General features: G+C 43.7%; 7 protein-coding genes and 2 long non-coding RNA genes across 15 annotated transcripts; 4 read left to right on the top strand and 5 right to left on the bottom strand.

Annotated features, from left to right (window-relative positions):
* Positions 1-25,644: 25,644 nt before the first annotated feature.
* LOC119517822 (NXPE family member 3-like) lies at positions 25,645-64,295 on the bottom strand. Of its 4 annotated transcripts, none has more exons than XM_037814862.1 (6): positions 64,280-64,295; positions 58,301-58,411; positions 46,873-47,594; positions 33,863-33,942; positions 33,264-33,476; positions 25,645-27,364 (listed from the first exon to the last, which is right to left on the bottom strand). In XM_037814862.1, exons 2-6 carry the CDS (start codon positions 58,355-58,357, stop codon positions 26,832-26,834), a joined length of 1,605 nt encoding a protein of 534 aa, XP_037670790.1. In that variant the 5' UTR covers positions 58,358-58,411; positions 64,280-64,295; the 3' UTR covers positions 25,645-26,831. The 4 variants fall into 4 exon arrangements, with proteins under 4 accessions (XP_037670790.1, XP_037670791.1, XP_037670792.1 ...); XM_037814863.1 differs by lacking the exon at positions 64,280-64,295 and adding an exon at positions 59,716-60,012; XM_037814864.1 differs by lacking the exons at positions 33,863-33,942; positions 64,280-64,295 and having other exon boundaries at positions 46,988-47,594; positions 58,301-58,897.
* On the top strand, positions 61,695-63,562 carry LOC119517857. Its single transcript, XR_005213643.1, has 2 exons — positions 61,695-62,002; positions 63,308-63,562. It is a non-coding gene; the product is annotated as an uncharacterized LOC119517857 (long non-coding RNA).
* Positions 64,296-65,683: 1,388 nt separating the features above from the next.
* Positions 65,684-71,740, top strand: LOC119517856. Its single transcript, XR_005213642.1, has 2 exons — positions 65,684-65,766; positions 69,359-71,740. It is a non-coding gene; the product is annotated as an uncharacterized LOC119517856 (long non-coding RNA).
* A 5,039-nt stretch (positions 71,741-76,779) lies between these two features.
* On the bottom strand, positions 76,780-79,283 carry LOC119517809 (calpastatin-like). The gene is given in 2 exon segments (XM_037814832.1): positions 76,780-77,850; positions 77,852-79,283. Coding segments are annotated over 2 exon segments (2,190 nt in total). The 5' UTR covers positions 79,232-79,283; the 3' UTR covers positions 76,780-77,040.
* A 2,178-nt stretch (positions 79,284-81,461) lies between these two features.
* Positions 81,462-84,647, top strand: LAMTOR4 (late endosomal/lysosomal adaptor, MAPK and MTOR activator 4). Of its 2 annotated transcripts, XM_037814916.1 has the most exons (4): positions 81,462-81,535; positions 82,065-82,145; positions 83,827-83,944; positions 84,289-84,647. In XM_037814916.1, exons 1-4 carry the CDS (start codon positions 81,533-81,535, stop codon positions 84,384-84,386), a joined length of 300 nt encoding a protein of 99 aa, XP_037670844.1. In that variant the 5' UTR covers positions 81,462-81,532; the 3' UTR covers positions 84,387-84,647. The 2 variants fall into 2 exon arrangements, with proteins under 2 accessions (XP_037670844.1, XP_037670845.1); XM_037814917.1 differs by lacking the exons at positions 81,462-81,535; positions 82,065-82,145 and adding an exon at positions 82,216-82,958.
* A 271-nt stretch (positions 84,648-84,918) lies between these two features.
* TRAPPC14 (trafficking protein particle complex 14) lies at positions 84,919-89,326 on the bottom strand. Of its 2 annotated transcripts, XM_037814849.1 has the most exons (11): positions 88,683-89,324; positions 88,367-88,462; positions 88,146-88,275; positions 87,893-87,979; positions 87,607-87,727; positions 87,355-87,502; positions 87,138-87,220; positions 86,873-87,036; positions 86,170-86,324; positions 85,746-85,939; positions 84,919-85,645 (listed from the first exon to the last, which is right to left on the bottom strand). In XM_037814849.1, exons 1-11 carry the CDS (start codon positions 89,079-89,081, stop codon positions 85,492-85,494), a joined length of 1,731 nt encoding a protein of 576 aa, XP_037670777.1. In that variant the 5' UTR covers positions 89,082-89,324; the 3' UTR covers positions 84,919-85,491. The 2 variants fall into 2 exon arrangements, with proteins under 2 accessions (XP_037670777.1, XP_037670778.1); XM_037814850.1 differs by lacking the exon at positions 84,919-85,645 and having other exon boundaries at positions 85,804-85,980; positions 88,683-89,326.
* Positions 89,327-89,545: 219 nt separating this feature from the next.
* Positions 89,546-95,098, bottom strand: GAL3ST4 (galactose-3-O-sulfotransferase 4). Its single transcript, XM_037814866.1, is given in 6 exon segments — positions 89,546-89,997; positions 89,999-90,979; positions 93,110-93,395; positions 93,584-93,901; positions 94,059-94,567; positions 95,060-95,098. Coding segments are annotated over 4 exon segments (1,566 nt in total). The 5' UTR covers positions 93,832-93,901; positions 94,059-94,567; positions 95,060-95,098; the 3' UTR covers positions 89,546-89,946.
* Positions 95,099-96,118: 1,020 nt separating this feature from the next.
* GPC2 (glypican 2) lies at positions 96,119-102,068 on the bottom strand. Of its 2 annotated transcripts, none has more exons than XM_037814846.1 (10): positions 101,740-102,068; positions 100,926-101,084; positions 100,293-100,615; positions 99,507-99,587; positions 98,695-98,857; positions 98,374-98,504; positions 97,973-98,119; positions 97,745-97,884; positions 97,484-97,659; positions 96,119-96,816 (listed from the first exon to the last, which is right to left on the bottom strand). In XM_037814846.1, exons 1-10 carry the CDS (start codon positions 101,903-101,905, stop codon positions 96,422-96,424), a joined length of 1,881 nt encoding a protein of 626 aa, XP_037670774.1. In that variant the 5' UTR covers positions 101,906-102,068; the 3' UTR covers positions 96,119-96,421. The 2 variants fall into 2 exon arrangements, with proteins under 2 accessions (XP_037670774.1, XP_037670775.1); XM_037814847.1 differs by having other exon boundaries at positions 96,119-96,672.
* STAG3 (stromal antigen 3) lies at positions 99,093-137,882 on the top strand. The gene is made up of 36 exons (XM_037814809.1): positions 99,093-99,622; positions 100,950-101,076; positions 101,854-102,136; positions 103,428-103,586; positions 104,446-104,548; positions 104,925-105,041; positions 107,110-107,206; positions 107,918-107,991; positions 108,559-108,763; positions 109,191-109,342; positions 120,425-120,498; positions 120,651-120,774; positions 121,307-121,405; positions 121,618-121,697; positions 122,032-122,139; positions 122,370-122,484; positions 122,655-122,760; positions 122,920-123,023; positions 123,290-123,382; positions 123,510-123,599; positions 123,844-124,044; positions 124,164-124,234; positions 124,341-124,428; positions 124,879-124,959; positions 125,040-125,132; positions 125,268-125,436; positions 125,564-125,700; positions 126,490-126,591; positions 127,111-127,259; positions 127,506-127,634; positions 127,735-127,892; positions 135,109-135,283; positions 135,547-135,648; positions 135,937-136,018; positions 137,146-137,217; positions 137,486-137,882. Exons 4-36 carry the CDS (start codon positions 103,438-103,440, stop codon positions 137,492-137,494), a joined length of 3,708 nt encoding a protein of 1,235 aa, XP_037670737.1. The 5' UTR covers positions 99,093-99,622; positions 100,950-101,076; positions 101,854-102,136; positions 103,428-103,437; the 3' UTR covers positions 137,495-137,882.
* Positions 137,883-141,024: the final 3,142 nt, after the last annotated feature.

Here is a 141,024-nt window from a genome sequence, read left to right as displayed (position 1 = left end):
CCTCTCTGCCAGGATAAACCTCTGGGTTCCTTTCCTGCTTGCTCCAGGTTTATCTGTGCTTATAGCCTATATTCAGTAATCCAAATTTATTAATTAAAACTGCAGCTGGAGCTTGGTTGAGCTACATTCCCATGCTCCTGGCAGGAACTGCTTCTTTTTCCCACAGCAAAGTTTTGCAACTCAGCATGCCATGCTGGCAAGGGAGGGGCACCAGCTCCGCAGGTTAGGCAACTTACAGTTTTATGCTGTGATCTCAGCCATTCCACCCATTCCTGATTGGTGTATGATGTTGATTGGTCACAGATGTCCCCCCATCAGTTGTTCCAGACTATTTTCTAGTTGTTCCTGGCTATTTACTGGTTGCTCTAGGGGATTAACTAAATTCTACACCTCCCTATGCCGCCATCTTGCCCTGCCCTTAAGTAACTTAAAGTATACAGTAAGAAAAAGAAAAGCAAAATAAATGCAAAGAAAATAGAAAGCAGAATAATAGAAATGAGAGCAGAAATTAATGAAATAGAAAGCAAAAACACAATGAAGAGAATCAACTAAGCCAAAAATTGGTGCTTTGAAAAGATGGACACTGATAAACTTCCAGTGTAAAAAAAGTATATCATATCATATGCTACAGATATTACAATGAAATAAGAGGGCATCATGAGTAACTTTAAACCAGTTAATTTTAAAATTTATATAAAATAAACAAATTATTGGGAAAGAAATGTACCAAAATGGACACAAGGAGAAAGAAAAGATCCAAATGGTCCTATATCTTTTAAATAATTAAAATCTGTAATTAAAAATCTTCTGCAAAAAAACCCGCTAGACTCAGATTGCTTCTCTGGTGAATATTCCAAACATTTGAAGAAAACATTACACAGAGTACTAAAATTATTCCAGCGTATAGACAGAGGGAACTTTCTAAATTCATTTTATGAAGTCCTCATACTCCTGATTCCAAAACCTGAAAAGGATGTTACAAGAAAGGAAAATTACAGGCCAATTTCTTTTGTAGACATAGTTGCAAAAATGCTGAATAAATTAGTAGATAATTTTGATGGAAAGAAGCCAGATATTTAAAAAGGATATACTTTATGATTCCATTTATGTAAAATTCAAAAACAGGAAAAACTAATCTATGGATTTAAAGTCCAGGATAGTCATCACTCTTGGGGGAGGAAGGAGTGATTGGAGGGAGACATAAGGAGACATGTAGGAGTCTCATAATATTTTGTTTCTTGATCTGGTTGCTGAAACTGGTAGGTTCATTTTGTGAAAATTCATCAGGTTGTACTTTTACAATTTGTGAACGCTTTTCTATTTGTCTGTTAGACGTCAATAAACTTTACATTTAAATGTTTGGTTACCTCAACGGGTGATGATAATGAATATATTTTTACATTTAAAAATATACCATTTACAATAGACTTAAAAGCATGAAACACCTAGAAATGAGCATTATAAAACTGTGAAAGATTTCTATGCAAAAAATGATATACACTTTTGAGAATCCTCAAGGGCTCAATATTATAAAGATGTTGATCCTCCCCCAAATTACTCCATAGATTCAATGCAATTCCGATAAAAATCCTCATGGGTTTTTACAGGAACATAAAAATATTATTATATAGTTTATATGGACATGCAAATGGTCAAAAATAGCCAAAACAATCTTGAAAAGACAAAAAGGGTAGGACTCACACAATGGGACATCAAGAGTTGCCATAAAACTACTGTAATTGAGGAAGTGTATTATTGGTTTAAGGAAAGTCAGATAGGTCGGTAGAACAGAATCAAGTTCAATCATTACAAAGGAAAGACACATGAGCAAATTGTCTCCAAAGTGTCTGTGTGAGGATTACCGTATGTTGTGTAAGCGCAATTAAAATTATGAGGCTCCATGAAACTATAAAGCACCAACAAGTATTACAGTAACTGCAACAGAGGACACTTCAATTTTCAGTTTCTGTCCAAATGAGATGGGAGGCCGGTGGTTGTGCAGGAGGAAGTGGATGAAAGAGATTCAGTACCCCAAGCTCTATTACCAAACTCCAGATACACTTGCATTTCATCTCTTTTCTTGAAACACAAAACTTCGTAGCCTACAATTGCACCCACCTACTCACCTCCCTCACCCCCATCAAGCACCTAGACATTTCGCTCCTGCCTCCTTGTACCTCAAACGTTGGTCAGACTTCAGGATTGAAGGGCCTCTGACACCGCTCTGCTGAACCCAGTCCCCCTCCGCTATCAGGCATCTGCCTTCAGCATTATTGTACCACATCATGTATATTCAACATCCTATCAAACCTGAGGCTAGTGTCTCACTTGGGACAGGGCCAGAAAAGAGGACAAACTGATCTCTTCTCTGGTTTCATAAAGCACCACTGCCCACTTTTGAATTCCTCCCCCTCCAGTCCTTCCTTTGATGGGGAGCTTATGTCCTCAGCACTTACCCCTTGGGGCTAGTGGAAGACCCAGGAATCCAGACCATCATCCCTTAGAAATTCCAGACATCCTACCTTTCAATTTGATCCTTTTTACTCCTGTGACTAGGTTGCAGGCTCCACATTCTGTCCCACACAGCCCTAAGAACATAGAATATACATTCAGCTAGAGCAGACCAAGAAGAGGAATAAATCTGATTATAAATGAGACCCAGGTCAGAGTCAATTCGACTTCATAATCGAAAGCCAAAGAGAAGCTTGTTCAGCTATTGGGTGAACAAGTCACTGCCATACTTAGACCTGGACTTACTGTTGGTCTTTAGGTGATATCCGGTTCCACAGACAGCACCATATTTGGAACCATTTAGATGATTACCAGGCATCAGGCAGTGGTCAATAGAGGCAAAATGTGGAATGGAAACCACAGTGGCTGGGTCCCCTGCCACGTCCCAAAGCCACCCCCTCTCCCATCTGGCCCAGCTCATGGTCCACAGAGTGCACGGAAGTCACAGGTGGGCAGCAGAACCACAGGGTCACCTATGGGTCTATTGTTGTAGCACCACACCCCAAGACACCTCAGTCACCATCCCTGGTTCTGTCCAGTTGGACACTGGCTACTGGCTTCTGGGGTAGGGGCACTTGGTATCCTATCCTAGAGATACTCTGCATCCTCTAGCATAACAAAATTTCCATCCTACCTCCTGTGCCCCAATCATGAATCTACTCCCAGCTCTCCTCAAGTTGCCAAATGCTGATTATCATCTCCAAGGGCTTTTTATCTATCATCTTTCTCAAGTTCTCAACAGTATTTTAAACTGTTGATCACTTTCTCCTCCTTGAAGCCCTAGCTGATTCTTGTTTTTGTGACTCCCCGAGTCTCCCATCTCCCTGACCACCCAGACTCAGTCTCATACCTCCATTTGTGGGCATTCCCAGCATTCTATTTTTTAAGCCCTGCACATATCACTCTCAAAAGCAGGCACGGTACCTTGTACTCTTCTTTATATTCCACTAAGTGTTAAAGACAGTAATTTGCCCAGACTGTGGTTTTAATCCATACTGGTTGCTTGATATATTGACCTAAATGTCCCTGTTCCTTAGTCCTGAGTCTGCCCACGTGTCCATGTCCCATGCTTACATTTCTCTGCTGAAGCCCAAGTCCTCCCACCCCATCACAGGGTACCTCTCAAATTTTGTCCGTTCTCCCCACCTCTATAAAGTTCTAAGAATCTTATTTTCTTGGTCATAGCAACTCACAGGGCAACGTCCTGCCAAAGTACGGCATCTCCATGGGTGATGCGGTCAGTCAAGCAGCCAGAATGAGGTCAAATATGGAGAAAAGGCAGCTGCAGTAGGAAGGAGAGAACTGTGTTTCTTAGCACAACAGCAAAGAAGAAATGTGAGAATAAGTCTGCAAGCAAGAGGAGCTTAATTACTGGAGAACGTTATGCCTTCCAACTCCCAGGCAAGGAATAATAGCCTCCTTTCTCCCACTCACCAGGAAAGCTGCTTCTACTGGATGCGTGTAGAACGAAGCAGTGCCCTGAGGGCGGTCCTCATTTCTGGAAAGGAATTAAACTCGAAGTCAATTCCTGGCTTTTGAGGGAAATGTGCAGGGTGGTATATTGAGTTTGAGAGACTGCTTGTTTTTTTCAGCTTGAATCATCGTTGCCTTCCATGTAGCATTCAGAACTAAAAGGAGAAGGGAGGCTCAAGCTGTGGGGTGGGAGAAGGGTTCCAAATGCCACGGCTTGATGAAACGAGCAAGGGCTTGGGAGGAAAGAGAAACTTTGAAATCCAGAGTTTACATAAGAAACCATCATTTTTACTCTGCCTGTTTCCAAAATAAATTATGCAAAGTATTTGATCAGACAAGGCAATGAAGACCAATTTGCAAAAAGGAAAACTCAGAAAGTAGAGAAAGTTTATCAGTCATTGTCCAGTCAGGAGACAAAAATCACACCAGATTTAAGCAGAGAAAATTTAATATAAAGAATTGTTAACTGGAGAGTTGTTAATAGGTAACTGAAAAAGCAGAAAGAGAACCCTAAGGTATCACAAAGGTAGCATCTGCAGGAAACGGCTACCACTGCAGGAAACAGCTACCACTGCAGGAAACAGTACCCACAGCGGCTGAGAGAACAAAAGAAAGATATTAAAATTATTAAAACTTAGACGCTCAGAGGAGGGGTCCCATGGAGCTAAAACCCAGACCCCTGCAGAGGGTGCTGCTCAGCTGGTTCTGCAAGTATTGGGAGAAACACAAACAGGATTCAGTGTCTGCTCCTGGAAGGAGCAGCTGCTGCACCTGTAAAGTTGCTGGGGTGATGCTCGCAGGAACAGGACACAAGCAGGGATCCCAAAGGAAGGAGACAGGAAGGAGCAAGCCCCTTCAATTTCCTTCCACCTTGCAGTCTTCCTCCAGCTTCCCCAGTTGGAAGAGCCTAATTTGGAAACAGGGAGTAGGATAGTTTGGGAAGAACTCAAGATGATAAGGGCCCTGAGGGGAATGGAGATTGGTTGAGTAGGGTCCTGGTTGCCAGGACTGAGGAAGGGGAGTTGTGTTCAGGGGCTTGCAAAGGAGGGGTGGGGGTTCCAGCATGCTAGCTTCTTTCCAGGTCAGTAGGTCTCATCATGGACTACAGTCACCTTCTGCTAGCCATCCCCTTCATGTTCAGGCAAGTCTGGGAACTGAATATTGTTAGGTCCAGAGCCATTCAAGAATCCACACAATGCAGCGAGTCATGGTTTAAGTAGAGAGTTTAAGGTTTATTAGAGGAAGAAAGCAGAAGAAAGCAGGTGGGAGCCATCAGAAAAGAAAGAAAGGAAAAATGGCTCCGGCCCTCTATCTGAGAGCAGCATTTTTTAAAGGAAAAACCCACGTGGGGAGGGAAGGGTGTTGGGGGAGAAGGGTGCCTGCTGAGTGCGTCCTGTGCCTCGATTGGGCAAGTGCCTATCAATTTCTAGGCTGACAGGTTGCTAGGATTTTGGCACCTTATTCTTCTTAGAAAAGCAGCTGCGTTATCTATCTAGGGAGAGCAGGCCTTTTCGGTTGTTCGTCTTATAGACATATTTGACCTTGCTTTTACCTGCCTTTTGGGGTTGGGGCACCACTGTGTCTGGAACAGCCTTGAACAGCCTTCATTCTTTAGTTTATGGGGCACCTATTTTCTGTGAGATAAGCAGCAGGGCCCCTGGATCAGACATTCCTTCTATATGTTAGATTCTTTTTTCTGGGGTCTGACATTCCTGCCTTTTATTTATTTATTTATTTTATTTTTTTATCTTCATTTTATTGAGATATATTCACATACCACGCAGTCATACAAAACAAATCGTACTTTCGATTGTTCACAGTACCATTACATAGTTATACATTCATCACCTAAATCAATCCCTGACACCTTCATTACCACACACACAAAAATAACAAGAATAATAATTAGAGTGAAAAAGAGCAATTGAAGTAAAAAAGAACACTGGGTACCTTTGTCTGTTTGTTTCCTTCCCCTATTTTTCTACTCATCCATCCATAAACTAGACAAAGTGGAGTGTGGTCCTTATGGCTTTCCCAATCCCATTGTCACCCCTCATAAGCTACATTTTTATACAACTGTCTTCGAGATTCATGGGTTCTGGGTTGTAGTTTGATAGTTTCAGGTATCCACCACCAGCTACCCCAATTCTTTAGAACCTAAAAAGGGTTGTCTAAAGTGTGCGTAAGAGTGCCCACCAGAGTGACCTCTTGGCTCCTTTTGGAATCTCTCTGCTACTGAAGCTTATTTCATTTCCTTTCACATCCCCCTTTTGGTCAAGAAGATGTTATCCATCCCACGATGCCAGGTCTACATTCCTCCCCGGGAGCCATATTCCACGTTGCCAGGGAGATTCACTCCCCTGGGTGTCTTTTATTTTTAATAAAAAAAATGTTACAGGTTTGGGTTGAGTTTTGAGTTAACACTTTAACTTAGCTCAAAGCAACTTTTGTAGGGAATAGAGACTTCGCACTCATCTGTTAGCTGCTTCCATCCAGCTAGACATGGGCGGAGTTGGGGAATAGTTGCTTTGAACTAAGTTCTAGCATTATTAGATTGATGTTTGGATATCTTCTGCTGGAACCGGCTGGTAGTGAGGCTTTTTTTGCGGCAGGAGCAGATTTTCGGATTTTCATTGCAGCAGTAGTATGTTTTCGGAGTTTTGCTGGTTGTTATGGCTGCTATTGACCTGAAAAATTTAATTAGACATTGTAAGAGATAAGGAGCAAAAAGGAAAATTAATATAAGGATAATTACTGGCCCCATAAGGGAGAGTAGAGTAGCTTGTAGAGGCATGGAGAAGAATGAAAGAAAATTTTGAAAGTTTTATTGAATATTGCATAGAAAAGAATGAAAGAAAAATTGAATATTGCTTACTTACTCAGACTTACTCAGCAATTAAATCCCTCCTTTTTATGAGACATTTTCTTATTTTTAAGAAATGGTATTTTGTGAGCATCTTTTATAAAGGGGGAAGTGGGTGGAGGTTTTTTCTTGTCATTGCTTTTTGCTGAGCAAGGGTTAATAGGTTCTTATATTAATGTGGAAGATGCTCTGGACACAAACTTATACATATAATATAGGCAACAATTAACACAAACAAGTGACAAGCAGAATAAAAACTATGGTAATAAGGGCTATTTTCTATTTTATGGTAAATTTATTACCCACTTAGAAAATGCATTTAGTTTACTATAATTTTAACATTATTATTATTTTGCATATGATTTAATATTGAAGAGACATTGTTATATTTATTTGGTATATATGTGTAGCACTGAATGCTAATGAATGCTCAAGTTCTACCTGAGCTGCGTTGGGTGTTAAGTTGACAATACCATACATCCTGTCCCCTCATTAGAGCAGGCCTTAGTGTTAATTATGTTTTTAGGTTTCAACCACATCACACTGGCAGCTGCAGCTCCGGGAGGTATCTTCTTTGTACAGTTGTAGCGCAGCATCGTTGGTCCTCTGAGAAACAGGATGTTGGGCTCCAGGTTTCCATTGGGCTGTCCCACAGCACCCTCTGGCACCGTGCAGCAGAGCTCGTCTAGAGGCAATGTCCACTGAAAAGTTTAAGTGACTGAGTGTTTTCTGGCCGGCAGAGGCAAAGGTGTTTGTAGTAAAAGGTGTTTTCAGTAACAGCATGTGTCCATTTACTTCTGGAGCACGTCCATGTGATGTGGTTGACACCCTTATAGCTTTAGGGACCACAGAAATGGGTCTTACCAATAACTCTGATGGGGAGAGAGCATGCAGGCACAGTACTAGGAGCTTGGTTTAAACATGCAAGCACTTCCATTAAAATAGAGGTCTAATTTTTCTTTACATTTTTACTAGGGTTATGTTAGATAATGGGTAGAACATAATTTATATACTTGCCTTGCTTCTTTTAGAAGTGTTTCTTTGTCGTTGTTGAAGATGAAGCTTTGACTTGTAGCTAATTGCAAGCACTTTCAGAGAAGCATTAGAGTAAAACAATGTAACTTACAAGGAAATTTGGCTGTTTTTGTGACAGATAACACTTTAAAAATAACTGAAATTATAACTAGCAGTACAACATTGTTGTTTGATGTTATGCACATCAGTAACCAAAAGGTTAGAAGTTTCTAATTTTTATAACATTGTCTAAACATTTCGTCTGCAACTTATAACATATTACATGAATTTAATCATTTTTTGGTAGTTTGCTTGTTTATTTATTTATTTATTTATTTTAAATTCAGTTTTATTGAAATATATTCACAAACCATACAGTCATCCATGGTATACAATCAACTGTTCACAGTATGATCATATAGTTATGCGTTCATCACCACAATCTATTTCTGAACATTTTCCTTACATTAGAAAGAATCAGAATAAGAATAAAAAATAAAAGTGAAAAGAGAATACCCAAACCATCCCCCCATCCCACCCTATTTGTCATTTAGTTTTTACTCCCATTTTTCTACTGATTTTTTTTCAATTTTTTAACTTTGTTTATCAAAAAATTAAAAACAAACAGGCAAACAACAACCAAAAAAAACCCCACAACATTTCAAACAAAGCAATGGATTAAGGAAAACAAATAACCTAAAATAACTACTTTGCTTCCAATATGTTCCTACCATACCCCAAGAAAATTAATAAACCATGTCCAAACAGAGGAGTAAGAAAAACAAATAATCTAAAATAATTACATTGCTTCCAACATGTTCCTACCATACCCCAAGAAAATTAACAACCCCTAAGAAAACAAAGGAATAAGAGAAAAAAAAACCTAAAATAACTCTATTGCTTCCAACATGATCTTACTATATCCAAGAAAGTTTACAAACCATAATCATTCCTGAGCATTCCCATAACATTGAGATTACCCTCCATAGTTTATCTGTTCTTATTAGATTATCATTCCCCCTCCACTAATTGGTATCTCTAGGTCCCCTACATTCTACAGTATAAAACATTGTACATTTTTCACAGAATTCACATTAGTGGTAACATACAATATCTCTCTTTTTGTGCCTGGCTTATTTTGCTCAGCATTATGTCTTTTTTTTTTTTTTTTTTTTTAATCTTCATTTTATTGAGATATATTCACATACCACGCAGTCATACAAAACAAATCGTACTTTCGATTGTTCACAGTACCATTACATAGTTGTACATTCATCACCTAAATCAATCCCTGACACCTTCATTAGCACACACACAAGAATAACAAGAATAATAATTAGAGTGAAAAAGAGCAATTGAAGTAAAAAAGAGCACTGGGTACCTTTGTCTGTTTGTTTCCTTCCCCTATTTTTCTACTCATCCATCCATAAACTAGACAAAGTGGAGTGTGGTCCTTATGGCTTTCCCAATCCCATTGTCACCCCTCATAAGCTACATTTTTATACAACTGTCTTCGAGATTCATGGGTTCTGGGTTGTAGTTTGATAGTTTCAGGTATCCACCACCAGCTACCCCAATTCTTTAGAACCTAAAAAGGGTTGTCTAAAGTGTGCGTAAGAGTGCCCACCAGAGTGACCTCTCGGCTCCTTTTGGAATCTCTCTGCCACCGAAGCTTATTTCATTTCCTTTCACATCCCCCTTTTGGTCAAGGAGATGTTCTCCGTCCCACGATGCCGGGTCTACATTCCTCCCCGGGAGCCATATTCCACGTTGCCAGGGAGATTCACTCCCCTGGGTGTCTGATCCCATGTAGGGGGGAGCCTGCCTTTTATTTTTAATAAAAAAATTGTTACAGGTTTGGGTTGAGTTTTGAGTTAACACTTTAACTTAGCTCAAAGCAACTTTTGTAGGGAATAGAGACTTCGCACTCATCTGTTAGCTGCTTCCATCCAGCTAGACATGGGCGGAGTTGGGGAATAGTTGCTTTGAACTAAGTTCTAGCATTATTAGATTGATGTTTGGATATCTTCTGCTGGAACCGGCTGGTAGTGAGGCTTTTTTTGCGGCAGGAGCAGATTTTCGGATTTTCATTGCAGCAGTAGTATGTTTTCGGAGTTTTGCTGGTTGTTATGGCTGCTATTGACCTGAAAAATTTAATTAGACATTGTAAGAGATAAGGAGCAAAAAGGAAAATTAATATAAGGATAATTACTGGCCCCATAAGGGAGAGTAGAGTAGCTTGTAGAGGCATGGAGAAGAATGAAAGAAAATTTTGAAAGTTTTATTGAATATTGCATAGAAAAGAATGAAAGAAAAATTGAATATTGCTTACTTACTCAGACTTACTCAGCAATTAAATCCCTCCTTTTTATGAGACATTTTCTTATTTTTAAGAAATGGTATTTTGTGAGCATCTTTTATAAAAGGGGAGGTGGGTGGAGGTTTTTTCTTGTCATTGCTTTTTGCTGAGCAAGGGTTAATAGGTTCTTATATTAATGTGGAAGATGCTCTGGACACAAACTTATACATGTAATATAGGCAACAATTAACACAAACAAGTGACAAGCAGAATAAAAACTATGGTAATAAGGGCTATTTTCTATTTTATGGTAAATTTATTACCCACTTAGAAAATGCATTTAGTTTACTATAATTTTAACATTATTATTATTTTGCATATGATTTAATATTGAAGAGACATTGTTATATTTATTTGGTATATATGTGTAGCACTGAATGCTAATGAATGCTCAAGTTCTACCTGAGCTGCATTGGGTGTTAAGTTGACAATACCATACATCCTGTCCCCTCATTAGAGCAGGCCTTAGTGTTAATTATGTTTTTAGGTTTCAACCACATCACACTGGCAGCTGCAGCTCCGGGAGGTATCTTCTTTGTACAGTTGTAGCGCAGCATCGTTGGTCCTCTGAGAAACAGGATGTTGGGTTCCAGGTTTCCATTGGGCTATTCCACAGCACCCTCTGGCACCGTGCAGCAGAGCTTGTCTAGAGGCAATGTCCACTGAAAAGTTTAAGTGACTGAGTGTTTTCTGGCCGGCAGAGGCAAAGGTGTTTGTAGTAAAATGTGTTTTCAGTAACAGCATGTGTCCATTTACTTCTGGAGCACGTCCATGTGATGTGGTTGACACCCTTATAGCTTTAGGGACCACAGAAATGGGTCTTACCAATAACTCTGATGGGGAGAGAGCATGCAGGCACAGTACTAGGAGCTTGGTTTAAACATGCAAGCACTTCCATTAAAATAGAGGTCTAATTTTTCTGTACATTTTTACTAGGATTATGTTAGATAATGGGTAGAACGTAATTTATATACTTGCCTTGCTTCTTTTAGAAGTGTTTCTTTGTCGTTGTTGAAGATGAAGCTTTGACTTGTAGCTAATTGCAAGCACTTTCAGAGAAGCATTAGAGTAAAACAATGTAACTTACAAGGAAATTTGGCTGTTTTTGTGACAAATAACACTTTAAAAATAACTGAAATTATAACTAGCAGTACAACATTGTTGTTTGATGTTATGCACATCAGTAACCAAAAGGTTAGAAGTTTCTAATTTTTATTACATTGTCTAAACATTTCGTCTGCAACTTATAACATATTACATGAATTTAATCATTTTTTGGTAGTTTGCTTGTTTATTTATTTATTTATTTTTCAAAGGTGAAAGAATAAATTCTTTGTAACTCTTGGGAATGAAAAGATATTCTTTAGGGTTTGACCTTGAGAAAGTAAAATGTTAAAAGTTATTAGGTTTGAAGCAGTATTTATTTATTTATTTTTAATTTAAGTTAAGGAAAAGACTTAGCTCTTTTAAAAGTGAGAAGACAAGGAGTCGGGCAAGATGGCAGCATAGAGAGGAGTGGAAGCTAAGCAGTCCCCCTGGAACAACTACAAAAAACCAGAAACAACTAGTGAATAATCCAGAATAACTGCGGGGGGACAAACGAGACCATCCATTCATCGTACACCAACCTGAATTGGGAAGAATGCCCGAGAACACAGCATAAAATCTGTAAGTAAAACCTGCGGAACCAGGTCGGGAGACCCCCTCCCCCATAGCCCTAGCTGCAAAGCCTCGTGGGGCCAGAAAGAAGCTCTCTCCCAGCAAGCGAATATAGCTCAGCTGAGCTCCAACTGGGGTTTTAAGTAGCGAGTGTGAACTGCTCACTACAGGTACGCAGCCCCAAAAAACAGACAGAGGCTTTGGGTGATGACTGACCTTGGAGAGCCTTGGACTGGGTCTGAAGGGGGCTATCTGATTCTTTTTCGGCTCAGTGGAGAAAGCCCCAGTCATTTTCAGTTTCCAGGGCTGTGAAGCGGAGAAGGGTGGAGACAGCACAAACAGAGAGCGAGACCATTGAAATGCTAATGACCTCCACCTGAGGGGTCTGTCTTCTCTAGGAGGAAAGGGGTGGGATCCTTTCCATTCAGAACCAGACCCCAGAGCCTGGGGGAACACGGCCATACCTCCTCACACCAGGCAAGAATTATAGGCTAACAGGCGTCACCTGCTGGGCAGAAAAGCACAGTGACCTGAGGCATCAAAGGGTGGAGCAATTTTCTAAGACACACCCTCAGGGAAACCAGATACTGAATATTTCTTCCCTCTGGGACCTGAGCCTGTTCTGGTCTGGGAAAACCTGAGTTGGATAACCAAGGAAACCATGCCTAGACAACAGAAAATTACAACCTACACTAAGAAAAACAAAGTTATGGCCCAGTCAAAGGAACAAACGTACACTTCAACTGAGATACAGGAATTTAAACAACTAATGCTAAATCAATTCAAAAAGTTTAGAGAAGATATTGCAAAAGAGATAGAGGCTGTAAAGGAAGAACTGGACATGTATACGGCAGAAATCAAAAGTTCAAAAAACCTACTAGTAGAATCTATGGACATGAAAGGCACAACACAGGAGATGAAAGACACAATGGAAACATACAACAGCAGATCTCAAGAGGCAGAAGAAAACACTCAGGAACTGGAGAACAAAACACCTGAAAGCCTACACGCAAAGGAACAGATGGAGAAAAGAATGAAAAAATATGAGCAACGTCTCCAGGAACTCAAGGATGAAACAAAGTACAATAATGTACGTATCATTGGTGTCCCAGAAGGAGAAGAGAAGGGAAAGGGGGCAGAAGCAATAATAGAGGAAATAATTAATGAAAATTTCCCATCTCTTATGAAAGACATAAAATTACAGATCCAAGAAGCGCAGCGTACTCCAAACAGAAGAGATATGAAGAGGCCTACGCCAAGACACTTAATAATCAGATTATCAAATGTCAAAGAGAAAGAGAGAATCCTGAAAGCAGCAAGAGAAAAGCAATCCATTACATACAAAGGAAGCTTAATAAGACTATGTGCGGATCTCTCAGCAGAAACTATGGAGGCAAGAAGGAAGTGGTGTGATATATTTAAGATACTGAAAGAGAAAAACCACCAACCAAGAATCCTGTATCCAGCAAAGCTGTCCTTCAAATATGAGGGAGAGCTCAAAATATTTTCTGACAAACAGACAATGAGAGACTTTGTGAACAAGACACCTGCCCTACAGGAAATACTAAAGGGAACACTACAGGGTGATAGAAGACAGGAGTGTGTGGTTTGGAACACAATTTTGGGAGATGGTAGCACAACAATGCAAAGGCGTTTATTCTGAGAGTGGAAAGGAGCCCGCCTGGGCAGCGCACGAAGAGGCGTCTGCACCGGCCGTGGCAGGGAGAAGGCGTTATACGGTCTGGCGTATCTGGCGAACTCGTCCATCATGTTGACAGTGGAGAGCTCTTGCTTCATCCTGTGGATCTCCGCTCTCATCTGCGCCTCCTGCTCTGCGTCCTTCTGCAGCACCCTGGACATCTGGCAGAGTGGATGGCGGGGATAAGTGCCTTTCCAGGTGGGGGACACGCTCCTCCCCGCCTCCTCCCCCATCCTCTCTGCTTCCCTTTACAACTGGGCCAGCCACCCTTCTTTATCTGCGTTGCCAGCCTTTGCTACCTTTTCTACTCCCCGCACAAAAACAAAAACTCCCTCGATTTTGAACCACTATTCAAATTATATTTTTCCATTTGCAGAAAAAAAAAAAAAAAGTGAGAAGACAATATTATTAAACAACCAAGGACACGATAGAGTTAACATAGAGTGCAATAAATTATTTTGATAGAACAGACTTTTTGCCTTTTACATTGATTATTTAGGACAACATGTTATAATATTTAACTAAAAAAAGATAATATAGGTTTAAACTTGTTAGAATATTGCTAAATAATTAAAACACTTTAGTTAATGCATCTTGAAATAGTAATAAACAATTTTTGGCAAGCATTAATGGAATGTATAGGTGTTACATTGTTTCTCTTAAAAAATACATACAATGATTTAACTTTTAATGAATTTTGAAATTCGTGAAAGTATTTTGTTTTCTTAGTTTTGTTAAAATTTTATAGCATATTGGCTCTGTGAATATGTTGATTACTATATTACTGAACAAGGGTGCAGTTACGAATAAGCTTTATAATCTTGTATAACAGTTAAATTAGAGTATTTGAGAGGGTTTTGCTATTTGCCATTTTATGGCTGCTTTTTATGCCCACCTTTTTATGTGCTTTAAGGTAGCTTCCTTGGTAGGTTTGGGACATATTAGGAGGATATGGGTTAAAGCTTTTGCTTTGTGATTACAAGGAGAAGTTTTTCTAATTTAATTAATTACTTGGCAAAGTATTCTCTTATTATTATTATATGTATATATATTTTTTAATGTAGTGTGCTAATTTAATACTGTTAAATATTTGAGGTTTGATGACAAGTTGAGGTGAAGCTACTAAGTTTTCTTAATATATTCCAGGTTTATTATAGTGATTACTAAGTAGTTGATGGATATATTTATTTGAGGCATGGATAGCTTAGAAAACAAATAATATTTTTATACATTTACAAAGGTTTATTTAATATAAAATGAGTAAACATAGTTTTGTTTACTGGCTAAACAAGGCTGTTAAAGGGACTTTGTGCTAGTGTTATGGGTTTGTTCGTTACACTTTAAACCTATGGTTTCTATTAGAAAAGGCCTGAGCCTTATTAGGTCATCATTTAGCCAGTTTGTGTTTCATTAAGTAACCTCTCATTCAAATAAGAGTATAGGGACAGACAATAATTTAAAAGTAAAGAGTGCTTAATACAAGAATTTAAATAAACAATTAAGTACATAATAATCTTAACATAAAGTGCAAGAAGTTATTTTGATAAAAGAGACTTTTTACATCCTACACTGATTACTCAGAAAAACACTTCTACAACTTTTTATTAAGAAATAACACCTTAATAATTTAAGGAAACTTTTTCTTAATAAAAACATCAGGAGACCTTAATGTGAGGAGCTTGCAGTACGGTAAGGAATGTTTATATTTTGTGAATCATTAGGCACATACCCACAATATTGAATATCAATTACTGCTTTGGGTGGTGGTTAAAATATTTAATGCTATTTTGTTTTATAAAACCACTTTTTTTTCTTTAAGTTTTGAGGTTTTGTGGTTAAGCAGTGTCATTACTAGTTTTTACCATTTTTTAACTTTGACCACAAAAATAATTTTTACAGACTTTTTACAGCTTTCTGTACCTATCTTTCAACCTTGACTACAGAAATAAATTTTCCACTTTACAACTTTCTGTAACTTTCTGAATTTATCTTGGCTTTATCTCACATTCATGTCTATCCAGGCTTTCTATCCAGCCTTCAACCCCCATTCTTAAACAGTCATTTAGGATAAAGTTACTTTCCTTTTCCCCTTAATTAGAAAAATATTCTTTATACCTTCTATACAACATGCTATTACCACCAAAATCAAACGTGTTAGAATGATGCTAAATATTTTAAAACATTTTAGTTAATGTATTTTGAAACAGTAATAAACAATCTTTTGGCTTTTTTGAAAATATTTATGGCTTTTAACTGCTTAGCTTGTCTTGAAGTACAAAACTTTCAATATAGGACTTGGAGGATATGAATCATTTGTTTTAGTTATTATACTAAGACTTTTTACTTTTTATTATTTGGAAATTGTATTTTAGTGTTTTAGGGTGAAACGCTGTTAAATATGCTTTTATATTAGAAGGAATAACTGTTTTTTTTACCATTAGAACATAAATCATTAGTTGGCATATGAGAATAAATTTCCTTAGCTGTCTGATCTTTATCGAGAGAGGGAGTTAAAGTTCTTATTGTCAGATTTCTTAGTAGAGATATTATTTTACAACACTGGTTTGATAATTTTCACTTTTGCTGATTTTTTTTTAATTGTATTAGTTACTTTTGATGTACTTCCAGCAATTTCAGGTTTTTGTAAGGACCCTTTTGACTAGGTCTTTTTGACTTTAATTTTAAAAACTGATAGGCTAGAACATTTACATTATTATTTCTTTTATTTAATTGCTTTGGAAGTCTTGATATTAAAGCAGAGGTGTAAGTTCCACATATATTTTTAAACTGTAACTTTTCTTTTAACTTACAGATTTACCCTGGGATCAACTTAATTAGCTTTTCCACACAATAGACTAATTCAAGCAAAAGAAAGAAAAGTGAGCATAATAAATAAAAGATTACACACTTACCCAGCACAGGGAAAGTCTCAATTGCAAAGCTACCTTAACTCAGATGCGTTTGGTGTTTGTCTGCGGTGGGCGTTTCCACCTGAACTTTCAAGTCCTGGTAGTCTAGGAAGAATTTCTGGGTGGCTGATGAGCACAGAGCTGAGGGTCTAGCTGAGGAGACATGGATTAGAGCATTTGAAAACATGGTTTTAAATAGTTAGGCTCACCTGATCTCTCATTAAATAGAGAAATAAGTTTTCTTTTGTTAGGGGAGAGGGAAATTTGTAAGTGACTTGTGGCTTAAAAAATTGTTTTTTATTTTTGGAAACTTTATATCCTCTTTGTTGGAGGTAGTTAAGGAGAGTGATTGTTTTTGTGATAAGGCTTTGGAGGGACTGCATAGCAGGATTTTATTTATATACTGAAGCAGCTTACTGGGATGTAAATTTAGTGTTTGTAAATCAGAGGCTAAACTTTAGGGATGGGGTAGGTTTGTTGATAGTAAAACAGCAGGCGACAGTAATTGAGGAGTTCTCACCTTATTCATTTATCCTCCGGTTATGCCAGGCTTGCACACTCCGGGTTTGTGCTGCACCCCCCTGCCCGGGAGAGGCAGGCTGAAGCGGGAGATGAGGGGAGGGGTGCGTGCACAGCGGGTGGGCTGCACATGGGTGGGGTGAGGTGAGGAGGGGGTGGCGGTGATGGTACGAGAAGGGGAAGGGGTTAATGGTGAGGGGAGGGGAGTGGAAGCGGTTAGAGAAGAGTTACAAGGGGGATGATTTGCAGGGTTAAAGAAGAGAAGCTGCTTAAAGGCTTTTCAGGGTTAACTTTTGTAGAGAGGAAAGCGGAAGACTTAGAAGGATTTTTTTGTGAAGGAGGAGGATTTGGTAGGAGATGACAGAGTAGCATAAGAATAGCCGGGAGCAAACAGTTTAGAAAGCTTAAGATTAATAGCTACAGACCACTTGTTGTTGTGCCAAATAAAATTATTAAGTTCAGTGAGGAATTTGCCAAGTGAAAGTGCCATTTCCTGGCCAATGTTTTTGTTGTTCTAAAGGATACTGCAGCCAAATTGTATTGGTTCTACTTCCCTTTTAATTGAAGTTTAAAAATCTGAGGGGGTAGATTTAGGAGGAAATTCAGTTTTGGAGCTATTGAAAAGTGACTGTACATTACCTATGATTATTTAAGAAATTCGACAGGCTTGCGGTTTGTTAGGGAATTTTTGCTCGTCAGAGGCTTATGGAGATCGCCTGTGAGAGATTCACAGTTCTCTGCTCCTTTAGAGGCTTACGATTTCCCTGGCTGAGGCTGACATGAATTGGGGCTATGCTCGTCAGAGGCTTACAGAGATCACCCGTGGGGAGATTCACGGTTCCCTGCTCCTTTAGAGGCTTACGGTTTCCCTATAGGGAATTTTGCTCATCAGAGGCTTACGGAGATTGCCCATGAGACCCCCCACGGTCCCCCTGCTCCTTTAGAGACTTACAGAGGCCACCCAAAACACTGCTCAAGTGAGACTAACGGCCCAGACCCATACGACTGCCACAACAAAGCAGGCATCCCTGGTTTGCCACTGGGGGTCAGGAAATGCCTGCAGTCTTTCACCCAAGGCATCCCCCAGGTTACTTTGACTCCTGCAATGGGGAAAGATGCTCATGGAGCGCTGGAGAGTTTTGATTGAGCGCTCAGGTTTCCCAGGCTTACGAAGCCAGACGCCACGTTAAAGCGGCCCGGGGCGCCACACTCAGGTGGGCCAGGATGTCCACGGGACATCAAACAAAACTCCCAAAGAGGGATCTGGGCAGAAAGACATCACTTACCTACCTAGGGCCGAATTAGTTGTAGATGTTTGAGAGCTGTGAGGGTGTGCCGGCATCGTGTCAAGGTGGTCTGAGTTGATGGACTCAAGCCGCTGAATGCATGGAAACCTGAATGGCTGTGTAGTTTAGGGAACGGAGTTGACTGGGAGGCTGTCCCATTGCCCTGAGGGGCCAGGTCTTCAGCACCAAATGTTAGGTCCAGAGCCATTCAAGAATCCACACAATGCAGCGAGTCATGGTTTAAGTAGAGAGTTTAAGGTTTATTAGAGGAAGAAAGCAGAAGAAAGCAGGTGGGAGCCATCAGAAAAGAAAGAAAGGAAAAATGGCTCCGGCCCTCTATCTGAGAGCAGCATTTTTTAAAGGAAAAACCCACATGGGGAGGGAAGGGTGTTGGGGGAGAAGGGTGCCTGCTGAGAGCGTCCTGTGCCTCGATTGGGCAAGTGCCTATCAATTTCTAGGCTGACAGGTTGCTAGGATTTTGGCACATTATTCTTCTTAGAAAAGCAGCTGCGTTACCTATCTAGGGAGAGCAGGCCTTTTCGGTTGTTCGTCTTATAGACATATTTGACCTTGCTTTTACCTGCCTTTTGGGGTTGGGGCACCACTGTGTCTGGAACAGCCTTGAACAGCCTTCATTCTTTAGTTTATGGGGCACCTATTTTCTGTGAGATAAGCAGCAGGGCCCCTGGATCAGACATTCCTTCTATATGTTAGATTCTTTTTTCTGGGGTCTGACAAATATAAAATAAGACCTCACCTGAAGCCATATCCAGGTACTGTCCTCAGGGTCCACATTGCAAAGCATGGACTCTGGTCATGCTACTCATCCAAGAAACAACTTTATGCAAATTAGAAAACGCTACACCTTCCCCAAGGCACTTTACTTCCATTTTCCAGTAGAGCAACCTTAAAAATATACACACCGTTTTAGAGAATAAAGCCTGAACTCCAGGTGAGAAGCTAAGGAGGAAATTAATTGTTCAGTTATATCTGAAATAATTTTTAGCAAGTGTAATTCATAAGCCTGAGCATGGTATTTAAAGTCCTTGGGGATCTTCCTCTTGCTTAATTCTGCTATCTCACCTCTTGCCTCACCCCATCCCCAACTCAAAAAATTTTCTGTGTGACTTATATCATCTCTAGGCATCCCTCACTGTGTGTGGATCCCTGGTCCCAGTTCCAGAGGGAGTGCATACCAGGAGCCTTATGTCTGGCCCAATCTGGTGGTGGTTAGAGACTCCTTGTCCCAGAACTTGCCCTGCATGTAAAAGGCAGCTCACTGAGCTCTCCTACAGAATGCTGTGGGAGAGCAGTCACGTTGTGCCACCTGGGGCGAGGAATTGCTTGTTGTAGGGCATACAGTAAAGTGCCTGGAACCATGAGGAAACTGTTTCCTAGGCAACACGGGACATGCATATCTGTGTAAGTGGGATGATTCCTAGGGCCATAGGCACATGCCTAACACAAGACATAGACACAGAAAGCACCAGCGAGGCCTTTATACTTTGGTCTGGAGCTATTCTCTGAACTCATTGTATGGATAAACCCTGAAGGAGAGCACTGGCACAGGTCAATCTCTAAAGATGAGGAGAGGTATTTTTCTCCCCATCCTCTTCCTCCTCCTCCTCCTCTTCCTCCTCCTTCTTTTTGTTAGCTCCTAGTATTCAAGGAAAACTTTGTCATAACACTAGCTGGATACAAACTTAAGGAACAGATGCCTCAGAGTCTAAATTCCAGAAATAAAATTAAAATATCAAAATATCCAGGTTTCAACAAAAATATGCAAAGAAATGGAAAGTGATGGCCCAGGCGAAAGAGAAGATTAAAGCATTAGAAGCTATCGATGAGGATGACCAGTCCTGGAACATGCCAAAGATTTTAAAATAATGGTCCTAGCTATGCTCAGAGAGCTAAAGGAAAACATGGACAAAGAACTAAAGGAAATTAGGAAGACTATAGAAGAACACAATGAGAACATCAATAGAGAGTTAGAAATTACAAAAAGGAACTAAACAGAGCTGAAGATCATAGTTACAGAAATTAAAAATTCTGTAGAGGAGTTCAACAGCAGATTGGTGCTGGCAGTAGAAATTATTAGAGAGCTTGAAGATAAGACAATTGAAATCTTTCAATCTGAGGATCAGAAAGAAGAAAGAATAAAGAAAAGTGAACAGAGCTTGAGGATCCTGTGGGACACCATCAAGCATACCAATATACACATTGTGGGAGTCCCAGAAGGAGAAGAAAGAGAGTAAGGGGCAGAGAGAATATTCAAAGAAATAATGGCTGGAAAATCCCCAAATCCAATGAAAGACATGAATATACACATCCAAGATGCTCAACAAATTCCAGATAGGATAAACAGAAATAGATCTACACTACAGCGTATTATGATAAAACTGCCAAATGCCAAAGATAAAAGGAGAATTCTGAAAGCCAAAAATTGTGTAATGTAAAAGGGAGCCTCAATGATATTAAGTGCTAATTTCTCATCAGGAACCATGGAGGCAAGAAGGCAGTAGGAAGATATATTTAAAATACTGAAAGCAAAAAAATTGCCTACCAAGAATTCTATATTTGGCAATTTAAAAAATGAGGGGGGGGAAAAAAAAAAAAATGAGGGGGAAATTAAGACATTCCCAGATTAACAAAAGCCAGGGAACTTCACCAACACCAGCCCAGCCCTACAAGAGATGTTAAAAAGAGTTCTTCAGGTTGAAAGGAAAGGACAATAGATCAAAGCTGCAGGAGGAAATAAAGATCTCTAGTGAGGGTACTGATATGGGTAAATATAAATGCCAGTACTATTGTGTTTTGGGTTTGTAACTCCACTTTTTACTTCCTATGGGATCTAAAAGGCAAATTCATAAAATGTAATGAGAAATCAGTGGTTTGGGTCTCATAATATATAAACAAAAAATTTGTGACAATAACAACATGAAGGTGAGGGGACAGAGGGGTATAGGAACATAGTTTGTGTGTATTATTGACATTGTTAAATTGGTATCAAAGCAAATGAGATTATAATAGATTGAGGATGTTAAATTTAAGCCCCATAGTAACTACAAAGAAAATATTAGAGAATTTGCAGGCTCATAGAGACAGAAATTAGAGTACAGGTTGTCAGGGGTGCAAGGGAAATGGGGATTAATGCATAATGAGTATAGGGTTTCTGTTTCAAGAGATGGGAAAGTTTTAGCAATGGAAGATGTTGAGGGTATTGTGCCGGTTTGAATGTATTATGTCCCCCCAAATGCCATTATCTTTGATGCAATCTTGTAGGGCAGACATATTAGTGGGGATTAAGTTGGAACATTTGGATTAGGTTGTTTGCATGGAAATGCGCCCCACCCACCTATAGGTGATAACTCTGATGAGATAATTTCCATGGAGGCATGGCCCCACCCACTCAGGGTGGGTCTTGGTCAGTGGAGCCATATAAATGAGCTGACAGGCAGAGGGAACTCAGTGCAGCTGTGAATGACATTTTGAAGAGGAGCTACAGCCAAGAGGGACACTTTGAAAAAAGCACAGGAGCTGCAGATGAGAGACAGTTTGAAGACGGCCATTGAAAGCAGACTCTTGCTCCAGAGAAGCTGGGAGAGGACAGATACCCCAAGTGCAACTAAGAGTGGCATTTTTGAGGAACTGCAGCCTAGAGAGGAACGTCCTGGGAGAAAGCCATTTTGAAACCAGAACTTTGGAGCGGACGCCAGCCACGTGCCTTCCCAGCTAACAGAGATTTTCCGGACACCATTGGCCATCCTCCAATGAAGGTACCCAATTGCTGATGTGTTACCTTGGACACTTTATGGCCTTAAAACTGTAACTGTTTAACCAAATAAACCCCCTTTATAAAAGCCAATCCGTTTCTGGTGTTTTGCATTTAGGCAGCATTAGCAAACTAGAACAGGTATCAAAATATTGTGAGGTGATTAATCCCATTGATAATATGCTTGGAAATGGTTGAGATGGGAAAGTTTATGTTGTTTATATTTTCCCACAATTAAAAATAAAAAGAGCAACTAAAGTGACAATTAAGTGCAATACCCCAACCTGGATGGGATCTAGCAAGGGAGGAAAAAAGGCTCTAATGGGTGTTATTGGGACACATGAAAAAATGAGAGTATAGACTGTAGACTTAATGCTAATTTTCTTAAATTTGATAGCTGCTCTTAAGGTAGTTACATAAGTGAATATCCTCATTCTTGGAAAATATACATTGCAGTATTAATATGCATGATGTACGCAACCTACACTCAAGTGTTGAGAAAATGGATAGATAGATAAATAGATGATAGGTAGGTAGGTAGAATGATATGGCAAATGTAGCAAATGTTATAGTTGGTGGAGCTGGGTATTGGGGGGTGTCAGGGTATTTTTGAGTTCTTGTATGGGGGTTCGTATTATTTTTGTAATTGTCCTGTAAGTTTGAAAGTATTTAAAAATAAGAAGTTTTTTTTTTAATGAGGGAGAGATTAAGACATTCCCAGATAAGCAAAGCTGTGGGAATATATGAAAACCCCACAGATAACATTGTAGCAGTGGATAAAGACCGAAAGCCTTCTCCCTAAGGTCAAGAACAAGACAAGGATGCCTACATTCACCACTCCTTTTCAACATTGTACTGGAAGTTCTAGCCAGAGCAGTTAGGCAAGAAAAAGAAATAAAAAACATCAAAATTTGAAAGAAAGTAAATCTATCTGTATTTGCAGATGACATGATCCTTTATAAAGAAAATCCTAACATATCCACAAGAAAACTAATACAGCTAATGAACTAATTCATTAAAGTTGCAGGCTACAAGATTAACATATGAAAATCACTTGTATTTCTATATACTAGCAAAGAACAATCAAAAATGGAAATTAAAAAACAATTCCATTCACAACAGCATCTAAAAGAATAAAATATCTAGGAATAAATTTAGTAAGGAGTTGAAGAACTTATATACTGAAAACTACAAAACACTTCTGAAAAAATTGGAAGAAGACTAAATAAATGACAAGACATCCCATATTTGTGGATAGGAAGACTTACTATTGTTAAGATGTCAATACTACACAAAGCAATCTACAATTCCAAAATCCCTATCAAAATCTCAGCAGACTTTTTTTTCAGAAATGGGAAAGCTGATCTTCAAATTAATGTAGAATGGCAAGGGGCCCCAAACAGACAAATCAATGTTGAAAAAGAACAAAGATGGAGGTCTCATGCTTCCCAATTTCAGAACTTACTACAGAGCCACAGTAATCAAAACAGTGTGGTATTAGCATAGAGATAGTTATGTAAACCAATGGAATAGAATTGGGTGCCCAGAAATGAACCCATACATCTATGGCCAACAGATTGCCAGCAAGGGTGCCAAGCACCTGAAAATGGGGAAGAAATAGTCTCATCAACAAATAGTGCTGGGAATACTGGCTGTCCACATGCAAAAGAAAAAAAAAAAAAGTTGGACCCCTACCTCACACCACATGTAAAAAATTAACTCTAAATGGATCAAGGACCTAAATATAAGAGCTAAAACTATTAGAAGATATCATAGGGGAAATGCTTCATAACCTTGGATTTGACAATTATTTGTTAGTTACAACACCAAAAGCACAAGCAACAAAAGAAAAAAGAGAAATTGGACTTCAACAAAATAAAAAAACTTTTGTATGTCAAAGGACACTCTCAAGAAAGTGAAAAGATAACCTACGGAACAGGAGCTAATATTTACTAATCATATATCTATTAAGTTTTTAAAATCTAGAAAAGAATTGCTACACCTAAACAACAAAAAGACAAACAACCCAATTTAAAAATGGGCAAAAGACTTGAATAGGCATTTCTCCAAAGAAGATTTAGCAATGGCCAATAAACACATGAAAATATGTTCAACATTGGCCATCAGAGAAATACAAATCAAAACCACAATGAAATACCACTTCATACCCACTAGGATGACTATTATTTAAAAAAACCAGAAAATAACAAGTATTGACAAGAATGCAGGAAGGTAGAACCCTTGTACATTGTTGGTAGGATGGTAAAACAGTGCAGCCACTGAAGATATCAGTTTGGCAGTTCCTTAGGAAGTTGAACATAGAATTACCACAATCCCATTTCTAGGTATATACCCAAAAGAATTGAAAGCAAGGATCTGAACAGATATTTGTACACCAATGTACATAGCAATATCATTCACAGTAGCCAAAGGTGAAAGTAATCCGAGTGTCCATCAATAGAATAATGGGTAAACAAAATGTGGTATACACAGACAACGGAATATTCAGCTGTAGAAAGGAGTGAATCTAATACATGGTACAACATGGTTGAACCTCTTGGACATTGTATTGAGTCAAACAAGCCAGACACAAAAGGTCAAATATTGTATGATCTCACTTATATGAAATACCTAGAATAAGCAAATTTATAGAGACAGAAAGTAGAGTACAGGTTACCAGGGGCCAATTGGGGGAAGGAGAATGGAGAGTTTTTACTTAATGGGTGCAGCGTTTTCTGTGAGATGATTATAAGGTATTGGTAATGGATGTGTGTAATGGTAGTACAGTATTGTGAATATAATTAATATCACTGAATTATACACTTAAAAGTGGCTAAAAAGGGAAATTTTGGGTTTACTATATGTTATTACAATAAAAAATTTTTAAGAAATCTACTCATTTAATTTTTAATTATAATTGAAATAATTTTCATTTTAGGAGTCCTGTTTTGTTCTTTTTCAAAAATTCTTGCTCTTTATTCATATTTTAAAGCCTGTTTCTTATTTTTTTAATTATCTCAGATGTGTTCTTTTTTTAATATTCATTTTATTGAGATATATTCACATACCACGCAGTCATACAAAACAAATCGTACTTTCGATTGTTCACAGTACCATTACATAGTTGTACATTCATTACCAAAATCAATCCCCGACACCCTCATTACCACACACACAAAAATAACCAGAATAATAACTAAAGTGAAAAGGAGCAACTAAAGTAAAAAAGAACACTGGGCGCCCTTGTCTGTCTGTTTGTTTGTTTGTTTCCTTCCCCCACCTTTCCACTCATCCATCCACAAACTAGACAAATGGGAGTGTGATCCCTATGGCCCCCTCAATCCCACTGTCCCCCCTCATAAGCCACATTTTTATACAACTGTCTTCGAGATTCATGGGTTCTGGGTTGTAGTTTGATAGTTTCAGGTATCTACCACCACCAGCTACCCCAATTCTTTAGAACCTAAAAAGGGTTGTCTAAAGTGTGCGTAAGAGTGCCCACCAGAGTGACCTCTCAGCTCCTTTTGGAATCTCTCTGCTACTGAAGCTTATTTCATTTCCTTTCACGTCCCCCTTTCGGTCAAGAAGATGTTCTCCATCCCATGATAGCTGGAGAGAGAGGGTCACATCTGAGCAACAAAGAGGCATTCGGGAGGAGGCTCTTAGGCACAATTATAGGGAGGCCTAGCTTCTCCTTTGCAGCAAGCCTGTTTCTTATTACGATATATTAATAGTATTTTATATTTTTCTAGTTTTTCCCATGTCAAGTTTTTGTGGGTTTGGCTCTGCTGACTGCTGTTTCTGCTGTTTGTCATGTTTGATGTCTTGTTGCTGGTGTGTTCCGTGATTTGTGAATGTGAGCACTTCTTTTCCTTTGTAATGTTTTCTGTGGAAAATTCTTTGAGAGCTGGTATAAATGTGGATTTATCCAGAAATTATATGTATTTACTTCTGTCAGGTGACTGGAGGTACCAGTTAAGTTAAATTTTAACCAGAAATTTTTGAGCCACCCAAGTGCAAACACAGCATGAGGAAGGACTTTGGCTATAAAGTCTTATGGACACTTTCCCTCCTTCTTTCACATACTAAGTTTCCCAACAGGTAGATTTCCTTGTGCTCCCCTGGGTGAGGGGCTGTACTTCTGGATCACCCTTAGCCTGAGGGTGTAGTCCTTTGAGTCTCCAAATGAAGCCAGGGCTCTCCTATTAGACATCCCACTTTGGATAATCCCTTGAGGCTTGTCTTCTTTCCTCTGCAAGGCTACAAAACAGATGCTAAAGAATTAAATACAACATATACACGTGATAAAACTGTGTAAAACTAAATACACACACAAATGAGTACAAATAAAATGGAGAAAGCTGAATAAGATTGGTAGATTGTATTCAGGTTGTGATATTGTACTATGGTTAACCAAGATGTTACCACTGGGAGAAACTACCTAAATAGTACTTGGATCACTCTCTTTTATTTCTTTCAATTGCATGTGAATCAACAATGATCTTATGAAAAATTTAAATTAAAACAGAATGAACAAGAAGGCATGTAAAATTGTACATGTCTCTGTGTGTGTAGAGAGCTGTATGAAAGAATGGTTACCAAGATGTTAACTATGATTAACCCTAGGTGGTAAGTGTTGGGTTAACAACTCTCTTCTGAATCATTGTTAGTTCAAGGCCCCATCGTGGCCGTGGTTCTCTTGATTGCTATGTCCCAAGCCCTAGGTCCTCCCTGCCACCCACACAGCCCCAGGACCCACAGAGGCACTCAGGTGGGGCAGATGAAGGAGAGCAGCAAGTCCACCTCGTTGCGGACGATGAGCCGTCCTGGGTGGATGTTGTCTGGCAGGGCCAGGCTGGAGGTCATCTCCCAGGCGTCCACCCAGGCCACGCGGAGGTCAGCAAAGGCAGCTCGGAGGAGCCGGTTCAGCTGGAGGGTGAACCAGTCACTGCCATACACAGACTTGTAGCCTGTGTTGGCCAGTTTGATGACCACGAGTGTGAGGGGTTCCCGGGCCAGCAGTGCAGCCACGGCTTCCCGGATCCCCGTCAGCCGTCGGACAAAGATGGATGGAGGGAAGGTGGTGAAGTGGGCGCCCAGGCCCAGCACCACGACAGTGTGGGGGCCTCCGGCCAGGCCCCCCAGCTCCTGGGCCACGGAGTGCAGGGAGGCCACTGGGGTGCGGAGGGAGCGCAGGGGCCAGCCGTGGGCTCTCCAGTGCAGCACGATGCTCCGAGAGGTGTCCACCGCCATCAGGGGCCCAGTCTGATAAGTGACATGTAGATCCACCGGTTTCAGGGCTGTCAGGGGGACGAGAGGGAAGGGCTGGGGTTACTATCTGGCTACACACCATCCTCTTAAACAAATAAAAGTTCCAGCCCCCAACTTGTTTCCCAGGATATAACCATTCTGTCCCTAAACCCTAATGCTGCTCCCCCAAGTTTAGGAGGTTGCCAAAGACCTCACTAGTATCAATCCAAACTCTTTTTCGTTTGCTTTTCTCCTTCCATGGCATTTGACTTCCCTGTGCTACTTAACCTGTTCTTGAAAATCTTTCTTGACTTCTGTAACATTACATTATTCCGTCTTTTTCTACTTCTCTGATCATCTTTGCTCAATTATTTGCCCCATATTTTCCTAGCACTCTGAAATGAAAGTATTTCCTAAAATTCTATCACTAACATCCATTTTTCTTAGCCATCTCCCTCGTGGGGAACCCAGTCGCTTTTACCTCTTCAATTTTTGTCTAAGATGACTTCCAAATCTCTCCTTCTAGCCATGATTTCTTATCTCAACTTCAATCCCACACTTCATGTACCCAATCAACATTTTCTCTCAGATGTTCTACCATTGCCTTGAACTCAATATATATAAAATGAACCTTTATCATCTCTGTGCAGATCTTGCTCCCTACTTCCTAAACTTTCCTACCACCCCACCCATCAGCGATCACTGTTGATGACTATCCAACATTTTATCTTCTTCTTCTCAGCTCTCCTGGGGAGAAGCCCTTAGTCATATCTGCTGTCTTAATCTAGAGTCGAGCCATTCACTAAATCCTATCCATTCTTCATTTTAAGGTGTCCTAAATCTAACTCTTGCATCCAACTTTTAGTTTAGGCTTTTAATACCTCTCAGCTACATTCATCTGACAGAATCCCCCAAGTACAAATCGGGTGCCATCTATCTCACAGGCACTGTGCTGGGCACTTTTATATACGTGGAGTTTACAGATTCTTGGGAGAGGATGGTGTTTCCTCGGGTATGTTTCCTGAGAAAAGAGGTTGCCAATTTTGTGGAAGTGAAAAAAGGTTAGTGCTCCCAGGAACATTTTGAACGTCATGAGATGAGGTTAGATATGTAGGCAGGGTCAGGCCATGCAGGACCTTGTAGATCATGTGAATGATTTTGGGTTTGATCTTAAGGAAAATGGGGATTTATTGCAAGTGAGTAACATGGTCTGATTTACATTTTAAAAAGCTCATGCTTGCTGCTTTGTGGAAGCCTGGGGTGAAGAAGTAAAACGGGCAGCCCAGTGTAAAGGACTTTACAGTAGATTTGACAATGGTTATGGATGGAGAGAAGTAGAGACAAAGAGAAGACAGTGAGTTCCAGATATTTTTGATGTAGAGTGGGCAGGACTAGGTGATTAATTGGATTTTGGCATCGAAGAAGATGTGCTAACAAGTCCCAGATTTCTGGTGTAAGCCATTGGGAGATAACTGTACTTACTATGTTTTAGGGAGTCTAGATGGTATTTCAGTGATGGGGAAGGAGGAGGGTGATCCAGAGATGAATGCTATATTGAATTTTTGGATGCTTGAAAGGATCCACATGGAGATATCAAGTTGGCAGCTGGAGTTCAGAAGAGAGGTCCGGGCCAGAAAGATAAATGTGGGATTCATTGTTATTATGGATAGTATCAGAGCCATAGAAATGGGAATGATCACTCAGGAATATCACAAGGAGGGAGAAGAAAAGAGGGCCCAAAGATAACTTTGAAGTACTTCCTTATTTAGAGGCTGGAGACTAGAGGAGCAGAAGACTAATCAGGAAGACCAGAGAAATAAGAGGAAACCAGGTGCAAGTGGTGATATGAAAGTCAATAAAAGAAAGTGTTCATATTTTAATGAGTTGGATTTCTCACCTATTTAATTGAGAGAAAAATACAAACTTGACACAACACAGTCTGTTGAAGCTGTTGAGGAAACAGATACCCTCATTCATTGCTGCTGAAAGTATAGAATGGGAAAATTTTGGCAATATAAAGTGAATTTACATTTATATTTAGGATTTGACACCTACAACTACTAGAACTTTATCCTATGGGATCACTTGAAAACATACCAAATACTGTATTCACTGTGGCATTGTTTGTAAGAGCAAAAATTTGAAAAAGACCCGGTATCCAGAAATAAGGGATATTTGTACTAGTCTGTACAGCCATAAAAAAGAATGATGATGACTTCTCTGTACTGACAAAGAGACATGTCTCAAATAGATATAGTAAGTGGGAAAAAAGGCATGCAACACACTATGTAATATGTTACTTTCTGATAATGATAGACCATGGGATTTGGTCCAACTACCCTGATGAAGACTACCATAAATGGCAAAAGAAAAAAAAAAATTTTAACTATCAAAGATATTATACGATAGTGAAGAATTATCAGGTTAGAACAGGAAAGGGTTAGAGCCCAAAGAAATAGATTACAGTGACTTCTGAAGTGGGGGTGTTTGTGGGTAAAGACAGCAGTTAAATGAAGTTCCGCTTTGCCATTCTCAAGAGGTAAAGGGAACATGGGTCAAAGTCTTTTGGCAACTAGGGGAGAAGACTTTAGTGAAACACATTCTGCTCTTGCCTGGGACCCTGGAGGCTGACATAGGATTATTTACCAATTCATGGTAGTTAACTGGAAAGCTTCATCAGCTGGAGCAAAGGAAGTTGGAGTTTAGCATCCGCCAAAGGGAGACACCCCAGTGCAACATTTCTTGTACTGGGCTGGAAACTGAAGAACTTTACTCTGGGTTTTGGGGTGGACTGTACTCCCAAGGATTATCTAGGTTATTGACAAAACTTAAAATCTTGTTTCTGGACTGTAAGCACTCTTAGGTGTATGACTGAATAAAAAATCTTCTTTGGAGTATGATAACATTACTCTAAAAGTAATTTTCAAATAAAATGTCCAGAAAACAATCATCAAGTATATCACATGGCATATGATAAGGCAAGACAAAACAAGCCAGAGGCAATAGAAAAAATGACAACAGAAACAAAGACACAGGGACTTCATATATTGGAATTATCAGACACAGTTGATATAAACAACTATGCTTACTATGTTTAAGAAAATAAAGCCTAATTTAAAAATCTTAGCAATGAACCATAAATTCCAAAAAATGGCATTTCCTATATAAAAAAGAATCAACTATAAATTATGATTTTAAAATACAATAATTAAAATTTAAGACCAAAGTTATGTTAAAGAGCAGATTGGCCACTGCTAAAGAGAAAATTAGAGAACTGATAGATAAATTGGAAAGAAAAATCCAGAATAAATTAAGAGACCCCCTCCCCCCAAAAAATGGGAAGCATAGAAGAAATGGTAAGATATTTAGAGGATAGAGTGAGAAAAATATAGCATGTTTAATTGGAGTCCAAGAGGAAAAAAGAGAAAGAACAGAAAGAGTTAATATTTGAAGAAATAATGACTGAGAATTCCCAGAAATGATGAAAGACATAATGGAAGGCACCAATCCACTGATTGAAAGAGCCCAACAAAGCCAGAGTAGAATTTAAAAAAAATATATATCCACGTCTAAGAACATCAGATTGAAAATATAGAAGAATCAAACAGAAAATAAAAGAAAAAATTTCCAATACCAGGATTGAAATAGGAGATATCACTACAGACTGCAGACATCAAAAGGATAATAAGAGAATACTATAAACAACATATATATTTGACAACTTAGATTAAAAAGTTAGAAGAATGGGTACCTCTGGAAGAGGGGGGAGTTATAATAGGGAGAGATGTGGCTTTACTCTAGAAGAGTGAGAGTCTTGCTTTATTTCTTATGCCAGGTGGGGAGTCCCCTGGGTGATCATTTTAGTAACAATTTGTTAAACTATGTATTTTCTCTGTTTTGTTATATTTTAAAAATAAAAGTTTAAATAAAATTATAATACACATAGTGTTCATATACACATATACACATACATATATAAACAGGCACACACACTTACAGGCTTGTACTTGCAAAAAAAACAGTATCCGATAGATAAGAGTTACCTATACATGGAAGAGGAATGGGGTTTGGTTTTCTGTAAATTTTTGTCTTTTGATTCATGTACATGCAATACCTACTCAAAACTTAAATTTAAAAAGTGCAATCCCTGAAATTGGAAACAAAAGGAATAAAAGAAATATTTATCAAGATGATAACAACCACAGAAAGGCTGTATTTCAAACAGCTTTCAAACACAGTCCTTTGGACAGACTTAGGGGATATACTCTAAGGGTAAAAAGTATTTACAAAGTTATTTTACTGTTTACTCAAATAATATATTGTTCACGCATTGTAATTGGTGGCTATGTCTCTTAAGTCTTTTTAGTACATCAGCTCCCCACCTCTTTTTTTTTTTTTTAATTGAAATTATTAGTTGAAGAAACCAGTAGAGTTTCCCATGGTCTGGTTTAAGATCAGTGGTATTTAACATTTTTTTCCATTCTATGTATTTCCTATGAATTGGTACTTAGATCTCGAGGCTTGATCAAGTTCAGATTCCATTTTGGGGGATAGTGCTTCTTAGGTGATGATTGTGTGTTTCCATCAGGAACCCACAATATCTGAATATTTCTCCTTTTGGTGATATGAGCAGCCACTGATGATTACTGTCCAGATCTATTAATTCACTAGAGGTTGCAAAATGGTGATATTCTAATGTTATCATTCTTTCTCTCTTTATTAGCTGGTATCTTTTTATAAAGAGAAATTTCCCCTCACCAACCATTTGATTTTACAGGAAACACAGGATAAAGCCGTACTTCTTTCCCTTCACTTATTAGTTTTTAAAATATCGAGTTAGCTGCCTAAAATTCTCCAAAATGTTATCATTATAAACTTGTGGATTTAAACGTATCTGTTGTGTTTCAATGCATAACTTATCAAAATTGTACACTTTAATGTGTGGTTTATTGCTTGTCAATGATACCTCATTAAACAGTTTAAAATAAAGGGGTTACCTTGAATTATACCTAATAACTGCGGGTGACAACATGACAAATTTCTAAGCTTTGCAGGAAGACAGGAATGTATCTGAATTTCCTATCCGAGATTGGAGATAACATGCTTAGGTGGACTTTCCCCAAGAAAACAGGAAGCAAGTGCTACAAAGCCTCCTGGTATTTTTACAGCTGAGCTTACATTCAGAAATCACAGTCCCTGAACAGTAGGCCCAATCTGACAAGCATTCTATCTAGCTTTCCTTTCGTACTTTCCTACTCCATTATCTCCAAGACTTAGTTATATCTTTATACTAGGTCCTGGCTGCTTGGAACATAATTTTACTTAAAATAACTGTTATGGATGCTAAGGGTTTGCATTTGTTTTCCAAATGGGGGATTGCCCACAAGTTCTGTAAGGTCTTATGTTTTCCATTATTATTGACTATTTAGAAAAATGGTACACATGGAAAATTGAACTTCGGAGGGGCCGAGGAAATGACACTAGTCAGCAGAAGTCACTCAGGTTTTAGCCACTAAGGAAACCCCATCTCTACCAAGTTGCTGGTCAAGACCCAGTGGCATGTCCTGTAAAATAAGTTGGGGAAGGGATGGGGACAAAAGTTTGAACTTTCTTTCCTTCGCATTTTAATCTTATTTAACAGGAGACTTTTATTTGGAGACTAAATGGGGATTTTGTTTTTGTATGGTCAAAAATCTTGTTATTTGGAACGTCTTTACGCTGTCCCCTGAGCTCATTCCATAACTTCTGGCTCACTAAATGCAGCTGGATGGTATCATCTACAGCCTCCCCAGGTCTGGCTCTTCTGCTCTCTTGAGCTGCAAAAAGCATCAGCGTTGGCTCCAGCCCCCAACGCAAACATAGGCGTCAACCTTCAAGTCCTCCCTCTTTACCTCTTCCTTTATGAGGCGCCAGGGGTCCTAATCCACTCCCCCCGCCCCAGCCACTCACAGGGCACAGTGTCGCGCAGGTACTCCCACCACTGCCGCAGCGTCGAGTCCCCCATCATGTGGACCTCGCGGCCAGCCAGGCAGCCCAGGACGCTGTCGGCCGTGGGGAAGGAGCGGCCGGAGCAGGACAGCGAGTGCCACACGCCTTGGTGGTAGAAGCCGGAGGGCTTGGAGGCCGGGAGCCCAGGGTGGCAGGGGGGCCGCGGGGACAGGGCTAGAGGAAGGAAGGGGAAACACAGAACACAGAACAGGCTAAATCATAGAAAGAGCTGGCATTTATCGCTTAACAATATGCCATGAGCTTGACAGGTATTATTTCATTTACTCTTTTTCTAAAACCCATGCAGTGCAATTATTATCTCCATTTTACAAGTGGGAACACGGAGCCACTGAGGACTTGCAAGTAATTTACCCATGATCAGGTCTAGGGACTGGCAGAGAGAGCATCTGAAGCCCCCGCAGGCTGGTTTCATTGCCCACACTCGGAACCACCACCGTGATTTGAACTGCCCTGCCAGAGAGAGGCCACAGTCCCAGGCGAGGGTGACAACCTCCCCATGAAGTCTGTTCCCCTCGCAGGCATATCCCGGCCCCACTCACCCAGACTGCCCTTCCCTGGGGCTGCTGTTCGGATCTGGATTGCAGAGATGCCCTGAGGCAGCATCTTGTCTGTGACCTTCCTGCGGAAACCCCAGGCAACAAAGTAAGGATGTGAAGGAAGGTGACAAGGGAAGGTAACAAGGTGAGTCCAGCCTGGGTGCATGATGACCGACTTGTAATTCCTACTCTGCTTAGGGTTTGAGGTTGTCATAATACAATGAGCACATATATAATTTGGGGCAATTACAATAAAGAGTTAGAAAAACGATGGAAGGAAGAGAAAATGTTATCAGGAAGCTGGGAGAGGGACTGTCTGCAAATCAACCACACATTTGTTCTCAGCTTGATAATGTTATTTAGTCCCCCGTTTCCTGATAAGTGGAAGTGCACCAGCAGGCCCAGAAGAGACACACTTTTCCTGGCACTAACTTCTGGAAGGAACACAGAGCAGAGTCATTTTCTGTTTCATAAAAACTCAGATGATGAGGAGCAAAATTCCACACCCCTTAAATGTGGGCTGCACGTAGTGACTTCCTTCCAAACAGTACAGCTTGGAAACAGGGGCGGGGAGGAGTAACTTTACATTGGAGAAACCTGACAAACACCACTTCAGCCAGGAGATCACAGTCAACCTCAACAGTCATATGTCACGTTCACAGTATGTACTCTTGATAGTACATGATGATGATGGAACTTTGCCTCTGTAATTCCAGCCCCAAACCCATCACCCCAGTCTAACCATGAGAGACACATCAGAATATTTCCAAGACAGGGAGGTCCTACACTATAGCTGATGAGTACTGCTCAAAATTCTCAAGGTCATCAAAAACAAAGGAAGTCTGAGAAACTGTACAGCCAAGAGGAGCCCAAGGAGACACAGCGAATGTACTATGGTGTCCTGGATGGGATCCTAGAACAGAAAAGGGCATTAGATGAAAATTAAGGAAATCTGAATAAACTATGGACATTAGTTAATAACAGCATACCGACATTGGTTCACTAATTGTAACTAATGTACTGTGCTAATGTAAGATGTTAATAATGGGGGATACTGGTGGTGGGGAGGGAACAGATATGGGAACTCTCTATACTATCTGCTCGATTGCTCTGCAAATCTAAAACTCTTCTAAAAATAAATATTTAAAATGAATAAATATTTATTTATTAATAAGTATTAATAAATTTTTAAACCCAGCAGTTTCACACACAGGTGTTTACCCAAAGGAAATGAAAATATTTGCCTACAAAAGTCTTCTACACAAATGTTCAAACCAGGTTTATTCACAATAGCCAAAACCTGGAAACAATCCAAACATTCATCAAGAGATAAACTGTGGTACATCATACAAGCAGATACCATTCAGCAATAAAAGAGGAAAAACTACTGAAACATTAATAAAGAGGAATCACAAAAACATTCAACTGAGTGAAAGAAGCCAATACAAGAGTGCATATTGTATGATTCCATTTGTGTGCAATGCTGATTGCACAAACTAATATATACCGCCAGAAAGCAAATCAGTGTTTCCCTGAGGCTGGTGGTGGGGTGGGGGGAAGTGGGAAGGGGCACAAGGGACTTCTAGGGCTGGGGAAATGCTCTAAATCTTGATTGTGGTGGCAGTTACATGAATGTACACATTTATCAAAATGCACTGACCTATACATTTGAAATAAGTACGTTTCATTGTATGTAAATTGTACCATATTATATTTATATAAAATATTTTATATATAAACCATATAATATTATATATTAATTATGAATTTGATTTTTAAAAATTTTAAATCAAAACAAAAAAACTCAGACAATAGGATTATTAGCTGCCATGTAATGCTGGAATTAAACAAAATAGCTAGTAAATAAGTCAATAAATATTTTTTACATGAATGTATGAACCACTGTCTCTAGAATTTGTGGATTTCAATTCTAGGGAGGCTGGAAATGTTGCAGTCCTTTTGTGTGTTTCCAATTAGATATCTCTCTCATTCCCCAAAGCTACTTTTGGTAGCTCGCCTCATTTTTCTCCCTTTTATCTCTCTCATTCCCCAAAGCTACTTTTGGTAGCTCACCTCATTTTTCTCCCTTCACTTCCTGAGATGGGGGAGAGGGGAGTCAGGCAGCACCTCTTACTTTTCAGAGAAGCTATCTCACCATTAAACCCCCTTACCAGAAAATATGTCTACCCATTTAAGAGAGGACGTGACATGACAGCTGTACCCTAAATGTTACCTCCTTCTGTACCTTTTAGATTGTGTCCCATTCATTTTTTTCACCACCTGTGGTAGACTGAGTTATAGACCCCAATTTAGACATGTTCTTAATCTTCATTCCTGTGGCTGTAAACCCATTGTAAGTAGAAGTTCTTGAAGATGTTATTTTTACCTAAGTCGGGCCCAACTAAATAAGGGTGGGCATTAATTTGGATTACTAGAGGCCTTATAAAGAAAAAGCCACAGGGAAGAGCCAGAAGCAGGAAGTCAGTGGGAACATGGAAAAGAAAGGAAAGGACATCACCATGTGATGGGAAAGCCAAGGAACCCAAGAATTGCCCACAGCCAGCACCAGAATGCTACAGTCTTCAGAGAGAAAGCAAGCCTTGCCAATATCTAGATTCTGGACTTCTCCTAGCCTCACAATGGGGAGCCAATAAATTCCCATTGTGCAAGACAACCCATTGTATGGTGTTTGTGATAGCAGCTTAGGCAAACTAAAGCAATACTTTTACCTTATTCTTCCACTGAGTTCTTTCTTTTCAGTATATAAACATGATCACAACTGCTCCATTAAAAAAAGCCCTCCTTCCATTACCTCTTCCTATAACTACAACTCTGTCAGGCTCCCTTTCTTTCATGGGACAAATTACTGAAAGACTAGTCTTCCATTGCTATGTGTCTTCTTTTTTCACCCCCTAGTGTACCCAACATTAATATCATATCTTAATATTAATATCACATTAATATCACATCTTAACATTTTGCCAGATTTGAATCAGGTCTGTCTTTATAAACAAATAGATAAAAGACTTTAAAAAAAAAAAAGTGTTGATATATGCAGAGACTTCCGGGAAGAAGGTAGAATAAGGACAGGCAGAACTCACTCCTCTACCAGAAGCGCCTAAGGACCAGGCAGCAGTTCTGGGGCTCGGAAGACCAGGAAGCGACCACTGCAGCATTTAAGGAAGAGATGGACATAAAAACAGAAAAACAATGGGAAATTGAGGTAAGTGAACTCAGCCACGGCACCTGAATCTGGCTGCTGAGAGACGGCTTGGTTCTCGCCAACTGGCAAGACGCCGAGTAGTCCTGCTCCAATGGAAGACCTCCAAAGTTGGCCCTTTTGGTCCTGCAGCCTACAGCCTTTTCATTCGGGAGCTCAGAGGCTTGTGGCTCCATTAATCCCATGGCCTGGGAGACTGCAGCAAGAACTAATCTCCATCACAGTTCCTGTGGCCATCTCCTACCCCCGAGGCCAGCAGATGCAGCAAGGTCCTGGGCAAACTCTTGAAGTTAGCTGGTGAAGTTAACCTTCTCCGTCCATAGCCTAGAGCCTTTCCACATGGAAGCTTGGGAGTCACTTGCTCAATTGGTTCCACAAACTGATAGACTATGGTGAGGAACTGATCTGCACCAGGGTGCCTGGCACCTGTCCCCCACCCCCAAGGTCAGCAGATCCAAGCGTATCTGGCTTTCATCCAGCTGGCTGCAGTGGACTGGGAGAAACAAGGAACCCTCCCCTTGGGAAAAGTGGGGGATGTAGCACAGCCCTGTTCCGGGTGCTGGCCAGAGGGGGTGACCCTCTGGGTCTCACAGCTTTGAACATGTCTGTATAGGAGCCCAGAGCACTTGCACCCCCAATATTTCCACAAACAGAGAAGCTGCAGTGAGTGACTGAGCTGCACTGCAGCCCCAGGTGCCCTTCCCCGACCCCTGAGGCTGACAGCCACAAGCACACCTGGGTCTTGCCTTGTGGGCTGCAGCAGTCTGGGCAAGACAGGGAAGTCCTCCACTTGGGAAAAGAGGGAGACATGGAACAGTTTTGACCCAACTATTGGCTGGTGAAATAGGACAGCACTCACAGCACCATGGGGGCATTTATTCCTGCTCACTGTAGAAACAGAGGGGTCAGAGCAATTAAAAAAAAAACAAACTTATCTTTGTAGGGGTTTGGGGAATAGGTCACTGAAGAGCACCGTTTGCTGGGAAGGCTGGGAAAGTGCAGTCTGGGAAGCTGCTTGCCTGACACTCTCTCTAAGGCCCTTTGGAACAGGTCTGCACCCCCTGCATGGGATGGTGGCCCTGGTTTGGCTTGGAAATACTGATGAACCAAGGGTCAAAGGAAACCTTCAACATGAACCCAGTCAACAAAAAATCTTAGATGAGAAGGAAACCAACTTTCAAAATAATGTTATCAAGGTAATCAGACACCCAGAAACCAGAAAAATTTACAAGACACATTAAGAAATGGGAAGATACAGCCAAACCAAATGATCAAATTTAAAAGTCTGAGGAAATACAGAATTTGGAACAAATAATCAAATATGGCCAAACAAAATCTAAATAATTTTGATGAGATGGCTAAAGAGAAAAAGGATATTAAGAAGACACTAGCAGAGCATAAAGAAGAATCTGAAAGATTACATAGAAAAATAGCAGATCTTGTGGAAATGAAAGATACTGTAGATGAAATTAAAAATATACTAGAGACATATAACAGCAGATTTGAAGAGGCAGAAGAAAGGATCTACAAACTAGAGGACAAACAACCAAACATAAACATGCAAAAGAACAAATGGAGAAAAAAATGGAAAAATTTGAGCAGGGTCTCAGAGAAATCACTGACAACATGAATGACACCAATATACACATTATAGGTGTCCCAGGAGGAGAAGACATGGATAAAGGGCCAGGAAGAATATGTAAGGACATAATGGCTGAAAATTTCCAACCCTTATAAAAGACATGAATATGTAAACCCAAGAAGCCCAACATACGCCAAATAGAATAAATCCAAATGGACCCACTCCAAGACACATTCTAATCAGACTGTCAAATGCTGAAAAGAAAGAGAGAATCTTGAAAGCAGCAAGAGAAAAGCAATTCACTACAAACAAGCAAAGCCACATAAGCTCAGTGCTGACTTCTCTTAAGACACCTTGGAGACAGAAAGGCAGTGGTATGATACTGAAAGAGAAAAATTGCCAGGCAAGAATTCTTTATACAGCAAAGTTGTCCTTCAAAATTGAGGGAGACAATATGGCAGATAAATTAATTGACCTCCCCACCTACCATGAGGGACATGACTCCCAGGGGATTGAATCTCCCTGGTGACATGGGACATGACTACCAGGAATGAGCCTGGCCCTGGCAGCAACGGATTGAAAATGCATACTTGACCAAAAGGAGGAAAAAAAGAAAAGCAACAAGCTGAGGTCACAGTGGCTAAGAGATCCCAAATAGAGACAAGAGACTATCCTGGAGGTTTCTCTTATGCAGGCTCCAGCTAGACATCCCAAATGGCCACAGTATACCATGCCCTTACCAAAAGTAGTCCCCAAATACCTAGGTCCCTATCTGAGATTCTAGAAAAGACTCAGTCACTAAGTTTTATCTCTCAGAAACTTTAACTCACCAGAGTGTTCCTATTGCAGACAAGTCCTAAAACCCAGAGGCACAGCCTCTTTAAGAGCAACAATCAGATGCAGCCCCCTTCCCCATACTGTCGACACCCCTTCTCAATATGAACAAGTTAGGGTGCTCACTGCCTAGACACCCCTGAAGATCAAGAAAGAGATTAAGTGAGAGGAAGGGGTAGCAACAGACAAGACAAGATTTAACAAAGAATTACAAATACTGAAACTTTATATAAATATATAGATATAGATATATTTTAGATTCTAGGGTGTTAGAATAGCTAGAAGGAAATAACTGAAATGATGGAATTGTAACCTACAACGTTCTTTGAAATTTGCTCTATAGCTATTCATTGAATTGTGCTTTGAAAGTTAACACTTATCTAAATGTACTCTGTATTGCATAATAAGGAAAGAACTGAAACTGTGGAACTGTAATCAGTAACAATTTTGGAAATTACTGATATAACTGCTTGTTGAGTTGTACTTTGAAAGTTAACACCTTTCTGTATATATGTCATATTTTACAATAATGGAAAAACTGAAATTGTGGAACTGTAACTCATAAAATTCTTTGAAATATGCTCTCTTATTGTTAAATCATACCTTGACAGTTATCACTGTTATGTATATATGTTAAAGTTCACAATTTAAAAATGCATAGGAAAATAAATAAAAAGACACCCCCCCCCAAAAAAAAAAAAACTGAAGGGAGTAATAGACATCTCTACAATAATAGTGGGAGACTGCAACACGCAATTCTCTTCAACAGATAGAACATCTAGATAGAGGATCAATAAGGAAACTGAGAACCTAAATAATATGATAAGTGAACTGGACCTAATAGATATATATAAATTATTGCACCCCAAGACAGCAGGATATACATTCTTCTCAAGTGCTAATAGAGCATTCTCCAGGATAGACCACATACTGGGGCTCAAAACAGGTCTTAGTTAATTTTAAAGGATTGAAATTATACAAAGCACTTTCTCTGATCCTAATGGAATGAAACTGGAAATCAATAACAACCAGAGAACCAGAAATTTCACAAATACGTGGAGGTTAAACAATGAATCCTTAAACAATCAATGAGATGAAGAAATTGCAAAAGAAATCAGTAACTATCTTAAGACAAATGAAAACTAGAAATAACATATCAAAACCTACAGGATGCAGTGAAGGCAGTGCTGAGAGGGAAATTTGTAGCCCTAAATACCTCCAGTAAAAAGGAAGAAAGAGCTAAAACCAAAGACCTAACTGAACAACTGGAGAAACTAGAGAAAGAACAGCAAATGCACTCCAAAGCAAGGAGAAGGAAAGAAATAACAAATATTAGAGTCAAAATAAATGAAATGGAGAACAAAAGAAAAATAGAGAGAATCAATAAAACCAAAAGTTGGTTCTTTGAGAAGATCAGTAAAATTGACAAACCCTTAGCTAGACTGACAAAGACAAAAAGAGAGAAAATGCAAATAAACAAAATAAGAAATGAGAGGGGGGAGGTCATTACCTCAGACCCTGAAGAAATAAAAAAGATCATAAGGGGATACTATGAACAACTGTATGCAAACTAGACAACTTAGATAAAAGAAACACATGAGCAGCCTACACTGACTCAAGAAACCAATCACAAGAAAAGGGATTGAATCAGTCATCAAAAATCTTTCCACAGACCTGACTCCCAGGGGTGTGAATCTCCCTGGCAACACAGGATATGACTCCCAGGGATGAATCTGGACCCAGCATTGTGGGATTGAGAACATCTTCTTGACCAAAAGGGGGATGCAGAATGAAATGAAATAAAGCTTCAGTGGCTGAGAGATTTCAAATGGAGCCAAGAGGTCACTCTGGTGGACATTCTTACACACTATATAGATAACACTTTTTAGGTTTTATTGTATTGGAATAGCTAGAAGTAAATACCTGAAACTACCAAACTCCAACCCAGTAGCCTTGACTCTTGAAGACGACTGTATAACAATGTAGATAACAAGGGGTGACAGCGTGATTGTGAAAACCTCGTGGATCACATTCCCTTTATCCAGTGTATAGATGGATGAGTAGATAAATGGGGACAAAAACTAAATGAAAAATAGGGTGGGATGGGGGGATGATTTGGGTATTCTTTTTATTTTTATTTTTTATTCTTATTCTGATTCTTTCTTGTATAAGGAAAATGTCCAAAAATAGATTGGGGTGATGAATGCACAACTATATGATGGTACTGTGAACAGTTGATTGTACACCATGGATGACTGTATGGTATGTGAATATATACGAATAAAACTGAATTTTTAAAAAATCTTCCCCTAAAGAAAAGCCCAGGTCCTGATGGCTTCACAGGCAAATATTAGTAAGCATTCAAAGAATTAATACCAGTCCTGCTCAAACACTTCCAAAAAATTGAAGAAGAGCAAATACTACCTAACAAATTATATGAAGCTAACATCACCCTAATACCAAAGCCTGCTAAAGACACTACAAGAAAAGAAAACTACAGACCAATCTCACTAATTAATAGAGGCAAAAGTCTTCTACAAAATACTTGCAAATCAAAACCAAGCATATTGAAAGAATTATGCACCATGACCAAGTAAGTTTTATTTCAGGTATGCAAGGGTGGTTCGACAAAAGAAAATAAATTAGTGTAATACACCACATCAACAAATTGAAAGGGAAAAACCACGTGATTATCCTGATTGATGCAGAAAAGGCATTTGACAAAATCCAGCATCCTTTCTTGACAAAAACACTTCAAAATGCAGGAGTCAAAGGAAACTTCCTCTACATGATAAAAGGCATATATTTTTATGTGAAAGACCCACAGCTAACATTGTACTCAATGGTGAGAGACTGAAGGCTTTCCCTCTTAGATTGGGAAAAAGACAAGGATGCCCAGTGTCACCACTGCTATTCAAATTGTGCTAGAAGTTCTAGCCAGAGCAGTTAGGCAAGAAAAAGAAATAAAATGCATCCAAATTGGAAAGGAAGAAGTAAAATTTTTGGTATTTGCAGATGCAATCCTATAGTTAAAAAATCCTAAAAAAAGAAAAAAAAAAACAGGTACCACAAATCTACTCAAGCTAATAAATGAATTCAGCAAAGTGGTGTGATGCAAGATCAACATGCAAACATCAGTAGGGTTTCTATACACTAGTAATAAGCTACCCAAGGAGGTAATCAAGAAAAAAATTCCATTTGCCATCACAATTAAAAGAATTAAATATCTAGGACTAAACTTAACCAAGGATGTAAAGGACCTGTACCCAGATAGCTACAAAACATTGCTAAAAGAAATCACAGAACTAAATAAATGGAAAGACATTCCATGTTCATGGATTGGAGGTTAAATGCCAGTAAGATGTCAATTCTACCAAAATTGACCTACAGATTCCATGCAATACCAATCAAAATTCCAACAGTCTACTTTGCAGAAATGGAAAAGCTAATTATCAAATTTATTTGGAAGGGTAAGGAGCCTTAATAGCCAAAAATATTTTGAAAAGAATGACATGAGAGGACTCAATGCTTCCGGACTTTAAAGCATATTATAGAGCCACAGTGGTCAAAACAGCATGGTACTGGCATAAAGATAGACATATTGATCAATGGAATTGAACTGAGAATTCAGAAATAGACCCTCTGATCTATGGTCAATTGATTTTTGACAAGGCTCCCAAAGCAACTCAACAGGGACAGAACAGTCTCTTCAATAGATGGTGTTGGGAGAACTGTATATCCATATGCAAAAAAAATGAAAGAGGACCCCTATTTCACACCCTATACAAAAATTAATTAAAAACGGAGCAAAGATCTAAATATAAGAGCCAATACCATAAAAATCCTGGAAGAAAATATGGGAAATGTTTTCAAGATCTAGTGATAGGAGGTAGTTTCCTAGACCATACACCCAAAGCACAAGCAACAAAAGAAAAAATAGATAAATGGGATCTTCTTAAAACTGAATACTTCTGGGCTTCAAAGTACTTTGCTGAAAGGGTGAAAAAGCAACTGACTCAATGGGAGAAAATATTTGGAAACCACATATATGATAAGGGTTTGATATCCAGAATGTATAAAGAAATCCCACAACTCAACAATAAAAAGACAAACAACCCAATTAAAAAATGGGCAAAACACAGGAATAGACATTTTTCCAAAGAGGAAATACAAGTCACTAAAAAGCACATGAAAAGATGCTCAACTTCACTAGCTATTATGGAAATGAAAATCAAAATCACAATGAGATACCACTTCATATCCATTAGAATGTCTACTATTAAACAAATAGGAAACCACAAGTGTTGGACAGAATGTGGAGAAATGGGAACACTTATTCACTGCTGGTGGAAATGTAAAATGGTACAGCTGACGTGGAGACAGTCTGGCAGTTCCTCAGAAAGTTAGGTATAGAGTTGCCTTATGATCCGGCAATTCCGCTCCCTGGTATATACCCAGAAGATCTGAAAGCAGAGATGCAAACAGACGCTTGCACACCGAAGTTCATAGTGTCATTATTCCCAATTGCCAAAAGATGGAAACAACCCATGTGTCCATTTACAGATGAACGGATAAACAAAATGAGGTGTGTGTGTGTGTGTGTGTGTGTGTGTGTATGTATGTGTGTATATATATATATGATGGAATATTATTCAGCAGTAAGAAGTAATGACATTCTGAAGCATGCAACAACATGGGTGAACCTTGAGGACATTATGTTGAGTGAAATGAGTCAGACACAAAAGGATAAATATTTTATGATCTCACTGATATGAACAAATTGTATAATATGTAAACTCAAAGACATAAAATCTAGAATATAGGTCACCAGGCATAGAATGAGGCTAGAGAATGGGGAGTGGTTGCTTAATATGTGCAGAATGTTTAACTAGATTGAATTTAAACATTTGAAAACAGATAGAGGTGATGGTAGCACTTTATTGTGAGTATAATTAATACTGCTGAATTGCCAGTGAATATGGTTGAAAGGGGGTAGTTTAGAGTTATGAACGTCACCAGAAGGAAAGCTAGAAGTGAAAACACGGAATGTATAACACAGTGGATCTTCTGGTGGACAATGACTGTGATTAACAGTACAATATAAAAAAGTTCTCTTATGAGCTAGAACAAATGTATGACACTATTACAAGGAGTTACTATTAGAGGGATATATGGAAAAAAATGTACCTACTGCAAACTATGGACTATAATTAGCAGTAATATCTTAATATTCTCTCATCAACAGTAACAAATATACCACATCAATACTAGGGGTCAACAATGAGGGGGATAGGGGATATGGGATATTTGGGGTTTTCTTTTATACTTTTAGATTATATTATTATTATTATTGGGTTAATGAGAATGTTCTAAGATTGATTGCAGTGATGATTGCACAACTTTGTGATGATATTGGGAGCCATTGATGGTATACTTTGGATGGAATGTATGGTGTGTGAATATATCTCAACAAAATTGCATTTAAAGAAAAGATATATGCAATTCTTGACTGTCCCTTCCAGGGTCAACATTCTATGTATCTTCATTTTAAAAAATTTTAAATGCAATATTTATGACATACCACAAAAAGCATAAAAGCTATAAATACTGTGCACCTGCTATATTGCTCCAACAATAAAGCTTTTCCAACACACACACACACACACACACACACACACAAGAGTATTTATACCAAATACTGGGGAGGATACAGAGAAACTGGATCTCTCATACATTGCTGGTGGGAATGTAAAAATTGTACAGCCACTTTAGAAACTAGTTTGGCAGTTTCTTATAAAACTAAACATCCACTTATAACATGAAGTAGCAATCGCATTCTTGGGCATTTATTTCAGAGAAATGAAAGCTTATGTTTACACAAAAACCTGTATATGAATATTCACATCAGCTTTATTCATAATAGCCCCAAACTGGAAACAACCCGAATGTCCTTCAATCCGTGAATAATTAAACAAACTGTGGTACATCCATACAGTGGAAGCCCAGCAGTGATAAAAAGGAATAAACTATTGACACATGCAACAACTTGGATGGATCTCAAGGGCATTATGTTTAGTGAAAAAAGTCAATTTCCAATGGTTATATGTTTTGTGATTCCATTTATATAATGTAACATTCTCCAAATGACAAAACAATAGAGATGGAGAACGGTTGCCAGGTGACAGGGGTGGGAGTGGGGGGATGGGAACAACCATAAAGGAGTAGCAGGAGAAGTTCCTTTATGGTGATGGAGCACTTCTGTGTCTTGGTTGTGATGGTGGTTGTGCAAATCTATAAATAGGATCTAACACAGATGCACATGCATGCACACAAAGAATTCATGTAAAGGCGGTGAAAACTGAGTAAAGTTTGTAATCTAGTTAAGAGTATTGTACCAACGTCAATTTTCTTGATTTGATATACTACCGATATACAAGATGTTGCCATTGGGGGAAACTGGATGAAGGGTTCATATGACTCTATGTACTACTATTGCAACTTCCTGCAAGTCTATAATTATTTCATGGTAAAAACTTATATTAAAAAAAGAAAGAAATAGATCATTACAGGTACCACAGATGCACTTTCTATACTCTTGCCCTTTCCCATTCTGCTTCCTCCAAGGATGTAGTCAACTGTCATGAATTCAGTGTTTATGATTCTCATGTGTGTTTTAAACATTTGATATATACTTCTGTATCTAAATATTATATTGCTTGTCATATATGTAGATTCTAACGTTTTGCCTGTTTTATTATTACAGTTAATCCCTGTAGTAAACATTCTTGTACACTTCCTTTGGATCTCATGTGAGAAAGTTTCTCTACAATTTATAACTAGAAGGAAAATCTTCGGATTGTAGATTATATGCATCTTCAAAGATACTAAGTACCATTGAATTGATATCCAAAGTTGTTCTACTGATTTATACTCCCACCAGTAGTAGTATGAGATTTTCCATCTCTATAATCATCATTACACTTGTTTTTGTCATATGAAAAAGTTTTGTCAATATGAAAATTATTAAATAATATATTGTGATTTTAATTTAAATTTCCCCATTACTCCTGAGGTTGAGTGTATTTTCATATTTTTTTCATCATTTAAGTTTTTCTCCTGTGATTTCCTATTTATAACTTTTGCCCATTTTTCTATTGGGGTGTATGATTTTTCTTATTGTTTTGTAGGATTTCCTCATCTATTCTGAACCTAGCAATGTCTGTCACCTAGTAGGAGATCAACAAGCGTGTGCTGACTGAGAGTAGAATTAAAGGACTGGTGAAAACTGGGGAAGGCCCAAGGAGCACAGAGCCAAGATTTAGAAGGAAGGATGTGGCTGAGGGTTGAGGCAGGCATCCCAGAGGCAGGATTTCTTACCATGCCAGCAGAGACTCATCGTGTAGTGTGGTCACCTTCAGGTAACGTCCACTTGAGTGCCCGACTAGGGAGTCGCAGGGCAGGGTAGGGGGTCGAGCACAGAACCAGAGCTCACCTGAATGAACATCTCTGTACTGGCAGGTGGGCCCTTTGGCTCCAGTCCACTGGGGGTCAACATTGCAAACTACAGTCTCTTCAGCTTTTTCCCCCCGGAAATACCCCTTAAAATCAACTGTTGCTCCTTTCTCTCTCCAGATTCTCCTCAGAACCCCAACTGCCTCACTGGAGTGGATCAGCCGCACTTGCACCTGGGCCTGCCCAGCCCAGAGCAGGGGGAAGGACAGCAGGTATGTGCCGTTCTCCAGATCCTGGATATCCCCGGGGACCCCTGCCTTCTGGACAGGACCCAGCAGCTGTGCCCGAAACAGATCCCCACCATGAGTCTTGGGCCTGCCCCGATGGTCCCTGGCCACCAGCACAGCCTCCAGGTGGTCTCCCAGGGCATAGCTGGCCTGGGCAGGCTCCCTCAGGTTGTAAGTGGAGGTCTGGGGGCTGGTGGAGGCCAAAAAGTCTCCTCCGTCCCCCGGGGTCAGAGGCCAGTACAGAAGATGAGTCAGGTTGAAGATCCCTTCTGGGAGCAAGTCAGAGGGCTGGTAGGCAGGGCGGGGCCCTGGGGGCTGAGGGATGGTGCTGTCAGGCCAGGAAATCTTGAAATAGAAGATCTGTAGGTAGAGAAAGAAGAATTTATCAGTGGTTTGCGTTTCCCTCATTTTCTTCTGGGAAGGTTTCCATTCACCAAAACTAGTTCGCCTCTTCCAGGTAGGACCCAGGTGCCCTGACTTGCCTGCCTCCAAACCATAATAACCTTGGTGTGCTGAGCTGCCACCACATTTATCTGAAAGGGGTGTTTCATGTTGTAAAGGTGAATTTGGTTTAGCCCAACTGTCTTCTTATCTCAGATTTCTCACTGCCTCTACCTTGCCCCCCCAAACACATACCCACAGAGATATGTGGTGGCCTGCACCCAACCCTCACATTTTCCAGCTTTCCTCACCCCTGCAAGTTCTGTTTCCCTCTCAGAGCCTGGACTTCTGAGTAAGTTTCTCTTTTTCTCCCCCATTCCCTCTCTCCACACCTCCTCCCCCACAGTCTCCACCCTGGAAGTCCAATATCCAATTTACTCACTGGTGCTAAGGGTTATGGAAAAGCAGGTGAGACCATTCTTCCATGAGTTCCCTCTCTAATTGGGTTCAGGTGGAAGGAAGAGCCCCAACCACAGAAGCCATTGGAAAAGTTAAAAGTTGTAGAAAGGCAGACACAGGTGTGGGATGGAAAAAGGAGTAAGACGTGGCATCGGCAATGACAAAGAGTCCCCTGCAGGAGCCCAGATCAGCCTGATCTCATACTGAGACATGTGTGGTCACAAAAACAGACCTGTAGCACCCAACAGGAAGGAAGAGGCCATGTTTCCTGCGATGGCTGAGGTCAGGCGTAGGGAGACAGAGTGGTCGATGGGGGAAGGGAATTTATTAGACGGTACCTACACCCATCAGTACTCCCTTCTATTCATGCAAGTGTGATTCAGAAATAAAGCAACCCACTAATACATCACAAATTCCAATCTGTGGGATAATTGCCAACATCCATCATGTGAATTTATACCGAAATTAGAAGTGTGAGGTTTAGAGACATTATCTGCTATTTAGGAAGCCATTACTGAGGGGAGGTGCCTGAGCTCAGAGAAGTGAAATATCAGAACTAAAGTGGCTGTTTCCTCAAGGGCAGTTGTGGAAACCACATACTTGGGCTTTAATTCTATGGTCACATGGAGTGGAGGGAATGGAATTCAGGATCCAGGGTCCAACCAAGGTGGGGAATGTTAGAGGATACTTTCCCGTATCATGCAGGGACCTCAAAGGGCTACCCCTTCAGGGTAAGTGTGAACTAAAACAAAAATCATTCCTTCCCCATCAAATCCAAAAGAATGGTGGACAAGGCTACACAGAACTGGAGTGAGTATTAAATGTGTTTTGGGGGGTTTCCTAAGGCCTCGAAGGAGCATTCTCTTCTTCAAAATGGTTTGCCAGTGACTATTCAAAACATCTGAGGGCACTGCCATTCAGCAGCCACCTCAAACCAAAGTCATGGCTTGAGTTTCCCTGTGCCACTTCAGCTTTTCACACCAGGAGTGAGCATCCATGCAAGAAACAACACAGCTTCTCAAGGATAGACTTTTCTTATCCTTCTCTTTTTAAATGGATTAAGACTTGTTTTACAGCCTAATCTGCAGTCTGTCTAGAGAATGTACTTGAGGAGAATGTTTATTCTGATGTCGGGTGGAGTGTTCTACTTATGGCTGGTATAACTGGTTGGTTTATAGTTTTTTTGAAGCCTACTATTTCCTTATTGCTCTTTGGCCTAGATGTTCTATTCAGCATTGAAATCTCCAATTTTTATTCTAGAACTATTTCTCCCTTCAAATGCATTACTTTTTGCTTCATATATTTTGGGGCTCTGTGATTTGGTGCTTATATGCATATAATGTTATATCTTCTTGATGAATTGACTCTTTTATCAATATATACTGTTGTTTTTTGTCTCTTGTTGCAGCTTTTGACTTAATGTCTATTTTGTCTGATTTTGGTATAGCCACCCTAATTCTCTTTTGATTTCTATTTACATGAAATATTTTTTCCAACCTTTCACTTTCAATTTATGTGTGTCTTTGGATCTAAGGTGAGTCTCCTGCAGACAACTTATTGTTATGTAATGTTTTATCCATTTTTCCAAGCTCTACCTTTATATTAGAAAGTTTAATCCATTTACATTTAAAGCAATTACTGATGAGGCAGAACTTAATCCTGTCATTGTGCAATTTGTTTTTGGTGTGTCATATCTTTCATGTAACTCATTTCTTCCATTACCGCCTTCATTTGTGTTTAGTTGTGGGTTTTTTTTTTTGTTTTTTTTTTTGTAGGTATCATTTTGATTCCCTTCTTTCCTTTTGTGTGTATATTTTTAAAGATATTTTCATAATAGTTTTGGTGGGGATTAAAATTAAAATTTTAAATTTATAACAACCTGGTTTGAATTAATTGCTGTTTAATGTCAATAGCATACACGAACTCTGATCCTATTCAGTGCTGTCACTCCCCCTTTATATTATTATTTTCACAGATTACATCTTTATACAATGTGTGCCTATTAACATAGATATATAGTTTTATGTGTTTGCTTTTTAAATCATGTAGAAAACAAATAATGAAGTTCTAAGCAAAAAATACATACTGGCTTTTATATTTACCTATGTAGTTATCTTTTTCAGAGATATTTATTTCTTTATAGGGCTTCAAGTTATTGTCTAGTGTCCTTTCATTTCATCCTGAAGACTCCCTTTAGCATTTCTTATAGGGCAGGTCTTCTGGTAACAAATTCCCCCAACTTTTGTTTATCTGGGAATGTCTTAATTTCCCCTTCATTCTTGAAGAATAGCTTTGCCAGATAAAGAATTCTTGGTTGGCAGGTTTCTCTTTCAGCATTTTAAATATACCATCCCACTGCCTTCTGGCCTTCATGGTTTCAGATGAGAAATTGGCTGTTAATTTTATTGGGGATCCCTTCTAAATGACGAGTCACATCTCTCTTGCTGCTTTCAGGATTCTCTGTCTTTGTCTTTCAACAATTTGATTATAATGCATCTTAGTGTGGATTCTGAGTTTATCCTACTTGGAGTTCATTGAGCTTCTTATATATGTAGGATCATATTTTTCTTCAAATTTGAAAATTTTGGCCATTATTTCTTCAAACATCTTTTCTACCCCATTTCCTTCTCTCTTCTCCTTTTTGGACTTTCATAATGCATATGTTTGGTATGCTCAATGATGTCCCACAGGTCCCTTCTTCATTCTTTTTTCTTTCTGTTCCTCAGGTAGGATAATTTCAATTGCCCTATCTTCAAGTTTGCTGATTCTTTCAGATTTCTGCTCAAATCTGCTGCTGAAACTCTCTAAGGAATTTTTTACTTCAGTTATTGTACTTTTTTTTTTTTTTAACTTTCTTGTAAAAGTAAATTCAGTAAATTTAGTAAAAAATAGAATTTCTATTTGGTTCCTTTTTATAACTTCTCTCTGTTTATTAATATTATCAATTTATTCATATATTGTTTTCCTGGTTTCCTTTAGTTCTTTGCCCATGGTTTTCTTTAGCAGCTTGGATTTATTTAATTCACTTTCTCAAACCTTCTACAACTTTCCATGTCCATTCAGGGCTTGTAGTCAGCTACAAGTAAAATTCACTTTCACAAAATTCTTACAACAACAAACAAAATTCACTTTTTTTGTGAATTTTTGTGAATCACTAAGATATGATTATCTTAGTATGGAAAATAATAAGAATACTATCCATCCCACCTATAGTCTTTATTTACCCAGACCGCGTACAATTAGAAATAAATTTGACAATAAATTTACAAAGCTCTTTGAACATGCATACTACCTTCCAATAACAGTATTCATGAAGGGGAGAAGAGACAGAGATACTCCAACATAATGGAAGAAGGAAGAAATTTATGCTTGGCTTTGGAACACAGCCAGGCATTTATACACCTTATACTCAGAACACATAAAGGATTTACTTTACAGTATGCCTAGACTCTCTCAGTCCAATCCAGCACTACCTTCAAAGGTTAGAAGAGCCCAAGTTTGAAATATAATCAGCTCTTCAATAATTAAGAGATTTATTTCCAGAAAAAAACTCAAAATTTTCCCAACATTATTCCCAAGTACTAAATAATACCAGGGATATGTTAGTTTACAAAATTAAGTTAAGCCTTCTAAAAAAAACTAGTTCAGAGCTCTATTTATTCAAATGTTCCTTTCTTATGTAAAGGTCTTACAAGTGTCATTTCTTCTATGAAGGCTTTCCATAGATCATTCTTTATCTACCTGCTTTTTAAAAAAATTCTTATGGCATTTTTATTCCCTTATTAAGATAATTGGCAGGTACTTTAAATACTGCTGTCTTATTCTGTGCCCTGGTACAAGTATATTCCAACTAGAATATAAACTTCTTGAATCCAGTAATTATGTCTTCTCCATTCATGACAGCACTTACTAACCTGATTATGTGCTGATTGACATTAACAAAGCCACTACAAATTTAAATTCTTCTGCATACTGGGGTAACAAAAGACAAAGTAGTTAAGAAGCCAGATTCTTTGAAATCCAGATAATTAAGATATGAAAATCTTATTAACATTTCTTAGTAAACTTAACTGACTGCTTAGATAGAATATATTTGAAGATCAGCATATCTTCATTTTATTATATTTTACATAAATGTCATCATTACCAGGTACATTGCTCAGTTTATGCAACCTGTCTAGTTAGACTATTTTTAAGAGGAATTTTGAGAATGTACTTATAATACTAGCTTATTTTATTAGCAAGCTTGTATAAATTTAGGGAGAACATACCTAAGCAGAATGAAATTGCATTTGTTCAATTCAAAAAGTCATCATAAAAAACAGGAATCAGACTAGACTTTGTTACTGCAATTTTTGCATCTGAATTTGCTTTTCATTTCTTCTATTGAAGATTAAAAAAAAATCTTTGTTTTCATAATATCTTAAAATTATGAACAACCTCAAAAGTACATTGACTGTCAAGCCCTGGAAAATATACGGCAGTTGTTTAATTTGTCTCAAGCCTAAATCTAGGAAAACTTTTCCATAACTCTCAAGGATCTTTCGTTTTACTTACTGAAATTTGGCAATTAGATCTTATTCAATTACTCCTATCCAAAGACTACATATATTTTAATATAATCTGATTCCTATAGTTACCATTGCAAAGGTATTATTGGAAAAAAAATAATTTTAACAAACGTGGCCTATTCCATAGAATTTCTTCTATGCCTGCCATTACCAATCTCCAGGTCCAATAGAAAGAATTCTAAACTACCCCTTCCTCATCTTTCTGCACCCAGCCCTCCCCTCATGACTGCCTTGGGTGGTTAGACTCAGGGGGACAGCGATATGTGGGACAGAAATAACAAGATCTGGTCTGTTGAACTTGGTCTTTTAAAAGTTTGAAATGAGGGCAGAGGGACAAGAGTTCCTATGCCCTCCTTTTAATTATTTCCAATTATTAGATCATTTCACTTAAAGCTGTTGACCTAGACAATTGAAAAAGGTCTTTCCCTTTTTAATTGTCTGGTAGCCCTCTGCTGCCTTCAGGAAATTCCAGGGGCCGTTTCTTTTTAATGTTCAGGTTTGTATATAGTAATTAAAAACACTAAGGCTTTGAATCCTGCTGCCTGGAGAGTTTTTTCTTTTTCCTCCTCTGGGACTCCAGGAGTACTAATTTATATATAAAAGTGCTTATTTATCTTTAAGCAATTCAAGTAGAGCTTGTTAAGATTTTTTTTTTTTTTTTTAATTTGCCATTACCATCCAGAGATTTGAGAATGTACCTTGGACAGGCAGACAGACACAAATAGAAAGTTAGTCCCATAAGAAACAGAAACACAGAAATACTTTTGAGAGGGACAAAATAAAGGATTGAATATACATCATCTCATCCCATTTTGGTTCTTTTGCAGAACAGTTCTGACTGTAATACAATGTTCTTTCCATAGAGCCATTTTCAGGCCATTTCTCTCCTGATTCTAAATCATATTGAGGCCAGATTATGTTACAGAAATGAATCTTTTTCTCATAGACTCATAACTTAAATCTTTCCAGATTTTCAATACAGCCCAAAAGTTCCAATTTTAAAGAATTTCTGTAATCAGTAACCAATTAGGAACACATGACCAATACAAATGCAGTAAGACACCAACTAATAAATTCAAAGACACTTATTATATGTTTAAGCAACACACCCATTAATTACTAGACCAAACACACCAATTAACAATTAAACACTCACTATACCTAGGTAACACACCAGATAAGAGTTAAACAGGCATACTTAGTTTCATTGAACACCAACTAGTTGTTGGATTACTTATTTTCCAGGAGTATACTCCACAGACAAATTCAGGTCAGGGCTCCAAACCCCCTACAGAATGGCAACCAGAAAGCAGAAAGATGTAGAGATCAGAGCAAGGAGGATCATTCTGGAAGCAAGAACAAGGCTTCAAGCCCAGGTCTAGGGGACACGAACCACCGAACCAACTTCCTGATCACTTTTATCTTGATGATCCACCCACCCAGTCAGATGTCTGGACTTGGAACTGGAAATTGTTTCTGTCTTTGAAGCTCTTTAAGGTGCAAAAGGGTCTGGAGTGCTGGTAGGACAGAGAAAAACCCGGTTGCTGAGCCTCTAGATTAAATACAGCCCAGGGGTTGCAAAAGGCTTGTTACATGCTTACCCATCCTACCAGGTCCCCAGAGCCTCGGGCAGTGTCCCACCTGGGGGTCACCAAATTGTTAGCAGACCAAGGCAGTGGATTCTTTTACCCAATGCACTCAAATGACCAATTCCTGAGACACTGGGGTTTCAAAGAGAGAAAGAGTTTATTGCTAGATGCAAAGCAGACGATCAGATGGCCTAACAGCCTAAATATCTGTCTCTTGGATATATTTAAGAGAATCGATTTAAAATCTTTGTCTGGTAAGTCCAATGTCCGTACTTCCACAGGGACAATAAAGATCAGTATAAGAATCCATTGTAATCATGTGTACCAATAGCAAACAATTAGAAAATGAAAATTTTCAATTTTATTAAAAAATAGAATTAAAAACAGTAAATACATGGAACGAAACCCAATAAAAGATTTGCAAAGATATAAATTCTCCTCAAATTGATCTGTATATTCAATACAATTCCAATAAATATCCCAGCATGTTTTTTTTAACATGTGAAAAATGAGAACCTGATTCTAAAATTTGTATGAAAATGCAAAGCTTTAACAATAGCCAGGACAATATCAAAGAACATGAGGGGAGAACTTATCAAGTCCTCTTATAAAGCTATAGTAAGTAATATGGCAGCATATCAGTTCAAGAATAGTTAAATAGATCAATGGAACAGAATAGGGCACATAGAAACAAAGCCACACTATATGGACACTTGATTTATGACAAGGTGCCATATAAAGTAGCAAGGAAAGTTTTGTTTTTTTTTTTCAATAAATGACATTAGGACAAATGTATATCCTTATTAAAAAAACCCAAAACTTGATTCCTGCCTCATTTCACAAACAAAAATCAATCCAGAGGTATTGTGTATCTAAAGCTTCTAGAAGATAACAAAGAAGAATAGATTCTTGGCCTTGGAGTAGGGAAGATTTCTTAAATAAGATACAAAAGCACTTACAATAAAGGAAAAGCTTGATAAATTATTATACACTAAAATTAATACTTCTTTTCATCAAGAGACACTATTAAGGGAGTGAAAAGGCAAACCATGGAGCTGGAAAGGTTTTTTGCAGCACACACAAATGAAGGGGCTTGTATCCAGAATCTATAAAGATTCCTACAAATTATTAAGAAAAAGACAGACAGCCCAATTTTAAGTGGGCAGAATATACTTTAACAGGCATTTCACAACAGAAGAAATTCAGATGACCAGTAAATATATGAATAGGTGCTCAGCATACTTAGCAGGAAGGGGAAAGCAAAATTAACACCACAATGAAATACTTGTACATATTCAGAGAAAGCCTAAAATCAAAAGGCTGGCAATTCCAATGATATTGAGATGAGAAGCCATTAAAGCTCTAGTGTTGTGCTGGTGAAAGTATAAATGGGAAAAGCCACTTTGGAAAACTGTATGGCAGTATCTGCCAAAGTCTAACATATGCATACCTTATGACCAAGCAATTTAGCTTTTAGATATATACCCAACAGAAAGTGTGCACGTGTGCACCAAGAGACATGGTCAAGAAGGTCCATGGTAGTGTAAGAAAGGGATAAGTTTAGCTTTCACATAGAGACAGCATGGAACAGGGAAAATGGAGGCAGAACCAGCTTAAACAAGCCCTGTGGTAAAGGGAAGAAAGAGAGAATCTGCGCCAGCTCCTTATATGGAAAAGTAACCACGGTTACTGGAATGTAAAGAGATATGAGGTAAAATCAGAGGCGGGATGCGGGTGACTGAGCTTGTACCTCGGCTTACCAGGCCTGGGCCAGGGGACCTGATATCACCCCCTGGGGAGGGTAGTAGGTACGGGCGTTAGTGCCCTCTGCAGCCCCCCCGAGCCTGGGGAGCGAGGTCAAGGCAGCTCCCTTTTCCTCACCCAAAATGTCACGGGCAGGGGAGGCTTGCCGGAGGAAACCGCCTTTCTCCCAACCGCCCTTTCCCCACTTCCTTATCTTACCCGCACACTCCCCTGTGCCAAGGCAACTCCTGCCACCGCCAGCGCGCATGCACCGTGGCCAGAACAACTCCCGCCCGCTGCAACGGCTCCTGCGTCCTCTCAGAACCAATCCTAGCCCCTCTCCCTTCAGTATTGCCATTTAAGGCTACTTCACCTCTTTTCCAGCCCTGCCCTTCTTACCAGCCTATATAACCTGTAATCACCCCTAAATAAACTCTCTCTTTGGCGCATGCTCCTACTGGATGAAGAGTGTCTTGTCCTTATCGCCGCCCTCCACACCTTGCACGCCTCCCGCCGAGGACCTGGCCAAGTCCTCCGCCTCGCCCTCGCCTCCGAGAAAGAGCCCCCGCCGCCGGTACCCTTTAAGCAGCCCCGAGAGCTGAGGGCTCCGCTACCGGCCGCCACTCCCCCCAGAAGCAGTGACCGCGACCGCAGCGGGAAATCCCAGCAGAAATTTAAACTGAATGAGCTCTCTGGGATAGGCTGATCAATTCAAAATCTCAATAATGAGCTTGTTGGCTATCTCGGATAGGCTGTACAAATTAAAATCTCAAAGATGGGCAGTTAGTTCTCTCGGATAGGCTGTAACCTCTGTAGTACCCAGCCAATGGGGAAATGGGGGAGGGACTTGTACATTAGGAATAGGAGATTAAAAGATTGCCGTTCTCTTCCTCTCGCTGGCCAGCCTACCATGTTTTTGGCTGTGTGCCCTTTCTTGCAAGATCGTAAATAAATTCTTTTCTCCTCCAGAACCGAGTGAGCGTTTATTCCCTTACAGGAACTGCTTTATTTCCGACAGTAGCAGAATTTAAAATAGTCAAAAACTGAACATAACCTGAATGCCCACCAATAGTAGAATGTGGTATATTCATATGCTAGAATACTACAAACGAAATGAAAATTAACAGATAACAGGTTCACACTACAATATGGATGAATCTGACAAAAATATTGAATGAAAGAAGACACAAAAGTGAACATTGTATAAGATTACATTTATATAAAATACAAAATCAGGCAAAAATAAACTGTAATGTCAGAAGTCAAGTTGCTAGCTACCTTTGGAAAGAAAGAGGGTAGTGGTGCCAGGGAAGGAGGTGAAGAGGGGACTTACAAGAGTACTGTTAATTTCTATTTCTTAACATGGGTGATTACATAGGTGTGTTGTCCTTGATTTTTACTGAGCACTTGGGGTTTGTGTGCCTTTATGAGTATTATATAGTTTAACTTTTTCAAAAGGTGAAAAGGGTTGGCTGCTGCACACAGAAGTCCTACTCTTTCTCAGAGTAAAAGGCAACTGTGGAAATGAAATCATCAGTACCTTATATGGAAATGATTATTTAAAATCAGAATTTCCCTGCCAAATTCTTCATTGGTCTTAGGATAAAGACCGATTTGTGAACCCCTAGTGCTAGATCATCCACTGTTAAGAGAAGCCAGAAATCCATATTTTCAAGTTATATCTCCTATTATCTAAATATCAACAGCCCTTCAACCATTTTAGACATGAGTTTAAACAGACCCATTAAAACGCATCCGTAGCTACATTTAGCCACAAAAGGCCAGCTTTGTCCTGTGGACAAGCAAGGAAATGTCTTCTGGAGATATTCTTGGCTTCTTGCTACACAAATTCTCAAAAGAAGTAACAAGGGTCTGTCTATTCTCTTTCCAGATACGGATTTTTTTCTGAATCCTTGGCTCTTTTTCTCTCTGCTAAAAAGCAGTACCAGACACAACAGACTTTGTCTCTTTCTCTCACACTGGGGCAAAAAGGAAAACACCTTTGAAAGGTAAGACGTCTAAGAACAATGTGAGTTTATTTGTTTCTCGGGGGTGATTTCCCTGGAACAATCCATTATAGGTTTGTGTTTCAGATTCCTTATGGACCCCAACACCAACCTGCTTACCCCACTCCTAAGGACTGATGTCTCACCCTAAACTGCTGCTCCTGGAGTCACACAGAAGTGGAGGTAAGGGAATTGAGAGTGTCCGTCAGCCCCACTCTTCCGGATTAAAGTATCCATGAATCCAAAACCTGAGGTGGCTCAGGGGGAAAAGACACAAGCCGGGGATGAAAGAGTCGGAAGGAAAGGGTAGTACTCACCGAAACCAGAAAGACCAGCCCCGCCATCAAAATCTTGTAGCCCGCGAATTGCTCCATGAGTGGACATTGGTAGCCTAGACTTTTTTCGGTTATCTAGTATGAAATATGGACCTAGGTGGAGCATAGAACAATAAAATTTCAACACGCCCTTCCAATATGAAAGAGCGAGTTAACCACAGCAACTTTACTTAAGAGGACGTGGAGATTATTACATGACATGTGTACGTGCTCTGCTTGATATTATGCAAATGATTCTAGCCCCATTGTGTTTCCGGGATCTTCAGAATTCACCCTGCCAAGTCCCAGTTTCCTCCTAGGATCTCAAAGTCTCCCTTTCTGGCATTTGGAACCAACCGCTGCTTCCTGTTGGCAGACAGATTCCCGTTCTGAGTTGCCATGGACCTCCTGGGGTCTTTGCAATAAGCCTGGTTTACACATCTGAGGAACAGCCTCTTTGATGACTGTTTTACACGTCGTGGACTCAAGTAGAAGTAATAATTCACTGTATCCAAGAGCCATTAGTGAGAGGAATTATGTTTGCCATTCAGCTATAAATTATCATAGAACGTATTTAGTGTTCAATGTCATTGCTTTATTGATATGCTGTGACTCTATAATATGACCCTACAAAGGACTTTGGCAGGACAAATTCCCAATAGGGAGAGGGCAACTATCCAAGACTCAGCATGGATGTTTCCAGAAGATGATGGAGAGGTGCCTGGGGGGCTGCATGAGTCAGGGAGGGTCTCAGGGTGGGTGGGTTCCCATTGCCCTGAAATACGTAGAGTGAAATAAAAACATAAGGTAGAAAAGAGAGCTGTATTAGTGAATCTAAAGATCCGCTAACCCCCATACAAGAATCCCACTCACCTCCCTTCAGGGAGACGGTGGCTTTTGGACACGAGTCTACCCTTTTCCATTCTTTGTCCAAAGAAGCAAGTGCTGCTTGCTTTACCAAACTGGTTTCATTCCATCGGTGTGAGTGACACCAGACAGGAGACCCCTTTTAGAGGGTGGGTAACAACTTCACATGATTTTGTCATTTTTTTAACTTAATAGCTTTCTTTAAATTTACTCATGAAACTCAAAGGTATTCATTTTGAAAGAAGAAAGCAACAATATCTATAAAATCGAAAGTTCAGCTGACAATTATTTTTATGAACATTTCAAACATACAGATAAATATAAGAAAATAACAACTAAATATCAGTGAGCCCACCGTCTAGCACTATTGAATCATAGCAGTTTGCCTAGTTTGCTATACACACCATCAATTTGTGTGAAGAAACAAAACACTTCTGTCGTGGCTTTTGCCTCTGTCCTTCCCAGATAATCATTGTCATACATTTGATATTTATTATTTCCATACAAGTTTTAAATCATTCTTTAAAATGTATCCATAAAAATATACGTACACAACATTGTCTTTGCAGGATTTCAGCCATGAATATAAGCGGTATCACTTAATGTCCATCCTTCTGCAAATTGCTTTTTTCTCAGCATGTTTTTGATATTTATTCATGTTGATATGTGTAGCTTTTGTTTTATTTATTTAACATGTTGAATAGCATTCCATTGTACAAATATGCCAAAATTTACTTATCCTTTCTCTTGTTCATAGATATTCATATTATTTCCAATTTTTATTTTTAGAAAAAAATGCTGCCGCTCACATTCTGTACTCGTCTCCTTGTGTGTTCTTGTGATGATTTCTGTAAAGCAGTACTTTGCAAACTATCTGTGCTGAAGGACCAAGTTACTTTTTTTCCAATTGGTCATGAATTGATGCTATTGTAAGATACGATACAATAAATTGCCAGAAAAATAGGAAATGGAAGAAAACCCCAGAGATGTCAAATAGAAACCCTGATTCTTTTATTATTAGATTCAATAGATATAAAATTACATTTCAGTCAATATAATCAGAACAAACATAACACAGAGGAAAAGAAAATAATTACAAAAAACATGCGCTTTGGTCATTGAAAAAATCTGGTACTGATAATCAATATAGAGAATCATTATTTTTTGTCTTTCCACATGACTTTTTGTCTTTCCACAATGGTAACAACCTGACAAAAAGTTACGCATGAAATAGCACTCCCCAGACTATATTTCTATGTTCACGCTTTGAACAAATGTGAAGTATATAAATATTTAGTGTTTAGAGATCAATCGATCTCTTTCCTCTCACATTCTACTATAAGCAGCAAAGAGAACCCAGACTACAGTCAGCACACAAAGCTGGGAAATCTCAGCTAAATTTCAAGTTGATCTCTTCCAAGTTCTACTTTCCATCCAGCAGTTAAAACATAATTCACTCACGTTTTCTGCCACTTTCTAACAAGAATCTCTTCTCCTCCAGAGTCCAAAATACAATCCTCATTTCTGTCCAAGACCTCATTAGTAGCCCTCCTCAGCCACTCACTCCCTTGGCCCCCTTCCTCAAACCCCAAATGTTCTCCCCATCCTTACCTGTGGAGACACAGAAAGTTCCCTGGCTGGATAACTTATACAGGGAGGCTGCTCCCAAGCTCTGGATGCTGAAGGTGGGCGCCAAGCTGGGAGACAGGCCAAAGATTTGTTTGCCTGAAGGCAGGCAGCAATTTAGATAAGGGAATAGTCTCTGGGCTCCTGCCAGGCTCTTTCCAGGCTCCTTCCGTGCCATGCTCCTGTTTCCTGCCCCTGCTGTTTCCTTTCTAGCCTCAAACAAATTGTCCCTTGAGATTAAAGACATGTAAACACACCTTATGGCTTTCAAAAAAAATGTACCTTCCCTGAAATACCTGAAAACAGTCACTCAGGAGACTACCTTGTATGCTATAAAAACCTGTAGAAATGAGTAGAATAAAACTTTCTTTTGCAGGAACAGAGAGGACAAAGTGGGCTCCCTTCATTCACAATTGGTGCCCCATGTGAGGCTCACCGATCCTGACCACGATGTTTGGAAGCTGCGCAGTAAGCACAAGCAAGTTGTCTCGCGGTGGGTCAGAAGTTTCAGTCACTCAACGATATGGGTCAGTCTCTCAGAGTTCCCCAGCGCCAGTATATGTTAACTTTATAACGGCTGCTGCAGGCTAGTGAAGCTTCTGTTTCAGAAAATAATTTGTACTCTTTATTGTATGATGTTGTTCAACATAATCCTTGGTTTCCTAAGGAAGGCACATTAGACTTAGATGTGTGGGAATGCACTGGACAAAATTCAAAGCACCGCTTTGAGTGAGGACAAAAAGTTTCCTGTAAAACATTTACTACATGGGCTCTTATACACACTGCCCTGGCCCCTCTTCATATTGCTGAGACTGAGAGTTCTAAAACTGAGGTTCCTGAAAGAGAAATCGCCGCTCTCTCCAATAAATGCCTCCCCGCCGCCAAGCCCTCGGTCCCCATACCACCAGCTGATAAAGGCTGCAGGGAAATGACTATAGCCTCTCTCCCTCCCTTTCCTCCTTTATCACCGCCACCACTGCCTTCCCTCCCTAGAGATGCCGCACCAGTTTTGCAATGCTGTCTTTGCAATGCTGTCTTCACAAAGCGACATTAGCCGGAGATTTTGTTTGCCCCATTATGCTTAACCAGTTGCCCAGAAATTTTTCCTAAACTACCGGGACTAGGAAGTCCCAATGAAAGTGCCTGCCACAGACAAACACCAAACACATCTGAGTTAAGGTAGCTTTGCAATTCAGACTTTCCCTGTGTTGGGTAAGTGTGTAATTTTTTGTTTATTGTCTTCACTTTGCTTTCTTTTGTTTCAATTAGTCTATTGTGTAGTAAAGCTAATTAAGTTAATCCAAGGTTCATGCATGCAAACTCAGTGGGTTTAATCCTCACTAACAGTAACCCCAAATTTGTAGTTCTCCTTTTGAATTTTGTGCAGTTTGCACAGTTTGCATTTGTGGGAAAAACCAGTGTCATAAAATAATATCTCTACTAAGAAATCTGATAATGAGAACTTTAACTCCCTCTCTCTATAAAAAATGTTTTGTTTTAAATATTCAGCATCATTCTAACAAGTTTAATTTTGGTGGTAATAGCATGTTGTATAAAAGGTATAAAGAATGTTTTTCTAATTAAGGAAAAAAGGAAAGTTGCTTTGTCGCAAATAACTAAGAAAGGTGGAATGAAGCCTGGATAGATAAAAATGTGGGATGAAGCCTAGATAAATACAAAAGGTTGTAGAAGGTTTGTAGAGTGGAAAATTTATTTCTATAGTCAAGGTTGAAAAATAAATACAAAAAGCTGTAAAAAGTTTGTGGAAAACAATTATTTCTGTGGTCAATGGTTAAAAACTAGTAATAACACTGCTTAACAATAGAACCTCAAAACTTAAAGAAAAAAGTGATTTTGTAAAACAAAATAGCATTAAATATTTTAACCACCACCCAAAGCAATAATTAATATTCAATGTTGTGAGTATGTGCCTAATAATTCATAAAAATAAAACATTCCTCACTGTACTGCAAGCTCCTCACATTATGGTCTCCTGCTGTTTTTATTAAGAAAAAGGTTTCCTTAAATTATTAAGGTGTTATTTCTTGATAAAAGGATAGAGAAGTGTTTTTCTAAGTGATCAGTATAGGATGCAAAAAGTCTCTTTTATCAAAATAACTTCTTGCACTCAACATATGTTAAGTTTATCATGTCCTTGGTTGTTTAAAAATACTGTCTTCTCACTTTTAAAAAAGCTAAGTCTTTTCCTTAACTTTAACTAAATGAAATATATATATATATACTGTTTCAAACCTAATAACTTTTAACATTTTACTTTCTCAAGGTCAAACCCTAAAGAATATCTTTTTATTCCCAGCAGTTACAAAGAATTTATTCTTTCACTTTAGAAAAATAAATAAATAAACTACTAAAAATAATTAAATTCATGTAGTATGTTATAAATTGCAGAAAATATATTTAGACAATGTTATAAAAATTAAAAACTTCTAACCTTCTTTTGGTTCCTAATGTGCATAACATCAAACAACAATGTAGTACTAATAATTATAATTTCAGTTATTTTTAAAAGGTTATCTGTCACAAAACAGCCCAATGGAACCCTGAAGTCCACCATCCTGCTTCCCAGAGGACCAACGATGCTGCGCTATAACAACTGTACAAAGAAGATACCTCCCAAAGCTGACTCCAGTGCGGATGCAACAGCCTAAGAAGACGTGGCACCCATTCCCAGAACCCCCATGATATCCCTGTGAATGAGCTTTATGTCACTACAACAAATTGTAATCCTAATAAAAAGGGGGGAGATGTGGAGACATGGAAAGTTCCCTGGCTGGATAACTTATACAGGGAGGCTGCTCCCAAGCTCTGGATGCTGAAGGAGGGCGCCAAGCTGGGAGAAAGCCAAAGCTTTGTGTGCCTGAAGATAGGCAGCAATTTAGATAAGGGAATAGTCGCTGGGCTCCTGCCAGGCTCCTGTTTCCTGCCCCTGTTGTTTCCCGTCTAGCCCCAAACAAATTGTCCCTTGAGATTAAAGACATGTAAACACACCTTATGGCTTTAGACAAAATGTACCCTCCCTGAAATACCTGAAAACAGTCACGTAGGAGACTACCTTGTATGCTATAAAAACCTGTAGAAATGAGTAGAATAAAACTTTCTTTTGAAGGAACGCAGAGGACGGAGTGGGGTCCCTTCTTTCACACTTACCCTCAGCCAGTAACCGTGGTTCCTACTTCGAAGCAATCAGAAGAGTACTTCCACACTGCTACCCACCTATCGGCATCTACATCCATAAACCCTGCCTGCCCATCACATCCTTTTTTTGAGCAGGGAGGTGGCCTGGGCTTTGAGAGAACCTGAGTACATCAGAAAGGCTTTGCTCCTTCTTGGCCACAGAGAGCCAAGGAAGGGGACTCTGCAGCCTTACCCAGGCCACCGGTGCTCAGAGGCTGAACACCAGACACCCATATGTCCCCTTCCTTTCTGGTTCATCGTTTCCCCCAAGTTATGAACTTACAAAGCACATACCTTCCCCTTGGCCCAGTGATCCCACACTACCACCGGGCAGGGTGGACAAGGGAGAGCGAAGGGGACGCGTTGCCTGGGAGTTCAGACTTGACGTGAACGCCCCACAGAGACTGTGGTAAACTGAATCAGGTGTCCCAACAGAAGACAAGCTCTCGATCCTCGTCCATGTGCCTGAGGGTATGAACCCATTGGTAAACAGGACCTTTTGAAGGTGTTATTATTTGTTCAGGTGAGGGCAAATTGAATTGAGGTGGGTTTTAATCCATATGACTGGAGGCCTTATAAAGAGAGAAAATTTGGATGCATTCAAGGAAGCCACAAGAAGAACCAGAAGTCAGGGAAAGCCACAGGAGGAGACCAAGGAATCGTCATGTGACAAGGGCAGAGATGCAAGTCAAGGAACATCGAGGAGTGTGGCAAGCCAGCTCCAGGATGCTCCAGACTCAGGGGAGAAAGCAGGCCTTGCCCACGCCTTGATTTGGGACTTCTAGCCTCTGAAACCGTGAGACAATAAGCTCCTGCTGTTACGCCAAGCCGTCATGTGGTATTTGTCATAGTGGCTCTGGCAAACTGAGATGGAGACCGTCACAACCAAGGGGCACCCACCCGCTTTGGGTTTTGTGGAGAGCTGAATACCCAGGGAGAATTTGCTGCCTCTCTTAGCACTCTTGTTTTCAGTGCAGATTTTTATTTTTTAATTTTTTCTTTGAAACTAGACCCCCTTGCCTTACACTCCCTCCTTCTCTCTCTTCTTCCTGGTACTGATTAATACCCCATCAAATAGCCATCAACCAACTTCCCAACCCAACCCTGCTTTTCCTCATTCACTTAACTCGGGCACATTCATTCAACCAGCACTTATGGAAGACGGCTGTGTAATAGCAATGTGCTTTGGGAATAAATTGTCGAGGGCATCACAGCCCTGAACCACAAGCTGCTCAGCTTTTAGGCGAGATGGACAGGCAAAGGAAGAGTCACAGTGAAAGGCTGCAGTAGAGCTATGAGCCCCTTAAATAGGAACAAGGCCTAAGTGTTGGGGGTGGGTGTGAGAAACAGGGCCTGAAGTTTCTCCTCTCCTTCCCGCATGCTTGAAGTGGGGGCCTGGAACACTGGGCCCCTGCTGAGACAGAACACTGCCAAGGCACACCTCGTTAAAGTAGGCCCGGATGTGAGAATGTGGCTGCAGGACTGTTTTCTGTTATTATCTTTGAGATTAAGATAAGAACCATTTGCAGACTGATGTAAACAACCATGGGAAAATATCTACGTGCACAGTAAAGCATTACTCTACTCTAAAAGCATAATAAATAAGGGTCTTGGGAACGGGACTCACACACTCACCTGACAGGCGGTGTGTCCCCTGCTCCCAGTCTCCAAAAGATATTTTTGTCTCTAATCTTAATTTCTCCAAGCGGCTGGTCCGCTCCGTTCTGGGGAAGGCTCGTTTAATCGGCTGAGGTGGAGCAGAGGCCTGACTGCTTCTCTAGGTAAGAATACTGGCGAGCATCAGCAGGGTGTAATGGGGAAGGGAGACAGCTCCACAAAATACCACCCCTGCACTTCTCTTTTGAAACAGTTGTTAAGGGCGGACGGAGCAAAACCAAACGAAAGCAAAATTCAGGAGTTATTACAAGTAATCAAAAAATATTGTTCTTGGTTTCCTGACCGAGGCACTTTAAATTTAGAATTTTGGGAACTAGTCAGCTACTTCCTTAAGAAGAAACATGAATTAGGAAGCAAAATATCCGTCTGAACCTTAATGACCTGGGGGCTAGTTTGTACTGCCCCATGTCCCCTTCAATCGTCTGTTCAGCCCAGGGCTCTCCCTGAGGAGTCTGAAAAAAAGGATGTAATTAGAGAGGAGGAAGATTGGCCGTCTCTGCCTTCTCTGCCTTTGCAGGATGGGTAACACAAACAACAAATTCCTGTTCCTAAGAATTCTCGGCGTCCTGTAATTGAACAATGTAACACCTATACATTCCATTAATCCCTGCCAAAAGATTGCTTATTGCTGTTTCAGAATGCATTAAGTAAAGTGTTTTAAATGTTTACCATTGTTCTAGCAAGTTTGATTTTAATGATGATAGCATGTTGTATAAAAATTGTAAAGAATGTTTTTCTAATTAGAGGGAAAGAGAAAGCAGCTTTGCTCTAAATAACTGATTGTTTAAGAATGTAGGATAAAGCCTGAATGAATACAGAAGTTGCAAAAAGTTTGTGAAGTGGGAAATTTGTTTTTGCAGTCAAGGTTAAGAGATGAATATGGAAAGCCATAAAAGGTTTGTGGAAACAATTATTGCTGTGGTCAAAGTTAGAAAATATAAAAATTAGTAATTACATTGCTTAACAATGAACTCTCACAACTTTAAAAAAAAAATGGGTGGCTGTAAAAAGCAAAAAATCTGTTTTGTCAAAATAACTTCTCTGCAATTTTGTCAAGTGCATTCAATTATTCCATTTTCTCAAAAAGCCCCTGCAAATCGTGTGTGTGTGTGTGTGTGTGTGTGTGTGTGTGTGTGTGTGTGTGTTTTGTTTGTCTTATGAAAAATACTTCCTAGAAAGGGTTTCCTCCCAGCAGTGCCCAATTCAGGTGACCATTTTATTTAACTTATTTATTGTCTCATTAAAAATATACATATATAAAGGGAATGTTTTCTCACTCGTAACTTGCTTGTCATTAAATGAGATTTACCAGATCAAATCTATTTGATTATATTATGGATTATAATATAATATATATATAATATAATATAATAGTATTATATTATGAATCTGCTTTTTGTCCCACTCTTAACAAAGATAATGTATCTCTCTAAATTCTACTACTTTTAAATATTTATGAATAGATTTCACTAAGAACATATTATATTTAATTATGTCTGTCTGCACATAATAGACACTTAAAATACATTTTAAAATGTATTTTAAGACATATTAAATCATTAAAATAATTATGTAAGTAAAGTGGAAAATATTTTTAAAAATTGTATTAACATAGTCCCATAAGTATACTGTGAAAATAAAGCCTGGGAAAATATAACCACTTTACTTAGTTATCTTTTAAATTAAAAAGAGTTAAATCAAGCACTTAAAATTTATTACTTCTATAATTTATATACATATACATATGTATGTGTATATATATATATAATGTCTATCATGCTCCAGTGATAGCAGTACTTAGAAAAATATAGGGGAATATAATTCATGCTATTATTAATAGCTTCTTTGCTTTTAAAAACACTTAACTTACTTTCCTTTTTGTAAGTAATTTTACCAGACTAAGTCCATTTATCTAAATTAAATTTAATTCACTTGCAATATCCTCACCTCTAAAAATTCTTATTAATGTATTGTGCTCATATTTCTCCTACTTGGTGAAATTATAAATTTAATCTTGTAAATTTAAACTGTAATTGATATCAAGGTGCCCAGTTATATTTGAGAGTGTTCATTTAAGAACTTTAATATATAATTTATAATCATGAATACATCAGAAACTTTGTAATTCAGTGGACACAGTATAAAATTGGTGAAAAATAGAAGATCTGCTTCTTTATTCTTTGTATAACCACATAGTGAGCAATGGAAATAAATTACCTCAACTATTTCACATTCTTTGTTATTCTAATAACAAAACAATGCTTTGCAAAATAGAAAATTGGGTTAGGGTGACTATTGAAACACTGAATTTCTTCAACCTACTGGTGTAATCAACTACAGTTTATTAATTATTTTATAAATTGTCAGTGATTTATTTATTATGTCACTACAGTAAAATTATTAAAATCTTAATTTGAAAATAAAATTCATTTTGTAAAATGTCATTTCCAATAATCTAAATAGGATGCACTTACATGCTATTCCAAACCTCATCAACTTTACATTTTGTAGCAAAACCTTAAAAGACATTTACTACTAAAGCTCACCATAACCCATTTCTTTCTTCATGAAAAGCCAATAAAGGTGCAGCGGCCTATACTAATTATAAAACTCATAAATTATCCACTCCACAGTTTTCAGCCCAACAGTCCCAACTGTTTGCGGTTCTTTCTGCCCTGCAAGATATTCCTGAAGCAATTAATCTTTTATGTAACTCTGCTTGTGTAGTTCATGTTACACAAAATATTGAAACTGCTCTGCTTAAACCTTCCTTGCTGCAACTTCTGTACCACCTTTTTTCCCAATTGCAAGGCACTGTCTGTGCCCGTACATCCCCATTTTACATCACACACATTCGTGTGCATTCTAATTTACCTAGCCCATTAGCTGAAGGCACTGCAGCCACTAATAAATTGTTGCTCCCTGTATTTCAGGAAGCTACTCATTTTCATGAGCTTACTCATTTAAATTCTGCAGGTTTGTGCCACTGTTTTCCCATTACAAAAGCACAAGCTAAGGACATTGTTCAACATTGTCCTGCATGTCAAGTCCTACATCTTCCTACAATGAACCCTGGGGTAAATCCTCATGGCCCTACCCCCAATAATCTATGGCAAATGGATGTCACTCATATTCCATCTTTTAGCAGACTATCTGCTGTTCACATAACTATTAATACTTTTTCTAATTTTCTCTAGGCAACCGCACAAACTAGTGAAGCCACTCGTCATGTTATTGCTCATTTATATTCTTGTTTTGCTGTCATGGAACTTCCCAAAGCTTTAAAAACTGATAATGCACCAGCCTATGACAGTTCTCATTTGGCTGCTTTCCTTCGCAGGTGACACATACATCACCCCACGGGCATTCCCTGTAATCTGCAAGGACAGGCTGTAGTGGAACTTGCCAACAGAACATTAAAAGAATATTTACAAAAACAAAAAGGGGGAGATGAGAGTATGGATAAAATCACTCCTGCGGTCCGTCTCTCCCGTGTTTTGTTTACCTTGAATTTGTTTAAATTTTTATGAGAAACTTGATGGCACTCCTGCGGGAAGACATTTCTTCAGCCCCCGTACTATGTCCAAATATATTTTTACTAAAAGTCCTCTGTGTGGTGGAAGGACCCTGTGACAGGGCAGTGGACAATAGGAAAATTGTTAACATGGGGGCGAGGGTTTGCTTGTGTCTCTCCAGGTGAAGATCAGACTCCTATTTAGGTGCCTGCATGACACTTGAAACCGTACCATGAGCGGGAAAAAGAGAAGGTTCATGTGGGACCTAGAACCTCCGGTAATGCAGATGGAGGGCCTCTCAAGGAAAACAACTCGCATTGGACCGTCGCCGGCCACCACTGAGGCTTCTCCTCCTACATGGGGACAAATTAAAAATTTGTGCCAACAGGCTGAACGGCTGGTATGACAGGAGCACTGGCCATTCACTCCCTCTAATCTGGTGATAGCTTTATTTGCTATTGTAACTACTACTGTAAGTATGCTTCCTTTAGTAGATGCCCATGCTCGTAATTATACTTATGGGGCATATATCCCCAATCCTCCTCTATTACGGCCTATGGAATGGGATGATCCAGCCCCTCTTATTTATCTCCGTGATACAGCATGGCTTCCTGGCCCAGAGGATGGCAGGCTACCAGAACATCCTAAAGAGGAAGGCACTCAGTATAATTCTACTTTGGCCTTCTTACATTTACTGCTATGTTTGGGACACGCAACAGAATGTTTATCTTTTGAGCAACAAGCATGGCTTTCAATAATTCCAAAGCATGGAAATGTCTCTCATTCTATGTTATATTTGTTGACAGGTCAGAGTTTTGCATACCAACGTAATAGTAGTATAAATGATGAAACCCCACAGCGTCCTGTCTGCCAAGCGCTGAAGCATTGGTCTCCAGACTTAATGAGAATACACTGGGAAACTTGTTGAGGGACTAATGGAGTGCTACTGCTTAATGGTTCCTATGGAATTGTAACTGACTGGTCCCCTAAGGGGTTCGCAGTGCAGAACTGCAGTGGCTGAAACAAGTCCTGTTCGGCACATGAACAGTTAAGATGGAAAATTCATATGCATAATTTGGCATCCCTTCTAAATGATACTAATAGCATGCAAACAGAAGCCAGAAAACCTATAATATGACATGGTATGGGAATGGTCTTTTTTAAACAATTATGCCCCTCAAACATCTATTTGGAAGATTCCAATGGCTCTACAGTATATTGAAATATGGAATGGAACATATTCCCATAAAAATAATTACACTTTAAACTTTACTAAGTTCAAACAGTTTAGTGTGCAAGCTTATGTTAGAGAAGCATATGTATTTTGGATAGGTAATCTCCCTCTTAACATGAGTTCTAAGAAAGTTTCTTTTAATGCTAATGCCACTTGTGCATTATATTCTTGTGCAAATAGAACCTTAAGTAACAGCAATCTTACCTTAATTATCTTACAAAGACAAAAGGGCCTCTGGATACCAGTGACTCAGGAAAGGCCCTGGAAATCATCTCCTGATATGCATATACTATTAACATTATTAAATAAAGTGTTACATAAAGTAAAAAGATTTCTAAGTATATTAATTGCATTTATTGTAGGTTTAATGGCAATAACCACTGCCGCTGCTGTAGCTGGCACCACACTTCATCAGTCAGTATAGACAGCACACTTTGTATAAACATGGCATGAGAATGGTAGTAAAGCTTGGGGAGAACAGCTGAAAATTGATAAAGAAGTTAACCAGCATTTGGTTAACTTATAAAATGCTGTTCTCTTACTTGGAGAAGAAATAGAAGATCTAAGGCATAGAATACAATTAACATGTGATTGGAACATAACCACCTTTTGCATAACTCCACATAAATACAATTCTTTGGCAGTAAGCTGGGATAAAATTAAAAAACATTTAATGGGACATCATGAAAATGTATCTATTGATATTTCCTAGCTACAAGCCAATGTTTATGCAATTCAACAAGCAAATCTCCAAATTTTATCCTCATCTAAAATCTTTTAGGGCATTGCTGATGGAATACAACAACTAAATCCTTTACCATGGGTTAAAAGCTTAAGTAGTAAAATGTTAAAAAGTGTCTTTATAATATTAATTTGTCTTTTATGTTTATGTCTAGTCCTCCAATGCCCGAGACAAGCAGTCTCCGATTTAACTGAGAAATCTGCAATTCCAGCCATCACGTCTGCAATAAGAAAACAGAAAGGGGGACATGTGAGAAACAGGGCCTGAAGTTTCTCCTCTCCTTCCTGCATACTTGCGGTGGGGGCCTGGAACACTGGGCCCCTGCTGAGACAGAACACTGCCAAGGCACACCTCGTTAAAGTAAGCCCGGATGTGAGAATGTGGCTGAAGGACTGTTTTCTGTTATTGTCCTTGAGATTAAGGTAAGGGCTGTTTGCAGACTGATGTAAATAACCATGGGAAAATATCTACGTGCACAGTAAAGCCTTACTCTACCCTAAAAGCATAATAAATAAGGGTCTGGGGAACGGGACTCACACACTCCCCCGACAGGCAGTGTGTCCCCTGCTCCCAGTCTCCAAAAGATATTTTTGTCTCTAATCTTAATTTCTGCATTGCCCCCGGCAACAGGTGGGGTGAGGTGAGGAGGGGTAAACAGGCAGACATGTACTTTGCAGTCAAGCTGCGCTACTAGGAATTGGCTGCAACAGGGAGTGTTGGAATCATTAGTACTGGATCGCCGAGGCCAGCTCTGCTCCTGGGATGGACTTAAGTTATTTCACCTCTCAGCATTCATCTCCTCCTTTTCAAAAGAAGGAAGCATGGTGAAGTGCAAAGAAAGGAGTTAGAGACCATGAGACCAAAGAAAACATCTCTGAAAACCAGAAGGAGATCCTGGGAGAGACTGGGAGCACAAAATAGAAAAAAATTAAAAAAAATTAAATTGTAGGTGAGCCGTGTACAAGGTCCTGAAGCAGACCCTGGAATTTCAAAGGGGGATGGAGAAGGGCAGGTCTGTGGAACTCACAGTCGAAGACAAAGCAAACCCTTGACAATGAGCACTCCCAAGAGCCTTCTTGCCCTGGAGAGATAAGATGCCTGCCTGGCTCCCGCGGCTCTGGGCTCGTCCCTGACCTCGCCAGCCTGCCTGAGAGAAAATAGCACACCCACCACCACCAGGTTTTCTACATGCTCTTCTGCTTTGTTTCTTTAACTCTGTATCAGAGTATAATTAATGCGTACAGAAAAAGTTCATGCTACAAGTGCGCAGCCCACTAAATTTTTACTAAATGAACACACACACAACACCAGCATCCAATGAAGAAATGGGGTGTTACCAGCCCCCAGAAGCCCCCTTATCCCCTTCCAGTCTCAACCCTTCCGCCGGGCATAACCACTTTCCTCATTTTTGACAGCATAGATTAATTTGGCCTGTTTTCATGCTTCATGTAAATGGAATCACACAGAATGCACTCTTTTGTGACTGATTTCTTTCACTCAATGTCAAGTTTGTGAGGCTCATTCATTGTGTGTGGTTTTAGTTCATTCATTCTCATAGCTCTAGAGCCTTCCATTGTGTGAATACAACCACATTCATTTATCCATTCAACCACTGATGGGCATCTGGGTAGTTTATGAATTCCCATTGACAGGAATGTACATATTTCTGCTGGGTATATACCTTGGTGTCAGGCCCCAGAAAAAGAGTCTAAATATAGTAGGAATGTCTGATCCACGGGCCCTGCTGCTTATCTCATAAATACCGGGTGTGCCATAAACTAAGGGTTGAAGGCCATTTTAGGAATCCCAGTCACAGTGGCACCTAGACTCCAGGGGGCAGACAAGGCAAGATCAGATATGCCCATAAAGATAAATGACCACAAACAAGCCAAAAGGCCTGCTTCCTCCACATAGATAATATAGTGCACATCAAAGAAGAGTAGTGTGTTAAAACCCTAGTAACCAGTCAGCAGAAACTGATAAGCACTCACCCAGTCGAGGCCCAGAACACACTCAGCAGGGCCTTCCCCCCCAATACCCAATGTGGGTTTTTCCTTTAAAAAATGCTGCTCTCAGAAAGAGGGCCAGAGCCATTTTTCTTTTCTTTCTTTTCTGATGGCTCCCACCTGCTTTCTTCTGCTTTCTTCCTCTAATAAACCTTAATCTCTCTACTTAAACCATGACTCACTGCATTTGTGTGGATTCTTGAACAGCTCTGAACCTAACACTTGGGGTGACAGTGCTGGTTTACAGGACTTACTTTATTATTTTTAAGGTTTTTTAAACTATTAAATCTTTCTTATATTAAAAAGGGGGGGGGGAGACTTAGAACTTCAGAAACAGAGTATTACCAATACTTTGAAGCCCTTTGTGCTTCTCCCTGATCCCTTTCCCCTCTCTGCCTGGGAAAGTAACCATTATTCTAAATTTTGTGCTTATCCTTCTCTTGTTCTTCTTTATCATTTTGCCAAATGTACATACATCCCTAAACAATATATTATTTCATTTGGCATGTTTTTAAACTTGATATAAATGGAACTTGGCTTTTTTTTTTTTTTTTTCCTTTGTGGTACTTACCACTTAACATATTTATTCTCTTATTTTATTGTGTGGCTCACCCTCACAGCTCCTTGAGAACAATAAGAAAATGTTTTATTCACTACTGAACCCCTGTCTCGGCCTGCGGGACGTTCAACGGAAGGCTCCAAGTCCTGTGAGGGAGGAATGGTATGGGACAAGAGACACAAGGAATGACAGCAAGACAAAGATTCTGATCAAGCTGCAAATCTTTATTGAAGGGGCAGAGCATATATACTCTAGGAGAGAGGGGGAGTGGCTAGGAAGGGCGGGTGGCGGTCTAGGATTGGTGGCTGCTGTTACTAGGGCGGATGGCAGATGTAAGGCTAGCACAGGATTGGTGGCTACTGTTGCTGGGGTAGAAGGCAGATTGTAAAGCTAGCACTCTAGGCGTGAATCTTAGGCGCGAACGGCTGTCACTTCCGTAAAGAAGGCTGAGGGCAACTTAAGCCGTTATTGCATCAGCCCTAGCGGCCATGTTGCATATCTCCGGCATCGCCAGACAAACCCCCAATTCCAAGAAGAATGCCTGGTACACAGAAGACGAGCCATTAGCATCTAGTGAATGAAGGAACGAGATATTTTGCTCTCTGCATGAGTAGTGTGATTCGAGCTGTTTGTGAAATTGAACGATTCTAATGATGGCTGATGAGCACTGTCCTGCTAGGGGTTCCCCTGGGTCAAGAAATAGGAGAGCAGCAAGTTCTGAGATAAAATTAAAGGTAATCTACCCTACGTGGGACATGACTCCAGGGCGGTGAATCTCCAAGAGAGAGCCTGGCCCTGGCATCGAGGGATTGAGGATGCCTTCTTGACCAAAAGGGAGAAAAGAAAGGTAGTAAAATGAGGTTATAGGTTCTATCCTGGAGCTTTACTCTTATGCAAGCTCCAGCCAGATATCCCAGATGGCGACAGTATGCCAAACCCTAACCAACAGTAGCCCAGAAATACCTAGGTCCCTAGCTGAGATTCTGTACAAGTTTCACTCACTAAAGTTTCTCTCTCAGAAACTTAACCCACCAGTGTTCCTATGGCAGACAAGTCCTAAAACCCAGAGGCAATGGCCTCTTTGGGAATAACAACCAGATGCAGCCCCCTTCCCCATGATGTCAACACCCCTTTTCTTTATTTTTTAATGTAAAATATTTTGCTTTAATTTTATTTTATATCTTGATTGATGAAACATGGAAATATTGATTTTCACTTTTGGTCATCCGAGGAACCTATCTTTATTTGCTTTTGGAAAAGTTCACTTTCTAAACACACAACATTGCCACAACAATGTACAGAAACCTTTTTTGGTAATGAAAAGTTGTCTGTTCATTACCTCCAAGCATGTATTTTCAATTATTTCCTTCTAATAATGTGGGTAATAAAAAGGACTGATTTGGATCCTTGTCATTGTTAATTACCAGCAACCTTCCAAGAACTGAAGACATTTCTAATTAACAAAAAGGCATATTCAGAGTACCTTGAATATATGTTTACTTTTACAGGCATTTCCTAAACCTCTGGAATTTGGTATGTCATTTAAAAATACTTTTATATATACCTAGGAATTAGTAACACTGCAGCCATAGCCTTACCTGACACATCTGTCAATGTCAAAGGTTTCAAAGTTTTTTTTAAAAAAACTTTTAAAAAAGCAAACAACCTTACTGCCCCAATAGGAGAATTAGATACACAGTTAAAATCCCTCAGGAAGAGTGTTGTTTTTTCTTGTTAGTGTCTCAAAAAGGTCTATTTAGCCACCATAACACCGGCTCATATTTCCCAGGCTTAGCATAATAATGACCATATCACTGATGGGAAAGAGACATGGCATTTTTAAAAGAGTAGAGTTTAAAATCCCATGGGTATGTTTCAGATTTTTAAAGAGTATTTTCAGAGAGTATTAGCAAAATTTGATCCCCATTATAAGCAGTTATTTTTGTTGCCCCACCCTCCCCCATTAGATATTATTGGTGGCTACTTATTTTTAGTGAAGTCTGCAAAAGTCCTAATAAATAAAAAGTTTAAACAGATGCTAAGGAAGGCCATGCTTTCCAGAAATACGAAATTCAAAATCTGTTTTTCAATATGTACCTGACATCTTTTCCTGCATTTGCTACCAGGAAATGCAGATGAAATTAAATTTTTATTAAAATTTCATCAATGGTATCAGTGCTATGTTCAGAAGCTATTCATTATCAAAAGATCTGAGAAACCATTCAAAGTTGAAGGAAATCAGAAAGCCTACTTCTTAAATTGCTGTGGGGGAAAACCAGATTTTAAATCTCAGAAACACTCAGACCTGTGTGTGTGTGTGTGTGTGTGTGTGTGTGTGTGTGTGTTATGCTTTTTTTTTTTTTTAAGCAAAAGTTTTTGTATTTGGTAAACTTAACTTCCAGAAAGCCAGATGCCATAGTGCAGAAAATATGTGGCAAGGCTCTAAGCAACCATTCCTGCTCAAATTTTATGTATAGAGAACAGAAAGCACAGCTTAATTGCATAGTAAACCAACAGAGTTCAAGCCATATGAACATTGTATGGAATTAGATTTTATTTGTGCTCAGATTTTGTTTTTGAAACTTGCTTTACAGTGACTTATATAGTCTGCATTTTGTTCTGATGACTTGATTCAAGTCTCAGTGTGTTTTGTGCTGACTATAAGGTATGGAAGCCCTTACCCAAAGGGCAAAGGAGAGAACAAATCTTAAGTGGGGCTTGGTGTTTACTGGTTTGTCCAGGTTATCTTGTATTAATTTATTATTAGCAGCCCAAAAAAAGATATGTGCCAATTGTACAATATTTTATGTTTGACTTAGAAACATCAAATACAGTTCATAAGCCCAAGAAAAAAGGGGGTAATGAGAAATAAGGTTATTGAAGAATGTTTAAAGCATTGTTTTCCAAATGCTAGGAAAGAAAAAAAAAAGAAGTGCAAACTGAAAAGACAAATGAGATTTACAAGCACTGTGTGTAGAATGTGCAAAAGTTTGCAAAGGTTTTTTTGGTGTTGCTTTAAGAAACTTTATCAAATATATTTCTTACAAATATAAAGCTTCCTTTCAACAACTGAAGGCAATTTAAAAAAAAAGTTCAAAGTTTATCAATACTTAATACAATAACACAGGTGAACCAGACAAATTCAAATTCTGTCCTGGACAAGAATAACAAACCAATGTCAAGATGTCAAAAGACTCAACATATACCATCGTCTAGAAGCCACCCAGAAAAATTGCTTTCTGTCGCCAAAACATTTTGTTCTTCAAGAGTCATCATCTACACAGCTGAAGATTTTAGTTGACGATACCAAATAGTGTGACCTTTAACTTGTATTTCTTTCATCAGCTTTTGACTTGGAGTCTTCCTCTTTTGCCTTTTTTGCATCCTTTGCTTTACCCCCATCCTTGGGTGCTTTGGTGCTGGAAGCAGTCTTCTGGCCTTTGTCCTTTGCCATTTTCCGTGAGGTTTCTGTAGTTGAAGGACAGCTGTCCAAATCTTCTGAGAGGGCATCAATGGGGTCTTGGTCATCTGCAGATTTCTTTGATTCTTTGGGCTTCTTTGCAGGTGGCTTCACTGGTTTTCCCTGATCATCTTTATCCAGGAGATGTCTATACTCAGGTGGGATGGTGTCATCTCTCTCTCCAAGCTTGTCTCTCTGTTCAGCAGTAGCTTTTCCCTTTACTTTATCCTCCACTGGTTTGTTCTCATCTGGGTCAGGCTGCCTTTGCCCTAGACTGTCAGAAAGTTGGTCTAGGGCGTCATCAAGTTCTTTGTTGTCACTTTGCGGAGGGTCAGGAGCTGGGCCTGCAGAGTGGGTGGTTGACACTGGGGTTTGGGAAACCACCTCAGAGATCACAGCAGAAAGTTTTGCATCGTCGAATTTAAGGGATGAAATGTTTGAGGGGTCAGAGAAGGCCTCAGACAAAGCATCAAGAAGGAGGTCTTCACTCAGGGGTGGAATCTGCTCCTCAGTCTCTTTTGGCAGGGGTGGTTTTCCATCTTTATCCTTGACCTCTTCTAATCTGTAGTCAGGAGGAATTGTTTCTTCTTTCTCACCAAGTTTTTCATGGTCCTCTTCTTTGGCTTTCTCCTTGACTTTATCCACCACAGGTTTTTCATCTTCTGGATCTGCTGCTCTTTTTCCCCAGGCTACCAGCCAAAGCCTCTACAGCATCATCTGGCACTGGGCCCTTCGAGGCAGCTGGCTTGGGTGGTGCAGACTGGACACTACACATCGAGGTCCAGGACACAGTCTCTCCCACGGGAGTCTGGGCAGGGGCCTTAGTTTCTTCTGTCTTTTCAGTTGGCTTAGATTGTTTTTCTTTACATTTAGACTGGTTAAAATCTTCTGAAAGTTCATCAGTGAGTTCTGATTCACTTTGGAGCTGTGATTTTTCCTCAGGCTCTGGCAATAGGGGTTTTCCATCTTTATCCATGGCTGGTTTTAATCTGTACTCAGATGGGACTGTTTCATCATCCTCACCCCACTTCTTCAGTTTTTCTTCTTTTGCTTTTGCCTCATCAACTTCCTTAATAGAGCTTAGGTGAAGCTCCGGTTCTGGTTCCCTGGTGCCGAGAGAAGCAGAAAGGGCATCAAGTGCTTGATCGCTCATTGTATCCTTCTCCACCTTTCTTTTCTTCTCCTGGGGTGGAGCTGCACTTCTGATTACCCCAGCTGACTGAGCTTTTAAAACCTCTCCCGAAGATTCCTCTTTTTCAGTTTTCTTTCCACCGGTGGTAGGAGAACTGCAGGTGAAGTCAGATGACAAGGCATCCGTAGCACCATCAGGCCCTATGGGTTTCAAAGAGTCTGCAGGAGGTCCTGTGACCCCTTCTTTTTTAGCTAAGAGTTCCCTATATTTTGGAGGAATTGTGACTTCTCTTTTGTCCAATTCCTCTATGTAGGTGGAACTCATTGGATCTGAAACTTCTGGTCCAGTGTATGGTGTATTATCCTGTTCAGTTTCTTCAGGTTCTCCCAAAGTGTCTATTAAGTCATCCAAAGCAGCATCCATGCCTCACTTTCCAGATTGTTTACCCGGTTTAGATTCAGGTGGTACAGCTGGTGTTAGTGATTTTTCTTTTTTCTTGTCATCTGGTTTACCAGATGTTGCAGCCACACCAGCAGCAATCTTGTCCTGTGATTTAGTCTTTGGTTCTGTTGATTTCTCTGATGTCAGCTGCTCACTTGATCTAGAAACTGCTTTTTCACTACAAGCATGTTTTTTTCCTGTATCTGATGCATGCTTGGGTAGGCTTTTTGGCTCTGTGTATTCCTTTGGCTTTTCTTCTTGGGTTTTTCCCTCATGAACCACAGATAGTTTAGTTGATGGTGACTTCTTCTCTGGTTCTGTTTTTATAGCCTTGGTCTCTGTAGAATTCATACTGGAAGATTTGCTGGTCGCAGCAAAGAAGTTGTCACTCTGAGTCCCACTCCAGGGCCGGGAGGCTCCGGCCATGCTCCGGCCTGGGTTTTTCAGGATGTTTTCATTCCCGTTTGGGCTTGGCCCCATGGTTTCAGTTTTGAGTCCCAGCCCAGGCCACAGAGTGTGACCAACACCCCTTTTCAATATGAACAAGTTAGGGTGGTCACTGCCTAGACACTCCTGAAGATCGAGAAGGTGACTGAACGAGAGGAAGGGGGAGCAACAGACCAGGTAGGATTTAGCAGAGGGTTGCAAATGCTGAATCTTTATATATTTTTTTAGATGCTAGGGTATTAGAATAGCCAGAAGGAAATAACTGAAATGGTGGAACTGTAATCCATAACATTCTTTGAAATTTGCTCAATAGTTAAATTGTACTTTGAAAGTCATCACCTTTCTGTATATACCTTATATTTCATAATAAGGAAATAACTGAAATTGTGGAACTGTAACCCGTAATATTCTTTGAAATTTGCTCTCTACTTGTTAAATCGTACTTTGAAAGTTATCACTGTCAAGTATATATGTTAAATTTTACAATTAAAAATGTATTTAAAAAATTAAAGGTAGTCTAAAAGATCAATTAAATGTGGTTCGCCCATGCAGCGGTGGAAAAAGCATAGGCCTCAGCATTAGTAATGCTGATGGGAATCTGGCTTTGCCACCTGCCAGCTGTGTTCCCGTGAGGAAGGCACGACCCCTCTGACTGCCACTCCTTCACCTGCAAAATGGAGGTGATTATTACAAGGTTGTTAATGAGAGGGACAGGGGTTAGATGAATGAAACCACTGTGAACTATAAGTACCAAGAAAATGATACTACAAAACGTCATCAACACCTAAGGCCAGGATGGCCTTGCAAATTAAGCACCTCCAAAGAACTTTCTCTCTCTACATCCTCTTCTAATTTAAATTTTATATTATAACTTTAAATTTATACCATAATTCATTTTTAAAAAGGCATCTGCCTTCTTAAATTGGCTTTTTCCGTCAAGCAACAGTACATATATTTTTAAATTGAGATATAATTCACATACCATAAAATTCACCCTTTTCAAGTGTATGATTCAATGGCTTGTAGTACATTTATGGTATTCTGTAAACGTCACCACTAATTACAGAACATTTTTATCACCCCATAAGGAAAACCTACACCTGTTAGTGGCAGCCCCTGGCAGTCACTTATCTACTTTCCGCCTCTATGGTTTTGCCTGTTGTGTCTATTTCATATCAGTGTATCATATGATATTTGTCCTTTTGTGTCTGGTTTCTTTCATTTAGTTTAATCTTTTCAAGGTTTATCCATATGGTAGCACGGATCAGAACATCATTACTTTTTATGGGTTAATACTATTCCATTATAGGGATAGACCACAATTTCTTTATTAATCACTGTGTTGTTTCCCACTTGTTGGCTATTACGACTAATGTTGCTAGGAACACACGTGTCCAAGTATTTGTGTGGACAAGTTTTCAATTCTCTTGAGTATATATACCTAAGAATGGAAACGCTAGGTCTTATGGTAATTCTATGTTTAACTTCCTGAGGAACCACCAAACCGTTTTCCACAGCCGCTACACCATTTTACATTCCCACCAGTAAGGCAAGAGGGTTCCAGCTTCTCCACATCCTTGCCAACAAGAAATTTGTTTTATATCTAGAATCACCTTTCATTTTACCTCACCTAGACGGCCTTAGCCACATAACTTTCGTAGCAGTTCCGGAAACTTGTCTGTCTACTCAAGTTAAAACATGCATTTCCTCTGTTTACACATATTTGGTGATGCTGATATATAGAAAAGTGACTCCAAGGTACTGGCTCCAATTTTTCTTAGCAGAGAAACTAGAGTATTGCAGCTGCGATGGCCAGTCCGGGGCCAATTCACCATCACAGGGCTTCTCTCTGAATCTGCAGGAGGAAAAACTCCGGGACTAAGTGCCTGGAGTAGCAGAGGAGCAGCATTTGAACAGCTCTCACGTGCATTACATTCTGGTCTCTCATTTCCAGGTGCAAGGGTCCGAAACCCAGAAAGGGATTCGTCTAAGGACCCACTTGGGCTCCATCTAGCCCTCCGTTGCGGCGCGCGCGCGCGTACGAGAACGCCTGTCCCCGCACTACCCCTCCTCCTCTCTCCTAGGCACTGAGGGGCGGGGAGCTAGGTGTAAGGGGAGTCTGCGACCAATTGGAGCGCGTCTCCGGGAGGCTGCGATCCGCACTGGCAGAATCAGTCTGATGACGTGGCCCAGGCCCCAATCAGCATGTTGGGGGCGTGGCTACAGTCCGACGGCCCTGAGCAGAGAAGACCGCCCAGTGGGAGCACGTGACTTGGGGCCGGAGCCGGAAGCTACCTCTCTGGTCGCGAGCGCCCCTAGCATCTGAGGCCTGCGATGGTGAGGACGCATGCGCGGGAGGACGCGCCGGGGGGTTTCGCGTCCAGGTCCCCCGACTTCCTTGGTTGCCCCTTCCTGGACCCGCACTTCATCCTCGCCCCCAGGCCGCCTTTTACGGAGAGGGGAGGAAGTCGGGAGGGGGTGACGACGTAGAGGCCTGAAGAGGGATCTGGGGCAGGGTGTCCGGGGCTGTGGAGGAGCCTGCGGGGTCGAGGCACGAGGGGGCTGGAGAGAGGGTCCGAGTGAGGGGCTAGTGGGGCTGCGAAGGCTTCCTGGGATGTCAGAGGCGGGACGTGGAAGACCGGGGCGCCCAGGGGCAGGGAGAGAGTGATGTCAGATGGAGGCTTGGGAAGCCAGGGGAGAGAGCAGTGGTGAAGGCCGTATGGAGGGAAGGGGGTCTCCAACGGCCCTGGCTGGGAAAAGGGAAGGCCTGCGGGACCGCCGGGAGAGGGGCTCGGGTTTGTAGGTGAAGGGGATGGAGAGCCACCTTCCTGGCGTGCTTCTCACTGGTTGCATCTTCATCCACTAGACTTCTGCACTGACCCAGGGGCTGGAGCGAATCCCAGACCAGCTCGGCTACCTGGTGCTGAGTGAAGGTGCAGTGCTGGCGGTGCGTTCTGGGGACCGAGAGGGGGTCCCCTAATATACGTGGCCTGGTAATCCCTTCCGACATTGCCCACTGAAGCCTCATTTGTCTGTTCGCTGTCATTACCTGGTATTGTGGCTGGCTTTTAGGAAGCTTTCAGTAGTTAATTAAATCTCTGGGGTCTCTAAGAGGTTAACTAACTTTACCAAAGTCACACAACTAGTTACAGACTTGTTGATAACGGATATGACCTGGGTTGTTCTTGAGTAGGTCTTCATTTGGTATTTATTGAAGAGGTTTTGTTTCTTGTTGCATACTACAATAGAGTGTGAGCTTTATAGAAATTTTCCATCTAAAGAGACAAGGCTTAAAAGGTTCAAAGTTGAAAGCAATGTGAGTGGTAAAGACTACTGAAGGAGTCCAGAACATGAAGGGGCCAGCCCTCCATGTTACGTTATACCTTGTGTTATGGCAAGGAAACTTTCTTAGAGGAGGCAGGAATTCAGCTGTGCTTTAAAGGATGGGTGATTGTGGACAAGCAGAAAGGAAGGAGAGTATTTGGGGCTGGCAAGTGGACATGTTTGCAGGAGCATGACACCAACCTGTCTGAATTGGTTTTATGTAGAAAAGATTTGTAATGGTTTGGAGGAAGGGGAGGGTATGGTAAGGAAAGGGTCAGATGGTGGAGGATTTTTAGGGCCAGCTTCACACATTTGGACTGAATCTTGAGAATAAGGAGCTGTTGATTTTGTAACATAAATGCTCCCTGATGAAATGGTTTAGTGGTGGATGGAAGTGGCAGCATTTAGAAGGCCAGGAGGCTGTGCAGTGATCCAGGTATGAAACTGGGCTGGTGACAGTGGATGTAGGGGATGGAGGAGATACTCCTCCACCAGAAGGACTTGGAACTCAGAAACCCGGAATGATTGTGCCCTAACAACAGGAATCAAGAAAGGCAGTTGACTGGGGAGGGTGGGGGGTAAGGGGAATTTTGATGGCTTGACTGTAGACATTGAGTCTGAAGTAGAATGATAGCAAATTAATATATATTTCACTGGGACCTTTTCTAAGCATCTTACCATTTTTACATTTATTCTTGGCAGGCCCATAAGGTATGTACTCTATTGTCCTCAGTTTAGAGATGAGGAAACGGAGGTACAGAATGTCCAAGAAAGCAAAGGGCACTGAACTTAGCCTAGTGGGAGGCCCATATTGACAGGGTGGGAAGAGGAAGTTGAGACAGTCACTAGAAGAGAGGAAGCCCAGGCCACTGGCACAGCACTGACCCATGGGTGGAGCAGGAGGGAGGAATTCAAGGACAAAGAGGATGATTGTGTTCAGTTTCCACAGACAGGGTCACAAATGGGAAGACTAAGAAAGAGGTGGAGCCTTTAGCAAGTCAGTGTTTATTTTGGGGGGCAGGCATTGACTTTTGAGAATGTGGAGAAAAATCACGTTTCAAGGGGCCAGTAAAGAAATGGATATGAGTCGCTGCTCATTGGGGAAACCTGGTATCATAAGGATGAGAAATGGGTGATACCAGTAGGAGGCTGTAACACCAAAGGAAGATTTTAGGTTTGTTTTCCAAAATGGGCATATTGCAAAGTGGAGAGGGAGAGGTTGCAGATACTAGAGCCAAAGTGAGTTGAATTCCCTTCCAACTCTCTTCCCTAATTTCTGCCATCCTCCCTCCGTCTGCATGTAGTCGTCTGGGGATCTAGAGAATGACGAGCAGGCAGCCAGCGCCATCTCGGAGCTGGTCAGCACAGCTTGCGGTTTCCGGCTGCACCACGGCATGAACATACCCTTCAAGCGCCTGTCTGGTAAGACCCTGTCTTGGGGTGGGGGGGAGGAGGGGGTGCTCCCAAAGGCTGCTTCTCTTCTCCGGGGGTAAAAAGCCTGTCTTCTTCCAGCCTTCCGCAATCTCCTGGGGTCCCTGGTTCTGGCCCATTTCTTCTTCCCTTTGGGATTCCCCCATGCATCAGAGTATGAAAAAGTAGGGGATTTCACAGAAGCCTCTCATCTTCAGATCTCTGAGCCTTGAACTATAGAATGTCTTGGGCTTTTGATCCCAGCCAATTTGAGTGTGACCAGTGGAGGCCACTGCACCCCACTAATTCTGTGCTCCCATCCCTCTCGGGGGTGGGGGACGGCATCTCTCCTCCAGTCGTCTTTGGAGAACATACGCTGCTGGTGACTGTGTCAGGACAGAGAGTGTTTGTCGTGAAGAGGCAGAACCGAGGCCGGGAGCCCATTGACGTCTGAGCCTGCCAGAGGGCAAGGGCCGGAGGAGGCCGACTGGGTCCATGAGTCTTTTGCGGACTGGGTCCATGAGTCTTTTGCGATGAGGAAGGTGCAGATGTCCTCCACCTCTTTCTTGGCTTGCTGCTAGAACTAGGCCCTCTGCTCGCCCACTTCCCCACCCCTACCTGGAAGGGTGAAGGCTTGGGAATTGCGCTCAATGTCAAGGGCCAGGTGTCCTCCCCTTTCCTTCTCTCCCTCCTAATAAACATGAATCTGATGTTTCCAGGTCCAAGGGTTTGTGTGTCAGGGGTGGGGGCCCTTCACCGCCATGTCTGTCTTCCACCATCTGGGGGTCTAGGGAGGAAGTTGGGAAGTTCTGTGCCTCGGCCCAGAGGAGTGGGGCAGGGCCGTCTCGGCCTGACGGGGACCTGGAGGTCGGGAACAGATGGGTGGGAGGGGAGCTGAGCACAGCTCCTTGGCCTGCCTGCTGAAGGGATCCTGGGGAGCCGCTGCCCTTTGGTCTCTGCTCCCGCCACCAAAACACAAACAGCAGTCATTCTTCTCCCTCCTGGGCAGGCATTTAATAGTCTTTTTTTCAGTTGGAAGCAGTAGGTGGGAAAATAAGTTACAGGAATAGACCAACAAAAAAAAACTTAAAGTGCTTCAGGCTGCAAACGTAAACATGAGGGGTGAGAGGAGGCCACCGGTTGTCGTCTGACCCCTGAGACGGGTGACTGCTTGGGTCCCTTTACTACCTCCACCCTCTCATCTCAGCCCTGCGGGTGGGTGGGAATGTCAGAGCTGGGAAAGGCAACTGAGTGGGAATGAGGAGAACACTTTGTAAACTGAGAACAGGTAAAGGGCGGGGCAAGGGAGCTCGTGGAGCCCAGGCCCTGGCCTGGGGTGGGGCCAGCCCCCCCACAGCAACTCGGGGGAATACTGTTGGCAGCGCTGCAGCCGTGCCCGCCCACTTCACAGCTTCTTCCCTCATCTCTCATCAGCAGACACAGACAGGCGGCTCCGTCGGGCCTCTGCACCCACGGCGGGAGGCTTCCCAGGGAGCGAGGAGCCCCTCTGGGGACTTCTGGATTCTGGGAGTGTAAGAGGGACGAGAGCCGGCGTGGTGCTACTTGACAGGCTCCACCACCAGGACCTTGCACTCGCGCTTGGCAATCTTGTCCAGAGAGAGCACAGCCTTGTCTGGGGGCAGGTAGAGGGGGCGGCCGACTGGAGAGGCCACGGGGGGTGTGATGGCCCTGCGCTCCATCACGCTGCCCGACCTGGGAGAAGGCAGAGGGGGTGGGCTTGGTCAGACACCGGCTCTGCGCTGATCCCAGCCTCTGCCGAGGCCCAGAGCCACCCCTCCACACGGCCCTGTACCTCATGAGGTGGCTGCGGGAGGGCTGCTGATGGGAGAAGGACTGAGAGCGGCCCAGGCTGGCCTGGTGCCTCTCCACCAAGTCCCGCACCGCAGGGCTGCTGGGGCTGCTCTTGCGGGAGAGGGGCCGGGCCTCAGGTGGAGGGTGAGACACACTGGCAGTGAACTGCAGCTTCAGCTTCATGTGCTGGCTCAGCTGGGGGTGGGCGGACACAGATCGGCCTTCCAGCTCGGTGTCTAGGGCCCAGACCCCCTTTCAAGTCATCTCCCCCTGCTTGATGGGCCCGTGCCGCATCTAAATCCCATGTTCCCCCGGCCCAGCTTTTTAGTGCCACCCATCACACCATCCACAGACGCTAAAGTCTCTGACCCCTCACATCCGACATTCATGTCACCCCACACACAGCCAGACCCTCCTTGGCCCACCTCGAAGAGCCCCGTCCTCAGAGCCTGGAAGGCCACGCTGAAGGTGAGTGCACTGCCCTTCCGGGAAAAGCCGAGGTTGTTGAGGGGTGTGTGGCAGACAATGGAGTCCAGAGCGGCCTGCATGGCCCGGCGTTCCTCCTCACACAGCTGCTTTCCTGGGTGGAGAAGCAGGGACCAGGAATCACATCTGTGCAGCGTTCCCCAGTTCAAAATGCCTTTATATGCACAGTCTCATTTGATCCTCAAAACCACTCTGTGGAATAAACTCAGTAAACGTTATCTTTTGCCACCTTTTACAGATAACAATAACTGGATGCTGAGGTCTGTTCTAGCCACATCACATATATTAACTCATTTAATCCTCATTACAATGCAATGAGATATCATTTTCCCCATTTTAGAGATGAGGAATCCGAGGCCCAGAGAGGTTAATAACTTAACCAAGGTCACACAGCTAGGAAGCAGGAGAGTAGAAATGAAACATACAAGGGAGCCCAGCTCTAGTGTCCATGCCCTTAAAATCTCTCTGCCCCGCTGCCTCTCTAAACTGGCCATCCGTGATACAGAGGAGACCACCAGGTGCAGAGCTGACTTAGCCTTCCTGAGTCCCCCATTTGTGGCAGGGTTGGCGCCACCTCCATGACTTCTTCCTTCCCCCTCCCCTCCCTCTGGATTCAGGGTCCCAGCCTGGGGGCTGACCCACCAGCCTGTGCGTGCTCCGGGGTCCACACGAGCCTCACAGCAAGGAAGTCTTGGAGGTTGTTGAGTAGTGTGTAGGTAACAGTGAAACGCTCATAGGTCCGAACAGGAGACTCACAAGAGGCAGTCATCACAAAGCACGGGCGGTCCAGGCGGATGCTGGGCAGGCTAGGAGCAGGGAGAGAGGGTAGCAGGATGTGTGTGTCAGGCAATACAGGTGAATGGGATGGCACCCAAGGGTGGGGGGTAGGGGGATCCCATACACTCACCGGTAGTGGGTGTAGATGCTCTGGGTGAAGGGCAGCTTCGGGGTGGACCACTGAACCACAGCAATCAGGGGAACTTCGAGGCCCTGCAGGAGGGACAAAGGGAGACATCGCAGGTATTAGAGTTCCCTCCCATCGTTAGTCCCCAACCCCCTGGACTTCCCTTCCCACTGCTTTTTCTTATCCTTTCTCCTTGAATACACCAGCCCCTTATCCTCACCTCCTTGGCTCCTGGAGGGGGCTGCTCACTCCCTCTCAGCTGAAACAGGAAGTTGTGTTCCTCCAGGGCACTAAGCAGGCAGGGGAAGCAGCCAGAGGTCCCAGGGAGTCGGCAGAAGGAGCCCATGGAGACCTCCCCAGATTGGTGACTAGTTCAGAAGAGGGGGACAGAGCATGATCTCTCCGTGCCAGAGCTCTCAGCCTCTGCTCCGTCCCAACCACTTCATGGTCCAGCTTCTCCCCAGGACCTCACCAGACATTGTCCACCAGCAGCACAGAGCCGTCGGGCATGACAGGCAGATAACTCGCATTGAAGTTTGGGAGAATGCGGATATCCCAGATGGAGATTTCCTCCTGGGAGGAGCTGTTCAGCACTGTCGGACGGAACCAGCTCAACTAAGGGCGTCTGGACCCCTTAGGCCCCACCTCCCCCCCACACCCCCGAAAAGCGACTGATCCCCACCATACTGCCCAAAGTCCCTGCCACCCAATCAGTTCCCTTGCTGCTACCCCAGAATTGCACTGGCCAATCTGCTCACCCTTGAGGACAGTCAAGTGTTTTCCAGCCACAGTGAACTGACGGCATTTCAGAACCGGAGGGGGCAGCAGAGTCAGCAGGGTGCTCACTGCGGGAGGGCAAAGGGCAGGAATGATGGCCTGGGCACACACCACCCCCCAGCCCCATCCCTCTGACCTTCCTCTTCTCCCCAGATCAGGTGCTTTCCAGTATCACCCCTCCACTCGATCCCCCGAATTCCAGACTCTAGCCTTCTCCCCCCACATTCTCCCCACCTTGGGCCTTGAAAGCACTCTGCTCGCCCCGGAAGGTCTCCCCAGGAGATCGGGTCTGCAGCAAGCGCAAGTAGCCTTGATCTCTGACCTCTGGTGCCTCAACTTCCCGCTTCCACACGGTTACTACAATCTGGGCATGAGACACAGGTCCACAGTCAAGAGGAGAAACTTGGAAAGGGTGAATGAATGAGGACAACAGCTCCACCCCTTGCCAGCCTTACCTTGGCCTTAGGTGTTCCTGGGGGCAGTCTATCCAGTGAAACAGTGAGTGGGAAGATGACCTCATCTGTGGACACAATTGGTTCCTCCACAGGCAGCTGGGAAAGGGGTGAAGAGGTCAGGAAAGGGTCACAGGAACAGCCCACCTCAGTTCCCCTGCAGATCTGCAGTATAGGGTTCTTCCTGCTCTCCCCTCTCCTCACCCATCACCTGTTCACCCCCACCCACGCCGGCCTCGGGCTCCCAGGGTCCATCTCCCTCCAGTCTTTGAAGCCAGCATCCCGCCCCTCGCCCTGTGCGTCACCCCAAACTCCTCACCATGGTCGTTCCCCCTGAGGTAGCAGGGCCCGGGCCGTGGGTAAGGAGAGGGCTGCAGCCTCGGAACAACCCCCCGCCCCCAGGATCCCCGCCCCCTGGGGGTTCGAGATCCTGGTCGCCGGTGACACCGCCCCCGGGCGACCCACCCCCGGCGCTGACCGAGGCCAGGGCGGCCAGGGCGGTTGCCAGCTCTGCCCAGGCCCCTCGGGAGCCCAAGCCCGGGCCGGGCCCCGCGCCGCCCCGGCAGCGCAGCACCAGCAGGAAGCGGACAGTCTCCCCCAGGTACAGATGGTTACGCCGGGGCAGCGCCCGGTACCGGCCCGGGTCCCCCGCCAGCTCCGCGCGCGGCGGCAGCGGCACGGCCGGGAAGTACATCGAGTAGTCGCACTGGGACTCCATGGGGCAGCGCGGACCGGGCACCGGACGAGGGGCAAGGTGGACCGGGACCGGAGAGCTATGCCGGCGGCGCCCGCGAAGGACCAGGGGGCCCCGCTGGGGTGGGGCCGGGAAGTCTCGACACCCGCGGGGTGCTGCGCGCGGCCGGGGCAGCCCCGGAGCCCAGCCCGGTCCGGGAACCGGGGCAACGAACCCGGAACCGAGGCCCAGCGGGGCCGGAACCCGGGAGCGGGGCGGGATGACTGGCAGGAGACCGGAAGCGGAAGGGGCGTGGCCTGGGAAGCCCTGGAATGTGGGTAACCGGAGCGGGTGGAAGACCGCGGGGCTCTGGCTAGGCTGGGACGCGGCGAGGATCTGTTAGGGCAGGCTACATGCAGACTTCTTAGGGAAGGAAGGTGGCTCGATGTTAAGAGAAGCCCCGCTAACCCTGCTGCTCCCAGCCCCTCCCGCCCTACATAAATCAAGTCGGGGTTTCAAATTATTTATTCAATCGACAACCATTTCATAGTGAAATGAACATAGCCCAATAACAAATATTTCATAGAGAAATGGACGTATTATTCCATCCCACGACACCTCAAATTTTCTCTTGCTGTCTTCATCATTTACCCCTCCAGGGGGCTTTTGAGAGTGCTACACAGACCTGCCATGGAGGCTGGATACTGGATGGGGCAAAATGGAGAGGGGGCACGCTGCTGGTTGCTGAACGACTGGGATTCCGAGGCAAAGGCTGGAAGACTCGGGGCCTGCACCAGGGCAAATTCCAGACATCCCTTCTGAAGAAAGCAGATATTGCATCTGGGGTGCTTCAGATTCATATGTGCCTTCTAACTTAGCTGCTCTTTAGCCTAAATATGCAGTCTGAAGCCTATGGGGACAGTAGCCTTGGAAACTTGAGGGGCAGTGAGACTGGGGGGGGGGAACTGCTTGGCATCCAGCTTGTCCTTGTACTGTAGCTCAGGGGTAGCCAGGCGCTCACACTCCTCTTGGTCTTGGAGGCTCAATCCACTGCGAAGTAAATAGCCCATAACCTTAGTTGAGCCAAACTGGAAGGGGCGGAGCCGATGGTCAGTGATGTATTTGGGGTCTAAAGCCTGGCCCCCTGCCAGACAATGCTTAGCCAGGGTCTCTCTGCGAGCCCGGAGTTCTGCCACTGCACTCTCCAGCCGGCTCTGGCCGTATTGTTCTATCCGTGCCCACAGACTGCGGTTGAAGTGAACATAGAGAGCCCAGTCCAGGTTGTTCCAGGCTCGAGCTCGTGCAGTCAGCTGCCCATCCTCCTCAGGCAGCCCAGCACTCCTGATGGCACGGATGCCCCGCTCCCCCCCAGCCTGGGCGTTGTGCATGAAGCCTACCACGTCATCCAGACCCCAGCACAGTGCATCTGCCAGCAGAACCAAGGACTCATCAAAGTACTCTGCCACCAAGACCAGGTCAAAGATGGAGTCTAGCCAGGCCAGACCCCACTGGATGAAGGATGATGACCCCAGATCTAAAGAGGCAGGGCTGGACATCTGGCTCCAAAGTTTAGCAACAGTGGGAGCAGGATGGTAGAGAGCACTGGGATCCGGCGCTTGGGCTTGAGGGTCAGCATCCAAAGGCAAGACATGCAGTCGTGGAGGGGTGGGGTCTTTGGGGAAATGAGGATTCCCCCTCTTGGTCCTCATATCTGGAGGAAAGGGGAGGCCAAAGTCAAACCACAGCAGGTTGCGGGCATAGTGATCCCCGTGAGCCCCAGGCCGGTAGAAGGCTCGAGGATTGACCAAGAAGGCAGCCAAAGAGGGAGCCTTGCGGAAGGCGGAAGAGGTGGATTTATAGTAGGAGAAGGCAGAGCGGGCCAGAGCTGCCGGGTCTCGGACTATGGAAAAGAAGAAGCTGTCAGAGGGCATGACCCGAAGTACCTGCAGAGGAGAAAAAATAGAAATAGGGAGAAAGAAATAGTCCAGGGAGAAACCAAGCACGAGCCCAGTGCTCACTGATCCCCCATCCCCCTCAAACTTTCTGGGAGCTCTGCTGGGACCCCCAGCTGTCTCCCACTGGCCTTGGGAACTTGGGTGAGTCACTTTTCTCTGGCTCAAGATGCTCATCTGCAAAATGGGGATCAGCATACCTTCCTTCCCAGATGCTTATGAAGGTTCCATAAGATAAAGGATGGATGGGGGTCTGCAGCCTGGGAAGCTCCTGAAGAAGGTTCATTTTCTTGGGCATCTCTATCTGCCTTGGACAGTAAAACCTCTAGGGATCAAGCTTTGTATTCACCCCTCCAACAGTGACCTAATAAATTCCTATTCCAGGACCCTCAGTTATATCTTCAAGAAAGGAACTTGCCTCGGGGTCAGTGGCAGCAAAGAAGAAGGAGAAGGGGACAGTAATAATAGTCTTCGGTACAGGCCTTGGGTGGGCAAGCCAAAGGGCAGGGCACTTCTGGGCTCTTGGGTATCTTGGAGAGCAAAAGGCACCCCAAACTTGGGCACTGGGGATCCCTGGCTACTTGATAGGGCACTCCCACAAAGGCTGGGACAGGTGATTCCACTTCTCAACAAGGAGGACGGGAATTGGGCTGTGTCACACCCTGAGATGTCCCTGTGGATGGGTCCACATCAGAGCTCGCTCCTGGGCATCCTGAGGGGTTTCTGCCTCTGAAAATAACATCTGTCATTGAACCCGACTTCTGCCACTCATGCTGTCAGCTGGTCTGCTCCACTGGCATGGGTACTTCTGCAGGGCAGAGCCTGCCAAGTGTCTGTCTCTTTGAAGGCAGAGGGAAACAGTGCACAGAACAGTCTTTAGTGTCAGAAGGACCTGGAAAAAAATCCCAATCCTGCCATTTACTACTGTGTAACTTGGGACAGATTATTCAATTTCTCAGAGCCTTCGTTCTGCATCTAGAAATCTAAGTTAACACTTACCTAGAAGAATGTGAAAGCACATGGAATGAGGTAGGTGTTCAATGAATGGTGGTAACGAGGGTGAGCATCCTAACCTCCAGAGAAACCTGCCTCACTGGTCAGTTTCATCATCTCCCTCTCAGCAGCGTCCCCTCTTGGAAGCCATTGCCTTCTCCAGCTCCAGCTTCAATGGGGGTGGCTGTGCAGCCCCTGCTGAGTCCATTCTACAACCTGCATGCACACCCCCTATACAGAGACATACACTGCTCTGCCTTAGAGGCCTTGCTCCCTCTGTTTGCCCCTTACTGCAAAGCCATGTCCACCCTTTCCTTTAAAATCCACTTCTCCAGAAAACCCCACCTGTTTGGCTGAATGCTCTTCTCCCAAGTGCAAATACAAACACACATACATATGCCTGGTAACTTAACAATGTAATGGAAGGAGATGTGACTTTGGGGTAGATGGCCCTGGGTTCAAATAAATCCTTGCTCTGCCACTTTCTATCTGTTAACTGAGTCAAGTCACTTAACCTCTCTGGGACTCAGTGTCCTCACCTGTATAATGGAGACATAACACCCTCTGCCCAGGTGATGGTGAGATGAGTACCAGCATGCTGCAAATATTCCCCGTGTTTTCATTTGCACATTGAATTTTTTCACGACAAGAGCTTTGCGTTCCTGTGTGTGTGTGCTTGAGCACAAGGGCATGCTCTTGCCTGTCCCATTAAAATCAGGGTTCCTGGAGGACAAGACTGTGCCTCCACCCAATATTTTGCTGGGCTCTGCCTAGGACTTGGCATATGGCTGATCCTTAAAATACAGCAGACATGGTGAGGGGAGGGAAAGGAAGTCAGGAGGCACCGGCTGAGCAGGGGCCCTGGGGGTGACAGTGGAAAGGACCAAGAAAGGCAAGGGGCACCTGGAGGGAGAGTTTAGGGAGTCAGGATTGGCCAGAGCACTGACACCAGGGGAATAAATCGGTCGAGGAAGGAGACTGGAGTGAGACCAGATGGGAGAGAACAGGACTTCGGCTCCCGGAAACCATCAGGAAAGAGACACCTGGGGCTGGGGGTGGGGACAGGAAATCCCACCTTTCGTGGTCTTGCATCTTTCCGGTCCCGCCCACCCCCACTGCACCCCTCACCTCTTTCAGGTTGAACCTCATGTGGTGACAGAGGATGTGGAAGGGGGGCTGGGTGCCCCCACCCTGGGGGCGGTAACCTTTGACCCGGGAGGCCTGGAAAAGCTTTGGGTAGCCGAACTGGTAGCGGACGGGGAGGGCAAAGCGCAGTCCGTGCCGGTCCCCGTAGCGATGAAGCAGGCTCAGCACGGAGCTGCTCCCAGATTTATGCGTCTTCAGGAACACGAGCCGCTGGTGGGGTGGGCAGGACCGAGCAGGCGGACCCAGGGATGCCTGGGGCCCAGATTGCCTGGGGAGAGACGACACAGGAGGGCACGGCCTGTCCCTCAGCAGCAGGTGGACGGGCTTCTTGTCCTGCCCTCTGTCCTACCCCTCTGAGTCCCCAAGAGTCACAGCCCCAGGTGGGATGGGGAGGAGCAAACGGTGGGTGGGGAGGGGGGGGTCATCCGCCAGGAGCTGGGGCAGGTGGGAACTCACCTTCTCTGGAAGGGGTCCCCCCAGAGCTGGAGGGCAAATCCAATGGTCATGAAGACCCCCAGAGCCACCCGCAGGCTCCGAGGCCCCCAAAGCCAGAGACGCATGGCCCTTTTCAGAGACAGAATGCCCATGGGGCACAGGGAAGATGTGGTGTGAGAAGGCCCAGGGCAGGAGCGAGGGATGGAGGCAGATGCCGTCTGGGACAGCTGTGCAGCTGCTGAAGGTGCCGTTTCACGATCAGGGGTCATTCCCCAGGCCCGCTCACAGCCCTGGTTGAGTCTGCCCTCTGCGTTAGCAGATTTTTGCCTCTGTCAGCGTCTAGAAGGGAAATGAGAGGGGAAGGAGGGGTGTCTAAGGAGAGGGCAGAGCCTTCTCTCCTCCCACTGCAGCTGAATCCTAATTCAGAGAAGGGAGCCAGGTAGGGTGGGGGAAAGGGCTCTTCTCCTAGAATCTTCTAGGTGGCCCTTCAACCTACCCCCTCTGCTGTCAGCGTCTGGCTCCGTCTTGAGTTCCCCCAGTTTCCCACCTCCAGTTCTGTCCTGAGTCTTGGGCCTTGGGAAGGGAAGGGTAGTAAAACTGGATGAAACAGCTGGTGAGAAAGTCAGACCAAGACAAGTCAGCAGGAAGGCAAGGCAGGAGCAGTCAGAGTAGCGTGGCCAAGCCCGGCTTCCTTGGAGCCCCTCTGGGTGAGAAATGGGGATGGAGCGCCCATTCCTGAGGCTGGGAGCAGAAGCCGGGAGTGAACAAGGTGCTGACGCAGGATGCAGGAGACAACCCAGGTGGAAGGCAGGGAGGCGACCCTAGGGGGGTGACTTCCTGACAAGGAGGAGTCGGCCGTCTCTTGTGAACTCAGCGTCTCTTTTCCCTCTGAAGGCACAGGGCAGACCTCCTCCAGGTGGGAGAGAGGCCAGGGGAGATGTGGGGTCGCTTATGAAGCCCTTCCATCCCACTTTCCAACCCTCTCAGTGCAGCCGGAGGGAAACTCTACAGGGCAAAGATACCGAGAAAGAGGAAAACACTGAGCCTTGGAATTTCTTCCCAGGCCCGAGCTTCCTAATCAACTGGGAGGCCGGCCCCGCCTCCTGAGACTGCACCCCACAATCACAGCCTCTGCAAGGAGACCCCACAGCCTCATCCCGGCTGAGCTGGGGGTGACCCCAGGCAGAGGCAGCCCACACTTGCCACCTGGAGACCTGCGCCCTCTGGCATCGCCCCTGGTCCCTCCCCCAACCCCAGCCCCCAGGCTCCAGCCCTGCACGGGAACCCCCGGGGTCCAGACTGCTTCTTCCATCCAGCTGTGTCTCCTCCCACCCCGCATCCCAGCCCCTCTGTCCTCTCCAGCTTTGGTGACCACTGGGACAGTCGCCAGCCCTTTGTCAGCCCCCTCTGGGCTCCTCTCTGTGAACCCCAAGTCTCCTCCCATAAATTCCAGGGTCCCTCCGCCGGCCGCAGCCTTGGCTTCACTTGCCCACTCACCAGGCCACATGGGGAGCCACCGGGAAATCGGGATCAGGCCCTGCGGGCGCCGCCCGGCTCCTCCTCCTCCTCCTCCTTCCCTGCTCAACTTTCCCCACAAACTTTCTGGGCCGCCCAAGCTCCTCCCCGCCCCCTCCCTTTGTCCCACCAGTTCCTGCAGCGGCTGCTGCTCCCGCTCTCTGGCTCTCCTCCGGGCCCTTGCCCTCTCCCGCGGGCACCACCTCCTTGGGTGACACCACAGTCACCCTTCCTTTCACACTTAGGACTTAATTATAACCTTTTCTCTTAGCTTTCTACAGAACAAAAGACTCATTCAGGAAGCAGAAAGAAAGGAGAAAGCTGCCAGATAAGAGAAGAAAGAGATGAAGCAGATATTGTCAGGGATGTGACAGGTAGCCAGGGGTCCCTGAAGGCTGAGGGCCCACCAGGTGATGTGGGTAATGCCTCAAGTGCAAAGGGAATCTTGCAGGGGAAAAGACGCTTCCCCCCCATTTCACATTTTACAAAAGCGCTTCTCACGCAGAACCTATTCAGTCTCCCCGGTCTGCGGAGGGAGACACTCGGGCCCTGAGAGTGGGCTCCGGGCCCCAACCCACTCCCCAGAGGCAGGTCCTAAGATGGGCCAAAAGAAGGTGAACGGAGCAGGCCACAAAGGCTGGGTCACAGGACTCAGGGCCAAGATAGAAGACAAGGCGCAGAGAGCCACAAGGAGGTCAACGCATTAACCGTTTATTTGCTGAAATAACACTGAATGAACACTGAGGCATGAGGTGGGGAGCTCGTGGAGGCTGTGGCTGGTGGAGGTCAGGGGATGAGCCTTTTGTGCATTTGCGTATTTTCGTTTTAAGAAACTGATACTGAAAAAGTCGACAAGACGCCCAAGCCCATAGATCCTGGCAGCCTACTCACAGGCCCCCAGTCCCCCTGCCCTGTACCCTGTCAGCACCCAGCTCTTGTCCATTGATGAGACCAGGTGCCCCCCCCAATAGAGTTCCACCCCTTCCCACTTCAGTCCTTCAAACCCCACCCCCCAACTTCAACTCTAAAAATCCCCCCTTTCTCCCCTGTGGGGGGGCTGACCACCAGCCCCAGGCTTGGGGGGTGTGGAGACCACACCTCCTCTCCTAAATAAATACCCCCAGCAACCCCCCCCGCCTTGTTACCAAATGAAAAAATAAATATTGGGAACACCCACCCCAACCCACCAGTAGAATCTCCTGGATTTGGGGCCCCAGCCACTCACCTGCAAAATCCCTTCTCCACCCTCTCTGTAGCCTCTTTCCACTCCTCCCCAGACCCAGCTGAGGGGGGAGGGAGGGAAAAGGCCACGAACCCTTCTGATGCCAGGGCACCCCTCCCCTGTTACCGAGGTCCAAGCAGGGCCAGGGTGGGCAGGAAGAGAATGAGGACAGAGGAGGTGTGGAAACCGACAGCCATCCCCCCAGCCCTGCTCTGACCCTGGTTGTGGCGGCCACCACCTCCTCCTCCCTTGCCCCCGGGACTGTCCCTTCGAGGAGGGCGAGGGGGCCGAGCTGGGGGGGCCCCGGCTGCTGCCCCGGCCATCCAGTCGTCAGCGTAATGCTGCCCCCCTCCAGAGCCGCTGGCGTCTTCATCTGCAGGGAGACAGAGGGACAGGGACAGGCAGAAGGGAGAGGCGTGGGGAGACGGAGGGAAGGAGACCCAGAAACGGGGAGGAGGAGAAAGTGATATCAAGACAGAGGAAGAAAGAGAGAAGGAGAGAGCAAGGCAGAGAGACCCTAGGTAGACAGATGGGGTTGGTGGGGAGGGAGGGAGTCAATGAGCCATGATGGCAGGGAGAGCGAGAAATTAGACATGGGAGTGAGAGAAAGCGATGAGAATCAGGAAAAGAGACAGAGAGATAGAGACAAAAAGAGACAGACAGACAGATGGGGAGAGAGGATAAACAGGAAAAGAGAGAAAACAGACGGAGACAGACGCAGAGAGCAGCCGGGAGTGGGTGCCGGGAGACAGAGAGAAAGGGAGAGAGAGAGGGGATAAAAATTAGTGTCCTTACCTTGCTTCTCTGTCTGACAAACTTCCTTGGGGAGCCAGCCCAGTGTCAACACCCCACCGCACCTGAGAATGCCTACCCTTCCCATTCTCCCACAGGCCTTTATCCATTATAAGAGCTCCCCATGTTGTGTCAGGATGCTTTCCTGTCTTCCCCAATGCACGCGAACTCGACGGTAGAGATCCCTTCATTGGTGCTTTACCCCCTACCTTTAAGTACGCACTCAATAAATGTCTAAATGAATGTATGAGAGTGTGAATGAATGAATGAATTAATGAGTGAGTGAGTGATGACTGAGTTGCAGGCCTGGGAACTGAGGGGCGAGGGGAAGCAGTGGGCGGGGTCCGAGGGGTGGGGGCGCGGCGGAGGCCCCCGGGAGCCCCGGGTCTCACCCGCGTCCTGCAGGTCCAGGTCGTGGCCCAGGGCGGCCGCCCTCATCCTGGCCGTGGCCGCCCGGAGCTGCAGCCGCCGCCTCCGCGTCGGGAGGTCGGGGCCCGAGACGTCCACCTCCAGCTCGGGGTTGTTGAGCTGCTCGGCCAGGGAGCCCCCGACCACCGGCGGCAAGTACCTGCGAGCAGAGCAGCCCCGGAGGCTCCCGCCGCACCCCGCGCCCCCGCCCCGGTCGGCCCCGCCGCCCGCGCGCCGCGACTCACCGGCCCCGCCCGGCTCCCGTCCAGCAAGGAGCCGCCGCCTGCGAGAGGTCGGCCGCCATGCGCGGGTCCCCGCACACCGCCAGGGGCAGCCCGGCCCAGAAGCCCCTCACCCGGCCCAGCCGCTCGCGGAGCTCCCACACCTGGACGGGCGAGAGACGGTCGGGGCGGCAGCTGGAGCGTGCGCCCCCCCCCGACCGCACCGCCACCCCCACCGCGGGCCCCCCTCACCAGCCGGGGCAGGTTGGTGCCCGCCGCCGTGGTGGGCGGCTCCTCCTCCGACGCCGACGTCCACAGGCGGCCCGCCTCTTCCCGGGGGGCCGGGGCTCGGCGGGTGCGGGCCGGCGCCGGGTGGGGGCCCCCGCATCCCTGAAACACCTGCGGCACAGGGGAGACAGGGCGCAGCTTGGCCGACCCCCGCCCCGTCTGCCCTCTCCCACTCGGGCTGGCGCCACGCTTCTCCCCCTACCCTGCGTGAACACCCCATCGCCCCACCTCCAATACCCCAGTCTTCCTTACACCCCACAGCCTCCTCCAGAAGCCTACGGCCTCCCCAGATACCTACACTGTCTCCCTGACACCCCACAATGCCTCCGCCCAGGCTGACACCCCCACCCTTCTCTCCCCTGTACCTGGGCTGACACCCCCACGCTGTTTTCCTGCAGATACATCAAACCTTCTGAGATCTTCACCCCAATGGACTCCACTGCCAGCTCAAAGGAAAACGGCCCCTGGAGCCTCTCAGCCAGGAGCAGGAGGGCATCTTGAAGGAGGGGGAGAAGGAAAGGGTGAAATAGCAGCCAGCACAATCCACAAGGAGAAGAACCCCCTCAAATTTCCCCTCCATCTGGCCTTGGACCCCCTCCCCAGCTCACCCCCACCCACCCTCTACGCAGACAGCCCAGGCTTGCTCAGCGCCCTCCTCCCTCCCAGGCCTTCCTGGGCAGCCTCACCCAGATAGCCCCCCCAGTCGGGCTCCAGGGTCCCACCGCTGAGACAGCCACGGGCCACATTGAGGCAGAAACCCCGGCAGGGTGGAAGAGAAGGCACCCCCCGACAGAGGGGGCAGCCCGTCATACGCATCACAGCCCGGCTGCAGCCCTCGGACACCGACACCTGGGGACAGAGAGCTCGGCGGGGTCATCCACAAACACTGCGGCTGCCCTCGGCCAAGCTTGGTGCTGGGCACGGAGGTCAGACACACCCGCCCCACCTTCCCTGGGCTGTGGTTAGTGACCCCAAGTGGCAGCAGGTGAGACCACAAGGCTGTCCCAGCTCTGATAAAGGAGGTTCCTAGGGGGCAGGTTGCAAGGTAGTAGGGGGTGGGGTGAGGGATCTGAGAAGAGGTTCAAGGACAAGAGCCGGCCCAGTGTGTCTGGGGAGCAGGGAGGCAGTGAGGAGGCCTGGCTGGAGGAAGAGGAAAGTTTATATAGGAAGTAAGAGGAGGGAGGTCAAGGACAGGACAGCAGTGGAGGGAAGGCTTTGAAGGCCAAGCGAACAATCTGGCCTTCAACAGCGGGAGGAGGGAGTCCTTGAGGGGTCCTGGGACATGCCAAGGGGGGCCAGGACTCCATTCTCAGGCTCCCATGGAGATGAGCAGGCCCCCAGAGGCTGGCAAGGGGCAGGGAGAGGGTCAGAGGGGGTAGGCAGTCACTCCAGCCCCGCTTCCTTCCCGAGTTACCCTGGGACACCAGCTGCCGCCTGTCTCGTTCCTCATGGGGACCCTCCCTTCCGGGACCCTGCCCACACTCTGCCCCCCCCTAACCTTCAGCGCTGGGCTGACCACATCTCTTCCAGTCGCCAGGCCCTGGACGAGGGCCCGGGCAGCCACCAGAGCACGGGTTATCTGGGGGAAGGGAGAGAAAGTGAGAAAAGCCACAGGTGAGTTGTGGGTCAGTCAAGACTGGGGCCAAGAGAGTACACCAAGGGGCCGAGCAGTGGGGGTTCGGATTGTGGGGTTATCTTGGGGTGGTCAGGAGTGTCGGGTGGCACTAAGAGGCCCACGGGAATTATAGTGTAGAAGGATCAAGGGGAACCAGGCTTGGAGATGGAGGGATGGTGTTGAACGGGGCTTGGAGGTGGAGGGATGGTGCAACAGAACAACACTGAACTTGAAGCCAGAAAACGTGGGTGCAAGGCACAGCTTGACCACTTACTGGTCATGAGGGGCCTTAACCTCAAGGAGCCTCAGTTTTCTCCTCTGGTAATACAGGGACACTACTAAAGAGAATTATGAAGACAATTACATGATAATATAAATGAAAATGCCTAATTCCTGTTTTGTTGCTCTAGAGGAGGTTAGAATGTTAGGGTTAGGAAGGAATTGGGGGAAAGATGGTTGGGGGCCGAGGGCATGTGACCAGGTCAGGGATTTCTGCGTCAGGGTGCAGATTGGGTGTGGGGGCCCCAAATTAAAGGAGACCAAGGAGCCCTGGGTCAGGCAGGGGTGACTAAGGCACAAGAGTGGGGTCACTGGGTTGGAGGAGAGAGGTGCACAGTTCAGAGGTCACTAGGTCAGAGGTGGCTGAGCTCAGGCCTCGGAGTCCCTCACCTGCAGGCGGAGGCGGCGGGGCGAGTCCCCGAAGGGCTGCAGAGAGCCATCGGCGGTGGAGGCGAGGCGCGTGAGGCAGAGCAGGTAGTCAGGGGGGAAGCTGTACTGTGGGTGCAGCAGGGGGAATGCTCTCTCCAGGAGCTGCGCCCAGAAGTCAGCCAAGGTGTCATCCAGCCCCCCACTGGCCCCCCCATAGTGGCCCCGCAGCCGGGAGAAGAGGCCACTGAAAATGGGGGCGTGCTGGGCATACAGGCGGCCGTAGGAGCGGGAGAAGAGCTGGGCCAGGGAGCGCTCGGATGCGGAGAGCAGCTCCCGAAAAAACTCTGTGGCAAATGCAGGGCAGGGGCATGAGGTGGGGAAAAGGCCAGAAAAGGAGGGAAAAGTGAAAGGGCAGAGGTGGAAGGGGATGGGGGTGGTGGGGAGAGAAGAGAAAAGACATGTGAATTAGAACCCGAGACCTGGCCAGAGGGTGAAGGAGGGGGCCGGGCCCCGGAGAGAGCCTGGGGTGAGACTGGGGCTAAGCAGAGCTAGGCTGCCTTAGGGATGGAGTAGGGAATGGGGACAGGATGCTTGCTGGGGTCACGAGCACAGACAGGAGGTGTGAGGCCAGCTGTGGGGACCCCAGGGCCTCACCATCAAACTTTCTGTGCCGGGCAGCCAGTGTGTGAACCAGGAAGGAGCCGCTCTCCTCTACCAGGCCGCGGAAGGTGTCCTCGGTCTCCCGGCCCAGCCTCTGCTCTGTCTCACTGGAACAGCAGGTGTACTCCTGGGGACAGACCCGGAGGTGCTCACCTGGGCAGAGGAGACACAGGAATGGGGGGAAGCAGTAGTGTGAAATTCCTTTCTTTGCTTGCCTACCTCTGGGGACTCCCCCTTCTCTCCCACCCATCTGGTCTCTTTGCTATTGTCTGCCCCTGGTCCCCACCTGACCCTATCCCCTCCTTATAGTCCCCTTACCCATCCCCAGTCCACTCCCACTAGCCATGGGGCCATCTATTTGACAGCTGCCTTGAGGGTCAGTTTAGTGATCAGAGGGTTCTCAGGTGACCCTCCCCGACATGAACACCCAGGTCTCCAGGGACTTATGGGGTGGCTTCTACAGGATGAAGAACAGAGATTGGAGTGGTGGGGTTACTTAGCAAGAAAGTACAGGATAGAGAGACTCATGGAAATAGGGAGGGGAGCATATTGTACCGTGGGGAAAGAAACATGGGGGTGGAGTGCAAATTACAAGGGGGGGATTCCTGAGATGGGGGTGCTATTATGTGAACGAGGGGGTATTGTGATCCAGGTAAGGAAGTTACAGAAGGAGGAGGGACACCACTATGGAATGATGAGATTATTACAACGGCTACCCTGAAAGGGGAGAGGGTTGTAAGACAGGGAGGACCCGCTCCCGCGCCCCGCCTCCCGCCCCCAATTCTCTAGTCTTCCTCTTTCTTCTCACCTGAGATCAGGGCGGGAGGGAGTAGGCTTAAGCTATATCCCCGGGCCCCCAGCACCTGCCGGGTCTCAGCGCAACTCCGGGTGACCTTTGCCTCGCTCCCGCGTCCGGGACCAGGACCGGGACACAGAGGCAGCAGCAGAAGCAGGAGAGGTCGCAGCGCGGACATAGCCGCAGCCGCCCTGGGACAGCAAAGTGGGTCCTAAAGAACAAAGAAGAGTCGTCCGGATTCGGGAATCCGGCTCTCGGCCGCTGGACCGCCGCGCGGGCCAGAGAAAGAGCGCGACCCCCCAAAACTGAACACGGAGCACGATAGCTGGACCAGGCGGCATCTGCCGAGACAATGGGAGCCCGGAGCCGGACAGGGGGCGGGGCCCGAGGCGGGGTCCCGCCAATGATGGTGAGGAACCGTACTCGGGGGCGGGGCCGAGGGAAAAATTAAGCCAATGTAGTGACGAAGTTTGGCAGGGGGCGGGACACAGCCCGAAGCCAGGAGGTAGGCGAGGTAGGGGCGTGGTCTTCCTCGGGGGCGTGGCGATCCGGCTCGGAAGGCGGGGCCTGGGCGGAACCCAGCCTATGAGAAGATCCAAGTAGAGAAGCCAGCTCCAAGGGGCGACTGAAGTCCGGTTCTAAGCCCAAGCCCCTGGAGGGGGCGGGTTTCGGTCAGGTGGGCGGGACCAGGGTGGAGCGGGGGGAGGGGGGCGCTGAAGCGGGGCGGACCGCGCACCCTGGCCCACGTGACCGGGCGGTACGCCTGAGAGCTCGTGGCTGCACGAGGCTGACGAGCGGCGTGATTGGAACGTGGTGAGCACGAGCTCGCGGATGCGCAAGCGTCGCCACGGCTCCCAGCCCTCGGGCGAGCCGTTGGGTTTGCGCCTGCGCATAGCGCGCCTCGTGCCTTCCCGCGTTTCTCTGGACTTTTCCGTCGCCTGAAGGGGAGTGGTGGGCGCCTCTGCCGGAGGCTGGGTGGCTCCAGAGACCTGAGAGACCCGAAGCGGTGATCTTTCTTCAATCCTGCATAGACAGAAGTCCATATTCCGGGCTCATTCTGTGAGGCTCCTTTTTCACCCAAGAATAGACTCTCTCCCCTCGCTCCGGTCCCTGCGAATTAGAATGCCTGAGGGACTCCCTCCACAGGGGCCCCCAGTCCAGCCCCAGCCCCGCAGACGCAGGTAGTCCGCTCTCCTAAGCGGTTAGACCGTTCCTTCGTCCCAAGTAACTTGTCCCGGGATCGGCCAGAGCTTTGCTTTCCGCCTTCAGCGTTTTCGGCCCTACTCTAATGGCGCCCACGCCGGCCCCGAATCATTGTTAAGGGCTTCCCGTTCCATTCCCTGCGGAACCAGCCAGGATCCTTCTAGAACCCTCCGAGAACCGAAAGCCTGGGTTGGCACTTTTGTTTTAACGTGAGGGCCAAGTTCCCTGGCACCGGGCAGTTTGCCCTTCCGAAGCCCCGGGAGAGGACCTGCCTGAGGCCGCTCTGGCCTGGGAGAAGGACTCCGAACCCCGCGGTCAGTTTCCCCGTGGCGTCTTTACCACCCTTGAGGTCGGAGGGTAGCTCTGCGTTTCGCTGCGTGTTGAGGTGCCCCCTCCCGCACCCCCAGTTCTAGGGCAGATCCTCTGGAAAGACAGGGCAGGGCGGGGCCGGGGGGCAGCGGCGGCGCGGTGGGAGCCCTCGCCTCTCTCCTCCGCAGCTGGATCCCCATGCCGACCCTGCGCTCCTCCTCCCCGAGCAGTGCGTCCTCCCCTCTGCACAAAGGGGGCGGCGGGGGGCCGAGGGCCTTGTCCGCCTCGTCGAGCTCGTCCGGCCATCTGCCTTACGATGACCCAGACTCGGACCCGACTTCAGAGGGGTGAGTGGGGGCCGCGCGCCTCCTCATCTTTGTGCCCTGGCGGGGTCCAGAACCTAAGACACGCTGCGCTGGTTCACGACAGGGATTCCTCCCCCAGCTCTCTAAACTCCCTGAACGCGTTTGTACGACCCCTGGGCGGCGGTGGGGGTGAGGAGCGAGTTCATTCCTTTTTGCTTGACAAATGGTGTAGATTTTGTAGTTTCTGCCCCGGAGCTCTGGTATTTGGGGATTTTTGTAAAGAGGTCTTTCTCTTCTTAACCATTTTCGTTTAGGAGTGTGTGCTGTGAACGTTATGACAGTGGATCATCTCTTGGTTTTTATCTTTGCAGAAAAAAAAATAATTTCATACATAATCTACTTTATTTCCAGTCCCTTATGATTGGCCTTCTCTGAATCTGTTTCTATCAGTGCTATTGTCGGGAACCAGATTATATCAGTTGTCACTTTTCTCCAGTCAGTAAGAGACGTGGTTAGGTTTCAAGAGATGAAATTTAACTCCAGGTACATATTAGCCTTCTGCTTGTATGAGTTCCTGTGCCCTGCGGATATTTCTCGGTGATCTCTCTGCCTAACTAAGTGACTATCATTCGATATTCAGAGAGATGATTAGGAAAAGGTTGTCCTTCACCTACGTCAGTTCCTCGTTCTTCATCTCCATTGCTTTAATTAAGGGACAGTTTTGATTAAGACTGTCCCCCTACTCTCGTAATAATAAGTTCAACTCTTGTTAAGGAAAATCTGAAGTATGTTTTGCTCGTGGAGGGGATTGCAGTTAGAGACAAAGAGAAATTGTAATTCACTAACCCTTTTAAAAAGAGAGAATGGAGTTGCAGTTAAGGACAACCATACTTCCTCATAGGGATAATGACTCTTTGTCTGCTGATGAAGGCAGTGACTTTGAAGACAGCTTGAGACGCAGTGTGAAGAAGAGAGCAGCAAAACGACCGCTCAGGATAACTCCAGTGAGTCTGTCAGTTTTGTTTTGTTTTTGAACTTGGTCTGGGAAGTGGCAAAAGAAAACCTAGAAAAGGCTCATGAAAGGACAAGACTTAAAAGGTGTTAAGGGATAGAAGTGAGAAAAAGGAAAATTTTAAAGAACAGGAGCAAGGATATTGGGACATAAAGGAAGGGGCATGGGGCTTAGGAGCTTTTCAAAAGGAGAAATAGGAATAATAAAGTTCACAACAATATATAAATAAATTATTTCAGATCTGAATCTGTAGCTCAAACTCTGTTGTGGAATTGGTAGCTTAAGCCTACTTAAGTGATAATGATGAAACCAAATGTTAACGCCATTTTGACTTTTTTTCATACTTCTGCTCTCTTTATGCTTACTAGGTGGCTAAACATCCAAAGAAGGGATCCTTAACGGTTCGTGATCAGGGCCAGAAAAAGTCAGAGCCACTAGCCAATGATCTCTTTAATGCTGTGAAAGCTGCCAAATGTGACATGCAGGTAAAGCAAAGTGTCTCACCTTTGTTTCTTGATGCCATCTCATCCTTTGTACTGTGAGAAGATAAGGATTGGTGTCTGCACACTTGATTTGATGTGGACATTTTAGTGAACATAACCTATAGCAGGAAAGAGAGATTAGACTGGAGAGAATTTTTTCTTTCTGAAAGCTGTCGAGCAGGAGAGAGTCTGCCTTTAAGGATTGATGGAGGTGTTAAGGAAGCCATTGGATGATCTATGTAGGATGTTTGGATAGGGGTGGCAGCTTGTGTGTAAAGCACCCTTGTCACCTTTTAGCTCCATTTTGACAATTATTTCTTTTTTTTTTTCAGTCCTACATTTCCTTTTTTGTTTACATTTTTTATTGTGAAATATAACATATGTACAGAATAGTGGTAGCTTTCAAAGTACAATTTAACAAGTAGTTAGCAAATTTTAAAGAATGTTATGAGTTACAATTCCACAATTTCAGTTATTTTCTTATTGTGAAATAGAACATATATTCAGAAAGGTGATGACTTTTGAAGTACAATTTAATGAGTAGCTATAGAGCAAATTTCAAAGAATGTTATAGATTACAGTTCTGTTTCAGTCCAGCACAGTAGCCACTAACCACATGTTTCTGTTGAGCACTTCAAACGTGGCAAGTACAACTGAGGAACTGAATTTTTAATTTTTATTCAATTTAAATAGCCATAAAGAGTAGGGGGGTAATGTATTAGCAGTGCAGGATGTAGCAGTTCATAAGTGTTAAATGCAAACCTTTGTAAGTGGTCTCATTTTACTTTGGCTCTTTTCAAGATTTTTTAAATGTTCTAACGTTTTATTGTTTGTTTATAAGTGTAAATTTATTTTTTATTTGTCCTGCTTGAGATCTGTTAGCTTCCTGGCTCTGAGGATTGATGTCTTTCAAAAACTATGGAAAATTCTTTTCAAACATTGCTTCTTCCTCATTCTGTTATCATCCTCTGAGATTCAATTAAACATGTATTAGACCATCTCACTCTGTTCTCTGTGTCTCTCAATATCTGATTATTTCCATCTGTTCATATCACTGGGTTGTGTTTTGGATCATTTCTTTGAATCAGTCTTCTAGTTCACTCATCCTCTGTTCTGCCATGTCTGTTCTGCTTTTAATCCAACCATTGAAGTTTTAGATTTTGTTTATTATATTTTTTATTTCTACCAATTTTGTTTAGCCATCTTCCAAAATTAATTGTTCTTTGCTTCTACTTTCAGACTTCTCTTTTATTTCTTTAAACATATGAAACATAATCTTAAAATCTGTGATATTTTCAATGTCTAAAATCTTTGTGGATGTAATTCTGTTTTTTCTGCTGTTTCTTACTCTCTCATATGTTTTACTGTGAGCTGCTAATTTTCCTTGGAACTCTGTGTGTTGGAATTCTTTGGGACCTGGGTTGAAGGTGGGTTATTAAGAGAGAAACCTGCATTTGCTTCCGCTTGTTACCTGGGGACACTACAGGATTACTTTAAATTAAATTCTCTGTTTGAGATTATTCTGACCTTATAGGTAATATGAGTCTGGACTGCAAATCCACTTGAAGTCTGGCTTATGGTTATAAATTTTCAAGGGAGACTTTTTTCCCCTCTCCACTCCACGTTAAGGTCTTAACGAGCTAGGTTTCTTGCTGTCCCTTTCTACCCTGTAGGTTTATTTCTCATTCATGTTGTCATAAGGATGTGACTCTTTTTAAGGCCCAGTTTTATGTAGGAGTCTCCTCTTGGACTCCCTGTCTTGGAAAGACTTTAGGCTCTATCTCCTGTGCTCTGAACCCTGTGCAGCCATCTGGACAAAGTCAAGGTCTCCAAGGTTTGGTAGAAACCGTCAGGGCAAAAGTCGGCTTTGGTGCTAGCTTACCTCCCAGACTTCCTACTTGCACTCTATTTTTGTCCTATGTAGAATTCTACCTTTCATTCCAGGTCAATACATTTTAAAAGATATTTTAAATCTTTTAATCAGAAGTTTAGATGTTTCCATTGGGAAGATCATACAGGAGGTATAGTCTGTCGTATTGCTGGAAGTAAAAGTCATCTCTGTTTTTTCTAGTCTTTGGTGGATGACTGGCTGGATAGCTACAAGCAAGACCAAGATGCAGGATTCCTGGAACTCATTAACTTTTTCATCCGCTCTTGTGGATGTAAAGGTGAGGAGATCCCTACCCCTTTTGCTCCTTTGTTATGAAAGTCTCCCTCCATTTAGATGAATAGGATTAGATACCCTCTAAACAAAGAGAGAAGGTAAAACATAAGAAAAGTTTCACTTTTTTAATTACATTTTTGATTGGTAAATAAGGGAGTGATTGGGTAGGGATTGATATTGGTTTGGGGGCAGGGTTCTTTGGGGAAAACTAATCATGCTGATGTGATAATGAATAAAGTTCACAAATTTGAAAATGGACCGTCAGATCCCCTTTAGTCTCCCTCTCTCCAGATAAAATCATCTTGTATTATTCGTTATTACTCTGCCACTTCATCCCATATTTTGCCTCTGAAACTGTGAAGACCCCAGATCCTCAGAGGCCATGACTTAACTTACTGAGACTGAGCTTTTCAGGCAGGCCATATTATAGGAATCCAGCATCTGGCCTCATTTGATTCCTTTTTTATTTGGTGGGTTGTGGTTTTTTTTAGCTATGATTTTACATTGCTTGATTACTGTTGGGTTTTCTGGAGGGGTTACCTCATAGAGAATACCCAGTCATATGGTGGCAGAATTATGGCTAGCACTCAGGTCTTCTCATTCCCTTCCTAAGCTCTTTTCAGTATATTCCCTAGTTCATTTTGAGATGTATCTGTAAATGGTCATGGTATCCTGTTATTTTCCTTGTAAGTACCTTATCTTCTCCATTCCTCAGGCACTGTGACTTCCGAGATGTTCAAGATGTCCAACTCTGAGGTCATCCGGCACCTAACAGAACAGTTTAATGAGGTGGAGGAAGACAACCAGGATCCTCTTATCCCTCTTATTTCAGAACAAAAGGCCCATTATCCCCCTTCTTTTTGTTTCTGGGAAATAGGATAGCTTTTTGAAGATGTTGTTCAATGTGTTGGGGTTAAAAGAGACCCATAGATATCTGAATATGCCTCTGGAGTTGGGGAGAATAGAGGGAAATGAGGTGTAACAGAGACACATTGGATTTTTTTTTAAATTTCATTTTACTGAGATATATTCACATGCCATACAGTCATCCAAAGTGTACAATCAGTTGTTCACAGTACCATCATATAATTGTGCATTCATCACCCCAGTCTATTTTTTGAACCTTTTCCTTGTACCAGAAAAAGTGAAAATAAGAATAAAAATAAAAGTAAAAAAGAACACCCAAATCATCCCCCCCACCCTATTTTTCATTTAGTTTTTGGTCCCCATTTTTCTACTCATCCATTAATATACTGGATAAAGGGAGTGACACAGTGGATTTTGACATTCAAAGACTCTGTGGCTTCACGGACCTAGTAACCAACTCTCCCATCCTTTTCATAAACCCTTCTGTAGGATTCAGGGGACTATCCTTTGACAGCTCCAGGTCCATCCTGGAAGAAGTTCCAGGATAGCTTCTGTGAGTTTGTGAGGACATTGGTCTATCAGTGCCAGTACAGCTTCCTCTATGATGGCTTCCTGATGGACAACCTCATTTCCCTGCTCACTGGCCTCTCAGACTCCCAAGTCCGTGCCTTCCGTCACACTAGCACCCTGGCTGGTAAGCACTCATATTTCCTCTATAGACGTTCTTCCAGACTGTCCCCTGTTATCAGTCCTGGATGTCTCCTGTCCCTCATCTTAACTCTTGATTCAACGCCATGTTTCTTTTATCCCAAACCTCACTGCAATTTCTCACTAATAGAGTTTTAAAAAGGGATGAGCTGGGTGACAATTTCCAGCCTTAACCTCTTTTTCGTAGCTCATCTTTAGAAAATGCTGAGGATTAAAAGAAAGCCAAAAGAGTTTCGTTGTGTTGTGTTGTGTTTTTTTTAAATCCCCTCCAGAACAGCTAGTCTTTGGATTTTAGGGTCACCCTGTCACCCTGTTCCAGCTTTTCATTTTCACTGTCCTATTTTCCTTCGTTTTTTAATCCACCCCCCTTCTCTGAGCTAAGTAATGGTTTCCTTGTTTTTCTTGACTCAAAGCCATGAAGCTAATGACCTCCCTGGTAAAAGTTGCCCTCCAACTGAGTCTGCACAAAGACAACAACCAGCGTCAGTATGAGGCTGAACGAAGCAAGGGGCCAGGGCAGAGAGCACCAGAGCACCTGGAGAGCCTGTTGGAGAAACGCAGAGAGGTGAGGATTGGGTCCTACATCTTCTCTCCCTCTCTCCCAGCTTCTATCCACTGCTGCAGCAGACCACTTTATCAGTCCCCAAGCACTTCTCTTGGTAAGGCTCAGGATTCCAAGGAGCCTTTAAGAAAATGAATAATAGAGTTTAGTTAGCAATAGTTTAATAGACCTTTCCATTGAGAGGTCATTGCATGCTCATCTTTTTCCAGAATGTGGACTCAATAAATAGTTTCTAATTTAGAGTGAGTTTAGGGTTCTCTATAATTCCACTTTTGCTTGATTTCCGTCATTGGCATTCATTATCAAAAGTGTCTTAGTGTCCTGTTTTCACCCCCTTGATTCCCATACCTGGAAAAAACAGCACCATGTATTGGTCACTGATTCAGAGCATATGCCACATCCTAAGTATTTCCCAGTTCTTCAAGGTGTTGTCATCCAGTTGTCATTGAAACAGTTTCCCACTCCTCCATCAGGTCATCTGCTTCATGGTAAGACCAGTGAATTCCATGTAAGCATGAGCCCAGTGTAACTGTCAAATTAATTCTTGTCAGAAGCAATGCTGTGTGGAATACCATGATGGGGAATAAGGCATTTCATTAGTCTGCACAGATGGTTGTTTTAGCAGAACCATTGCGGGTAGTGAAGGCAAATCCATATCAGGAGGGAGTGTGTATTCCAGCGAGAACAAAACACTACCCTTTCCATGTTGCTAGGGTCCTTTGTGATCACCTGTCAATGGCTCACTGATAGTCACCCCTTTCCCCCAGGACTGGTGTAACATCAGAGGCTTCGAGTTGCTCCTCTGTTGGCTGTTTGGGCACTTAGTATGCCCAAGGCTAATGTCTGATTAGCCTTGGTGAGTGGAACCACATATTGCTGAATCCGTGCATAACCTGAATCCTTACATAACCTGAATCTGTGCATAACCTGAATCCTTGCTACCAGGCCACTTTGTTAATGAGCCCATTGAGAACCCTAGAATTTCCATTTGGTTCTTTTTTATGGTTTTTTCCAAGGACCCCTTTGATGGGCTGCTGAAGCCTTTGCATCCTTCTAGCAATGATGGCTTTTAATGCGTAGAATAGAAATTTAAAATGACAAAGGAAGCCCAGATCTTCCTGAGGCTTCCAGTCTGATAGAAATAGCACCTGAGCTGAGCTGAGCAGCTAGCTGAGAGTTCACAACCAACTCCCCAGGAATTAGAAACCCAATCGACCCAAGGTGACTCCGGAATTGGGGTATTTGAAAATAAGAAATCTTGGGCTAAGGGAAATTGAAACCACGGACAACATTCTTACTGTCCAAAAAGGCAGTGGTTCCTGGAGCAAGTTCCAAGCAGAAAGGCCATGCACCCCATTGTGGTCACCGCGGGGATCCACACAAGCCCTGGAGCTGCAGGTACAGGATCCAAGGAAAACCAAGTAAATTGCCCTGGATGCTGGGCAATCAATGCTCAAGACCTTGAAATTAGAAGTTGTGCACAAAGATAGAGGAGTAGATTGATACATTGATGAATAGATAGATAAAACAATACAGAAATTGTGGCGAAATAATAAAATCGGTGGATCTCGGAATCTGGGTATGTGTTGAAGTTCTCTTTATGAGATTTGTATTATTTTTGTAACTGTTCTGTAAGTTTGAGAGTATTTAAAAATAAAATGTTAAAAAAAAAAGTGTCAAGTACCCTACTTGTGTGTCATGCAAGGGGTTAAGTTTTAACTTTCTTGTCAAGTGTACAGTATGCAAGTCACCACAGGAATAGTGGAGGCCATTGATGAGGGAGGCCAGGTATTCAAGGAATGGAAAGAGCACAGGTCTTTCAGTCACTCTTGTTCACTTATGTAACCACTTTAAGTGCAGTTATCAAGTTCAAGAAATTTAACATTGATATAAGGCTTACAAACTATATTCCAGTTTTTCATGTGCAAATCAGTAACATCCTTTTGAGTCTTCTCCCTTGGTAGGATCATGTATTGCATTTAATTGTCATTATTTTAGTTGCTCTTTTTTTTAAATTGTAGGAACATATATATAACATAAACCTCCCCATGTCATCCACTCTCAAGCAGTACCATTCAGTGGGATTAATCACATTCACAATATTTCAGTACGTTCAAAATTTACCATTACTAAAACTTTCCCATCTCCCAAACAGAAACCATACACCAGTTATGCATTAGCTTCCCATTTCCCCCGTGCTCCCACCCCTAGCAACCTGTACTCTAGTTTCTGTCTCTGTGATCTTGCCTATTCTCCAATATTTTCTTTGTAGTTATTTGGGGTTTAAATTTAATACCATAAATCTATAACATTCTTGTTTGCTTTGATAACAAATTAACTGCACTAGTATAAATAATGTTCCTATACCCCTCCACCACCCACTTTTATGCAGTTTTGTTACAATTGCATGTTTATATATTATGAGTCCAAAACCACTGAGTTGTTTGTATATTTTATGCATTTGCTTTTTAAATCCCATAGGAAGAAAAAGTGGAGTTACAAACCTAAAATAAAATAATACTGGTATTTATATTTACCCATGTCATTACCCTTACTGGGGATCTTTATTTCTTCATATACCTTCAGTCTATTGTCGGTTATCCTTTCCTTTTCAACCAGCATCTATAGTAGGGACAGTCTAATGATGACAGAATCCCTCAGCTTTTGTTTATTTGGAAATGTCTTAATTTCTCCCTCATTTTTTTATTACTATTTTTTAAAATTTTTATTGGGATTGTTCAGATACCACACAATTATCCAAAGATCCAAAGTGTACAATCAGTTACCCCTGGTACCCCCATAGAGCTCTGCATCCATCACCACACTTAATTTCTGTTCAATTTTTAGAACCTTTTCATTACTCCAGACAAGAAAAAAAAGAAACTCAAATCCTCCCATATCCCTAACCAGCCCCCCTCAATTGTTGACTCGTAGTGTTGGTATAGTACATTTGTTACTGTTTATGAAAAAATGTTGAAATACTACTAACTGTAGTATATAGTTTGCAATAGGTATATATTTCTTCCCTATATGCTCCTCATTATTAAACTTCTAATTGTATTGTCATACATTTGTTCTGTTTCATGGAAGAGATTTCTAATATTTGTACAGTTAATCATGGACATTGCGCACCATAGGATTCAGTTTTATACATTCCCATCTTTAGATCTCCAACTTTCCTTCTGGTGACATATATGACTCTGAGCTTCCCCTTTCCACCTCATTCACACACCATTTGGCACTGCTAGTTATCCTCACATCTTGCTACCGACACCTCTGTTCATCTCCAAACATTTAAGTTCATCCTAGTTGAACATTCAGCTCCTACTAAGCAATTGCTCCCCATTCTTGAGCATCGTCCTATATCTTGGTACCTTATATTTCATGTCTATGAGTTTACATCTATAATTAGTTCCTATCAGTGAGACCCTGCAATATTTGTCCTTATGTGTCTGGCTTATTTCAGTCAGTATATTGCCCTTGAGGTTTTGTCATCAACCCATTTGTTTTTTTAATATAGTTTTGTTCACACACTATACATTCCATCCTAAGTAAATAATCGGTGATCCTCTGTATGGTCATATATTTATGTGTTCACCACCTTCACCACTATCTGTATAAGGGCATCTACATTTCTTCCACAAGGCAGGAGGGCGAGTCAAAGAAGGTAGAGAGTCTAAAGAAAGAGGAAAAAAAATGACAGCTAGGAAGCAGCAAAAGGAAAAATAACCTTAAATCAAAGTAGAGTAAAGAGTCAGACACCACCACCAATGTCAAGTGTCTAACATGCCTCCTCTATCCCCCCCTCTTATCTGCATTTACCTTGGTATATCGCCTTTGTTACATTAAAGGAAGCATAATACAATGATTCTGTTAGTTACAGTCTCTAGTTTACGTTGATTGCATCCCTCCCCCAATGCCTCCCCATTTTTAACACCTTGCAAGATTGACATTTCCTTGTTCTCCCTCGTAAAACAACATATTTGTACATTTTATCACAATTGTTGAACACTCTAGATTTCACCAAGTCACACAGTCCCAGTCTTTATCTTTCCTCCTTTCTTCTGGTGTCTCACATGCTCCCAACCTTCCTCTTTCAACTGTATTCATAGTTATCTTTGTTCAGTGTACTTACATTTCTGTTCTACATCTCCCAAAATGGTGTTCCAAACCACGCACTCCTATCTTCTCTTATCACTCTGTAGTGCTCCCTTTAGTATTTCCTGTAGGGCGGGTGTCTGTTCACAAAGTCTCTCATTGTCTGTCAAAATATTTTGAGCTCTCGTATTTGAAGGACAGCTTTGCTGGATATAGGATTCTTGGTTGGTGGTTTTCCTTTTTCAGTATCTTAAATATATCACACCACTTCCTTCTTGCCTCCATGGTTTCTACTGAGAGATCCACACATAGTGTTATTAAGCTTCCTTTGTATGTAATGGATTGCTTTTCTCTTGCTGCTTTCAGGATTCTCTTTGTCTTTGACATTTGATAATCTGATTATTAAGTGTCTTGGCGTAGGCCTATTCAGATCTATTCTGTTTGGAGTACACTGTGCTTCTTGGATCTGTAATTTTATGTCTTTCATAAGAGATGGGAAATTTTCATTAATTATTTGCTGTATTATTGCTTCTGCCCCTTTTCCCTTCTCTTCTCCTTCTGGGACACCAGTGATACGCACATTCTTGTACTTTGTTTCATCCTTAAGTTCCCGGAGACATTGCTCATATTTTTTCACTCTTTTCTCCATCTGCTCCTTTGCTTGTAGGCTTTCAGGTGTTTTGTTCTCCAGTTCCTGAGTGTTTTCTTCTGCCTCTTGAGATCTGCTGTTGTATGTTTCCATTGTGTTTTTTGTCTCTTGTGGCTTTCATTTCCATAGATTCTACTAGTTGTTTTTTTGGACTTTCGATTTCTGCTTTATGTATGCCCAGTGTTTTCTTTACAGCTTCTATCTTTTGCGAAATCTTCTCTAAACTTTTTGAATTGATTTAGCATTAGTTGTTTAAATTCCTGTATCTCAGTTGAAGTGTACGGTCGTTCCTTTGGGCCATAACTTCATTTTTCTTAGTGTAGGTTGTGATTTTCTGTTGTCTAGGCATGGTTTTCTTGGTTACGCCAATCAGGTTTTCCCAGACCAGAACAGGCTCAGGTCCCAGAGGGAAGAAATATTCAGTATCTGGTTTCCCCGAGGGTGTGTCTTAGAAAATTGGTACACCCTGTTATGCCTCAGGTCTCTGTGATTTTCTGCCCAGCAGGTGGTGCCTGTTAGCTTATAATTCTTGACTGGTGTGAGGAGGTGTGGCGGTGTTCCCCCAGGCTCTGGGGTCTGGTTCTGAATGGAAAGGGCCCCACCCCTTTCCTCTTAGAGCTGATAGACCCTGTAGGGGGAGGTCATTAGCATTTCAGTGGTCTCTCTGTCTCTCTGCTTGTGCTGTCTCCACCCTTTTCTGAGTCACAGCACTGGAAACTGAAAATGACTGGGGCTTTCTCCGCTGAGCTGAAAAAGAAACAGTCCCCTTCAGACATAGTCTAAGGCAACCCTCCGGCTCACCAAGGTCAGTTGTCACCCAAAGCCTCTGTCTGTTTTTTGGGGATTTGTACGTAGTGAGCAGTTCACACTCACTACTTAAAACCCCAGTTGGAGCTCAGCTGAGCTACATTCGCTTGCTGGGAGAGAGCTTCTCTCTGGCCCCACGAGGCTTTGCAGCTCGGGCTATGGGGGAGGGGGTCTCACGACTTGGATCTGCAGGTTTTACTTACAGATTTTACACTGTGATCTTGGGCATTCCTCCCAATTCAGGTTGGTGTATGATGAGTGGACGGTCTCATTTGTCCCCCTGCAGTTATTCTGGATTATTTACTAATTGTTTCTGTTTTTTTTTTAGTTGTTCCAGGGGTTAGCTTCCGCTACTCTCTATGCCACCATCTTCCCTCTCTCTCCCTCATTTTTGAAAGATAGTTTTGCTAGATATAGAATCCTTGGGTGGCTTTTTTTTTTTTTTTTTTGCCTTTAGCACTCTGAATATCTTGTCCCACTGCCTTCTTGCCTCCATGGTTTCTAATGAGAAATTGGCACTTAATCTTATTGAGGCTCCCTTGTACATGATGTGTTGCTTCTCTCTTGTGGCTTTCAGAGTTCTCTCTTTATCTCTGGCATTCAACAATTCAATTTTAATGTGCTACAGCGTGGGTTGATTTGAGTTTATTCTGTTTGAAATTCATTGAGTGTCTTGGCTGTGTATATTCATATCTCTTATTAAATTTGGGAAATTTTCAACAACTATTTCTTTGAGTATTCTCTCTGACCCTTTCTTCTTTTTTTGGAATTCTCACAATGCATATATTGGTACACCTGATGGTGTCCCATAGGTTCCTCAAGCTCTGATCTGTTCATTCTTTCTTCTCCTCATACTGAATTATTTCAGTTGTCTTATCTTCATGTTTGCTGATTCTTCCTTCTTTTGGCTCCAATCTGCTGCTGAAACTTTCTAGGAAATTTTTAATTTTTGTTATTGTGGTCTTCAGCTCTGTTTGGTTCCTCTTCATAATTTCCATCTCTCTATAGATATTCTCTTTCTTTTCATCTCTTGCTTTCCTGATTCCCTTGACTTCTTTGTCCATGCTTTCCTTTAGCTCTTTGAGCATAGTTAGGACCATTTTTTAAAAAGTCTTTGTCTAGTATGTCATAGGTCTGATCCTCTTCATTGATGGTTTCTAATGCTTTAATCATCTTTACTGGGGCCACTGATTCCTTTTTTTTGTTGTTGGTATGTTTTGTAATATTTTGTTGAAACCTGGACTTTTGATATTTTAATGTGTTATTTGTTGGAATTTCAACTCATGCACCTGTTCCTTAAGCTTGTATCCAGCTAGTGTTTTGACAGAGCTTTCCTTGAATGTCAGGAGCTAAAAAAAAGAAGAGGAAGAAGAAGGAAAAAAGAAAATTCCTTTCCTGTTCTTTGCAGATTGACCTATGCAAGTGCTCTCCTTCAGGTCTTAGCCATACAGTGAGTTTAGAGAGTAACCCCAGGCCAAAGCATAGTAGCCTCCCTGATCCTTTATGCACATGTCTTGTTTTGGGCATGCATGTTCAGCCCTAGGGACTCCCCCATTTACATGGTTCCGAATGTCCCTTCTTCCCTAGGAAACCGTTTCCTCATGGGCCAGGGTACTGCATTGTATATCCTAACGGTCAGCAATCCCTTGTCCCAGGCAGCACAATTTGACTGCTCTTCCACAATGTTCTGTAGGAGAACTCTGTGAACTGCCTTCTTCATGCAGGGCAAGTTCTGGGACAGCATGTCCCTCAGGCCACCACCAGACAGATGGGCCAGACATACATGTTCCTAGTATGTGCATGGAACCAGGACCAGGGACCCACACTGGTGGTGTGGGCTGACTCTGAGCAGAGAGGGGCCAGCCAGGGTACCACGAGATCCTACAGCTTTAAAGTAATCTTATTCTTAATGTGCTGTTTTGCGGGACACTGATTACGTGCTTCAACTTGGCGGGCCTGGGCTGGGGGACCTGATCAGCCCCTGGGGAGGGTGGTGGGCAGGGGCGACAGCGCCCTCCGCAGCCCCCCGGGCCTGGGAAAGTGAGGCCGGAGGCAGGCCCCATTTCCTCACCCAAAATATCACTGTTAGGGGAGGCTTGCCGGAGGAAACCGCCTTTTCCCCACCCCCTTATCTTGCCCGGACACTCCCCGTTGCCAGTGCAACTCCCATTACCACCAGTGCGCATACATTGTTGCCAGACACCGTTACCAGAGCAACTCTCGCCCCTTTTCAATCAACCTCCGCGCCCTCTCAGAACCAATCCAAGCCTTTAACCTCTACAGCTACCCCGCCCTCTAAACGCCCGATATAAGCTTGTACTCTCCCCTAATAAACTCTCTCGGCTTCTTCACCCTCAAAGAACCGTGTCCTGCCTGTTCCTTCTCGCCGCCCTCCACACCTTGCACGCCTCCGCCGGAGACCGGGCCCAGTCCCCCGCCTCGCCCTCGCCTCCGGGAAAGAGCCCCCGCCGCCGGTACCCTCCGAACAACGCCGAGAGCCGAGGGTTCAGCAACCGGCCGCCCCCCCCCCCCCCCAGACAAATCAACTGCGACCGCAACTGGCGCCCAACGTGGGGCAGGTCCTCTCCACACAGCGGTCCAGTAAACCACCCGCTCGCCCGGACGCCTCTCCAACTCCCCTTCTCCTCGCCTGCAAGAGTCGAAGAAATCTGCGCTCGAAGGAATTGTCCAGCTTGTAAGGAAACAAACGGATGCTATTTTCTCCTCGTTCGTGCAAGTCCAGTACCAGCGACTCGCCACCTCTGACGCTCCCTACTCCGAGATAACAACCAACCCTCCGCGACCTCACCGCCACCGGTCAACCCGCCGACCGCGAGGCCCTTCTCGATCGCCTGAACATCGCACCAACCTCGAGCTCCAGCTTCTCTGAACCTCCAACTTTAAACCCCCCACCCTCGTCCATCCCACAAGCAGCAAAGCCCCTGTCGAGCGCCCGGGCGCCACACCAACGCCGAGCTCCAGCCTCGCTGAGCCACCGTCAACCCCTTTTTCCCCTCCCCGGCCTCCCCCTTCCCTCATCCCTTAGCGGGCCTCTCCGGTAAGCTTCTTCCTTTAATTAGAAAAAAAGGGGGAAATGCGGGACACTGATTACGTGCTTCAACTTGGCGGGCCTGGGCTGGGGGACCTGATCAGCCCCTGGGGAGGGTGGTGGGCACGGGCGACAGCGCCCTCCGCAGCCCCCCGGGCCTGGGAAAGTGAGGCCGGAGGCAGGCCCCATTTCCTCACCCAAAATATCACTGTTAGGGGAGGCTTGCCGGAGGAAACCGCCTTTTCCCCACCCCCTTATCTTGCCCGGACACTCCCCGTTGCCAGTGCAACTCCCATTACCACCAGTGTGCATACATTGTTGCCAGACACCGTTACCGGAGCAACTCTCGCCCCTTTTCAATCAACCTCCGCGCCCTCTCAGAACCAATCCAAGCCTTTAACCTCTACAGCTACCCCGCCCTCTAAACGCCCGATATAAGCTTGTACTCTCCCCTAATAAACTCTCTTGGCTTCTTCACCCTCAAAGAACCGTGTCCTGCCTGTTCCTTCTCGCCGCCCTCCACACCTTGCACGCCTCCGCCGGAGACCGGGCCCAGTCCCCCGCCTCGCCCTCGCCTCCGGGAAAGAGCCCCCGCCGCCGGTACCCTCCGAACAACGCCGAGAGCCGAGGGTTCAGCAACCGGCCGCCCCCCCCCCCAGACAAATCAACTGCGACCGCACTGTTTGCCCTTTAAATGTTTTCTGGAGCTTTGAGAAATATGTTTTTGCCAGTTCTTGCTGTTTTGTTCGAAGTTCCTGTGGAGAGATGGAGCCCTGAAGCATATCATTCCACCATCTTGCTTGGGTTGGGGGTGGGGGGCTGATTTCTTTTTTCAGTCTCAGTATCTGAGACTGCCCTAGGACCCATGGTTTCTAACCGTACCAACTGGCTGTTTCTCTGTCCCTCACGGAAGGTCTCCTCCATGCTACATCATCAGAGAAGGAAACTTGTTACTTCTTTCATTCTCTTTTTTCATTCTTCACTGACAGGATGATCTTAAAAGCTTACATACATGTTAAGTCTGTCTTGGATCTTAAAAATGTGTATACTAGTGTTAATCTTTTTTTTTTTTTGTCCTATCTTCTCGAGGCTCTTGTTCTGTCAATTGTTACTTTCTCTTTTGATCTTTACTCTCTTCCTCTCCAGTGTTTTCTTCTCCTTGCTTATAAATGTATATAGGCCCTCAGATCTTTCCTCAACTCTGCTCCTCTGTGAGCTTCTCTTTCTATCCTTCCTTTTGGGGTATTCCCTTAGCTCCTGAATATCCAGCTGAATCTTTTTGTTATCCCCATTTTTCTTCTGAAACTTTTCTCCAAACTAACGACTTCCTAATCCCTATAGCCAATGGCTTTTTACATCTCTATAGAATTTTATACTGATAAACCCACCTTTCCCTTCTCTTCCTTCCCTGCCTGCCTCCTTTCCTTCCTTTTTCTTTAAATGTGAAATTTTTGAAACATTCAGAAAAGTACAGACACTGTTACAATGAACACCTTATATGCATCTTCTGGTTTTATTACTTAATTATTCCACTATATTTGCTTCATCTGTTTTTTTCTACTTTAAAGTAAATCATGAACATATCGAGATTTCAACCTGACTTCTCTAGAAATGGCGTGTTCCTACATAATCTAAATACTATTATCACAGATAACACAATTAACAATGACTCTTTAATATTTTCTAATCCTAGTTCATATTTAAATTTCCCCATTTATCCCCCAAAGTGTCTTTTATATCTTGTTAATTCCAATCAGGTTCTAATTAAGTACATTGTGTTGCATTTGGTTGTTGTGTTTTTTAAACCTTTTTTAATTTTATACGGAATTTGTACCTTCCCCCATTTTTTCTCTCCACATTGATTTATTGAAGAGATTGGATCAGTTGTATTAAAGAATGTTGCCTTTCACCTTGTAAGTCTGCTTTCTTCATATCTATTATCTAATCCAGGGTTTCTCAAGAATGGCAGTATTGATAGTGGGGCCCGTCCTGTGCACTGTAGGGTGTTTAGTACCATCCCTGGCCTGTTGCCGTGATGCGAGTAGTACCCTCTTCTCCATTGTGACAACCCAAAGCGTCCTCAGACAGTGCCAAATGTCCCACTGGGGGAAGATTTGCCCCCAGATGAGAGCCATTGAGCTAATATTTCTTTGTCTTTTTTGCTAGTTTCACTTCTTTTATCAAACTACATTTATGATAAATTCATCTTCTCGTTATTAATCAAAGATACATGTAACTGCCAAAGATGTATGTAACTATGCTTCTGAATAGCCAAAGATAGCCAGACAAATCTCTGAGATATTAGTTGACTATACAGCACTTTCCAGAATTAGAAAGTTTATAAGAGAACATAAGATACCAGGGGTTCAGGCTGTGTCCCATATTGAATAGGAAGTAGATGGAAGTCATACTTTGTTATACCTTTGTGGCCTTTTGCTGTTGCAGTACAAGAGATATTGACCTGTTTATTTCTGTCCTTCAGCTCCAAGAGCATCAAGAGGAGATTGAAGGAATGATGAATGCCCTCTTCAGGGGTGTCTTTGTACATCGGTACAGGTGAGTTGATGGGCACCTCTCAATTGAAGCAGGTCCTTGGTTATGGCATCTGTTAGGTGCACTTACTAACCTTGAGTTATTTGGTTAGTCGCAGAATGGATGGACAATGAGTTTGGCAAGAAGGTGACGTTAATTTACCTCTCTTTTTCTAGAGATGTCCTTCCTGAGATCCGTGCCATCTGCATTGAGGAGATTGGCTCTTGGATGCTAAGTTACAGTACCTCTTTCCTCACTGATAGCTATTTAAAATACATTGGCTGGACCCTGCATGATAAGGTGGGAGTTGAGTCAGTCTCCACTCCCCCTATTCCCCTTATCCACCCTGCCCTAGGACATTCTGGCTGTCCCTGGTCCTGCCACTTCTGAATTTCACCTTCTGAGCAGTTGTCAACCCATCAAGGCACTGAACCTCAAAAAAAAGAAAACCCCAGTGTTGGGGAGGAGTGGGATAAGGTAGAAAAGGCATATGCAGCAGATAAAATGTCTCAAAACCTGGGATAGAAGGGAGAAAGACATTCCCCATGAAAAACAAAGTTAGTGATTGACTAGTAATGCAAGGGTTAGGGTGGTACCCAAAGGATCCTCTTCTGCATGGTTGCTAAATTCAACCACGAGCCTCCTCTTCTTTTGTTTGTTTTTTCAAAGTAAGAAGATAGTTGTTCATTGTTTCTAAAAGATCTCAGAGTCCTCAGTATACAGGACACCTGAGCCCAGCATGAGTAACCTAAGGGAACTGTGGAGACCTAGTGGAGGTGAGTAGAGGAGAGTTAGTCACATGTCCGTTCTCCTTTTCTTCCCTCCTTAATAGCATCGAGAAGTCCGTCTGAAGTGCCTGAAGGCTCTGAAAGGGCTGTATAGCAACCGGGACTTGGTTGCGCGCCTGGAACTCTTCACGAGCCGCTTCAAGGCAAGATTGTGACAATACTCCTTTGCTTGTCTCTTTCTTGTGGTTCCCTTTTCTGCAGCTCATGTCTTTCCACTTCTGTTGCTCTCACATATCTGTAGCTGTCCCAGCATCTGCTTCTATGCCTTCTCTTTATGAATCTCTAAAATTCTAAGAGAACATGATGTTTTGGAGCAGGGAGAATGAGGCATTGAGCACTGTTCTCCTTCCGACAGGAGCGGATGGTTTCCATGGTCATGGACAGAGAATACGATGTGGCAGTGGAGGCCGTCAGGTTACTCATCATTCTCCTTAAGTGAGTCCTGGGAAGTGGAGAGACAAGCATCTTGGACATTTACCACTCTAGCACCAAGGAGACCCTTCCAAAGTCATATCCCTCCACCTAACATAGGTTGAGTCTTCCTTATATACAGATTGAAAGACAGGTCATTCCTGAGGTGCAAGATCTCCAGGGGAGAAAAATTTCCTATCCTCTCTAACTCTCTATACTCTTCTGTCTTCCACTTTTCATTTGAAAGTTCTTTGGGAGTTATGTCCACATTGTTTTTGCCTCTTTTTGTTTCTAGCCTGAGTTGTGCTAGAAGACAGTTCTCCACTCCTGCATGCTCTTTCCTTTCTTCTCTCGGCAGGAACATGGAAGGCGTGCTGACTGACAGTGACTGTGAGAGCGTCTACCCTGTGGTGTATGCCTCCAATCGAGCTCTGGCCTCCGCTGCAGGAGAGTTTCTGTACTGGAAGTGAGCAGGGCTCCTTTCATTCCATTCCAACTCTACTCTGCATTTCTCTTCCTCAGGACTCCCCACACCCAGTAAAGCCTCTCTTGCTATCTCATTCCTCGGGGCTTTCCTCATCTCTGCACCCCACTTTCCTTCACACCTCTCCTTCAGGGCCAGTTCTTCCTTCATGGCGATTATTCCACTCCTGCTTCCTCCCATGCAGTATCCTTTCTCTGTGTTGATTCCGTCAGACTCTTCTACCCTGAGTGTGAGACAAGAGTGGTGGGTGGAAGAGAGCGACGCCGGAGTCCACGCTCCCAGAGGACTTTCTTTCACCTTCTGCTGTCCTTCTTTGTGGAGAGTGAGGTGACATGTGGAGAGGAGTTGTGTGGGTGTTGTGCATAAGACCTGCAGGTAGAGGAGGGTAGGGAGTTGGCGCTCTGGGAAGGAGAGGAATTTTTTCCTAATAATAAATAGCCACTGTATAGAGTTTTTCAGTGTGACATCAGTAATTTAATGTGTACCCTCCCACACAGCTCCATGACCATGCTGCTTACTTGGTAGACAGCCTGTGGGACTGTGCAGGGTCTCAGCTGAAGGACTGGGAGAGCCTGACAAGCCTGCTGCTGGAGAAGGAGCAGAGTGGGTGTCCCGTGGGAGCCTGGGGAAGGGCACATCTCACCTCCTCGTGTGAAACCAGGAGAGGTTTCTTTCCTGACTTGTGAAAAGCAGCATCAACCCTCTGGAGACAGAGGGTGGCTAATCTGTGATTCCATGTTTTTTATCCTCTTGCCAACCCAGACCTGGGCGACGTGCAGGAGAGAACGCTGATAGAAATCCTTGTGTCCAGTGTCCGGCAAGCATCGGAGGGTCACCCACCTGTGGGGCGGGTCACTGGGAGGAAGGTATGGCAAGAGGGGGTGGTTGGCTAGGTTAGCAGTATTAAATCCAGATAGGTATATTGTCCAGCCTCACAAATCTTGGATTGGGGTGCCCCTTCCTCTGCTCCTCAAAGAATTCCGTTTTCAGGAAAAAGAAAGCCAAAGGTAGCTGCTGTATACTTGTTTTCTTCCCGGGCAGATAAGATCATGAGGAGTGACACACACATACACCCTCCTGACCCAGTATTTCTCCACACCATTCCTCCACCCCCACATCACTCTAATTCCAGGGCTTAACCCCTAAAGAACGAAAGATCCAGGCCGATGACAAGGTGAAGCTGACTGAGCACCTCATCCCCCTGCTCCCCCAGCTCCTGGCCAAGGTAGAGCTGCTCCACCCTTCAGCCTCATGGGATGAGCTGGTGAAAGGAAACAGCTCCAGTGAGGAATGGCAGTAACAATTAGCCACATAATAGCTCCTGAGTAGGTCTCATTTTCTAATCACCACAGTTCTCAGCTGATGCAGAGAAGGTTGCTCCCCTGCTCCAGCTCCTCAACTGCTTTGACCTCAACATCTATTGTACCGGGCGCTTGGAGAAGGTGAGGAGGGAGGAAAAATAATATGTCCTTTACCTTGTTGCTCCCCTGCTAGGGTCATGTATCTGGTCTTCTCAGGATCCTGGGTTCCAGAAAAATGAATAAGCCTTTCCTTTGTTGGCTGTCTTACCCTTGGAGTTTAAGCTTTCGACCCTATTCTTATCACCCCCAGCTTCTTCTCCCCTCCAGAAGACTAGTCCTCCCCATGCTGCTGTGATACCATCTTCTCCCACGGTTTTTTCCCCAGCACCTGGAGCTATTCTTGCAGCAACTCCACGAGGTGGTGGTGAAGCACGCGGAGCCAGCGGTGCTCGAGGCTGGAGCTCACGCCCTCTATCTGCTCTGTAATCCCGAGTTCACTTTCTTTGGCCGGGTAGACTTTGCCCGCAGCCAGCTGGTGGATCTGCTGACTGACCGCTTCCAGCAGGAACTTGAAGAGCTGCTGCAGGTGGGAGCTGGGGCTAAATGACAGGACACCCCAGACTAGGTTGGCCAGAGCCACAGGAAGGGGAATGTAGGTTTATGAGTTCCTGGAAAATGCTGTTGTGGACCTTCTTTATTCCTCAGTCCTCCTTCCTGGATGAGGATGAGGTGTACAGTCTGGCAGCTACCCTGAAGCGCCTCTCTGCCTTCTACAAGTGAGCAGCTCCCCTTCCCTCTCTCCCTCATCTTTCTACTGGAAGGCTGTGAAGTTGGTGTCTCACATTTTCTTCCAGTGTAACATTTACCCATCTCCCACCAAAGCGCTCATGACCTGTCTCGCTGGGAACTCTATGAGCCGTGCTACCGACTCCTCCAGAAGGCTGTGGATACAGGAGAGGTTCCTCGCCAGGCAAGTAGGCAAGTTGGAGGGTGGAGGAAGGAGAGGAGTTTTTAAGGATTTTTTGTTAGGTGGCCACTATCCCCCATCCTGGGGAGTGGAGCGGACACAAGGGAGAAGAAAGATCACGTGTGTTCTTTCTGTTCCACTCGGGAGTCAAGGATATATTGAAGATTCTAGGAGACTTCAAGTAAATTAGGGAGAGGTAGCATTTCTACCTAGGATAGAATCCTCTAAGGATTATCAAGAATGTTGGTTCTTTTCTACTAGAAAAGGAGCCAAGTCTTCCCTAATCTCATTTTCTCTCTTCTTCACTGCTTGTCTACTTCAGTGCTTTGTGAGTGTGTGTGGGTTTGCAGCTTTCTGCCTCTCCCTATGCTGCCCCTCGTTCTCCTGACCCACCCCTCATTTTTCTAACTCCTTTTTTTTTTTTTTTTTTTTCTTGACTTTCGTTTGTTACAGGTAATCCTCCCGGCCTTGACTCTTGTCTATTTTTCCATTCTCTGGACGCTAACCCACATTTCGGGATCAGATGATTCTCAGGTGAATGTGGGTCTGAGGAGGGGGAAGGGGGTGGAGGATCCTGTGTTATATTCTCCCCCCTCAAGCTGCTGTCTCCACAGAAGGAGGTGTTGAGTTTGAGGGGCAGGATGGTGGCCTTCAGCGAACTCTGCCAGAGCTGCCTCTCAGATGTGGATCCTGAGATCCAGGAGCAGGTGAGAGTTGGCTCCAGTAGGAGCTGTGAGGCAGGTTGGTCTGAGGGGACCCATTCCAAGCAGAAATTAGCTATTTAATTTATATCTTGGTAAACAGTGTACCCCTTTTTAAGCATCCGTTTTCCCTCCCAACAGGCTTTTGTCTTGTTAAGTGATCTACTTCTCATCTTCAGCCCTCAGATGATTGTAGGGGGACGCGACTTTCTTAGGCCCCTTGTCTTTTTTCCTGAAGCCACTCTCCAGTCTGAGCTAGCCAGCTTCCTCATGGATCACGTCTTCGTCCAGCCCGGAGAACTGGGTAGTGGTACAAGGACTCTCTGCCTGGGTCTCAGGAAGGGGCTGGGGCTCGGGACTGGCTCAGGGATACAGAACAGGAGGCCCAAGTCCGTGACTCTGACATTTCTGTTCGGAATTTGGTGGCTCTGGGGCAGGTAATTCACTGGAGGATCATTCACACATCGAGCAGCTGCACCAGCGGCGCCGCCTCTTGGCTGGGTTCTGCAAGCTCTTGCTGTATGGGGTGCTGGAGATGGATGCAGCCTCGGATGTTTTCAAACACTACAACAAGGTACAGTGAGGCCTTACAAAAGTAAAGGAGACAGACCAAGTTGGCCTAGCTGTGACTTCAGGCCCTGTAGCACTACAGAAAGGAGGGTGGGGGAAATGATGATGTCAGGTTTTGAGGAGAAATAAAAGGGAAGAGGCAACAGGAGTTTAGAATGAAGGGACAGAGAAGAGACATGGTAGTAAATAATTATGGAGAAAAGGCTGCTACATAGAGAAAGTTCAGTGGAGGGGAAATATCTTATTCTTCCTGCCCAGGATTCTTTTTCTTTCTCAACCTAGTCTATGGAATGGGGTAATATAAGAGGGAAAAAAGAATGAAAGAAGGGTCAATCCTCACAAGATGCCTTGTGACTCACCATTGTATTTCTGCTTATTGAGCACCTACTATGTGCCAAGTACCTTCTAGGCACTAAGGAAATGGCAGTGAACAGCCAGACAAAAGTTCCTGCCTTTGTGGAGCTTTTGTTCTAAAAGAGGAGGGAGGTGACTCGGGGAGTGCAGTTTCAGTGCTGGATGCTGTGAGCACTGGCAGCCTGGCTGCTCGTCTTCTCCAGGGAGTGGGATCAGGGCAGAGTGTCTTCCCTTAATTATTTACCTAAACAGATTTCTTTGGAGCTTTGCATATATGGGCTAAAGACAAGGTCTAGTCTGAGTTATTTTACGCTTAGATTCATTTTTCCATATTAAGGCGCTTTGGAAGGAGGCATGATTAGGGATGTGAAGGAGGAAACAAAACAGAAGTCACCTTGCCTCTGATAGCCCATTACCCTCCACACTTCCCTCCCCTCAGTTCTACACTGACTATGGGGACATCATCAAGGAGACATTAACCAGAGCAAGGCAGATTGACCGCAGCCATTGCTCCCGAATCCTGCTACTGAGCCTCAAGCAGGTACTCCCTTCTGCCTGGGCCCTGCCCTCCATCTAACCCACAGACTGCTCTTTCCCCCCTCGTCCATTTAGAATGTCAACTCCTGAGCAGAAGGAACTTTCTAATTTATTTTGACTCTTTTACTTTAAGACAGCTCCTTCATACCTGGTAGAGCTTTAGAAAATATTTTTTAACTGAATGGGCACTTTCAACTCCAACCTTATGGAAATACTAAATTATTGTTGATGAGAGCACCAATAATAAAATGATAGGACACTCCTAATTTTTGTTTAGTCCTGTATTCTCTCATGGTTGCTACAACCATTTTTATTTGTGGTTATAGAGTTATAGAGCAGTGGTAGAGGCTTTCTCTGCTGCCGGGATTCAGGGATGGGACAGTATTCTGGTAGAAAAGAAGAATTAAAAGTAGAAGATGGCCTCCCAAGCCTTTTACAGTTTCTGGGCAGAGAAGAGTATAGTGTAGTTCTCTATTTCCATGCTTTTCTTCCCTTTCCCTAATGTACCATATCCTTGGCGCAGTTGTATACAGAACTGCTGCAGGAGCAGGGGCCCCAGGGCCTGAATGAGCTTCCAGCCTTCATTGAGATGAGGGACCTGGCCCGGAGGTTCGCCTTGAGCTTTGGACCCCAGCAGCTACAGAACCGTGACCTTTTGGTCACACTACACAAGTAAGGAAGTATTGGTTGGCAGTCAAGGTACTTGGATTGTCCTAAGAGGGCTGAGCCAGAGGTTATGTGCAGGGAGAGCTGGGAAGGAGGAAGAGCATGTTGAGAAGTAGACAACCAGGTCAGTAGGTGGGGTATGCCCTTGGAGATGAGCTGGGGGCAGAGGGAGGGTGCATATGGCAGGATTCCTGGGTCCCCAGGGGGAAGTGGGAACGGACTATATACCTAAAATAATTCTGCCCAATCAAGGGAAGGCATCGAGTTCTCCTTGTCTGAGCTTCCTCCAGCTGGGTCCTCAGGGCAGCCCCCAAATCTGGCATTCCTGGAGCTCCTTTCAGAGTTTTCCCCCCGACTCTTCCATCAGGATAAGCAGCTACTGTAAGTTAGTGCCGGTACCGGAGCGAGTTGGGCTTTGGGAAGGAGGGCATGGTGAGGGCCCAGTGACCACCTCAGCCTCTTTATCCCACCCCTTCCTTAGCCTCTCCTACCTGGAAAAGTATCTACAGCGTGCCTCCCAGGCACCTGGCCGACCTTGGGGCCCAGTCACCACCTACCGGCACTCCCTCAGCCCTCAAGAGAACGCAGCGCAGGCCAGCCCTCAGGGCCACTCCCGCTCCAAGAGGAGGCGCATAGAAGGTAGAGCTCTGCATAAGTATGTTGTGGGTACACAGGTGTGACAGCATTGGGGTACTCAGCACTGCTTCCTGTGTTACCACTACTTAGGTAAGCAGCTTATGGTTTCTTGCCTCCTTCAAATGTTTGCCTTTGGTCAAATAAAACAAAGTTTAATTGCGCATCTCCTATCCTGTCATTAGGGGTACTCGTCTTGAAGTATATCAAGCCAACTAAAAAAAGCAAACCTTTGTGAAAAACAAACAGAAACTAATGATAAAAAGATGAACTAAGAAATCTGTACCTTTAGGGGGCCCCTCTTTGACATCATGTATTCCATTATTTTCCAAATTTTAGAGATTTTTAAACAACCTCATAACTGTTGCCTTCAGATTACTACCCATCTTATTGCAGGTTTTTCCTTTAATCTGCTTTATTTTCATGGTCTCATCTTAAGTGATGACATCCTGGAAATCACAAGTTTGATATGCTAGTATGTTTCCTATTGTACATTAAAAAATGACTTTTTAATACAACAGTGTTATTGAAATATAATTTGCATACTATACAATTCGCTCTTTTAAAGTGTACAACTCAGTGATTTTTAGTATATTCACAGAGTTGTGCAGCCATCACCCTCCATTTTAGAACATTTTCATCTCCTTTAGAAGGCCCTTCATGCTCATTAGCAGTCACTCCTGGTTTTCCCCATCCCCTCAGCCCTAGGCAGTCCTGAATCTTCCTTGTGTCATTATGGATTTGTTTACTCTTGCCACCTCATATATATGGCATCATACAATAAGTAGCCTGGTGTGTCTCACTTCTTTCACTTGGCCCTAATGTTTTCAAGGCTCATCCATATTTTGACATATATTAGTATTTCATTACTTTTTATGACCAAATAATATATATGGTATCGATATACCAGATTTTCTTTATCCCGTTCATCATCAGTTGATGGACGTTTGGGTTATTTCCACTTCTTGACTATCATGAATAATGCTGCTATGAACATTAGTGTATAGGTTTTTGGGTGGACATAATGTTTTCAGTTCTCTTAGGGTATATCTAGGAGAGGAATTGCCGGATCGTACGGTGACATTATGTTGAACGTTTTGAGGAAAGGCCAAACTTTTCCAAAGTTACTGCACAATTTTACAATCTCACCAGCAGTTTATGCAGACTCCAATTTTTGTCCACATATTCACCGACACCTGTTATTGTTTGTATTTTTTATTTTCTCCATCATAGTAGCAGTGATATGGTATATCATTTTGATTTTTTATTTGCATTTCTCTGATTACTGCTGGTCTTGAGCAGCTTTTCATGTGATTCTTAGCCATTTGCATATCTGCTTTGGAGAAATGTCTATTCACATCTTTTGCTTGTTTTTAAATTGGGCAATTTGTCTTTTTATCATTGAGTTGTAAGAGTTCTTTATATATTCTCTATCCAAGTCCCTTATCAGATAGATGATTTGCAAAAATTTTCTCCCATTCTGTGCCTTGTCTTTTTACTTTCTTGATGGTACTCTGTGAAGCACAAAAGTTTTTAATTTTGATGGAATCCCATTTATTTTTTTTTTCCTTTTGTTGCTTGTGCTTTTGGTGTCACATCTTAAACTATTGCCTAATCCAAGGTCATGAAAATTTATCCCTATGTTTTCTTCTAAGAGTTTTATAGTTTTTAGCTCTTAGATTTAGGTCTCTGATCCATTTTTTTTTTTTAAACCTGGATTGGGGTAAGTTGTGACTTCTTTAGTATCTTCCATATATCATCATCTCTTAAACCACCAGGAAACTCTTCTTTAATCAATTAACTAATAAGTAATAAAGGACCCACTATGGGCAGGATACTCTGTTAGGTGTTTTAGAAGTCAAGAAGGATCTTTAATAGCTTACCATCTAATAGGAAAGAGAAAAAAATACATTTATAGAAACGTGAGTTATTAACAGTCACTAGTAAATGATAACTATCCAAGGGTTTGTACAGATAAATGCTATAGAATTCAGGGAAGGAAAGTGTCACTTTAAGTTTGGTTGATCTGTGACAGCTTTACCAAATAGGTGTCATTTAAGCTGAAGCTTGAAAAATGGGTAAGATTTTATATAAGCTGAGCAAAGGAAGAATGAGAATCACAGGCTGGCAGGGTAGCACAAGGAAAACATAGGAAGGGGTAAGTTAACCAGAGCTCATGGTCTGCCTAAAACCGAGATGGCAGAGGTAAAGGCAAGGCAAAACTGACAAGATTGGTTCAGTTGCTCATTCAAATGATATTTACTGAGCATTATGTGCTGGGAATACAGCAGTGAACAAAAACGACAAAAATCTCTTTAGAGAGTGTCAAGTAGATGTAAATGCTATGATGAAAAAGCAGGGAAGAGAGGTGGGGAATGCTGGTGGGGTAGAGATTACAGTCTGACAAAGAGCAGTCAAGGGAAAACCTCATTAGAACATGAATGTGGGCAGACCCCTAAAGGAGGTGGAGGGGGGCACCTGGAGTCTCAGGACAACAGCATCCCAGGGGGCAGCCTGTCTGAAGGCTGTGTGTGTGGGGCGGGGAGGCGCTGACAGGTTCAAGGAACAACAGAAGGCCAAGGTGGCAGAACCGAGCAGGAAAGGAGAGCAGGTGGGTCGGGAGGCCAGATCAGTCATAGGAGCCCAGAGCACATAGGTGGAGGCGCCGGCTTTTTCTCTGAGGTAAGAGGAAAATCCTTGGAGGGTTGAGCAGAGGAGTGATAGGATCTGCCTTCTGTTTGAAAAGGATCCCTCTGGCTGCTGTGTTGAGAATTGACTGTAGAGGAGCAAGAGGTAGAAGAAAGAAACCAGTGAGGAAGTTGGTTTAGGATCCAGACAAGAGATAAGAGTGGTTAGAATAGGATGTGAGAGTGGTAGAGGGGGTGAGAAGTGGCCAGATTCTGGATTTATTTTCAATGAATTGCTTATAGGATTTCCTGGCAGACTGGATGTGTGATTTAAGAAAGAGTGAGGATGACTCTGAGGATCTTGGCCTGACAGTTAGAAGGATGAAATTGACATCCACTGAGATGGGGAAGGCTGTGAGTGAAGCAGATGGTGGGGAAGTTCAGGGGTTTGGTTTTAGCCATGGTACAAGTGGAGATGTCGAGGAGATGGTTGAGTATGTGAACCTGGAGTGCAGGGAGAGGGAAGGCTTGAGATAAATCGGGAGTTGGCAGAATATAGGTTATAAAGGTGTGAACGTCAGTGACTAAGGAGCCAGTGAAGATGGGGGAGAGGAGAGGCCCGAGGACTGAGGCCTGGGGCATTCTAACCTTAATAGAGTGGGGCGATTAGGAGGACCCAGCATTGAAGACTGAGAAGGAATGGCCAGGGAGGTGGAAGGAAACCAAGGAAATGTGGGGGCCAGAAGCCAAGTGAAGAAAGTATTTCAAGGAGGAAGGGAGTGATCAATTATTTTGAAAGCTACTGATAAGTAAGATGAGGACTGAGAATTGAATATTAGATTTATTAACATAGAGGTCATTAGTGATCAGGGCAAGCACAGTTTATGTTGGGGCCACAGTAGGAAGGGCATTTAAATGAAAGAAATTTTAAACCTTACTCTGAATAGGATGATTAGTCACTCAGCGTTTTTGAACAGGGGAGTAATGTAACAATCTTTTAATATTAATCTGGTAGCAGTATGTAAAATCGAAGAAAGAGGAAATAGTAGAAATATGAGTTAAGAAGCTGTCACAATAGTTCACGTGTACAGTAATGTATAATAATGAGTGCTTCCACTAGGATGGAGAGGAAGGGCTGGTCATATTTGGTCTTGAGAAAATTAACATGGTGACTAATCAAAGTCTGGTAGAGTGGGAAGAAGGGACTCTGATACTGAGTTGGAAAAACAAATGAAGGATGGAGATATTGGAAGGGAAGCCAGTTTGGGGAAGATAAGTTCAGTCTTGGACTAGTGAATTCAAGATAACAGGAGTATATCGAAGTGGAAATGACAAACAGGTAACTAGCAGTGTAGTTCTGGAGCACAGATGCAGCTGGCCATGGTTATTATCGTGAAGTTCACACAGAAGGGAGAATAGAAGCTGTGGTGAAACCCAAATTCCCTTACATTTCATCACCTGTCTCAGCTGGAGTCAGTGCTGCTGTTTCCGGGGCCCAGGGTTTCCTCTGGAGATACAAACTTGGAGGGCCATGGCTTTTCCCTGTTTTCTGTAGCTCCCTTTGTTTGAACCAGTAGCAGCTCACTTTCAGGTATTGTTTTTAGTGTACAAAAGTAGCCATGGGGAGGGAGGATAATGGGGACATGAAGATTAAAGTTGACAGACGCTCTCCCGCGGGCTTGGAGCGCAGGCACAGCACCACCTTGGCGCCCAGGCCTCCACTGATGGCAGGCAAGTTCCCTAGGCTGTGGAAATGGCGGGGAGCAGCCAGGCCCTGGAGACCCCGCTGGGTTCAGCGTGACTTCTATTAGCTGCATCGAGCAACAGAACAATATTTGGGAACTGCCCCTTCTTCAGTTTGGTGACCATGAAGTGATGAAAACATCTGAATGACATGCTGCTCAGTGGGCTCCTGGACCCCTGAGCTTGGAAGCTTAGTGCTTGGACTGTCTGAGGGTGAAAACCCAGAGGAAGATATTTGGTGGCAGAACTACTGACAATGAAACCAGTGGAATCAGTGACCTTCAGTGATGTAGCTATCAACTTTATGAAGAAAGAGTGGGCCATGCTGGACATGAACCAGGAAAAGATGTTCAGAGATGTTATGCTGGAGAATATCAATCATCTCATGTTCATGGGCAAGGAAAATAACCATAACAAAGAAGAAATGATAACAATGCAACATATCTCTAAAGACATATCTACCAACCAGACAAAGCAGATTTCTCACACTGAAGAGGAACTTCTTCACACTGAAGAGGATCACACTGGGAAAAACCCAATATCTGCAATATATGTGGGAAATCCTTCAGTCATTGTGGTAACGTTAGACAACATGAAAGAATTCACACTGGGGAGAAACCATATGTCTGCAGTATGTGTGGGAAATCCTTCAGTCATTGTGGTACCCTTAGGCAACATGAAAGAATTCACACTGGAGAGAAACCCAATATCTGCAATATATGTGGGAAATCCTTCACTCATTTTGGTAACCTTACACAACATGAAAGAATTCACACTGGAAAAAAAACCAGTATCTGCAATATATGTGGGAAATCCTTCAGTCGACTTGGTAACCTTCAGCAACATGAAAGAATTCACACTGGGGAGAAACCCAATGTCTGCAATATATGTGGGAAATCCTTCAGTCATTGTAGTAACCTTAGGCGACATGACAGAGCTCACACTGGGGAGAAACTATAAGTCTGCCATCTGTGTGGGAAATCCTTCCATTTATGTGATAAACTTAGGTTACATGAAAGAATTCACAGTGAGAAGAAACTATATACCTGCCATGTATGTGGGAAATGCTTCACTGATAGTCTCAGATGACACAAGGCAATTAACACTGGGGAGAAAACATTTCTCCCATCTAAGCAGGAAAACCTTTAGAAATTATTCTGCTATTAGACATCAGAGAAGTCATTAAATGTATTTTCCTTATGGAAGAGTCTTCAGCCATAGCTCTAACATTTAAAATAAAAGAATTCACACAGGAGTGTAATAAATATCTCTCAATGTAATAAATGGGTAAATGCTTTTATTTACAATCTATCTTTAAATAACATGATTTTACTATTTTAGGATAAACTCTAAGTCTGTAATTACCTATAATAAATTTCATCTTTGCTCCTTCCTTTAGTATACAAGTATAGCTCAGAGTAGGAATAACTCCTAAACCATAAAAATTAACAAATATCCTTACTAGGAGGAGAATATTCTAGGAGAACAAGATATAATATTTGATGGAGTGGCTACTCAATGAAAAATGAGAGAAATTTTTTACTTACAAAGCAATGTGTAGAATACATTGAAGTTTAACATTGTATAATATATTCTATGTATTTATAGAATGAAGAAAATTCTTTGTTGTTCTCAATTTACTCTTCAGTGTTAAATTTCTCATACTGAGGAAATGTCAACACTAAAATCAAGGTAAAAAAGTGTTCAGCTGGAGTTCACACCAGGAATATCAGACTGGGAAAAATAACTATCAAGAATGCTTTACAACAAAATTCAGACATGAATTCAGAGTTTTTCCTTTTGACATATTAATGAAAAATAAATTAAAATGTAGGATTGTGTGGTGATCTGGAATTGCTGAATGCAGACTTTTGTAAAGAGTTTTAGGCAGGGAAATCAGAGTTCTTTTCAACAGATTAGCACATGCACACATTTATGAGGTAAAAACTGGGGCTGAAAATTCTAATTTTCAACTTCTATTTTTTCATACAACTTTAAACATAATTATGATGACTAGGTTAAATCAGAAAATATCTTTAAATGTTAACTAACAAATGTACAATCAAAGATGATCTGTCGTAATTATATAAAGAAGCATGTACTGAGCAATAATGAACAGAACATAAATAAACAGATAACTTGGGAGTCAAAAAAAAAAAAAAGTTGACAGACAACTAATTTCAATTTGACTTATGTTTTTAAATGGTATTACCTGGATTTTCTCAGACATCTTTAAATTCCTGCTCCTCTTCTACCTTCCTGGATTTCTGGAGGAGTGGGGTCCTTAACACTTTGAGCCCCAGGTCTTCCACTTACCCTTCTTATCAAAACCACAGTGACATTGCAACCATCTCGTTTTTTTTCTGGCCTTTAGGAAATCCTGTCTTCATTTTTTTGTTTTTCCCTAGTTTCCACACTAGCTTCTAGTCACAAAACTATTGGCATTTTAAGCTTTTTCTCACTAGAGATACCTTGAATGGGTAGGATTTCAGATGTCTTCGTTGACTCAGAGCTTCCTTTCCCACCTCTCAGTCTTGGGGAATCCACCTTTCTCTCACATTTGAGTTTATATGTTCATCTGTGAAATAATATTTATATCTCTTTCCATCTTTTTTTATAATCCATGTTGTAATTTTTTTCTTGGACAAGACCTAGGTATGATTTTAAGCCTTGCTTTTTAGTACATAAGGCTACGACACATTAGCTTCCTGCTCATTTTGGAGTTACAGCAGAATGAGGTCATACAGGTTTTCCCATCTCTTTTTCCTAAACTTTCACTTGACAAACACTGGGCATGTTTCAAAAGAGTAAAACCTCTGTAGTGGTTGGTAAGTGCATCTGCTTCTCTGCAGCCCCCTCCAGGCGGAACAGAGAGGACATCTCTCCAACCCAGGAAGAAAGCCTACAGCTGAGCAGCAGCCCACCCGTACCCACCCTCACCTCTACGGCTGTGAAGAGTAGGCAGCTCCTGGGGGCATTAGAAGAGATGGAAGAAGAAGGGGGCTCAGAACTGGACATTACCCAAGGGTGAGGACCAAGTTGAGAATCTGGGTCTCTGGCTTCCCAGCTTGGTGTTTTGTCATCTCCTTCTTGCTGTTTCTATTCTGTTCCTGCCTGTAACACTCGCTCCATCTCTGGTGGTTCTCCAATTATTTTCTGTGTTTTTATCTTTAAATTTCTCTTCCTCCTTACACTCTGAGCTTTTCTCCCCTTTAGGACTGGCCACCTTATCTCCTCTTTTTAGTCTTTACTATTGTCCCCTGTCACTGATCCTCCTTCATTCCCAACAGCCAGCACCTGCCAGGCCCCCAGAAGTCAAGGAACTCAGGTCCACAGCATTTCCGTACTTGGCACAGCCCTTCAGCTCCTCATCTGGGCAGTCGGCTGACACGGTGAGCTTTTCTCATCATGTATGGTCTTCACCCCACTGGAAGCTTCTCCCCTTATCCAGTGCTTCTATGCATTTTTTAACTTGTCTTAACCATAGAACACTTTCTTCCAGTATAACTGGGAGCCCTGGTATGTGCAACTGATATCATAGAGCTACTGTGATTGAAGCAGGAGGGGTCCTAGAGCCCTTTTCTCACTGCCCACCCCTGCTTCTCTGAGGGGGTCTGAGAAACTCCCAGGGATCCTTCAAGAACAGTTTGAAAATGTCTGCTCTTTGCTCCTGCCTTCAGACTCAGCCTTATGGAAGAGGAGGAGGAAGAAGAGTTAGCAATTCAGGATGAGTCCGGTGAGGAATGGCAAGAGGCAGACAAGGTGAGTGGACCCAGCAATTTCCTTCTTCCTCTCAAACTAGAAACAGGTAAGAGAAGGAGAGAAATCAGAACGATTCTTCTCTGTCAGTCCCGATGGTACCCTTGTCTCTAAAAGCTGTTCAGGACTTTTTGAAAGAATTATGGAGTAAAGAAGGGAGGTTTATAAGATGCTTTGGACTTTGCTATTTACTTTTGTTTGTGAAATAAGAAGAGCTATTAAAAATACCAAAAAGAGCTGGAATAGCATCCCCCTCCCAACTCCCAATAAATATTGTTACCTCTAACTCCCTGAGTATCTCCTAAGAATTGGAAGGAATCCTAGAGCTAGAGATGGAAAGTCATTTCACCCAGACTTGCATCCTATTTAGTAAGCCTCTTCACCACACACGTTCCCTTCCCTCCCCTCTTCTGTAGAGGCCTGCCCCTATTCCCTGTTGCTCCTCTCTCCTCCTCTTCTACCCTAGCCTGCCTGCTTCCCCAGAAGGATGTGTCAGCCATAGAAAAAGCATGGAATTTGGAGTTGTGTCCTGAGTTCAGATTCGCATTCCTACCAACTGCTGATCTTTATCAAGTTAGCTCCTTAACCCCTAGTAACCCCATTTCCTTATCTGCAAGATGGAGCTTATACATAAAATAGCATAAATGAAGGCACCTTGTAGACTGAAAGGGCTGTGTTGTGTCAGGAGCGGCTGCTCTCGTTCTTCCCCAGACCCACTCTTTTGAGTCGGGAGAAAGGACTGTATAGGGCAGGGGAATGGAGGTCTTGGGCTCAGAAGGAAAAACCCAACAGATGACATCTTCAGTCAGAGACTAGAAGCAAGGCCTCTATTAAAATGTTCTTTCCTGGAGGTCCCTCAAGAAAAATTCCATTCTCTGGTTCTGAAAGTGAACTAATTTAAGTCTTCATCTGGGCAGGCAGGAGAGGCAGCGTTTCTCTAAGGGCCCCTGCACCTGTCGCTCAGCCTCCGCTGCTCCCGCCTTCGATAGTCTTTCCTCCCCAGCTGTGCCCTGGGGGCCTGTTGTGCCCCCTTGGCACTTGTTAGGAGACTGGAAAAGGAACTTAGTTATTGTTTGGGATGTGCTGGGAGTGGGGGAGGACTTTTTGACTTTTGGCTCCATTCTGTTTAGCAACCAAGTAGCCACTCTTCCCCTGGTGAGCACTGGCTGGACCTCTTAGATTCTACAGAGCTGAGCATTGAGGTACGTGCCCCCGAAACGGACTGTGGAAGGCAGATTAAGAGGGATTGTGTGTCCTTTAGTAAAATGTTGGCAGGTAACCTGTGTTGCCCTATCAAATAGGTAGAAAGGCCAGAGCCCATGGGCTGCCCTCTCAGGTGTCTCTGGAGTATTGGGAGGCATGGGGGCAGGAGGTTAGAATTGTAACCTGGAGGACCAGGCAGTCATCTGTTTGCCTTTTGAGCCATTGGTTATATTTCTCTGTGGTTTCATTTCATTGTTCTTATTACAGGATTTCTGACATGAATCTGTGTCCCTCCCCATCTCTACCCCCACCTCAAGGACCTGACCACTTGGAAAAGGCAAACAGGAAAAAGAGCAAAATGAACCATCACTTCCAGACCCCTCCCCTTGGTCTCCGAGGGGAAGCAAGGGTGGGGTTTGCCTTGCTAACCTAACCTTTTTCTCCGATGCTTTTGTGTTGGATGAAGACACCCCTCTCCTTCCTAACACACTGTAGCCCTGACCCTCTGCGCATGAGCACGGTGCCTCTTTCCTCCTGTGTTTGCAGTGTGGGGAGAGGGGGACTCCATCTCAGTATTTGGTGAGCGGCACTGCCTCCCTGTGTTTAATGGAAAGAGTCCACAGTTTTCCTATATTTTTGGAATATCATCTCTCCCAGACTCTTTTGTGCCCTGATTGATTAACTCAATAAATATGTTTGAATCACCTGGTTCCCAAGAGCTTGGCTTGTGATTGTTAAGCTGATGGAGGTTAGGTTATTTGTCTGTGACTATGTGAAGTGGTGCTGCCTATCCACCTGGCCCAGTGGACAGGTCCCCAGCAACACACAGACACAGATTTGTACATGGGCTCTCAAGGATGCATTGCTTAGTAATGGAGACCGGGTGGGGCAGAGGAGTTAGGAAAGACTGGCTGCGTGTGAGTAGTTTATCTAATGGTGACAACTTAGGCCTAAGAGAGGGAAGGTGGAGGGCGGAGTGGGGTGCCTTGCAAAACTTCCCCCTCACCTGGATTTAGGCCAGGCCAGTCACCAGCGAGTCTTCTTGGCAGCCTTCACCTAGGGGTTCTTTCCGTGGGTGACTTGATTTCCTCATCCCAGAGACACCAGTCATAATTTGGAATTCATAGAACCTTAATATCTGAGAGTTGGAAGGAAACTTAAAAGTTACTCTAAATGTCCAATTCAGAATTCCAAGTTCTCCTTGACCCCTCTTCCTCCTTCATCCTCACCTTCTCCCATCTAATTCTTCACCAAGACCTGTCAAATTGTTCTCCAAAATTTATCTGTAATCTCTCCCCTTTTCTCATTGCCATCATCCTATCCCCGGCCACTGTCATCTCTCACCTAGAATATTGCAAAATAGATGCCTGAAATCTGCCTCCTTGAAACTTTGATGGTTCTTGTTCTGCTTCTTAGAGCAGCACAGAATACCTCTGTTCCCTCTTTCCCCTCTGACAACTGTTCAAATGTATGCAGTCATTGTCACTTTCTACTTTTACTGTTTTCTACAGTGTAAGTAGCTCTTCAGCCTTTCCTTTTAGATGTAATTTCCATTTTTTTCCCTGAGTGTCTGCTTTAATGACAGTTTCTCACTACAGTCTAACATCCAGCTGGCAGCCTGCACAGAAGGAGTCACTGCTTCCTACAATCAGGTCACTCTGCCATTTGATGGCTGTACCAGTTTGAATGCATTTTGTCCCCCAAAACACCATGTTCTTTGATACAGTCTTGTTGGGGCAGATGTGTTAGTGTTGATTAGGTTGGAACCTTTGGATTAGGTTGTTTCCATGGAGATGCAACCCACCCAACTGTAGGCAATAATTCTGATTAGATCATTTCCATGGAGGTGTGGCCCTGCCCATTCAGTGTGGGCCTTGATTAGTTTCCTACAGCCCTGTATAAGAGCTCAGACAGAAGGAGCTCGCTGCTGCAGCCAAAAGAGACATTTTGAAGATAGCTGCTGGAAGCAGACTCTTGCTGACACTTTGGAGGTGCAAGCCCAGTGTTTGTTCCAGAGAAGCTAAGAGAGGACAGGACACCCCAAGAGCAACATTTTGAAGAAAGCACAGGAGCTGAGAGAGGAGCTGAAACACAACCTGGGAACAAAGGAAGAAGATGTCAGCCACGTGTCTTCCCAGCTGACAGAGGTGTTCCAGATGCCATAGGCCATTCTTCTGTGAAGGTACCCTATTGTTGACGCCTTAGCTTGGACACTTTTATGGCCTTAAGGCTGTAACTGTGTAACCAAATAAACCTCCTTTTATAAAAGCCAATCCATTTCTAGTATTTTGCATTCTGGCAGCATTAACAAAGCACAACAATGGTCATGTCACGTTAATCTTTGTGGTCAGCTGAAACCATTTCTCCATCATTCCCCACTTCCTCCCTGCCCTCTTCTTTCCCTCCCTCTAATCCCTCTTTCCCTTTCCCTCCCCACCTCCAAATGCCCCTGAGTGGGTTGGAATCAGTAGCCTGGGTGAAGAGGCACTAAAGAGCTGTGGTCAGGAGGAAGCAGAGAAATAATGAGAACAGAGAATTGATCACCAAAGATAAAACCAGGAAGATTGGAGAAGACCTCTTGGGGGCACAGGAGCCCAGAATCCTGGGGAGACTTAAAAGGAAAATATATTTAGTTTGATTAAGTAGATAGAGGAGAACCAAGGGCAGGATTGTGGGTGTGGGGAGGTAGAAACAGAAGCACGAAGTGTCTTTGTTGTTGCAGGATCCTCTCCCGAGGCCACATCAAGGTGGCAGGGAGCAGCCCCTTAGTCACTGAGAACAGGGCCCGGGCGCAGGGTGGTCCTGGGCACAGACCCCTGGCTCTCCACTGTTGGGGCTAGAACTGCTCTCTCTTTAATGTTTTTAAAACTGTGTGCAGGAAAGGCATTTCAGCACAGTTGTGAGGAGTGTGGGTTCTGGAGCTACAGGTCCAGCCCTGGCTCCACCGTTTACCTTACGTTTGCCCTGAGACCCTGGGCGAGTTGCTCCTCATGAAGGTAAGAACTGTGTGAGTGAGTCAGAACAGATGGAACATGAAGTATGTGTCAGATGTCACTTCTTACGTTACTTTGATAAAAAGTGAAATGTAATGACATGAGTAGTGGAGAAAGGTGATCTTTTCCGCAACACTTAAAATATATGCAGAAATAAACACAGCAGATCCCCCTCCGCTGGTCCTGTGCCAGATGTGGCCACAGGCACTGCTTCAAGTCCTGCCCCGGTCCTGTCTACCCAGACTCACCATGCAGCCACCCCTCAGAGCTCTGCTTCTCTGCTCTGAATGCAGAGCCTCTCCGTCTCGCATCCTCTCCTCCTCTCTGCCTCACAAGCTGGAGCCTCTTTCTGGCTTGTAAGATTAAGCTCTCCTCTCTTTCCCGGCTTGTCTCAAACATTTCACCTGAACCACAAGTTTTCTAAGATTCTTTAAGGGGTTGGACTGTTTGAGACCAAAGGCCAGAGAGCCTGGCAAACAACCACTTCACTCCTACCCTACATCACACCTCTCCCTGAAGCAGTGAACTCGTAGACCACTCAGCTTGAAAGGAAGGGAGAAAGGAATACTGGAGAAGACAAAATTGGTTGTCTCAAAAATACTGTTCCTGCCGTGGAACTGGATTTGCACAGCCATTTCACGCCCTTGGTGTGGTGAAGCAAGGCCCCGCAGGACCTGGGTTTCAGCCTCAGGAACTGAGGGACGTCCCGCACGGCTGCCTGGGTTTCTTTCTGCCTTAGGTCTGTCGGGCCCACAGGAAGAGCAGGACTAAGCAGGGAGCAGCTGCTGGTTTCCTGGAAGGAGATTGGAATAA

This window comes from Choloepus didactylus, chromosome 21, assembly GCF_015220235.1.
Source record: "Choloepus didactylus isolate mChoDid1 chromosome 21, mChoDid1.pri, whole genome shotgun sequence".
Lineage (NCBI taxonomy): Eukaryota > Metazoa > Chordata > Mammalia > Pilosa > Megalonychidae > Choloepus > Choloepus didactylus.
Note: the sequence above shows the minus strand (reverse complement) of the source record. Positions and strands in the feature narration are given on the sequence as shown.

What these genes read in the sequence shown, in the direction of transcription:
- GPC2 (XM_037814846.1), bottom strand. Translation starts at nt 101,905, where the DNA reads ATGTCCGCGCTGCGACCTCTCCTGCTTCTGCTGCTGCCTCTGTGTCCC. An exon ending in CGACTGGGGGGGCTATCTGG is followed by an intron (nt 98,505 to 98,694) that starts GTGAGGCTGCCC and finishes CCCTCCTTCAAG; the next exon opens with ATGCCCTCCTGCTCCTGGCT. An exon ending in GCGTGGGGGTGTCAGCCCAG is followed by an intron (nt 98,120 to 98,373) that starts GTACAGGGGAGA and finishes CCTGTGCCGCAG; the next exon opens with GTGTTTCAGGGATGCGGGGG.
- LOC119517822 (XM_037814862.1), bottom strand. Translation starts at nt 58,357, where the DNA reads ATGGAGCAATTCGCGGGCTACAAGATTTTGATGGCGGGGCTGGTCTTT. An exon ending in GATGAGTCTCTGCTGGCATG is followed by an intron (nt 33,943 to 46,872) that starts GTAAGAAATCCT and finishes GGGTTTCCGCAG; the next exon opens with GAAGGTCACAGACAAGATGC. An exon ending in CCTGCGCGACACTGTGCCCT is followed by an intron (nt 27,365 to 33,263) that starts GTGAGTGGCTGG and finishes TCCCCCTGACAG; the next exon opens with CCCTGAAACCGGTGGATCTA.
- TRAPPC14 (XM_037814849.1), bottom strand. Translation starts at nt 89,081, where the DNA reads ATGGAGTCCCAGTGCGACTACTCGATGTACTTCCCGGCCGTGCCGCTG. An exon ending in AGCATCTACACCCACTACCG is followed by an intron (nt 87,037 to 87,137) that starts GTGAGTGTATGG and finishes CCCTGCTCCTAG; the next exon opens with CCTGCCCAGCATCCGCCTGG. An exon ending in TGAGGACGGGGCTCTTCGAG is followed by an intron (nt 85,940 to 86,169) that starts GTGGGCCAAGGA and finishes GCCCACCCCCAG; the next exon opens with CTGAGCCAGCACATGAAGCT.
- LAMTOR4 (XM_037814916.1), top strand. An exon ending in GTGAAGGTGCAGTGCTGGCG is followed by an intron (nt 82,146 to 83,826) that starts GTGCGTTCTGGG and finishes GTCTGCATGTAG; the next exon opens with TCGTCTGGGGATCTAGAGAA. An exon ending in ACCCTTCAAGCGCCTGTCTG is followed by an intron (nt 83,945 to 84,288) that starts GTAAGACCCTGT and finishes TCTCTCCTCCAG; the next exon opens with TCGTCTTTGGAGAACATACG.
- STAG3 (XM_037814809.1), top strand. Translation starts at nt 103,438, where the DNA reads ATGCCGACCCTGCGCTCCTCCTCCCCGAGCAGTGCGTCCTCCCCTCTG. An exon ending in CCGCTCTTGTGGATGTAAAG is followed by an intron (nt 107,207 to 107,917) that starts GTGAGGAGATCC and finishes TCCATTCCTCAG; the next exon opens with GCACTGTGACTTCCGAGATG. An exon ending in TAACAGAACAGTTTAATGAG is followed by an intron (nt 107,992 to 108,558) that starts GTGGAGGAAGAC and finishes ACCCTTCTGTAG; the next exon opens with GATTCAGGGGACTATCCTTT.